At 43.4% G+C, this 144,179-nt stretch overlaps 6 protein-coding genes and 1 long non-coding RNA gene across 11 annotated transcripts; 1 reads left to right on the top strand and 6 right to left on the bottom strand.

The window, feature by feature from the left end:
* Nucleotides 1-5,496: 5,496 nt before the first annotated feature.
* Nucleotides 5,497-20,469, bottom strand: ZNF547 (zinc finger protein 547). Of its 2 annotated transcripts, none has more exon segments than NM_001131715.2 (4): nt 5,497-6,836; nt 12,017-12,143; nt 15,340-15,375; nt 20,178-20,469. In NM_001131715.2, coding segments are annotated over 3 exon segments (1,209 nt in total). In that variant the 5' UTR covers nt 15,364-15,375; nt 20,178-20,469; the 3' UTR covers nt 5,497-5,778.
* On the bottom strand, nt 16,488-20,323 carry TRAPPC2B (trafficking protein particle complex subunit 2B). The gene is given in 2 exon segments (NM_001131318.2): nt 16,488-19,058; nt 20,178-20,323. A coding segment is annotated over 1 exon segment (423 nt). The 5' UTR covers nt 19,040-19,058; nt 20,178-20,323; the 3' UTR covers nt 16,488-18,616.
* A 3,573-nt stretch (nt 20,470-24,042) lies between the features above and the next one.
* Nucleotides 24,043-33,072, bottom strand: ZNF304 (zinc finger protein 304). Its single transcript, XM_024237038.3, has 3 exons — nt 32,227-33,072; nt 30,074-30,200; nt 24,043-27,905 (listed from the first exon to the last, which is right to left on the bottom strand). Exons 1-3 carry the CDS (start codon nt 32,257-32,259, stop codon nt 26,086-26,088), a joined length of 1,980 nt encoding a protein of 659 aa, XP_024092806.1. The 5' UTR covers nt 32,260-33,072; the 3' UTR covers nt 24,043-26,085.
* A 20,194-nt stretch (nt 33,073-53,266) lies between these two features.
* ZNF543 (zinc finger protein 543) lies at nt 53,267-63,477 on the bottom strand. 2 transcript variants are annotated; one of them, XM_024236944.3, is made up of 4 exons: nt 63,260-63,477; nt 60,334-60,460; nt 57,415-57,510; nt 53,267-56,027 (listed from the first exon to the last, which is right to left on the bottom strand). In XM_024236944.3, exons 1-4 carry the CDS (start codon nt 63,275-63,277, stop codon nt 54,466-54,468), a joined length of 1,803 nt encoding a protein of 600 aa, XP_024092712.3. In that variant the 5' UTR covers nt 63,278-63,477; the 3' UTR covers nt 53,267-54,465. The 2 variants fall into 2 exon arrangements, with proteins under 2 accessions (XP_024092712.3, XP_054397201.1); XM_054541226.2 differs by lacking the exons at nt 60,334-60,460; nt 63,260-63,477 and adding an exon at nt 57,153-57,258.
* Nucleotides 63,478-75,434: 11,957 nt separating this feature from the next.
* On the bottom strand, nt 75,435-104,056 carry ZNF460 (zinc finger protein 460). 2 transcript variants are annotated; one of them, XM_054541225.2, is made up of 3 exons: nt 103,865-104,056; nt 99,316-99,442; nt 75,435-93,299 (listed from the first exon to the last, which is right to left on the bottom strand). In XM_054541225.2, exons 2-3 carry the CDS (start codon nt 99,347-99,349, stop codon nt 91,768-91,770), a joined length of 1,566 nt encoding a protein of 521 aa, XP_054397200.1. In that variant the 5' UTR covers nt 99,350-99,442; nt 103,865-104,056; the 3' UTR covers nt 75,435-91,767. The 2 variants fall into 2 exon arrangements, with proteins under 2 accessions (XP_054397200.1, XP_024092711.1); XM_024236943.3 differs by lacking the exon at nt 103,865-104,056 and adding an exon at nt 103,153-103,358.
* Nucleotides 103,570-129,615, top strand: LOC129052040 (uncharacterized). The gene is made up of 4 exons (XR_008516749.2): nt 103,570-103,710; nt 104,841-104,963; nt 106,953-107,075; nt 116,497-129,615. It is a non-coding gene; the product is annotated as an uncharacterized LOC129052040 (long non-coding RNA).
* On the bottom strand, nt 121,520-143,597 carry LOC103888712 (zinc finger protein 805). 2 transcript variants are annotated; one of them, XM_009233207.4, is made up of 4 exons: nt 143,267-143,597; nt 140,199-140,325; nt 135,535-135,630; nt 121,520-131,157 (listed from the first exon to the last, which is right to left on the bottom strand). In XM_009233207.4, the coding sequence occupies exons 1-4, from the start codon at nt 143,294-143,296 to the stop codon at nt 129,527-129,529; spliced, it is 1,884 nt and encodes a 627-aa protein (XP_009231482.2). In that variant the 5' UTR covers nt 143,297-143,597; the 3' UTR covers nt 121,520-129,526. The 2 variants fall into 2 exon arrangements, with proteins under 2 accessions (XP_009231482.2, XP_009231483.2); XM_009233208.4 differs by lacking the exon at nt 140,199-140,325 and having other exon boundaries at nt 143,267-143,349.
* Nucleotides 143,598-144,179: the final 582 nt, after the last annotated feature.

Raw genomic sequence — 144,179 nt, 5'->3', positions numbered from 1 at the left:
CCTTTTGTTCCAAGGAAGGAGAGGTTCCACCAGAAGTAAATATTATTTACATTTAATTGAAGGGTGATACAGCTACTTGTTCATCTGGGGATCCTTGTGTCACTTAAGCAAGAAGGGATTGCTTTTTTGCTTTGGATGAGTTAGGCTGAGTTGCTGCCATGGAATGGGAAGCATAGAGCTATGTCTGAGACCAGGGGATTTCTGGGGGATGTTTTGGTAAGTTCATGTTCAGAAATAAAACTAGCAACTCATCGAAGGGAGGACTTCAAAGAATCGGAAGTTTAGGTTTTGATATTTGGGGACATCCTCCAGGTTAAAAAACAAACAAAACCAAAATGCTACCCAGCTGAAGATCCGGCAGAGGCAGAAGAATGGGATGGTGGGGGGAGGGGGGAGGGGGGAGGAGAATGAAAATCAAATCAATTTTCAACCTAAGACCAGTTAAGAAAACAAGAAATCTCAATATTATAGATATCTTCCTTGTTTACATGTAAGAAATTGACTATAGAAATCAACAATGGCCAAGCCAAATATAAAACAGAACTAAATATAAAATATAAAACAGAACTAACCCACTACTGCACTGACCAGCTCAGGAAGCCAACCTGCTATCTACACTAACCAGATGAGGAAATCTCTCTCTCTCTCTCTCTCAAGAGTTTTAAGAGGACAGATTTATCTCAGGTCTAAAATTCTGCCTTCTTTTGTAGTGCATTACCTGATATCACTGGTTTCGGGGGGTCCCAGAGATTACTTTGTCCTGTGAAAGAACTTGACCTTTTTGTGCGTAATGGCTGTCACAAGCAAGAGCTGCAGTGTCAGAGGCAGCTGGTGGCAGTTGTTTACAGTAAATGGTTATTATGACAGGAGGCTACTCATTTCTTTGCATATTTAGATATAAAAGGCATGCTCTAAACACTTACAAAAATGTCTTTACATCAACGTGCTCTATCAAAGTACTGTGCAGCCCAGTGCCATGATGTTTATACTATGTGTTTTTCGTGAAGAAGCTTATATTTAAAAAATGAAGATGTGGTTTTTGCTAAAGAAAAAGTAATTCTGGGCCGGGCGTGATGGCTCACGCCTGTAATCCCAGCACTTAGGGAGGCCAAGGCAGGCAGATTACCTGAGGTCAGGAGTTTGAGACCAGCCTGGCCAACTTGGTGAAACCCCGCCTCTACTAAAAAAAATACAAAAATTAGCCAGGCGTGATGGTAGATGCCTTAATCCCAGTTACTTGGGAGGCAGAGGCAGGAGAATTGTTTGAACCCGGGAGGCGGAGGTTACAGTGAGCCAAGATCGGGCCATTGCACTCAAGCCTGGGGAACAAAAGTGAGACTTCCCTCAAAAAAAAAGGAATTCGTCTAGTTTAGGGGTTATGTAAAGATCATTTCAAAATGAAAGGAAAAACATGTAGATAAAAGTAAATAGATCTAGGACCGGGTGTAGTAGCTCAAGCCTATAATTTCAGAACTTTGGGAGGCTGAGGTGGGTGAATCACTTGAGGCCAGGAGTTTGAAACCAGCCTGGCCAACATGGAGAAACCCCATCTCTACTAATACAAAAATTAGCCGGACATGGTGGTGTAGGCCTGTAATCCCAGCTATGTGGGGGGCTGAGGCATGAGGATCACTTGAACCTGGGAGGTGGAGGTTGCAGTGACCCAAGATCAAACCACTGCACTCCAGTATGGGTGACAGATGAGACTCTGTCTCAAACAAACAAAGGTAAATAGATCTAAAAATTGGGGAAATAGAAAAATAGAAAAAAAATTTTAAGAAGGTATAAAAGGTTTATGGAAAAATCTTACCTTGTGTGGTCAAAACCTGATTAAAATTGGATGGATTTGTTTATAAGACTTTATGCAAATTAGCTTTAGTATTGACAATACATAAATATAAAAATAGAATTTCGGCTGGGCGCAGTGGCTCACACCTGTAATCCCGGCACTTTGGGATGCTGAGGCGGGCAGATCACAAGGTCAGGAGATCGAGACCATCATGGCCAACATGGTGAAACCCCATTATCTACTAAAATATAAAAAATTAGCCGGGCGTGGTGTTGCGCACCTGTAGTCCCAGCTACTCAGGAGGCTGAGGCAGGGGAACTGCTTGAACCCACGAGGCTGAGGTTGCAGTGAGCCGAGATCGCACCACTGCACTAAAGCCTGGGCAAAAGAGCAAGACTCTGTCTCAAAAAAAAAAAAAAAAAAAGAAAAAGAAAAAAAGGCTGGGTGCGGTGGCTCACACCTCTAATCCCAGCACTTTGGGAGGTGGAGGCAGAGGCGGGCGGATCACGAGGTCAGGAGTTCGAGACCAGTCTGGCCAACATGGTGAAACCCCGTCTCTACTAAAAATACAAAAATTAGCCGAGCAAGGTGGTGCACACCTGTAATCCCAGCAACTCAGGGGGCTGTGGCAGAAGAATCACTTGAACCCGGAAGGCAGAGGTTGAAGTGAGCCAAGATCGTGCCATTGCACACTGGCCTGGGCAACAGAGTGAGACTCTGTCTCAAAAAAAAAAAAAAAAAAAGTAGAAGTTCATTTTCTATTTTGAACACAATTTACATATATTAATAAGAGATAATAAAGTTTTTCTTTAACTTTCGAATAATCCTCAATTTAAAAATGGGTAGAGGATGAAAAACCTTTGATTCCTTAGTGGCCATAGGGCCATACATGGTATGGAGCTGTGGCTGTCTGTGCTCAGTTACTAAAGGTAAGAGTTACCATGGAAATTTAGAGATGGATCCAACTCCCAGGGAGTTGGTACACTGGATGCATAAGAAAATGCAAACTAATATGCAAAAAGCAAAATATTCAATCTCTGGTTCACTGGATGCATAAGAAAATGCAAACTAATATGCAAAAAGCAAAATATTCAATCTCTGGTTCACTGGATGCATAAGAAAATGCAAGCTAATAAGCAAAAGGCAAATTATTCAATCCTTTGTTATCTATAATAGCTAAAAAAAAAAAACAGAGAGTGCTGGGTCCAAACTTGATGCTAGATCAAGCTTAGATTTCAGTCCATCTGAACGAAAGCCACCAGCCAGCCTAAAAGCCACCTCCCACCAAGGGCAGAATCATTTAGGGACAACAGAAAATGCCTCTGAGACCTACGGCTACCAAGAAGGTAGTCATTGTGGGGAAGAGCAAAACCAAGCAACTATTCAAACAAGAGAGTATAATGTGAAGAAATTGTTTTACTTTATAGATTGAAATAGTCAGTTTCCTGAGGAACCATTACTAAAATGGATTGTGAGGGTTAACTAATTAAGGGACAGCATCTTTGGTTTTAAATGCTGCTGGATGGAAGAGCACGTTTCGGTTGATGCAGAACCTGAAACCACCTTTGCAGAACTATGAATAATGACAGAAATCTAACATGACTGTCTTCCTTCTAACCTCACACGCTAAATTTTTATTTTTTATTTTTTTCTTATTTTAGCTCAGATTCACATAAGGAACACAACCTGATCCCTCGCACGCACAGTTCGCAATAGCACCTTTGCTGTTTACGCGGCTCTATTACATGACACAGAACCTGGCTTACTCTAGAAAAATTAGATGGAATAACTTTGACAATAGAATAGTCAAAGAGAGAACCCAAATAAAATTCCCCAAATCCCATTTAACAGCGATCCCCAACCCCCAAGCCACAGACTGTACCAGTCCATGGCCTGTCAGGAACTAGGCCACACAGTGCTGCACAGCAGGAGCGAGCATTCCTGCCTGATCTCCACCTCCTGATCAGCAGCGGCATTAGACATCATAGGAGCGCAAACCCTATTGTGAACTGTTGCATGCGAGGGACCTAGGTGCGTTCCTTATGTGAATCTAACTAATGCCTGATGATCTGAGGTGGAAGAGTTTCATTCCGAAACCATCCAGCCCCCTGCACTGCCATCCACAGAAAAACTGTCTCCCATGAAGCCAGTTCCTGGTGCCAAAAAGGTTGGGGGACTGCTGCCATATAAGATCATTTAGAATTTGGCATAATTTTCAAAATGATACAACCCCTGACAGGTTCTGTGGCTTTGGCACCTAAGCTATTCTATCTGTTGCCTAGAACCCATTAAGAGGAATGGTCAATGGCATGCACACCCCATGATAGGTACAGACCTGGAAAGCAGCAGTAAGAGCACAGAGGGATGGTCAGTGGCATGCACACCCCATGATAGGTACACACCTGGAAAGCAGCAGTAAGAGCACAGTCATTGGGACTGGACGGCCTGGGTGGAGGGCAGGTCCACAGGTAAATTGCTGTATTTTGTGACCTTACTTAAGGTCCTTTAAAATGCATTCTTACCATGATGTATTCTCATACAAGATTATACACCACTAAATATCTACATAGATTGGGGGAGAAAATGATCCAAGGGCTACAGAATGCAATTGGTATTTTGCAAAGATTTCTGTTTTATATCAAAGATGACAAGCTATTTCCTGGTTATAAACATTGGGAAAAATTAACAAAATGAAAAGTCTCACAGGATAGAACATAGAAACAAGGGGTATTTACAGAGAAGCTCTGCATTGTTATAAAAATGGGATAGGACAGTTCTCAAAATGTAGTCCCTACATCAGCAACAACAAAGTCACCCAGAAACCTGTTAGAAATGTTGCCTTCTATGGATTAGAATGAGGACAAATCATAACTTTTGTGGAATGTTAGGAATGTAAAACGGTGCAAGTTTTATGGAAAAGTTTCTCAGTTCGTCAAAGAATTAAAGTTAGAAGTACCGTATGATCCAGCAGTTCCACTTTTTGGGGTACCCAATAAGAATTGAAAGCAAGGTCTCAAAGAGATATTTGTGTCCTTATGCTTGTAGTAGCAATATTCACAATAGCCAGAGGTAGAAGTAACCCAAGTGTCCATGAATAGATGTCAGAAATAAAGGAAATGTGGTAAATGCAAACAATGAAATACTGCTCAGCCTTAAAATTTCTGACACATGCTAAAAAATGGATGAACTTTGAGGATATTATCCTAAGTGAAAAAAAAATAATGAAAAACACTCGAAGATTCTTCTTCTGAGAAGTACCAAGAATAGTCAGATTCATAATGACTTAAGAATAGAATGGTGGTCGCCAGGTACTGAAGAATGCGGGAATGAGTTGTTTTTTAACAGTTATAGAGTTTCATTTTACAAGATAAAGAGTTCAGGATATTCTTTGCTCAACAATGTCAATTTACTTCAAGTATTAAACAGGACATTACAATAGTTAAGATGGCAAATTTCATGTGGCATGTACTTCACCATTGTTTTTTAAAAACCATATAATACTAGTTCTCAGTGCTATATCAGAGATTTCTGGGTGTTGTTTATCATCTTGGCTACATTCAAGGCACATATGTGGCCTTTTTCCAGCATGAACTACATGGTGTCTAAGCAGTGCGAAGTAGTAGCAAAATAATGTCACACATTTGCCGTACTCAGAAGACTTTCACTAGTGCGGATATTCTGAAGCGCAATAAGTACAATCTTGCATGTTGAATCTTTACCACTTTCTACTTTATTGAAAAGACTCTGCTGGAGTGTAAACTCTCCAACATCTAATGAGATGAGAGTCAAACAAAAATAATGTCCCAAGTTTGCTGAACACACATTTCTGCAGTGTGAATTCTCTGATACATAGCGATTGGAGAGCTGTACCTACATAATTACCCACATTCACGGCACTCAGTCTTTCTCCAGTGTGTACGGCCTGTGTCCAGCCACACAATATGTTGGCGACTGAAGGCTTTCCCACAACCACTACATTCATAAGGACCTTATCCAGTGTGGACTTTCTGATGTCTGAGAAGTGTGGAGTTATACCTAAAGAATTTCCCACATTCACTGCACTGCTTTGCTGCAGTGTGAACTGTCTGATGACAAATGAGGTGGGACTTTGTAAGGAAGGCCTTCCCACACTCACTGCATTCATAAGGCCGTTCTCCAGTGTGAACTCTTTGGTGTTGAATGAGGACGGATTTCAAGCTAAAGAATTTCCCACATTCATTGCACTCATAAGGCCTTTCTCCAGTGTGAACTCTCTGATGTCTACTAAGTGTAGACCTTTCCGTAAAGAATTTCCCACATTCACTGCAACCATAAGACCTTTTTCCTGTATGAATTTTGTAATGCCTAAAGAGGTTTGAGTTGCACTTAAAGAACTTCCCACATTCACTGCAACCATAAGGCCTCTTTCCAGTGTGAACCCTCTGATGTGTAATGAGTGTGGAACTCCACATAAACAATTTCCCACATTCACTGCACTCATAAGGCCTTTCTCCAGAGTGGATTGTCTGGTGACGAACAAGGTGAGACTTACAAAGAAAGGCCTTCCCACATTCATTGCACTCATAAGGCCTTTCTCCAGTGTGAGTTCTCTGATGTCTATTGAGTGTGGACCTTTCCATAAACAACATCCCACATTTGCTGCACTTATAAGGTCTTTCTCCAGTGTGGATTTTCTGATGGTCAGCAAGTTTATGTTTGTGGCTAAAGACTTTCCCACATTCACTGCACAAGAAGGTCTTCCCTGCCATGTGAACTCTGTGGTTCTTCACATATGTCGGTCTTCCTCCATCCCCTCTAGAAAGTTTCTCTCTAATCTGCTCCTTTTGGTGCTGGTGAAGATGTGCTGGACATGTGTACAGTCCCTGCTCGGGGTGTGTTCCGTCATGCTCAGCCAGACGCAGAATGTCCTTCAGAAGTGAGCTACATGTCTCACAAGGCTGGGTCTTCTGGGTAGATAGACAGGGCTTTGGAGCCATGACCTGTGACACTCCTACAGAAACACCTGGCTCTAAAGGTGCCTCCTCATCCTCAGCTCCATGGCAACAACCTGTAAGAATAAAAATGCTGGTGAGGTGCATGTTGACTGTGATGAGCGGAGGCAACCCCATCACAAATGTCAGTTAGATACCCCATGAAAATGATCATGGACTTGGTGACAGGCATGAACCCTGGTCTCACTAACAGCTGAGCAGGCAGGCTTCCATGACAATGGTTTCGGCACTGACTGAGTGGTTAAGTTGATTAAAAGCTGATAGAGCCAGTGCCCTCATGCACAGGCTGGAATGTAACAAAAGCCCACTAAGAGTTTTGCCTAGGCCTTTCCTGGGCCTTAAAGGATGAAAAGATAATGAAGGAATTCTTAACAGGACCCGTTTAGGATTAAATACATTTTATTGGGGATCTGAAGAAACTCCCCAGGCCTCCACACATAAGTTTATTGGGGTTCTAAAGAAACTCCCCAAACCTCCATGATTTAGAAGGAGACAAGATAAGGGTAATCACCCCAGCACCTGGACCCATTAAGTAAATTTACTGAGGCTCCGGAGGAAGGTCTTCAGGACTCAGATCTTGGTTACAGAGAAGTTAATCACCTATATCTTTAGATGAATGCACACTCACATGTAGACAAATAGCTTCGAAGGTATATAAGCTCTGGAAAACTTTGTAATTTTGAGTTGGTCTGGCAATAATTTCCAGGCCTTCTCCCTGTAACTGGTTACAGAAATAAAAACTCTCTTTTTTCCCAGTTCATCTGCATCTCATTATTGGGCTGCGAGAATAAGCAGCCCCACCCTCGGTTTGGTCTGGAAACAATATGGTTAGGCTCTGCGTCCCCACCCAGATCTCATCTCGAATTGTAATCTCCATAATCCCTACGTCAAGGGTGGGACCAGGTGAAGGTAACTGAATCATGGGGATGGTTGCCCCATGCTGTTCTCATGATCGTGAGTTCTTCTGAGATCTCATGGGTTCTTTTTATTTATTTTGAGACTGAGTCTTGCTCTGCCGCCCAGGCTGGAGTGCAGTGGAACGATCTCTGCTAACTGCAATATCTGCATCCTGGGTTCAAGTGATTATCCTGCCTCAGCTTCCTGAGTAGCAGGGATTACAGGCACGTGCCACCACGCCAGGCTAATTATTGTATTTTTAGTAGAGATGGGGTTTCACCATGTTTGCCAGGCTGGTCTCAAACTCCTGACCTCAGGTGATCCGCCCTCCTCGGCCTCCCAAAGTGCTGGGATTACAGGTGTGAGCCACCACACCTGGCCAATCTAATGGTTTTATAAGCATCTTGCATTTCCCCTGCTTGCACTCAATCCATCCTGCCGTCCTGTGAAGAAGATGCCTGCTTCTCCTTTGCCTTCTACCATGATGGTAAATTTCCTGAGACCTCCCAACCATGCAGAACTGTGAGTCAATTCAACCTCTTTCCTTTATAAATTATCCAATCTCAGGTATGTCTTTTTTTTTTTTTTTTGAGACAAACTCTCATTCTTTCCCCGAGCCTGGAGTGCAGCGGCGTCATCTCAGCTCACCGCAACCTCCGCTTCCTGGGTTCAAGCAATTCTCCTGCCTCAGCCTCCCAAGTAGCTGGGATAACAGGTATGAGCCACTATGCCTGGCTAATTTTTTTTGTTGTTGTTATTTTTAGTAGAGACGGGGTTTTGCCACGTTGGCCAGTCTGGTCTCGAACTCCTGATCTCAAGTGACCCGTCCGCCTCAGTCCCCCAAGGTGCTGGGATTATAGGAGTGAGCCACCAAGCCTGGCCAAGTATCGGGTATTTCTTTCTTTTGAGACAGAGTTTTGCTCTGTCACCCAGGCTGGAGTGCAGTGGCACGATCTCAGCTCACTGCAACCTCCACCTCCTGGGTTCAAGTGATTCTCTTGCTTCAGCCTCCCGAGTAGCTAGGATTACAGGCACCTGCCACCATACCCGGCTAATTTTTGTATTTTTAGTAGAGATGGGGTTTCACCATATTGGCCAGGCTGGTCTCGAACTCCCACCTCAGATGATCCACCTGCCTCAGCCTCCCAAAGTGCTGGGATTACAGGAGTGAGCCACCGTGCCCAGCCAGGGTATTTCTTAATAGCAGTGTGAGAACGGACAAATGTAGTAAACTGGTACCGAGGTAGTCAAATACTGCTGTAAGGATACCCGAAAATGTGGAAGTGACTTTGGAACTGGGTAACAGGCAGAGGCTGGAACAGTTTGGAGGGCTCAGCTGAAGACAGGAAATGTGGGAAAGTTTGGGACTTCCTCGAGACTTGATGAATGGTTTTGATCAAAATGCTGATTTAGCAATATGGGCCATGAAGTCCAGGCTGTGGTGGTCTTAGACAGAGATAAGGAACTTGTTGGGAACTGGAGTAAAGGTGACTCTTGCTATGCTTTAGCAAAGAGAATGGCAGCTTCTTGCCCCTGCCCTACATATCTGTGGAACTTTGAACTTTAGAGAGATGATTTAGGGTATTTGGCAGAAGAAATCTCTAAGTGCTAAAGTATTCAAGAGGAAGCAAAGCAGAAAAGTTTGGAAAATTTGCAGCCTGGCTATGCAATAGAAAAGAAAAACCCATTTTCTGGGGAGAAATTCAAGGCTGCTGCAGAAATTTGCATAAGTAATGAGGAGCAGAATGTTAAACCACAAAGACAATGGGGAAAATGTCTCCAGTGCCTGTCAGAGACCTTCCCGGCAGCCCCTCCCATCATAGGCCCAGAGGCCTAGGAGGGAAAAATGGTTTCGTGGGCCTGGGCCAGGCTGTTCAGTGCAGCCTCAGGACATGGAGCCCTGCATCCCAGCTGCTGGCCCTGGGTCCCCCTGCTCTATGCAGCCTCGGGACATGGCGCCCTGCATCCCAGCTGCTTCAGTTCCAGCCATGGCTAAAAGGGGCAAGGTAGAGCTCCAGCCATTGCTTCAGAGGGTTTAAGCCCCAAGCCTTGGTGGCTTGCACATGGTGTTGGGCCTGTGGGTACACCGAAGTCATGAATTGATATTTGGGAAGGAATCTCCACCTAGATTTCAGAGGAGGTATGGAAATGCAGAGGTTTGCTGCAGGGGTGGAACTCATGGAGAACCTCTGCTAGGGCACTGCAGGAAGGGAAATGTGGGGTTGGAGCCCCCACACAGACTCCCTACTGGGGCAGTACCTAGTGGAGCTATGAGAAGAAGGCCACGTCCTCCAGTCCCCAGAATGGTAGATCCACCAACAGCTTACACCATGTGCCGGAAAAAGCCAGAGACACTCAATGCCAGCCCATGAAAGCAGCTGAGAGGGGGTCTGTACCCTGCAAAGCCACAGGCACAGAGTTGCCCAAGACAATGGGAGCCCACCTATTGCATCAGTGTGCCCTGGATGTGAGAGATGGAGTCAGAGGATATCATTTCAGAGCATTAAGATTTAATGACTGCCTCGCTGGGTTTTGGACGTGCATAGGGCCTGTAGGCTTTGTTTTGGCCAATTTCTTCCATTAGGAATAGGTACATTTATCCAATGCCTGTATCCCCATTATATCTTGGAAGTAACTAACTTGCTTTTGATTTTACAGGCTCATAGGCAGAAGGGACTTGCCTCGTCTCAGACGAGACTTTGGACTTGGACTTTTGGGTTAATGCTAGAGTGAATTAAGAGTTTGGGGGACTGTTAGGAAGGCATGATTGGTGTTGAAATGTGAAAGGGACATAAAATCTGGGGGGAGCTGGGGTGGAATAATATGGTTAGGCTCTGTGTCCCCACCCAAATCTCATCTTGAATTGTAATCCCCATAATCCCCACGTGTCAAGGGTGGGACCAGGTGGACATAACTGAATCATGGGAACAGTTTCCCCCATGCCGTCCTCATGAAACTGAATAAATTCTCACGAAATTTGCTGGTTTTATATGTCTGGCATTTTCCCTGCTTGGACTCATTTGTCTTGCTGCCTTGTGAAGAAGATGCCTAGTTCTCCTTTGCCTTCCACCATGATTGTAAGTTTCCTGAGGCCTCCCCAGCAATGGGGATCTGTGAGTCAATTAACCTCTTTCCTTTAGAAATTACCCAGTCTTGGGTATTTCCTAATAGCAGAGTGAGAATGAAGTAATACAAACACTAAGGCCAGTGAGAAGAAGGCCTGCTGTGCAGAGTTGGACCTGGCAAATACCCATAATGGGAGAGCCCTGATGATGGGTAAGAACACAAGAGAGGGGTACAGTGCAGAGAGGAGAAGGAGGGTCTCCAAGTCACTTCTCTGCAAATGGCTTTCCACAGGCCATGGCTGCTGGTGACTAGTGGGCACTGTGTAGAAGGCTGTGTCTAAACCCAGAGAGATCTGATTGTGTCAGAGGAGATGGTGTTCAGGGACTACTGACAAATACATGCAGACCTCACCTTAAGTACAGGTCACGCAGTGGATGGCACTGCAAAGGGAGCAGTTGAAGAGAATAGGTAACAGCTGGAAGCCAGGGATTAGAAGTCAGAGTAAAAATGACAATGGGGGAAGGAAAAGGAGAGTGAGTTGTGGCAATCAGTCTTCAACTAAACAACAGGGGTCACCAGACAGGTTCCTAGTAATATGACCCCAGCTGTGATATTATACCTTTTCCCAACTCCCAGGAACCAGGATCATGTCCCTCTGAGTCTCTACAGCCCTTCAGGGAGTAATATCCACCCTCTTGGGTACCAAGGCCCTCCCCATTGCTTAAGGTGACAGTCTGTGAGACCTGAAAGAGACCAGTCCTAGGGGAAAGACACAGAAAGGGACAAGACAGCCCATTCCCAGAGAGATCACCTGATGACATCCCACATTCTATAATCACCAGAATTTCACAGGAGATTTCTACATCCTACACAATCAAGCCAGTGGTTCACCATATTAGTGATCAGGTGAGTGCCAGAAATTCTAGGAACAAGAAGGCACCAAGAAATATTGGCAAGAGCAAGGGAACAACAGAGCACACAGGTCTCATGCATTAATGACTAGAACACAGGGCCAGTGGGTCTCTACGTCACCTTCAACATTTCTGGATTCTGAGCCCTTTCTTACAAGCCTCAGAACAGCAGGGGATGGGGCTGCTAGGAAAAAGGAAGCACAGAGCACATAGCTCAGTCCTGACTCTCATGGAACATATGTCAGGAAACAAGGAAAAGAAGCAGCACCCATGGTCTCACTGTGGGAAACGCAGAGCTGCCTTCAGGTAAAAGGAGACAACACAGCCCAACCCAGGACACTGGGCAAGAGTGAGGGCCTTACCTAGTGAGGACAAAAGGGCCAAATTCTCCAGCATCACATCGCGGTACAGCAATCTCTGAGCCTCATCAAGGTGCCCCCATTCCTCCTGGGAGAAATATATGGCCACGTCCTCAAAAACCACACGGCCCTGCCAAATTGGGAAAGATGAATACATGAGCAGCTTCTCAAGCTGTATTTACTTAAGTTCTCTATATATTTTCTACTTATATTTACCACCCATTAAACACAGGGACAAACTAACAGCTAAATGTGTTTCCATCTCCCCTACCATCCTGGGCACATATTCTGAACCATCTCCATCTCTAACTTTCTCAAACCAAGTCAGTATTTCCCATGCTCTAAATCAACACAGGGACAGGTACTGCACAACTAGGGACAGTCCCAATAGCCCAGGTGTCCTGGAATTACTAAAACTAGCCAAACTATCCTGACAGCCAGCCCTGCCTTGTTTCCCTTGGAAACCCCAACGGCATCTGTGGACTAAACTAAACTCTCCTCACTCCAATTTTCCTCCTGATCAAATCTGGTGCTTCACCATGTGGCCCTGTGTTATGTGGTGTGTAACCTCCTTAGGGAAACGCAAGGAATAAATATCTTCTTTCAGTGTCATTGGCCTGCCCCTGGCATCACGCACTCACATCCATAAATGAAAACTCCATAGGGGCCAGGCACAGTGGCTCATGCCTATAATCCCAGCACTTTGAGAGGCTGAGGCAGGCAGATCACCTGAGGTCAGGAGTTCAAGACCAGCCTGGCCAACACAGTGAAATCCCATCTCTACTAAAAATACAAAAATTAGCCGGGCATGGCGGCACATGCCTGTAGTCCTAGCTACTTGGGAGATTGAGGCAGAACTGCTTGAATCCAGGAGGTGCAGGTTGCAGTGAGCCAAGATCATGCCACTGCACTCCAGCCTGGGTGACAACACAGCAAGACTCCATCTAAAAAAAAAAAAAAAAAAAAAAAAAACCCCAATGGAAACAATCACTGCTACATTTCTCTCTCCAGGAACTCATCCCTCTCCCCTACACCTCCTTTCCTTCCTCAATCTCTACACCCTCCCAATGTGGAAGAGAAACCACATCCAGGTGGCACGAGTGACTTTTCTCTCCATATTGACACAGGCCACCGTGTCCAGCACACAGAGAAAACAGATGGAAGATAAGGTAGAAAAGGACTGTGGGCCTCCCATGGGGGGATCCATCCTCTCCTGACAGCCAGTTTCCATGGAATCACCCAGATCTTGCCTCCCAAGACAACCAAATTCAGACTCATCCTCCTCCCCTGAGCTACCAGGGCCAGGGCCTGGGGCCCTCCATTCACACTCCTCCTGCCTGCACATCACTCTTTGGACAGCACTCCAATCCCATCTCTCACACCTCCACTCCTGTCAATTCCACAGACACCTCCCAGCCCACAGCACAGGCATTTCCTTCAGCTCCTAACAGGCCACTCTGCACACGGAAACCAGGTGGTGCACGGCAAATACGCTCAGCATCCAATTCACTCCCAGTCCTGCCCCAGAACACCAAAGTCCCCTAGCACTGGGGGCAGCCCTAAGCCCTGGATTGAAGGTTCCCTATATGGCCCTGTTTCTCACTTCACTGTCAGCTGCCCAAACCATGTGAGGACTTCACATACTCTCAGCTGTGTCCCGCCTCATGGACACAGGATTGTAAGTTTCCTGAGGCCTCCCAGTTATGCTTCCTGTTAAGCCTGAAGAACTATGGGCTGGGCGCAGTGGCTCATGCCTGTAATCCCAACACTTTGGGAGGCCAAGGAGGATGGATCACGAGGTCAGGAGATCAAAACCATCCTGGCCAACATGGTGAAACCCCATCTCTACTAAAAATACAAAAATTAGCTGGGCGTGGTGGGGTGAGTCTGTCGTCCCAGCTACTCAGGAGGCTGAGGCAGAAGAATCACTTGAACCTGGCAGGGAGAGATTGCAGTGAGCCGAGATTGTGCCACTGCACTCCAGCCTGGGCCACATCTCAAAAAAAAAAAAAAAGAACTGTGAGTCAATTAAACTTCTTTTCTTCATAAAGTACCCAGTCTCAGGTAGTTCTTTGTAGCAATATGAAAACAGACTAATAGAATTCCCATCCTTACCTCATTCCAACTAATACTTAGCAACTCTCCGACCTCACCCTATTACCCCCCTCAGCAACCCCATCATGTCCACTCTCCTTCAGAAGCCTTTCTCACTCCTATACCCCACCATCTCACATACACTCATCCCCACAAACACTCCATTCCCTCATTTGTCTAGTGACTCCTCCACCACTGCACAGGTACCCAGTAAGAGACGCAGTTCTCATGCCCCATTCCAATTCTCTGTCTTCGAACAGCACTGCCACCATAACCTAGAGATGCTGTCACCTAAACTGAATCCATGGCTTCATCCTGGTCCATACGACAGCCACTGTAGTGTGGACGTCTCCAACCTGAACTCCTCCACCAGGAGTCTCTGAGACATCTGTGGCTTGAACAAACACTGACTCCTACTCACTCTGAAAATTCCTAACACTGCTGACTTCTCCCATCTTAGCTGATGGAGCATCTATGCTTCCAAACAAAAACCATGGGGCCACTCCTGATTCCCCTTCTATCCTACCACCCCAGCTGCCTCACTCTCTACATCATAAAATGTGGGCAGCTCCAGTTCAAAACACATCCTGAAGCCACCGCTACTCTTGAAAAGTTACCACCAACATCCACCTAGATTGCTGCAGGAACATCCTCTCAGATCTCCCTGCCATTACCCTCACCTCCACAGTCTGTCCTCCACTCAGAAGCCAAAGAAAGTCCCTTAAGCTACGGTCCTATCACTGCCCTCTTCTGCTTCAAATCTTCCCCATCTACCACCTCCCTTAGAGACCCAGGACCTAGGCTGCCATTCCAGGCCTGATGTTTGTGTGTCTCTAGCCACCTGCCACTCTGCTCCCTATTCCTATTCAATATAACAGACACTTGCAGTTCCCTAAAAATCCAGTTCAGTCTCTCTTCTAAACACTGAAACATTCTTAATCTTGTGCCCATGACACTCTGACAGATGTTACCACGTCAATTGTCAAAAATGGGAGCCATTCCACATAATCCAGGGCCATCCAGGTAAGGTGTCACAGTAAACTTAAAACAATCAAACGAAAATCCCAGACCTAATTTAAGATACTAGAACTGGTGGAACCGCTCACTTTTCAGACATAAGAGAGGGAGAAAGACAGAAAAAGAGTCTCTGGACACCATTTTTCTTTATATGGAGGTGCCAAAACCATCTATGAGATAACTGGTAGGTGAAAGGTAGAAAACACTCCACTCACCTGTGCAGGGTTCATTTCTGCCATCGCCAGGGGACCCTGAGGGAAGAGGGAAACCGTGAGAAATGGGCAACCATGGGAAGATCTTACAGGCAGAGTTGGACCACCATCTCTTCTTCCTTACCCTAAAGCAAACTGATCTCAAGTTGATTGTATAAACTCAGCTCCTCAGACTTCAGTGTTGGCTCTTAGCAGCACTGTGACTCTAGAAAAGAACTGAACCTGCTGGAGCTTTAGTGCTCTCATCTGTAAATAGGTTGTAAGAATGGCTCCCACCTCATAGGGCTCTTACCGGTGTCAAACACTCATAGCTCATCATATATACCAGCTATTACTGTTCTTGGATTAATGGTTTACTATATGTTTTCAGTATAAATGATGTAGTAGAATTTCAAAAACTAAGGTGTATATTTTTAGCTTTTAAAATTTTAGAGGATACTAAAATTTTCCATGGTTTGTTGATAATTATAGGCAAATTTGGGTCAAATCAATTATGTAGTGTTTGCAGGAATTTAACTCCATGAATAGCTTCACTTCTAACTGCCTACGTGTACACATTTAGAAGGACACTGGTTAGTGCTTATACCAATAAGTGTTTCATATATTCTTAATGAGTTGTAGGGAAGGGCTGAGCAGGTAGGTCAGCTACTGGTCCTCTGTGCAACCAGGCCTGCCTGTTATATAAGGCTCTGAGGGGAGCTGGCTGGGAGACCTTGACTGGGGCAGTAGATCATCCAATCTTGCCTTGATATGTGGAGAAGGGGAAAAAGCAGTGCCCTAGTTTAGAACCCAGCTGCTCCACTAGCCTGGATAACTTCTTTCTTTTCCCACAAAGAGTGGCCCTGAGGGTCAGCCAAGCCTGTAGGTGCAGAATATAAACCATCTCAAACCTTAGTCTCCATCCCAAGCCCATTCCTTATCCTATCCACGCCTCCCTTTTTCTAGGCAGAGGACAAAATCCTTCCTATGGCAGGTCTGCGCCTTTCTAAAGTAAGCGTCCGGCTTATGGCTCCACCTACAGTCTGGACCCCAAGTATCAGCTCTCTCCTGCCTCACCACATAGTTCACAGGCAATGACCTTTAGACTTCCCTACCAAATTGGATCCTCAGGACCCGGTCCAATCTACACCCTCTATTCTTTTTTTTTTTCTTGAGCAAACATCTTTATTTAGGAAATCAAATACGGTAAAAATGATGGTAGCAATTTTACACAAGGATATAAGACAAAGCTTAGAATTACTTGCTGAAAAGTTACTCAGAATGGAACAAAATTGTTCAAGTGCTCCCAGTAAGCACAGGTTGTATTACTTGCTTTTCAATGGACATTTACTATTTTACAGTAAGATCTACTTATCATAGGAACAAACAGACAATTCCCAGCCCCCTCTAGTGTACTGCCTAAAAGGCTGAGTACAAATGTTAATGTAATCCAAGCTTTTCTTTGACAACAACCCTAAAAATTGCCTTACAACGTTTTACAAGTACAGGTATCAACAGCTGATTGTCTGAGGGAAAGGAAATATAAGAATATAAAGTGACAGAAGCAACACACTTCACTGTGGCCTGGAACTGCTCCCAGCCTCCTATTTTACAAACATGATTCAGGTTCTCACATTATAGCAGGATCACTATTCCTAGCCTCTGGCAGAAGCAGACATGTGACACTTAGCACTGCACAAGTGTTTCTTTGGCTTCTTGAGTAGTGCTATGTATACTGCCAATACATTTTTATAACATCTCTAAATGTATAACGTCCATGTATGTGCTACCACATTTCACTTCCAACGGCAGAATATTTTAGTTTTAAATCTATCTACCAAATCTTGACTATGACATTTGTTTTTGGATTGTTATAAGATCAACCTATCTGGGCCGGATATGGTAGCTCACACCTGTAATCCCAGCACTTTGGGAGGCTGAGGCAGGAGAATCGCTTGAAGTCAGGAGGCGGAGGTTGCAGTGAGCCAAGCGCCATTGCACTCCAGCCTGGATGACACAGCGAAACTCCATGTCAAAAAACAAAAAAAAGATCAACTTATCTGAATTGGGCAAGTCGAAAGCTTATTCCCGGCCAGGCTCAGTGGCTCACACCTGTAATCCCAGCACTCTGGGAGGCCGAGGCAGGCAGATAACCTGAGGTCAGGAGTTCAAGACCAACCTGGCCAAAATGGCGAAACCCTGTCTCTACTAAAAATACAAAAATTAGCCAGGTGTATGCCTGTAATCCCAGCTACTCTGGAGGCTGAAGGAGAATTGCTTGAACCTGGGAGGCAGAGGCTGCAGTGAGCCAAGATCGTGCCACTGCACTCCAGCCTGCATGACAAGAGCAAGACTCCATCTCAAAAACAAACAAACACACACACACACATACGCGCACACACAAAAAGCTTATTCCCAATTTTTAAGTAAAAAATATTTCATGGCCGGGTGCAGTGGCTCACACCTGTAATCCAGCACTTTGCGAGGCCGAGGCAAGCGGATCACGAGGTCAGGAGTTTACAAAAATTAGCCAGGCGTGGTGGTGCATGCCTGTAATCCTAGCTACTCGGGAGGCTGAAGAAGAATTGCTTGAACCCGGGAGGTGGAGGTTGCAGTGAGCCAAGATCGTGCCACTGCACTTCAGCCCTGCACAACAGGAGCCAGACTCCATCAAGAAAGGAAGGAAGGAAGGGAGGGAGGGAGGGAGGGAGGGAAAGCTTATTCCCAATTTTTAAGTAAAAATATTTCACGGCCGGGAGCGGTGGCTCACGCCTGTAATCCCAGCACTTTGGGAGGCCGAGGCAGGCAGATCATGGGGTCAGGAGTTCAAGACCAGCCTAACCAACATGGCAAAACCCCGTCTCTACTAAAAATACAAAAAAAATTAGCCAGGCGTGGTGGTGGGAGCCTGTAATCCCAGCTACTGGGGAGACTGAGGCAGAAGAATTGCTTGAACCTGGCAGGCGGAGTGTGCAGTGAGACGAGATTGTGCCACTACACTCCAGCTTGGGCAACAAGAGCAAAACTCCATCTCAAAAAAAAAAGAAAGAAAAAAATTCATTATTATTGATAATGAGCTCTTTATAAATAACACTGTTCACAAGGAAATACTAATTGATCTATTGATATGTGACATGAGACAGAATGTACCATTTTTAAATATAAAAGGAATTTCATTAAGTTTAGATAAGCTGAGAATATACAAAAGATTTCCAGGCTATTTAATCAAGTAATTTACAATGTACACATTCCTGAGTATACACCATTGTGGTGACATCATTTATTTTGGAATTTTCTCCATTCAGCTTAAAAGGTGTTTCTTCCCAAGAAACTGAACTTTTCTGTCAAATGCACTTGATCGAATAGGAGAATTGGGTTCATAAAATGGATTCATTGAAAACTTTATATACAAATCGTAAACATCAGTAAAGAAGTTCTTTATTCCGTCTTCTTGTCTTACGTCATGAAGCATAATAAACCTCATATGCCCCGCGGTGACAAATGCTGACACAAACCACTCGTTGAACTTGTCCACAGTCTTCAAGTACATGTTGTTCGACAGCCACATGTTCTCATCTACGAGGTCGAGAGCAGCATGAGCTATGAACTGGTTCAGATGACGATGGTCGTCTTTGGATTCTGCCTTCCCAGCTGGCAAAAACTCCATTTCAAAAACTGGATTATCATGGTGACCAACAATTACAAAGTAGAAGCTTCCAGACATGGTCTTCAATATATGGCTCCTGCAGCGGGAGGCCGACAACGGAAACGCAATGTCAGTTTCCGCGGAAGAGACCCGCGCTCCGCACCTTTTTTTGACATGGAATCTCGCTCTGTCGCCCAGGCTGGAGTGCAGTGGCGTGATCTTGGCTCACTGCAATCTCCACCTCCCGGGTTCAAGCAATTCTCCTGCCTCAGCCTCCCGAGTAGCTGGGATTACAGGCGCGTGCCACCACCCCCGGCTAATTTTTGTATTTTTAGTAAAGACGGGGTTTCACCATGTTGGTCAGGCTAGTCTTGAACGCCTGACCTTGTGATCCGCTCGCCTCGGCCTCCCAAAGTGCTGGGATTACCGGCGTGAGCCACCGCGCCCAGCCACCCTCTATTCTTTTGAAGAATCTACACCAGCTCTCTTCTGTAGACTCCAGACCTTTCTGTCCCCCTACCCATGTGACATTTTCAACTTGAGACGCCTGAAAATCACACTGGCCAAACTCCAACCCATGATCTTCTCCATGAAACCTACTTCTCATGCTGCTGACTTCCCCAACTTCATTCTTTCAGATGTTCAGACAAAATAGAAAAAAAAAAATGGCCCTACACTCCCTATTTTTGCTCACAGACATATCTGATACGGCAGGAAGACCTGTTGGCTCTATCTTCCAGGTCTATCCAGAATCCCATCCCATTGCCCCTCTTCTACCACGGCTCTGGTGCAGCCTCTGGGATCCACTGCAGTGGCCTCTTCTGGGTCTCTCTGTGTCAATTCCCCATCCTGCTCGTTCTAACTCTGGACCTGCCCCTCCCACTGGTCTTCCCTTGACAACCTTCCATGGTTATACCGGCTGCTCAGGTTGCCATTCCAAGAGAGAATTCACAAAACCCTCTCTTTCCCGCAGAAACAACCCACACTCCGGGCTCCCTGACACGGCCCACTCGGCAGCGCCTCCATGCTCTGAACCTGAGGTCCCCGAAGGGAACTCTGAGGCTGCATCAAACCAGCTGATACGGGGACCCCACACAGGAACGCCCCTCTCTTCGAGACAAGGGGCCTGACCTGCAGGGCCCCTTCTATGGGCTTCAGCACTGGAAGGAGGGGTCGGGCGGAGGTAGGCGGGGGAGGCCAGGGATGGGGCACCCACCGCAGGTTCTTCGCCGGGGACTCCGCAGGTCCAGCCAGGGAAGAGAGGGGCGGGGGCGACAAAGGCAAGACAAGGACACCGCCGTCCCCAGTCCTTGTCAGCTGAGCTTCTGCCACTGTCAGTTGTGCCTGTGTCACTACCGCCTCTGCGCAGAGGGAACCAAGCCGCTTCTCGCGCTTTTCCGCTTCGTCACTTCGGTAACGTCATAGAGCGCCAAAGGCCGGAACTAGTGAAAACAACAGAGAAAACCAAATCAACCACCACAGGAGGACGCCAGAAGTCCCGCCCTCCTACGATGCGCGCGCACGCACACACGCAAACGTTCCTTCCTGCATCTTCATTGGGTCAGTCGCGCTGCCGAGAACCGCAGTGTCTTCTGGGTTATGAAGTTTCGACACCGCTTCTGGACTTGCCGTAGAGCGTTGGTCAGTCCTTACATGGCGGATAGAGGCTCAGTGGCACCGTCAGGGGAGCTGGTAAACGGAGTGCCGGACTCCACGGACAGGACGGGGCTTGGGTTGCTCTTAAAGGAGACATAACCAGATTTTCTTGAAGTAAGGTCTAGGATACTCACAGAAATGTGAGGGACCTATGATATCGGATTGTGAAGCACAGCAAGTTCTCAACGGCTACACCTCCAAAGGGACACACCATACCATAAAGGCACTCTGTCTCTACTCATGCCTCTCAGCCATATGTTGCTTTTCAAATACACATACAGTTAAACTTTGACTTCTATTTATTAAGCTTCAATATGGCTGGTCCAGGAGAACAAAGAAAGACTACATGGCTGGGAATTTGCACAAAAGATGACAGGAGATATAGACGTAGATTGAAAGGGTGACGCTGTGCCTCTGGATCCAAAAGAAAACATCATTACTGTCTGTAGAGTCAGTGATTGTGTTCCTACCAAGAGTGCAATGCTTTTATTCTAATACTTATTACTTCATGTCTGAAATATTTTACATTTATTTTAAAAGTCTCAATCCTATCTGAAAATGAGAGTGACTGATACATGCCATTTCCTGACAGGACATTTTGTGCCATTCCATAGTTGGAGTATATGTACATAGGGAATGTATTATCCCCAATAAAAACTGTGAACTTTCATGATCTTATCTCCTTCCTGAGAAGTGAGTTATCGTTTTACAGGGAGTTGAAATTATCTGTGAAAATACTTGTGAAATGAAAATTACAGAAATCTATTAATAATAATTGTTAGGTTTTGAAGGGAAGGCGAGGGTTAAAGAAAGGCAGAGTTGGCAGCTCTACAGCAATGCAAGTTTTATGTCCGGCACAAGACCTGTGATGGGGAGAACTACCTTAGTGCCAGAACCCACCACTGCTTACAGGCTGGGGCAATTATATGCCTGGGTGAAAGGGGTCGGGGTCGGGGGGAGGGGGCGCGGCGGGAGGGTATGGCTTCCTGCCCAGGAGGATGGTGGGTTTTTTTTGTTTGTTTGTTTTTTGAGGAGTCTCGCTCTTGTCGCCCAGGCTTGAGTGCAATGGCGTAATCTCGGCCCACTGCAACCTCAGCCTCCCGGAGTTCAAGCGATTCTTCTGCTTCACCCTCCTGAGTAGCTGGCTTTACAGGCGCGTGCCACCACGCCCGGCCAATTTTTTTTGTATTTTTAGTAGCGACAGGATTTCACCATGTTGGTCAGGCCAGTCCGGAACTCCTGACCTCAGGTGATCCGCCCGCCTCGGCCTCCCGAATTGCTGGGATTACAGGCGTGAGCCACTGCACCCGGCCAAAGGATGTGCGTAAGATGTTCCTGAGGCAGTTTGGCCTTTTTTCCGGCAGGATGTGATAGTGACCTCCCTTGGACCTTTTCCCAGCAGGATGTGATAAGAAAGTCAGGCAGTTGGGCAGGATGTTTCTCAAGGCCCTCACTCCGTGGAATGCTTCACTCTGACCAAGGTCTGTGAAATAGCAGGGGGCTTACAGGATGGTGCAATTTGGACTAACAATGATTATGTTGTTATTTCAAAAATAGTGGCAGAAATAGTCCTACAGAAATCTCTCTGTGACATGTGAAGGGGGAAAAAAGCAAGGTTACAGTAGAGTTTGAGCAAGAGTCTGAGAAGTCAAAGAATGAAGTTGAGAATGGCTGTGCTGGAACCTTGGACACATTATGCTTCTGTCTCCTATATGTATTTTTTTCATACTTGAAAACATCGCTTATTAACTGTTTGGACAGATAAGTAGAGACAACAAATGGAAACACTTGTCAAAAAATAAAAATGAAGACCGGGTGCGGTGGCTCACGCCTGTAATCCCAGCAATTTGGGAGGCCGAGGTGGGCGGATCACGAGGTCAGTTCAAGACCAGCCTGGCCAACATAGTGAAACCCTGTCTCTACTAAAAATACAAAAATTAGCTGGGCATGGTGGCGGGTGCCTGTAATCCCAGCTACTACTCGGGAGGCTGAGGCAGGAGAATCGCTTGAACCCAGGAGGCGGAAGTTGCAGTGAGCAGAGATCGCACCACTGCACTCCAGCCTGGGTGACAGTGCAAGACTCCGTCTCAAAAAATAAAAACAAAAATGAGTAGGGAATCTGTGTGATAATGTGTATTTACTGCTTTACAAAATGTTCAATGAGCACATATGAACTGGGTTTCAGGTCAATGGTAGGTACATGGGACACACTGGGAATAGGGCTGCCAGCTGCTGTGTGTATACAGGACTGTTATGTGTTTCCTTAGATTCTGTATTTGTCTTTTTGGTATTCATACATCACAGGTTCAAGCTAACAGCCAAAGTTGTTAACTTCTCTGTCTGCAAGCCACTTACTCAGATGTGTGTGAAACTCATGTAAAAAAACCCCAGCCAGGCTGGGCGCGGTGACTCACACCTGTAATCCCAGCACCTTGGGAAGCCGAGGCAGACAGATCACCTGAGGTCAGGAGTTCGAGACCAGCCTGGCCAACATGGTGAAACCCCATTTCCGCTAAAATACAAAAATTAGCTGGGCATGGTGATGGGTGCGCCTGTAGTCCCAGCTACTTGGGAGGCTAAGGTGAGAGAATCGCTTGAACCCGGGAGGTGGAGGTTGCAGTGAGCAGAGATCATGCCACTGTACTCCAGCCTGGGCGACAGAGCAAGACTCCATTTCAAAACAAAACAAAACAAAACAAAACAACCCTGCCTTTAAAAAAGATACTCATTGTGTGTTATTAGGGAATTGCAAATTAAAGCAACAATGGCATACCACAACACACCTATTTGAATGGCATTTTAAAATCCAAAATACTGAAAATGCCAAATGCTGATTAGGATGAGATGCAAGAGGAATGTTCATTCATTGTTAGTTGGATGCAAAAATGGTACAGCCACAGCCCGTTGCAGTGGCTCAACCCCATTATCCCAGCACTTTGGAAGGCCGAGGAGGGTGATCACTTGAGGTCAGGAGTTTGAGACCAGCCTGGCCAACATGGTAAAAACCCATGCCTACTAAAATAGGTGGAGGTTGCAGTGAACCAAGATCATGCCACTGCACTCCAGCCTGGGCGACACAGCGAGACTCTGTCTCAAAAAATATATACAAATAAAATAAATAAAATAAAATAAAATAAAATAAATAAAATAAAATAAAATAAAATAAAAAAATAAAATGTACAGCTGCTTTGGAAGACAGCTTGGCAGTTTCTTACAAGACTAAACATACTATATGACAGAGAAAATTGTACTCCTTGGCCCGTATCCAAATGAGTTGAAAACATCTCCACAGAAAAACTATACAAATATGTAGTAGGTTTACTCATAACTGCCAAAACTTGAAAGCAACCGTCCTTCAATAAGTAAATGGATAAAGAAACTGAAACTGAGGTATATTTATAGAATGGAATATCATTCAGCCATAATTTGCACACAAATCTTCAGAGGTTTATTTGTAATAGCCAAAAACTGAAAGTTACCCAAACATCCATAACAATTAAGTTGACAAAGAAGAAAAATTGTGGTATACAATGAAATACTACTCAGCAATACAAATGAGCAAACAATTGATTCATGCAACAAGATAATGGATTAACCTTAAAATAGTTATGTTTACTGAAAAAGCCAGAGCCCCACCCCCTAAAAAGTACACACCATATGGTTTCATTTATAAAATTATAGAAAATGCTTGCTGTTGCTTGTGAATTGTGGAAAACAAGATGAGGAAAGATTGAGGATTATAAAGGGACAATCTTTTGTTGTGTTGGATATCTTGACTGTGGTGGTTTCACAGGTGTGTACACATGCTGAAACATAGCACATTTTACACTTTACATATTTGCAGTTTATTGCATGTTAATCATACCTCCATAAAGCTGTTAAATAAATGTTCCTCATTAAAATCTATATATACTGTTCCACTAGGAAAGTTAGATCTGTCAACTACTTTGGCTCTACCATATTCTTCTCCCTATAATTTAGGAGAGTGAGCCCTGCCTCAATGTTGGTAAAAATTGGTAAGCAATGAAGTCTGCATCCACCTCAGTCACTAGGAATGCTGGCTGTGTCAGAGAAGACCCATCCCTGGATCTCTCAGTTCTGTCACTGCTGAGGTTCCTGTCTGTGCAGGTCAACTGCCCAGGGAGACACAGGAATCCACAAACATTTAGATTATTTCCTCTGACAGCGGCCTTGGCCACAGGAGATACAGATGTCTGAAGGTCCTGAGAATTTCTATGCGCTCCCATCCCACACCATCATAACTGCACCGAGATTTGTGGATATCCCTCTAGAATGTTCGAAACTCCTTGTGTTTGCCACAGTCATCCCCACTCCATTATCTCAGTGTTTCTGTAGCAATCATGATTTTCACAATGCCCTATAGAGGTCTTACAGTCAATGTTACTTGCCTATGGGATTCTGGATATCAGGAACTTGATCCTGTACAGGTACAGAAGACAGCAATCCCGCAACAGTGCTGGGGAGTACGTGACAGTTAAGGGACCCAACTTATGTTGCTTCCAGAAGCACAGGAGATTTTCACACCAACTATGCCCTCCTCACTGGGCTCACAGGAAATCCTGGCAGCCAGGCCACAAAGTTAGGCACAAATTTTTTTTCAGTCTTTCCTAGCAAGCCTAGGGCAATGGTGTAAATTAGGTCGAACTAGACTGAGAACTGTTTTCTGCCATCCTTTGGTCCCCTCTGAGGCACATAAAGGTGGTGCCCACAAAAGGTGCTACTCCCTTCATGACAGAACACAATTCTTTTCTCAATCCACTCTACACAGTAACAAAATCCCCAAGAGTAAAGACTGCCACAATAGGCCTTTATCACTGTATAAACCAGAGCAGCATGGGACAAGCAGTTCCAAATTTGGGCGATTTGGCAGTAAGACAAGTAAGTCACAGCTATCACGTTTACAGTTAACATTGTCCATGAAGATGGAAAATCGTGTCAGGAAATCCCAGCAGACCCTAGCTCAGGTCCTTTTGGTGAGAGCTAGATCACGTTTGCTCAGAACCTAATCATGAGGGAAAAGATGAGGACCCTCGATGGTAGGGGGTGAAGTGGGGTGGGGGAAGTCCTTGAAAATATTCATGATTACCTGTAGGGAACAGGAAAGAAAGCACAGAAGTCTGCCTTCCCTGAGCAAAATGGAGTGATTGACACACACAGCTGGTAGCAATAAGATGGCTTCCGCCACAGGCACTGACAGTGATATAATTCCATCAAGAGCTCTAGACAGTTACAAAGTGCAACATGCCTCATGAAAGCCTCCCACATATGTGGTGCTTATCAGGAATCTCCCCAGGGTGGAATGAATATACAGTGCTCATCTGCTAGCTGATGGTTCTCTCACAAAGGGCACTCACAGAGCATTGCTGTGGTGTGAGTCCTATGAGGATGAACAAGATGAAATATTTTCTGCATTCATAAGGCCTTTCTCTTGTGTGAATTTTCTGGTGTTAAACAAGTTTAAGAGATGCAGCTAAAGGGTCACCAAAACTGTTGCACTCATGAGCTCTTTCTCCAGTGTGAGCTTTCTGGTGACGAACAAGATGGGAGCTTCTGCTGTAGGCTTTCCCACATTCACTGCATATGTAAGGCTTTTCTCCAGTGTGAACCCTTTGGTGCAGAATGAGGCCAGAGTTGCGGCTAAAGAATTTCCCACATTCACTGCACTCATAAGGTCTTGCTCCAGTGTGAACTTTCTTGTGTTGAACAAGGTGGGAGCTACTAATGTAAGCCTTCCCACATTCACTGCACACATAAGGCCTTGCTCCTGTGTGAACTCTCTGGTGCAGAATGAGGCTGGAGTTGTGGCTAAAGCATTTCCCACATTCATTGCACTCATAAGGCTTTGCTCCAGTGTGAATTCTCTGGTGTACAATAAGGTTGGAGCTATGGCTAAAGAATTTGCCACATTCACCACACTCATAAGGCCTTTCTCCAGTGTGGATTTTTTGGTGTTGAACAAGTGTGTCTTTACGGCTGAAGGCCTTCCCACATTCACTGCACTCATAAGGCCTTGCTCCAGTGTGAATTATCTGGTGCTGAACAAGTGTGTCTTTGCAGCCAAAGGCCTTCCCACATTTGCTGCACACGTAGGACCTTGCTCCTGTGTGTACTCTCCGATGTTTAATGAGGCTAGAGTTATGGCTAAAGAATTTTCCACATTCTATGCATTCATAAGGCCTTGCCCCGGTATGAATTCTCCAGTGCTCAATAAGGTGGGAGCTTTGGCTAAAGAATTTTCCACATTCACTGCACTCATAAGGCCTTTCTCCAGTATGAAATCTCTGGTGCTGAACAAGTGTGTCTTTACGGCTAAAGGCTTTCCCACATTCGTTGCACTTATAAGGCCTTTCTCCTGTGTGAATTCTCTGGTGCTGAACAAGGTGGGAGCTTCTGCTGTAGGCTTTTCCACATTCACTGCAGTCATAGGATCTTTCTCCAGTGTGAACTCTCTGATGCTGAACAAGTGTGTCCTTGCGGCTGAAGGCCTTCCCACATTCGCTGCATGTATAATGTCTTTTTCCAGTGTGAAATTTCTGGTGCATTTTTAGGTGGTGCAAGTGAATGAAGGCTTTTCCACACTCCTTACACACATGAGATGTTTCTCCACTGTGGATTTTTCTGTGATTAATAAGAGCTGATTTCTCCTTGAACACATTTCCACATGGTAGGCATCTAAAGGGTCTCACCTCAGCATGAATCATCTGGCTGTCAAGAAAAGTAAAGGTGTCCAGGAAGGCTTTCCCTTCATCACTGCAACTGAAAAGCATCTGTCCATCATAGTCTCGTTGGTGTTGCCTGAGACTGGAGCTGTGTGGGAAAGACTCCATGCATTCAGTCCTTCTGCATGGACTCACCCTGTTGTAAGTGGTCTGGTGCTGGAAAAGGCCAGAGCTATCTGGTAAGTCCATCCCTTCCTCCCTGCATGTAAAGGATCTCCCTAACATGCGGACTGTACAGCTCTTCACAAATGAGGCCCCTCCATCATCCCCTCTGAAGCAATTCTCTCCATTATGTTGCTTCTGGTGCTGGTAAAAGTTTGCACTGAATGAGAATCTTCTCCTACACAGCCCATGTGTGCATAGTTTCTGTGTAAGGTGTGATCCCTGGTGTTCAGCCAGGTGCAAAATGTCTTTCAAGAGTGGGTCACACATCTCACATGGGTGTGCTTTCTGGAAAAGACCTGACTCAGCAGTCCTGACCTGTGACACTCCTTCTACAGAAACGCTCTGCTCAGAAGGTGCCTCATTTTCTGCTTCACACCAAAAACCTGAAAGCAAAAAAGTGCTGGTGAAGTGCATGCTGACTTTGGTGGGAGGCAGCAGCCCCATCACAAATGTGTGTCTAACACCAGTGCGAGTCCACTGGCTTGTTGGCAGGACAAGAGGGCCAGGATCAGTGTAAAGAAGGGCTGGTTGTCAGTATAGGGCCTCACAGAATGGAGGAACCTTGACTATGAGGTAAAGACCTAAAAACAATGGCATACAGGATAGGGAGTAGAGGTGAAGCCTCTACCTGTTTCCTCTGCAAGAGAGTTTCAGCAGGGCCTTGGCTGCTGGTGTCAGGTGAGCTCTGTGCAGATGGGTATGTCCATGCCCACGAAAATTTGACTCCAAATAAGTAGCTCATTCTCACGGACTATTTAATGTGCACAACTCATGACACATTAAAGTAAGCTAGTGTTGAAGAGAGCACTTGAAACATGGAGGCCAGAAAAGTGGGAAAACACCCAAAGGATGGAAGACAGGTGAGAAATGACAAATGGAAAAAGTGCCAAGAATGAGGAAAGTAAAGTAGATGTGAAGAATCACTATGGGCCTTGGCAACAAAACACTGACAAACACAAAACAAGTTGAAGGTTCGATTTGAACCCAACCATAACAGACACCCTCTTCCAGCTCCCATTCAGCAGGGCCATGCCCTCTGTAGGTCTCCTTTACTGTGGCTGCAGTGATGTGTGCCCTGTCAGGCACCCAAGGCTTTCTGCCCCCTCCAACTGCGCCACTGCATGGGACTGGGAAAATGAAAGCTGTAACGCAAACAAAGGGCAGGTGAGTGGCGCAGGTAGACCCACTCCACAGAGAAAATAGAATGTTTAGAAAAAATACTCTCCAAGGCGGATGTACCAGGACAGCCCTGTAATCACCACAAGAAGTGATTGAGTCAGCTCCTGAAATTCCTGGCACAGTCAGGCCCCAGGAAATGTCAGCCAGAGGATGAGGGCAGAACCTAGGACAAAGAAGTGTAAAGATCATGACACGGACTCAGGCAGTGAGCACCTGAGCTGTGCAGAATCTGCTTAGCAGACTGAAAAACTCCTGAATCCTAACCTTTTCCTGCAAAGCTCTAGGGCAACAGATGTTCAGATTACCCAGTGAAGGCAGAAACACTGAACACAGCCAGCCCTAGAACCCATAGCACCTACTCTGGGAAACAAAGAAGGGAAGGAGAAGAGTCATGAATTTGGATGGACAGAAAGAGTGGCCTATGGGGAAGAGAGGAAGACTCAAACCCCGCCAAGGACACCGGAGTGGGTGTAAAGGCCTGTGGAACACAGCCTCTGAGATGGTCCCAATGACCCCTACCTCTTGGTACTCTTGCCCCTGTGTAAGCCTCCTCACTTGATTGTAAGCTGGATGGACTTACTTATTTCCAAGGAAAAGAATATGGCAAAAATAATGAAATGACACTTTCAAGATTAGGTTACAATCCTGGGCTTCCATCTTGAACATTATTTTGGTCACTTGCTCAAAGAGAAGTTAGCTTCCGTGTTATAAGCTACACTACAGAAAGGCCACCTGAGGGAGGACTTTGGCCAACAGCCAGCAAGGAACAATGCTCACAGTCCAACAAGCCACAAGAAACTAAATCTTGCAAAAAGCAATGTGAGTGAGCTTGTAGGTGGATTCTTCTCAGGTAAGACCACAACACTGGCTGAGAGCTTAATTAAAACTTCATGAGAGCCAAAAGTACCTGCATAAGAAGGTGTGATCAGGCTGGGCACCCTGGCTCAAGCCTGTAATCCCAGCACTTTGGGAGGCCAAGGAGGAAGGATCGCTTGAGGTCAGGAGCTCTAGACCAGCCTGAGCAACGTAGCAAGACCTTATCTCTACAAAAAGTAAAATAGCTGGGCGTGGTGGCATGCATCTATAGTCCCAGCTACTCAGGAGGCTGAGGTGGGGGGATCACTTGAGCCCAAGAATTTGAGGCTGCAATGAACCATGATCACAACACTGCACTGGAGCCTGGGTGACAGAGTGAGACTCTGTCAAAAAAAAAACAAAAAAAAAAACCCTCAAAATAATAAACAACAAAAAATGCTCTAACCAGATTCCCAATGCACTGAAACTGGAGAGATAATTAATTTTTATTGTTTGAAGTTACTAAGCTTTGGGATAATTTGCCATGTAGCATTAGATAACTAAAACACAGACTTACCTAGTGTAGCCACAAGTGCAAAGTTCTCCAGCATCACATCACGGTACAGGAATCTCTGTGCCTCCTCAAGGAGTTCCCACTCCTCCCGAGAGAAGTACACGAACACATCCTCGAAGGTCACACAACTCTGCCATGATGAGTACAGCTGAGTCCACAAGTCAGCATCTCTCCCCAGAACGCCCTCCTCCCGTCTACACACTCACACACCCACCCTCTAGTCCCTCACCTCCCCAGCCTCCCAACTAAGAGGAGATAACAGACCTTGGCACCACTAGTGTCTGCTCTCTCCTCATGTCTCTCTCACCACTGTGTCCAGCCCAGAGCAGAACCAGGCAAGTGTGCAGACAGATGCTGTCTCAACTCTGGGTCTGGCATGAAGGGTCCCCAATACTCGCCTACCAACCAGTTCTCCTGGTGTTGTCCAGACGATGCCTCTAAACACAACCAAACTTCAGCTCCATCTTCTCCCATGAGCTGCCAATACTAGAGTCTTAAGGCCATCAGTTCACACTCCTCCCAACGCGCACATTACTCTGTGGACTACACCTTCCTCACATCTCAGATCCCCACCGCCACTGGCCCATGCCATATGCACCTCTATGACATCCCTCATCCCCCATGCCACTCTGCATGCAGCGTCCAGGAAGTGCTCGCGTCTTCACACTATGCACCACTGCCGCCCAAGTGCCTAAGCAACAGACCCAGTTTTCTCTCAGTCTCCAGTTTCAACTTTCTTACTGAATAACAGCATTACCACCATGACTTGAAGATACCCCATCCCACTCCACACACTGGCCACCATTTTTTTCAAGTTCTTCAACAGAACTCTTCCCCAGAACTAAAAACCTGTGTGTTTTCTTGAGGCCTTAACTAAGATGTCAACTGAGACCTCTTAACCTAAACATGACCAAAGCCTAACTCCTGATATAACAACTAAAAATCATACCTGCTGCCAACTTCTCTATCTCAGTTGACGACATTTCCATAATTTTACCAGCTACAGCAAAAACAAACCAACCTTAGGGTCATCCACGACTCTCCTCTCATTCACCCTTCGCATCAAAAAATCCAATCACCCTACTTTAAAAAACAGAACATTTACCAACTTCTCTCACCTCCACAGCCACACCTCTAGACCAGACACCATCAACACTACTGCAGTAGCTGCTCCTTCATGCTCACAGTCTGTTCTCAACCTGAAAGCCAGAGAGAGCGTGTTAAAATCTGAGTGAGATCATCTCCCTCCTCTGCTCCAAATCTCCCACGACTTTTACCACACTCAGGACACCTCGGCCAGCCATTCCTGCCTAACTCCTTCCTCTGATACCTGTTTCCAACAAAGGTAATTAAGACCTGAGATTCCCTGAGCGCTCCCAACTCAATCCTACAAGCATTTGAGCGTACCTGTTCCTAGGTCTGATATACTTTTCCAGTACTCATCCCATTGGTCGCCAGGTGGGGACTTCTCCACATAACTCCAAACAACTCATGGCCTGGATTCAGGACACTAAGCTAGAAATGACCTCCATTCACTGCCCCCTGTCTCAAGTGAAGAGAGTCATGTGAAGAATCCCAGGATATCATCACTATGTCTCATCAGAGAATCTGGTCAGCCTTACTTATAAAATACATACAAAACCCAAAACCCATACATTCTCTAACCTCTGCTGCCACCACTCTGGCCCACATCATCAACGCTCACCTCGACTATTTCAGTAGACTTCATCTTGATCTCCCGGTCTACCCTATAATCCCCAGTCTACCCACTCTGCAGCCAGAGGGAGCCTTTTAAGAACTGCGTCAGAGGACCTCCCTTCTCTGTACCAAACCTTGCATGACTCCCAGCACCCTTAGAAGAGAGGACCAGCTCCTCAGGCGGCCATTCCAGGCCTACCTCTGACCCCCTAGTCCCTGTTCTCAGCAGGCACAGAGAGTTCCCGGAACTCTCCAAACTCATTCTCCTCTCCATACATGCATTTGTACGAACTGTCCCTGCGCCTTCGAGTCCGTTCCACACCTTATGCCATTGATAAGGGGAGCGGAACCCCTCCACATAACGCGACAGAGTGACCACCCTGAAGTGCGCGATGAGAGCGAACATCCCAGGACACACCAACCAGGCCGGGGTGCGCTTTAGGGATGCCCCTACTCACCTGAACCCGGTCCATCAGCACCGCCGCTGCCATGAGAAGCGGATGAACAGGCTGTGCCCTCAGGGCTCAGCCGAAACCCCACGCCTCCACCGCGCTGGACGCCCTCGGGCTGAGTGTAGCACTCCAAGTCTCAGTCAACCCGGTGTAAAAACGCTCACAAAACTAAGGCGGCTGCCTCCGGGGGAGACAAGGACAAGAGGACGTGTGCGGAGGCCTCGGTAACAGCCCAGCCCCGGCAGACACCTCGGCGAGAGGCCGCCTGTCCCACGACACGGGTCATGGATTGTAACAAAAGCGCGGAGGAAGGTCCTGCAGTCTTCACTGTCTTTCTTTGCTAGGTTCCGCGAGAGCCGAGTAGAAAGCCGACCCGATCTCTAGAACTCAGCCTTCACAACCAGAATGCACGGACCGGGCATAGGAAAAATACGTCACAACGGCGACGCCAGAAGTCTCGCCCCTGCAGCCCAGAGCAGCCGGAAACGCCCAGTTTCTGGGCTGTCATTGGCTGCACGCCGGCTAACAGTGAGCTGGTCACAGATTTCTGGGTAATGTAGTTTGTACCCTGCATCCAACCAGGCAACGAGCGCCTTTCGGGTTCTCCCGGATGTCCGCCAAGAGGCGTCGCGCAGGGAGCGGGAGGAAAGACTGGGAAAACGGTGTCTGGGAGGCTACAGCTGCTTTTAAAGGGTATGCACCCTGATTTCCATGGCCACCTGGGACAATGCCACGCCACTGAAGTCGCCAGCAAGGGACCCATTCTTCAATCCTCCTGCTTCTGAGGCCCTGGGAAACCTGCTTCACCTCTCTCAGATTTGAGGATTGAAACGTATTAATAAATTGAACAATGCCTGTATTTCGTTTGTGGGCCTTTTTGTAAAACATTGAATGTCCTTCTAATTTTTCTAACATATAAAGAAAAGAGATGTAATTAGCTACCTTTCTGCTGGCTGTACAGGAAGCATGGTGCCGGTATCTGCTTCTGGTGAGGCCACAGGGAACTTTTATTCATGGCGAAAAGCGAAGGAGGAACTTACATGTAACGACGAAAACATGAGCCTCTTCTAATTCATTGATTCCCAATTTGATATGTAGTTTTACAGCATCAGCTTCACTATGAACTTAAAAAACCTGTAAATTCTTGGACCCAAACTATACCTTCTGATAAACTCTGGGGATGGGACCCTAGCTGAAGTTCAAGAACTGGAGGTCTTTAAAAGTCATTAGCCAAAAAAACCCAAACAAACAAACAAACAAAAAAATCAGTAAGATGAAAAATACTACAACCAACCTCATTAGGAATATGGGAAGTGAGTTAAAAAGTACTTAACACCGGGCCTGGCACATCGTACTAAATACATACAAGCTATTATCAGTCTTCCTCAACACAAGGTTCTCACATACACTGCTTTAGGAAGATAAATCAAAGATCCACCTTTTCAGGATCAGTGGTGATTTTGAAAAAAAAAAAAAGTACAATTATCCCCTCACTCATCAAATAGCATCATAGGTAACAGTTATAATTTTTTTTGAGACAGAGTTTCACTCTTGTTGCCCAGGCTTAAGTGCAATGGCGCGATCTCAGCTCACTGCAACCTCTGTCTCCCAGGTTCAAGCGATTCTCCTGCCTCGGCCTCCCGAGTAGCTGGGATTACAAGCATGTGCCACCATGCCCAGCTAATTTTGTATTTTTAGTAGAGATGGGATTTCTCCGTGTTGGTCAGGCTGGTCTCGAACTCCTGAACTCAGGTGATCCAACTGCCTCAGCCTTCCAAAGTGCTGGGATTACAGCTGTGAGCCCCTAATGGTTATAATTTTTGCACAAAAGCACACCTATATATCAATAGACTCATTTAATTGAAAAAAATCACATGCAAGAGGGTTTCATAAACTACAGGTAGGTCTATCGTCCAGAAGACACATTCTTATAGGCCGTATGATTCAAAACACAGAACTATCAGGACTAATTGCTCTTCACAGTTTTTAACTCCACTGTCCACTTAAGAGTCGCTGTAGTTAAAATTTTATAACCTGGTTTATTTTATGAGATGACATAGAAATAATTCATATCTTAGAGAAAAAATATATGTATACACACATACATCATTTATATATATACACATATAGTTTATATACACACATACATAATTATATATATATATGTATAATATAAATTGTCTGTCTCCACTCAAAGCCAATATAAATTTAAGTGTCAGGAACACATGAAATAACATACCGAATCAGTTACAGATATAACTGCCAACAGATTTCTATGCACAACAAATGCACTGGCTAAGAAAAACTGAAATAAGACTATTTGAAGCCCAAAATGAGAAATTTAATGGATAAAAATAACTGGCATAAAATAACACTTTTAAGATCCTTCTTAAGGTTGAAGGAAAGTGATCCCAGGTGAATGGTCTGTGATGATAGAAGAAATGAGGATCTGAGAGAGGAGTGCATCTGTGGATTAATGAGACCACTCATTATCTGTATAAAATATTAATACTGTAGGGCGCGGTGGCTCACGCCTGTAATCTCAGCACTTTGGGAGGCCAAGGCAGGCATATCACGAGCTCAGGAGTTCGAGACCAGCCTGTCCAACATGGTGAAACCCTGTTTCCACTAAAAATACAAAAATTAGCCAGGCGTGGTGGTGGGCGCCTGTAATCCCAGCTACTCAGGAGGCTGAGGCAGGAGAATCACTTGAACCCGGGAAGCGGAGGTTGCAGTGAGCCAAGACTGTGCCACTGCACTCCAGCCTAGGCAACAGAGTGAGACTGCATCTCAAAATAAATAAATAAATAAATAAAAATAAAAAATAAAATATTAATACTTCTGGAAACAGAATGGTGGAATTACCATGCGTATCCTCAATAGTATATAAACTGATATGGGCAAATTAACTAATATATAAATTTCTTATATTTCTTGAGGAGAGCAAAGACATTAACTCTATAATGTATTAAATAACTGTTTTAAAGCTTAAACATTAACTGAATCAGAGTATATATCTTACAAATTTAAAGAAAATGTAAATGTAAAGAAAACATTACAAAAAATAAAGTACACACAATAAGTAAGGCAAAGAAAAGCACACACACAACCAGAAGATGTATATAAACCCAAATATATCAGCTATCTCATGAAACGAGTATGCAATAAACTCTCAAATTAGCAGTTAGTAAGTTTTGATGTGTTAAAAATTTCTAAAAGGCCAGGCACAGAGGCTCATGCCTATAATTCATGCAATGTGGGAGGCTGAAGCAAGAGAACTGCTTGAGTTCAGGAATTCTATTAATAGATCAGCCTTAGCCACATAGCAAGGCCCCATCTCTACAAAAAAAAAAAAAAAAAAAAGTAATAGCAGGGTGTGGTGGCTGGCACAAGCCTGTAATCCTAGCTACTCGGGAGGCTGAGCCAGGATGATGACTTCAGCCAAGGCTGCACAGAGTTCCGATGGTGTCACAGCACTCCAGCCTGGGAGAGACAGTAAGACCGTCTCTCATAAAAAAAAAAAAAACACAGTAGTATGGATACAAGAAACACTTGTAGAGTATAATACTAGAAAACTATATGAAACAGCTTTGGGAAAAAATATATTTAATACAACAAAGAATTAACACATGAAAATGAAAATTTATATCAGAAAATATCAGTATTAAAGAAACAATCACTGGCCAAGTGCGGTGGCTCATGCCTGTAATCCCAGCACTTTGGCAGGCGAATCAGGAGTTCAAGACCATCCTGGCCAACATGGTGAAACCCTGTCTCTACTAAAAATACAAAAGTAGCCGGGCGTGGTGGCGGGCACCTGTAGTCCCAGCTACTCAGGAGGCTGAGGTGAGAGAATCGCTTGAACCGGGCAGGCGGAGGTTGCAGTGAGCCGAGAGATCACGCCATTGCACTCCAGCCTAGGTGACAAGAGCTAAACTCCATCACAAAAAAAAAAAAAAAAAAAAAAAGAAAGAAAGAAAACAAAAAAAGAAAGAAATGATCACCAAGAAATTATATTTTGAACTGTATGTAATGTATAATGCTGACTTGTATTACATAAAGCAACAATTTGTAAAAGGATAAAGACATAAATCTGTGAATATGTTGAGCATTTTTATGTCCATTATCTCAGCAATTAGTAGAAACAATCAATATAAAATTGTTAAAGTTCCAGTGAATTCTCATGCCAAGATTGATAATTCTGGTCTAATAAATACAAATATGGGATGCTTATATTTAGTACAACTGAATATTTACAGAACTATCAATGTAGAGGACTGAAAACTATCTTCACTTCACATAGAGTGAAATAAGACACATGATGCTATCAAGATATGAATCAATAAAAGAGATACATGAAAAATATGAAAAGAAGTAAATATACTCTGTGGGAGGCTAAGCCTCAGCAGGATCTTTGGCATTTATCAAAACATAAAATACAATGACACCCTAACTCAGCAGCTAGCCTCATAGGTATGATTAAAGGTTTTACATGAAAGCACACATTTGGGTTATTTCTTAAACAGTTCAGAAAAAGTGTGCCTAAAACCATAGGTAGGCATGCTGCTCACGAGACTCATTATTACAGGCCACAAGATTCAAATTTTCGGACTGTAGTCCCAGTTATTTGGGAGGCTGAGACAGGAGAATGGCTTGAGTCTAGGAGTTCAAAGCTGCTATGAGCTATGATCCCGCCACTGTACTCTAGGCCGAGCAACAGAGAGAGACCCTGTCTCTAAAACTAAAATTTTAAAAAGAAGATTCTAATTTTGGAAATAGCAGGACTAATTGCCCTCAGACCTAAGTGGAGAGTAGAATTCATCCAGTTTCAAATTTGTGACTTTAGAGGACACTTCCTTATTCATCTTTAATTCACAGTAACCAAAACTTGCCTCTCTACCTCTCGTTCTCCCTTCTGGCACTCAAGGCAGGTAGATACAATCACAAACTTGATTATGAGAGGGTCCTGCCTGAAACTAAGAGACATAAGTCAGGTCCTGTCATCATTAAAACATCACCAGCTGGGCGTGGTGGCTCATGCCTGTAATCCCAGCACTTTGGGAGGCCGAGGCGGGCAGATCACCTGAGGTTGGGAGTTCGAGACCAGCCTGACCAACATGGAGAAACCCCGTGTCTAGAAATACAAAATTAGTCAGGCCTGGTGGCATATGCCTGTAATCCAAGCTAGTCAGGAGGCTGAGGCAGGAGAATTGCTTGGACCCGGGAGGCGGAGGTTTCGGTGAGTGGAGATCGCGCCGCTACACTCCAGCCTGGGCAATAAGAACGAAACTCAATCTCCAAAAACAAAAACAAAACACAAAAAAACCACCATCACTGCTGGGCACAGTGGCTCATGCCTGTAATCCCAGCACTTTGAGAGGCCGAGGTGGGTGGATCACTTGAGGTCAGGAGTTCAAGATCAGCCTGGCCAACATGGTGAAACCCCGTCTCTACTAAAAATACAAAAATTAGCAGGGCATGGTGTTGGGTGCCTGTAATCCCAGCTACTTGGGAGGCTGAGGCAGGAGAATCGCTTGAACCTGGGAGGTGGAAGTTGCAGAGAGCCGAGATCGTGCCATTGCATTCCAGCCTGGGCGACAAGAGCAAAACTCTGTTTCAAAAGCAAAACAAAAGCAAAAACTAAAACAAAACACCATCACCATCAAATTTTGTTTCTGTAGCACAGGAAGACTATAGTCACAATATAAATTGTCTCCACTCACATCCAGTATATAGTGACTCATGGATGTAGTGGAATGATACAGTGAAGTTACTGAAGAAATAAGTGCAAACCTAGATTTCTATTCACAACAATAGTGTTTTTCAAGAAAGAGTATAAAATAAGACCATATGAGGTAAAAAATGAAAATTTTAGTTAAAAAGGTAACCCAAAAGGTTATATTTAAGGCAAAAGAAAAGTGATTCCAGGTGAAAGATCTGCATGATATAAAGAATGCATCTGCGGATCAATACAATTATTCATTATCTGTACAAAACATGAACAATATCCCCTTGTTGAGTAGAACAATAGAATTACTATGCCTCAATACCACTACATGATAACATGCCTTATATTATCCAAGAGGAGGGTAAAGGTATTAATAACTCTATACCCTGATATGTTAAATACGTGTGTTATAATTTTCAGCTTAAAGACTAACAAAATGAGTATATACATTCCAAACTGAAAGGAAAATTAAGAATATTAATAATCTATACATGTTTTTAAAAGAAAGCACAAGAAACAAAACTGAAGAAAAGATAAGCACAAAATAAGAAGACACATTTAAGCCCAAATATATTAGCTATCACAAGAAAAGAACATGGAATAAATTATTGAATAAGTAGGCAGTAATTTTTGATGAGTTAAAAATATCCAGTAATAATTAGTTCATCCAGTAATAATTAGTTCATCCAGTAATAATTAGTTCACATCTAAGGTATAATGTCATAGAAATCTATTAAATCGAGGTCTAGAAAATACATACCTGTAATTATTAAACACAAACACACACAAAAAATGCACATTTGTATCTGACAAATAGAAATAAGGGAGAAAATAGCAGCAGGAAAACATACTTTACAATTTTAAACATGAATTCAAATTACATAAAGCAATTTTAGTATAATGAGAATAAAGGGTTAAATCTCTAAACAAACCAGTCTGCTTTGATATTCATTATCTCAGTAATAATATCAAAAAGGCAGGCATAACATTGGTACAGTTCTGTTGGATTCACACACCATGATGAACACATTTGGCCTGATAAATCCATATAACATAACAGACACCAATTGCAGCATGTTTTAGCACAAACAGAGTACAAACAAAACTGAGAATAGCTAGGACCATTAAAAATCTCTTTAAACTTGTGTAAAATAAAAGAAAATAATTCAATCAGGGTACAGATCAAAAATAGAAGATAACTGGAAATTTTTAAAGCTGTGGTTGCATATCAAGTCACAAAACGCTAAGTAACCTATGCATAAAGAAAACAAAGATAATCAAAATTTGAGAATATTTTATTTGCAAGGTGGCATCTCCAATGCCAATTTCACAGGTCTTTTAAAAGCAGTATAATTTACAGTATTCTGACAAGTTAGGAAAAATAGATGGGGTCGGCCTTTATCTTAGAGTATGGGCTTCAGCTAGTCACCTGACTTCTCTGTACCTCAGTATTCTCACCATTACATTAAAGGAGTCTCTATGGTCCCTTAAAGTGCTCAAGCTCTATTATCAATAGTATAATTTTGTGGTTTTAAATTATCATAGGATATTCAACCTGAAGTTTTGCTTTACAATGTACCAAAACTAATGTCATTTCTACATATTCTCATGAGATTCAATGAATTTTAAAGCAATCCCATTTAATGTACATGTTATCAAGAAAGGATGATAATTAGAAAGATATACATTCATTTCAAACATCTTTAAAAATAACAGAAAAATATATCCTGGTAATATGAAAAAACATCTCTACAGCATGATCCCATTAATATAAATTTCAAAATCAGACCATAATATAATAGCTATCATTATTGACACATATTTAAAGTGTTAAACCATGAAGAAATCTTGATAATAGCATCCTCTGAAGCATGGGATGGAATTTGCAATCTGGCAGGCTCATGCTGGGCATGCTGAGATTTTGTTCCATATTTTCATTGAAGGGTGTGGGGATTCACTGTATTGGTTTTAATGTATTACATTTATTCTTTTTTTCCCATTTCTCATACATGTATAAACCTATAGATTAAGTAAACAAATCTTAAATTTATAGCTTGTAGACTACCTACATGTGTTTCCCATGTAATTCCTAGAACTGCAAATGAAGAGAACATTTCCTCCCTCTCAGGCACAAATTTGCCTTGTCTCAGTTAATGCTGCAAAAATGTGAACATTATTCTGTTTTTTTTAAAATCACCATTTATGAGGTTTGTCTGGTTAAAAACATATCGATGAAATTCTACTGTATTTGCTACTGTGTGTTTGGCATGTCACTGCCACTCGAGATTTTCTGAGGTGGAGGAGACTATATTTTTAATCATTAGTAGTTAATCCACTTCCATAACTACCATAAAACCCAGGCTAACAGTAGTGAGTTCTGGAGGTAATTACACCCACTCTAGATTTTCTGATTATAATCACTACCTTTTCTCTTAACCTCAAATGAAAACCCAGACTCATGAGGTCTCCATCCCTGACCTTTCATTCCTGGCAAGTACGAAGGCCAGCTATATTACAGAAAGGTTTTTCATAGGAGAACACAATTTTGTGTTTCTCAAATCCAAACCCTTCACTTTGCTCTGTGAGGTAGATGGCAACCCCAAACTACAAACAGGTTGGGGCTCCCACAAGCCCCAACTCGAGTATTCCTTCCTGGAAAATTCATTCATCTTGTTGGACAAAAGTAACAGTTTTAATCTGTGTGTTTTCTTCCACCTTATGACTGTTTCACAATTTACTTAAATATCTTACAGATGGCTGTCATTTGAATTATAGTTGTTGATTATTGTGAAATGGTTATAAATCTTTGTGTACACGTATTTTGGTGTAAGAAAGCCCTCATTCCTAATGGTTATGTCCCCAGAGTGATTTGTTGGGTTATAAAACACATTTAATTTAATGTGAAACCCTTACCTCAGATCATATATAAACGTTAACTCAGGCCGGGCTCAGTGGCTCAAGCCTGTAATCCTGGCACTTTGGGAGGCCGAGGCAGGTGGATCACCTTGAGGTCAGGAGTTGGAGACCAGCCTGACCAATAAGACAAAATCCCATCTCTACTAAAAATACGAAAATTAGCTGGGCATAGTGGCATGCGCCTGTAGTCCCAGCTACTTAGGAGGCTGAGGCACGAGAATTGCTTGAACCTGGGAGGCAGAGGTTGCAGTGAGCCAAGACTGCGTCATTTTGCACTCCAGTCTGTGTGGCAGAGCGAGATTCCGTTAAAAAAAAAAAAAAAAAGGGTCTCAGACCACATAAAAGATCTAAAAATATAAAATGCCTAGAAGAAAACATAAGTCAAAGCTTTGCAACACTGCAGTAGGCAAAGTCTAATTAGATAGACAGGACACACAAAAAAAACATAAAGACAAAATATTTTTATTACATCAGAATTTAAGACATCTACTCTTCCAAAAACACTGCTAAGAAAATTAAAAGGCAAGTCAAAGACTGAAAAAAAAACTATTTGCAAAACATATAACCGAGAAATGACTATAATATAGAATATTTAAAAAGGAGAAAATTAAAGCAAAGTTATGCAATTTCGTGTTAAGAAGAAAAAAGCAATTAAAAATTGACAAAAGATTTGGACCAGCTGGGCATGGTGGCACATGCCTGTAATCCCAACACTTGGGGAGGCTGAGGCAGGCAGATCACTTGAGGTCAGGAGTTCGAGACCAGCCTGGCCAATATGGCGAAACCCCGTCTCTACTAAAAATACAAAAATTAGCCGGGCGTGGTGGCGCATGCCTGTAATCCGAGCTACTCAGGAGGCCGAGGCATGAGAATCAGTTGAACTTGGGAGACAGAGGTTTCAGTGACCTAAGATTGCACCATTGCACTCTAGCCTGGGAGACAGAGCAAGATTCTGTCTCCAAAAAAAAAAAAAAAAAAAAAAAAAAGATTTGGACAAATAACTAAAGATATACAAATCAACAATGAACACACGAAAAGACATTCAATATCATGAGTCATTTTAGCAATGCAACTTAAAACCCAAATAAGATACTGCAACACACCTGCTGAAATTAGTAAAATGTTTTAAAGTGACAATAAATACCAAGTGATGACAAAGATGCAGCACTGGAACTCTCATACATTTTTGATGAGAATGCAAAATGATACAGTCATTTTGGAAAACAACTTGACAGCTTCCTATATAGGTAAATACAAACATACCATATGACATACCAATTCTACTCTTAGTTATTTACAAAAGACAAGTTAAAATGTTTCCATCCAAATATCTGTAGCAAATATTCATGAATGTCTTATTCACGATAGCCAAAAACTTGGAAAATTGTTCACGAACAGGTGAATAGATGAACAAATTGTAGCATATCCACAAAATAAACTACTCTATATAAGAAACAATATGAAATAAAATGAATAAATCCCAAAATCATATGCCAAGTGAAAATATCTGAAAACCACATATTATATGATTCCATTCACTTCACATTCTAAAAAAGGCAAAAAGAGAAAAAACTAAATGAATGGGCCTTAATGCTGGAGTTTGGGAGAGAGTTTGACTATATCAAGGAATATTTTCTTGTGATGGAAATATTTCACAGCTTAATGGTGGTTTGTCATCACAAAACCATGTATTCATCAAAATTCACCAAAAATATTCTTAACAGGAGATTATTGAATGCAAAGTTTACTTCAATATCTTTTTAAAAAAAATTAATAAGACTGAACATGATGGCTCATGCTTGCAATCCCAGCACTTAGGAGGGCAGAGGCAGGAGGATAGAATGAGCCTAGGAGTTCAAGACCTGCCTGGCAACATAACAAGACCTCATTCTCCACAAAAAGAAAAAAAGGCAAAAAAATTAATAGAAGAATATTTAAACTTAGAGATAATTCAAGACTACACCTTAGATATTCCCCTAGACCTGTCCCAAAAAAAAAAAAAAAAAAAGGAACGATATATAAAGAAAACAATGGAAAATTTGAACTTCCTTTAGAGTAAGTGAAAACATAGGGATGGCTGTATAGATTTAGGAAAGACAATCATACATCTGGCATATCATTTTATATACTAAAAATATTAATTTTGCAAAGAGAAAGTTGTACAGAGCCATGTGGGGGTTTGCATGGAAGTCATGGGGAGACACTGGCTGCCACAATTTAGGAAGACTAATAGAAAACTTCATCTGACATTCCTTTAATTGGTGTGGATAAATGATTTCCCCAAACAATGGCAATGACAAGGCCAGAAAAATACTGGGCATCTGAGAAACTGGATCCTCCAGAGATTTTAGTTCACTGAGGGATGGGAAGAGGTCTGTGGGGTGGTGGAAATGGGGGTTAAGGTTTTTCCCAGAACTTCCAAACAGCCTGGGTCAGCTCAGAAAATGTTGGACTAATGTTCAATCTAGGTTTAGAGTTTTGCATGGTGAATCCCACAGAATGGGCCAAAAAGAGGAAGACATTTCAGAAAATGAGTATGAAGTGACAATCTACAGAAGTGAAAGAGGAAAGAATGTGAAAACTGGGTGTTCATTAATAGAAAGAATGTGAAAACAGAACTTCTTACTTTTGATATTCTATGGCAGTAAACTGTGAGATGATTACTGGAGTACAGGGAGTTTATCTGAGATATGAACTCAGGATGCACAGGAATGAAAATGAGGCAGTGAGACGGAAGAGGGGGCGCAATAAAACTTTATTAGTGGCCAGGCACAGTGGCTCACACCTGTAATCCCAGCACTTTGGGAGGCTGAAGAGGGTGGGTCAATTGAGGTCAAGGGTTTGAGACCAGCCTGGCCAACATGGTGAAACCCTGTCTCTACCAAAAATACAAAAATTAGCCGGGTGTGGTGGTGGACACCTGTAATCTCAGCTACTAAGAAGGCTGAGGCATGAGATCACTTGAACCCAGGAGGCGAAGGCTGCAGTGAGCTGAGATCACACCACTGCACTCCTACACTACAGCCTGGGGGACAGAGCGAGACTCTGTCTCAAAAAACAAAACAAAACAAAAACTTTATTAGTGAGCAGGCTGACATCCTCCCAGAGGTCATTTGATAAGACTTGTAGGAAGATGGGTTGTACAGAACAAGACATCAACAGCGTTAGCTACAAACCCTAATCCATTTGTGTCTACATTGTGATTGGATCTTCAAGGTAATGACCAGCCAGTGTTGGTATATCAAGAAGTGAATACACTCTCTTATAATGGTTTCAGCAAAGGCTCTGTTGGCAGGGAAGTTAATGTCATATCCAGAAAAAGCAGCAACGCCATTAAATAAGAATCAATGTACTGTCTGGGAGGAAAAAGGTCTGACGTAAACATGTCACCAAGGGGCAGGCTGTTCTCTTGTAGGGATTACACCATATACTGCCTTAGTGTTGGTCTTCGTAAATAGTAGGTAAGGAAAGGAGCTATTTTAGTTGTGGTCAGCAGGATGCCATGTTGTTGGGCCCTTTTAAAACCTCCATTCCTGGCCGGCTGCAGTGGCTCATGCCTGTAATCCCAGCATTTTGGGAGGCTGAGGTGGGTGGATCATGAGGTCAAGAGATTGAGACCAGCCTGGCCAACATGGTGAAACCCTGTCTCTACTAAAAATACAAAAATTAGCTGGGCATGGTCGCAAGCACCTATAATCCCAGCTACTCAGGAGGCTGAGGCAGGAGAATCGCTTGAACTCGGGAGGTGGAGGTTGTAGTGAGGTGAGATCGTGCCACTGCACTCCAGCCTGGTGACAGAGTGAGACTCCATCTCAAAACAAACAAACAAACAAAAAAACCCCTCCATCCCCTAACACCTTGGTGACTATATTTATATCCCTAGAGTGCAAGGACTGGGATGGCTGAGGACTGAGCCTGGTTAACCTTAACTACTAGGTTCTCCTCCCCTCTTCTGCAGTGGGTTTCTTTTTATAGGCACTGACGTGGGACATAAATATCCACTCACTTTGCCCACTCCAGTAATTTTGTGCCCTTGTTCTATATATACTTGTCACTGATCTGCAGTGCTTCTGAACAATGAGACAAGCCATTTCCCACAAAAGTACACATATATCTTTACTTCAGGGCACTTCTCCCAACACAAAGGTAATGCCCACTTGTACTGGTCCAACTTCAGGCCATGGAGAGGATTCCTCTACATCCCTGGCCACAACACAGCTACTCAAGGCAGGATGTGATGTATCAATCTATTTGTAGCTTACTCTAAACATCAAGATAATCCATCTATAAATAAGGCTGGGTTGTTTGTTTTTTTTTTTTCCTATTTTTCAGCCAACCAAAAGTATGAGAGTCTGATTCCATTTTTGTTTCATGGGTTTTATTTTTTATTTATTTATTTATTTTTTAGACAAAGTCTCACTCTGTTGCCCTGGCTGGAGTGCAGTGGCACATTCTCAGCTCACTGCAACCTCTGCCTCCAGGGTTCAAGCGATTCTTGTGCCTCAGCCTCCCGAGTAGCTCGGATTACAGGTATGCACCACCATGACCAGCCAATTTTTTGTATTTTTAGTAGAGACATGGTTTCGCTATGTTGGCCAAGCTTGTCTTGAACTCCTGGCCTGAGGCAATCCTCCTTCCTTGGCCTCCCAAAGTGCTGGGATTACAGGCGTGAGCCGCCGTGCCTGGCCTCTGACTCCATTTTTGATATGTGACATTTGATTGTTGCCAGTTTAAAAGCCCCACCTCCCCTTTGGCCCACTTTTAAGCAACCTGATTTAAAAAGCCTACATGCTCCTTCCCTTTGCACAGCAGGAGAGCCAAACTCCCACCCCTAGCCAGTAGCAAGGCAGAAGGAGGCAGTCCAAGGCAATGCTAGTTGGCATTATACTTTCACTTCCAGGATAGCGTCATCTCAAGGCAAGTAGTGAGAGTTGTTAGCACTCCACTCCCTGCAGCCCTCTCCAAAGACAGATCAAGGTTACAAAACTTAAAAGAAGAGAGCTTCAAGGACATTTGGAACAGTTAAAATAGAGACCTAACATTTGGAACAATTAAAATAAAGATCTCACTCAGTTTTTCTGAGTTGCAAAAAGGGGGAAGGGAGTGGGAATAGAAATACTTGGAGAAATAAAGGCCAAACATTTCCCAAATTTGGCAGAAAGCATACACCTAAAGACTTGAAATACTGAACAATCACGAAATAGGATAAACGCAAAAAAATTCCACACTAGGACACATCATAATCACATTTCTGAAAACTAAAGACAAACATTTTAAAAGCAGTTAGAGAGAAATGACACATTAGTAAAGAAGAACAACAGTTCAAATGGAAGTAGATTTCTCATTTAAAACCAGAGGCCACAGGGAAGTGCTGCAATGTTTTGCAAGTTTTCCAGAAGAAAAGACTTGTCAACCATGAATCCTACACCACACAAAAATTTCCTTCAAGAATTAAGAAATAAAGATATGCTCAGATAAAAGAAAACAAAGAATATTTGTCACAGGTAGACTTATTCTAAAAAAAATGGCTACAGGAAGTTCTCCACATGCAAAGAAAATGGTAGAAGGAAGCTTCAAGATAGAAGAACAATGGAAAGGGTAAGAAATACAGGCAAAGAGACTATTTTTGTCCTTTCAACAAAGTTTGACATTATGACATAGGACTAGAGATTTTAAATAAATAGGTTTGACAACAGAAGCAGAAATTATAACATCATTCAATATGGTGCTCAGCACATGGAGAGTAAACACTCAAGACAATTGTATTAAAAGAATAATGGGGTCGGGCGCAGTGGCTCACGCCTGTAATCCCAGCACTTTGGGAGGTCAAGGCGGGTGGATCACGAGGTCAAGAGATCAGGCCAACGTGGTGAAACCCCATTTCTACTAAAAATACAAAAATTAGCTGGGCGTGGTGGCAAGCGCCTGTAGTCCCAGTTACTGAAAGGCTGAGGCAGGAGAATCGCTTGAATCTGGGAGGTGGAGGTTGCAGTGAGCCGAGACTGCACCACTGCACTCCAGCCTGGCGACAGAGCGAGACTCCGTCTCAAAAAAAAAAAAGAATAATGAGTATAAAGGGACCTAATAAAAGTAACATTTCTACAAATCACTCAAATTGCTATAATGTTGACAACCAGCAGATTGTGATTAAGTTACATAAATACATTTTAATACATAAAGTAACCACTAAAATAATTATACCAAGAAATACACTAAAAAAGCACTATATTAAAGATGAGCTTGCTGTTAAAATAAAATTTAAAAATTTAAAAAACACTACAGACAAAACTGAATTCTTAAAATTGTACAGGTACCCAAAAAAAGGCAAGAAAATAAAATATGCCAAAAACCAAACCAAGACAGAAACAGAAAAAAAAAAGGAAAAAGAGGCCAGGCATGGTGGCTCACGCTGTAAACCCAGCACTTTGGGAGGCCGAGGTGGGCACATCACCTGAGGTCAGGAGTTCGAGACCTGCCCGGCCAACATGGCGAAACCCCGTCTCTACTAAAAAAATACAAAAATTAGCCAGGCGTGGTGGCACATGCCTGTAATCCCAGCTACTCAGGAGGCTGAGGCAGGAGAATTGCTTGAACCCAGGAAGTGGAGATTGCAGTGAGCCGAGATCATGCCACTGTACTGGAGCCTGGGCAACAGAGCAAGACTCTGTCTCAAGGGGGTGGGGGAAGGAAAAACAAAGGAAAAAAATGATAGATTTAGTGCAACATATTAATAGCCACTTTAAAGATAAATGGTTTAATATACCAACTAAGAGAGATTTTCAAAGTGAAAAAGAAAAAGAGCAGGACCCAAGTATATGTTGTCTACATAAAATTTACTTCAAATATAATGATGTAGGCAGGTTGAAAATAAAAGAAATGGACAAAGATAAGCCATACAAACATCAACTTTTAAAAATGCAGCATTTATACCTTGTATTAGTGTAAGAGAAAGTATACTTCAGAGCTCAGAAAATGAACATGGACAAAGAGGAAAGTTTCATAATGATAAGAGGGATAATACACGAAGAAGATATAATAATCATAAATGCATATACACCAAATGAGAACATTCAAATATATGAAGCAAAAAGTGATAGAACTGAAAGAAGAAATAAAAAATTCCACAATTACTGTTGGGGACTTTAACAACCTTCTTTTAGCAAAATATTAGACAAAAAATGAGGAAAATATAGAAAGTCTGAATAAAATCATTAATCAACAGGATCCATAAACACAGAATATTTTACCAAACAACACCAGAATATACATCCTTTTTACAAGTACCTATGGAATACTCCACAAGCATGTTGTTTATGGGCTTTTTGTTTATGGCCCCAAAACAAACTTCAACAAATATAATTTTTTGAAATTAAACGAGCTTGTGCTCAGGCCAAATGTGAAACTAAAAATAACAACATGATAACAGGAGTATTTTAAATACTTGGAAATAAAAGAGCACACTTTTCTTTTTCTTTTTCTTTTTGAGACAGAGTCTTGCCCTGCCGCCAGGCTGGAGTGCAGTGGTGCGATCTCGGCTCACTGCACCCTCCGCCTCCCGGGTTCAAGCGATTCTTCTGCCTCAGCCTTCCGAGTAGCTGGGATTACAGGAGCCCGCCACCACACCCAGCTAATTTTTGTATTTTTAGTAGATATGGGGTTTCACCATGTTGGCCAGGATGGTCTCCATCTCTCGACCTCGTGATCTGCCCGCCTCAGCCTCCCAAAGTGCTGGGGTTACAGGTGTGAGCCACTGCGCTAGGCCAAAAGAGCACACTTCTAAATAACCCATGTGTCACAGATAATTTCTTAAATGGAATCGAGAAACAGTTAAGCTGAATGAAAATATAATTACAATATAGGAAAATGTAAGATGGAGCTCAAACAGTGCTGAGTTTAGCTTATAAAACTAAATGCTTATGTTAGAATAGTCTCTAATGACAATCTAAGCTCCCACCTCAAGAAACTACAAACAGCAATATACAACCAAGACAAGTAGAAAAAGAAAATAATAATGATCAGAATAGAAATCAAAGTCAGAACACATAGAAAATGACACAGAAATCTGGTTCTTTGAAATAGTCAATAAAATTTATAAACATCTAAGATGATTAACAAAGATAAAGAAAGAAGACACACATAACCACTATTAGGAATAAAACAAAGGATATACAACTATAGAACTTTCTGTCATGAAGGGAATAATAAGGGAATACTTCAAATAAATAACTCCACAAATTTAAATTACAAAACTTAGATGAAATGGAACAATTCCTCAAAAAGAATAATCTGTCAAAACCCACCCAATATGAAATACTTTGAGTACCTATTAAGTTGAATGACTATGTAATTCAAATCTTCCACAAGAGAAACCTCCAGACTTAAATGGTTTCACCAAAAAATTCTACCAAATACTTAAAGAAACAACACCAATTCTACAAAATGTCATGCAAATAAAAGGGGGGTGGCATTGGAGGAAAACTTCCCAATTGATTTTGGGAGGCCAGTATTAGTCAAACACCAAAATCAGATAAAGTGAAAACAAACAAAACTACTGACCAATATTGCTCATTGTAGTGGTCCCCAACTCCCCTGCTTTCTGTGTCCTGACCTAGAAATGCAAGGTGCCTTGACAGCTCTGTGACCCTGGACCAAGTGTATGTCTTCCCCTGCAGGCTTAAATGTAAGCTAGGGATTGGAATGCCCAGGCACTGACAGTTAAGTTGTTGCCTGAAACACTGAGAGATCAAACATGTTGCTAAACATGTAGAAACTGGCCCTGGATCTGAGCCAAATTCCTTAAGCCCTCATATACTCTCCATAACCCAAACTTCTCATTGCAGACATACACAAGTAGAGCTTTTTTTTGTTTGCTGTCCAACACAAGGACACACTGCAGCCCCCCAACCCCGTATGAAAGTTCCTCCGAACAATGATTTGAACTGATTACCCTGGTGTTTTATGCTCCTTTCTTTGGAATCCCAACAGGTCCTATCTCAGGACTTTTTGAAACAGTCCCTTGTGGGAACCCCTCTGCCACTTTTGGGGAAATTCCAGCCACATATTTGGCCAGATGGAATACTCATGATTTCAGATACAAAATTTCTCAATAAAATACTAGCAAATGGAATGTTGTAATTAAAAGAAATCATATTCCAATTAGCCAGGCATGGTAGCACATGACAGTAGTCCAAGCTATTCGGGAGGCTGAAGCAGAAGAATTGCTTGAACCTGGGAAGTGGAGGTTGCAGTGAGCCGAGATCGTGCCATTGTACTGTCACCCAGCCTGGGTGACAGAGACTTCGTCTCAAAAAAAAAAAAAAAAAAAAATCATATTCCATGACCTGATGGGGTTTATTCTTCCACGAGTGCAAGGCTGGCCTACATTCAAAAATTGGCCGGGCATGGTAGCTCATGCCTGTAATTTCAGTACTTTGGGAGGCCGAGGTGGGCGGATCCCTTGAGGTTGGAAGTTCGAGACTAGCCTGGCCAACATGGTGAAACTCCATCTCTACTAAAAATACAAAAATTAGCTGGGCATGGTGGTGCACGCCTGTAGTCCCAGCTACTTGGGAGGCTGAGGCAAGAGAATTGCTTGAACCTGGGAGGCGGAGGTTGCAGTGAGCTGAGATTGCACCACTGCTGCACTCCAGCCTTGGCGAAAAAGTGAGACTTGGTCTCAAAAACACAACAAAACATTCTAAAATTGGTTAAAGCAATCCATCATAACAGGCTAAAGAATAAAAATTACATGATCATATCAATTGAAGGGGGAAAAGCATTTGGCAAATTACATGCCCATTCACAATAAGAGCCCTCAGCAACTCAGAAGGGAAACTTTCTAAAGAACATGTACATAAAAGTCTACAGGTATCATATTTAACGATCTACACTGAGTGCTTTCTCCCAAACATCAAGAAAAAGGCAAGTATGTCCTCTTTCACCACTTCTATTCAACAGCACACTGGAAGTTCTAGCTAGTGCAATAAACACAAGAAAAGGAAATAAAAGTAATATAGATTGGGTAGGTGAAATAAGATGTTTGGGCCAGGAGCAGTGGCTTATGCCTATAATTCCAGCACTTTGGGAGGCTAAGGCAGGAGGCTCACTTGAGCTCAGGAGTTTGAGACCCGTCTGGCAACATGGTGAAACCTCATCACTAAAAAATACACAAATATTAGCTGGGCATAGTGGAGTGTGCCGGTAATCCCAGCTACTCGAGAGGCTGAGGGTAAAAATTCCTTGAACCCGAGAGGCAGAGGTTGCAGTGAGCCAAGATCGCACCACTGTACTCCAGCTTAGGTGACAGAGTAAGAGTGTCAAAAAAAAAAAAAAAAAAAAGTAGAAATAAGATGTTTGATGTTTGCTAATAACATTAATATTTATGAAGAAAATCCTAAGAAAGCTATCAAAAAATGTTGCTAGAACTACTGACTTCAGCAAAGTCACAGAATACATATAAAAATTCTAATTTATATATTTCTCTATAACTGCAAGTATCAAGTGCAAACTGAAATTTAAAACTCGATACAACATATAACGGCCCTCTAAGAAACTGTCTAGATTTTTAAAATATGTCCATAATCTATAAGCTGAAAATTACAAAACCCTTATGAAATAAATCAACGAGGACCTCAATAAACAGAGGGATGTACCATATTCATGAACTGCAAGACTCAACAAGATGTCAATTCCCACCAAAACGATCTTTAAATTTAAGGTAATTTATATCAAAATCCCAGCAACATATTTCATAGAGACATACATGCAATAAAATGTATATGCAAAGCCAAAGGAAACAATTGATATGAAAGCCAAATCAATTTTTATTTTTTATTCTTATTATTTTTTGAGATAGGGTCTCACTCTGTCGCCCAGGCTGGAGTGTAGTGGCACCATCTCAGCTCACTGCAACTTCCACCTCCCGGGTTCAAACAATTCTTCTGCCTCAGCCTCCCGAGTAGCTGGGACTACAGGCGCCTGCCACCTTGCCTGGCTTAGGTTTTGTATTTTTTAAATAGAGACGAGTTTTCACCATATTGGCCAGGCAGGTCTTGAACTCCTGACCTCACGTAATCTGCCCACCTTGGCCTCCAAAAGTGTTGGGATTACAGGCATGAGCCACCATGCCCGGCCCCAAATCAATTTTTAAAAAGAACAAAGAGTGAGGAATAAGTTTACCCTATTTTAAAATTTAGTAGATAGCAATCGTAATCAAAATAGAGTGGTATTGGCATAGGTTTAGGCTCAAAGACCAATGGAATAACACAGAGAACCAAGAAATAGGCCAATATGAATATACTTAAATAATTTTTTGCTAAGGTGTAAAAGCAATTCAATAGAGGCAGAATAGTCTTTTCAACAAATGGAGCTTAAAAAAATTCATGGGCAACAACAGAAGAAACTAAAGTTCATACTGTAACACAAAAATTAACTTAACATGAATCAGATCCAATGTAGAAGATAAAATTTGTAGGAGGAAATATGATAGAAAACCTGGTAAGGAGTTCTTAGACATGACATAAAAAGGACAAGGAGGGCCGGGTGCAGTGGCCCACGCCTGTAATCCCAACACTTTGGAAGGTTCAGCCAGGCAGATCACAAGGTTAAGAGATGGAGACCATCCTGGCCAACATGGTGAAACCCCATCTCTACTAAAGATACAAAAATTAGCAGGGTGTGGTGGCACACACCTGTAGTCCCAGCTACTTGGGAGGCTGAGGCAGGAGAATCACTTGAACCCGGAAGGCAGAGGCGGCTGCAGTAAGCCGAGATCTCACCACTGCACTCCAGCCTGGGCAAGAGCGAGACTCCATCTCAATTAAAAACAAAAAAGGACCAAGAGATGTCTTCAAAATAATGACATGAATTAACGCAATACAAAATGGCTTTGCCTACAACTACAATAGAAAACTATACAAGTGTTCACTAAAACTCACAAGTGTTCTGAGGGCTGGGTGCAGTGGCTCACGCCTGTAATCCCAGCATTTTGGGAGGCCGAGGCGGGCAGATCACCTGTCAGGAGTTTGAGCTTAGCCTGACCAACATGCAGAAACCCCATCTCTACTAAAAATACAAAATTAGCTGGGCGTGGTGGCGCATACCTGTAATCCCAGCTACTCGGGGGGCTGAAGCAGAAGAATCACTTGAACCTGGGAGGCAGAGGTTGTAGTGAGCCAAGATTGTGCCACCGCACTCCAGCCTGAGCAACAAGAGCAAAACTCTTTTGTCTCAAAAAAAAAAAAAAAAAAAAGGCTCTGAGGAGGGAAGTCCCACTCAGACACCCCTCTCTTCTCATAGGAGAGAGCTAGTCTCCTTTCTCTTTCTTTTGCCTATTAAACCTCCGCTCCTAAACCAAGTAAGTAAATAAGTAAATAAATAAATAAATAAGGCTTTGAGGAGTTCAAAGTGAATACATGGTTATTTTTACTTCTGCACAATATATTTAATATGAGGTAATACTATCACATGGCTCAAAATCTAGTCTTAAAAATATTATCAAAAAGGAATTACAAAACGCTCTAAATGTATATCATTTTAATCAAGCCTAAGTCCATGGTGACAACTGTGAAAGTCACACATCCCTACATACATGCATGCCGGCTTGCCTGTTAAAATTCCAGTTAAAGTGAATTTTCACACACTCTTTAAAGATTAAAAATGACATTCCTTCTATGTGTTTGTTCTTCTGAGTTTATCATGATCTTTCAAAGGAATTCAGCTACATACTGTATTTTTGGGGGGCCTTAATTTGACCTTTAGAAAACTGAGGTGGACCTAACTCTCTCAAAGGAGAGGTAAAGAAGCTGAGAAACCACAATCATAGGAAAAAACTAAGATTCCCAGGATTACTCTGTGCATGAACAATTACACTATCATCCCTATCCCAGGAAAACTAAAAAAAAAAAAAAAAAGTAAATCCACATCAAGAAAAAGGATGTGTATTGGATAAAGACACATGGTGAAACGTTTTTTTAAACAAGCATCTGAAGTGGACAATGTGTCCAAACATATGTACATCCTTATCTCCTTATAAAAGTGTTTCGTAACTCAAGCCTCCACATTTTTTATAAAGATGTATGCTCCTGCACCTCGAGAGTGGAGAATGTTGCAGGACTAAGCAAGCTTTCACAAAATGTTTTCAAGCCCTCGTTTGTCTAACTGTTCTGATACTGGGCAGCAGTGAATGTATACACAGGAAAAATAAAGGGGATGAGATCTTTTGTTTCTGAAACATTTCCCTCTCCCAAATAAAATAACAAAGGGATGACAAATTGCCATAGCCTTGTCAGACAAGTCTAAAAGAAGCCGTTGTTTTCTTTCTCTTCCCTATATCTCCTCTTCCTTTGTTTAAATATCCCTGAGATAATATTTCACTGTAAACTAAGAAGAAAGATGTGGCTGAAGGTTTTCCTAAGTGCATAGCAACCACTGGGTCTCTCTCATGGGTGAATTCTCAGATGGAGAATAAGACTCCAGGCTGGTTCAATTTCTAACATGATTGTTTAGATGACAAATGATAATCTATTATAGGTTTTCTCAAAGAGAGGATGCTTATGAAGTTTCTCTTCAGTGTGAATCGCCAGATGGTAAGATGTTCCCTTTCACCACAGATTTTCTTCAGTGGTGATATTCAAAAACTCTTTCCCTAATAGAAGTTCGTGGATGTTGACTGAAGTCTGTGCAGTCATAAAAGGTCTTCCCACATCTGTTACAATGGTAGGGTTTCTCCCAGTATGAATCCTTTGATGATGTGTGAGGGATGAGCCACGATTAAAAGCCTTTCCACACTCACTGCATTCATACGGCTTCTCTCCAGTGTGAATGATGGAGTGTCGAATAAGGTTTGCACTCCGGCAAAAGGCTTTCCCACACTGGATGCATTCATAGGGTTTCTCTCCAGTGTGAATCTGTTGGTGCCTCGTAAGGTGTGAACTGCGGTTGAAGGCCCTTCCACACTCCACGCACTCATAGGGTTTCTCTCCAGTGTGGATGCTGAAGTGTCGAATGAGGTCTGCCCTATCACTAAAGGCTTTTCCACATTCTTTGCATTCATAGGGTTTTTCTCCAGTGTGGGTCCTTTTATGCAAGACAAAAGTGGAGTAGTGGGTAAAGGCCTTTTCACATTCACTGCATTCATAAGGTTTCTCCCCAGTATGAATCCGTTGATGCTGCTTGAGGTGTGACCTACGGTTAAAGGCCTTCCCACACTCCATGCACTTATAAGGCTTCTCCCCAGTGTGGATAATGTAGTGTTGAATGAGGTCTGCACTCTCGCAAAAAGCTTTTCCACACTCGCTGCATTCAAAGGGTTTCACTCCAGTGTGAATCTGTTGGTGCCACGTGAGGTATGACCGGCGGCTGAAGGCCTTCCCACACTCAATGCACTCATAGGGCTTCTCTCCCGTGTGGATGATGTAGTGTCGAATGAAACCTGGCCTATCTCGAAAGGCTTTGCCACATTCTTTGCACACAAATGGTTTTTCTCCAGTGTGGCTCCTGTTATGCAAGACAAAAGTGGAGCGGTGGGTGAAGGCCTTTCCACACTGACTGCACTTATAAGGTTTCTCTCCGGTGTGAATCCGCTGGTGCCGCGTGAGGTGTGACCTGCGGTTAAAAGCCTTTCCACACTCCATGCACTTATAGGGCTTCTCCCCAGTGTGGATGATGTGGTGCTGAAGAAGATGAGTGCTCTTGCTAAAGGTTTTCCCACACTCTGTGCATTCATAGGGCTTCACTTGAGTGTGAATCCGTTCATGCTGAACAAGGAGGGAATTCTTTTTAAACACTTTCCCGCATTCCTCACATTTATAGGAATTTTTCTCTTCACGAATCAAGGAATCTGTAACTGGTCCATGTGAATCATATTCATAGAGATCATCTTCTGTTGAAACTTGTTTTTGTGTAATCCTTGTACATATACCATCATCTGACCCCAAACCATCACGTTCAGAACTCACTGTCTCCAGGAGCTTCCCCCGCTGGGGGCCTATCCCTATTTTCAAGTGGACTTCCTGCATTTCAGATGGCCCATCCTGATCCTTGGATTGCCCTAATTGGGAGTCCTTTGAGGCTCCTTGTGTCAGTCGTTCCTGGAGTAAGACTTCCTCAGGCAAGGCCAGGTGAGAAAAGGTAGGCTCTGTGGTCTTGGGTTTTGTGTTGTCACCTGGAAGGAATACAATACACAAAAAGGCTTATTAGAGATGGCATTATAGAAGAAACAAAGGCCAGGGACAGTAGTTCATACCTGTAATCCCAGCACTTTGGGAGACCAAGGCAGGCAGATCACCTGAGGTCAGGAGCTTGAGACCAGCCTGGCCAACATGGTGAAACCCCGTCTGTACTAAAAATACAAAAATTAGCTGGGCATGGTGGCGCATGCCTGTAATCCCAGGTACTCAGGAGGCTAATGCAGGAGAACCACTTGAACCCGGAAGGCAGAGGTTGCAGTGAGCCGAGATTGTGCCAGTGCACTTCAACTTGGGCAACAGAGCAAGACTCCATCTCAAAAAAAAAAAAGAAGAAGAAGAAACAAGATCAGCATTTCAGTGAGAACAAGAAGATGAAATAGTACCCTCAGCCTCCCAAAGTGCTGGGATTATAGGCATGAGTCACCATGCCCAGCCTAGAGTAGATCTTCAAAGAGAAAATTATGCTGGGCACGGTGGCTCATGACTGTAATCCCAGCACTTTGGGAGGCTGAGGAGGGTGGATCACCTAAGGTCAGGGGTTTGAGACCAGCCTGACCAAAATGGAGAAACCCCGTCTCTACTAAAAACACAAAATTAGCCAGGTGTGGTGGCGTATGCCTGTGATCCCAGCTAAGGCAGGAGAATCACTTGAACCCGGGAGATGGAGGTTGTAGTGAGCTAAGATTGTGCCATTGCACTCCTGCCAGGGAACCAGTGGGAGACTCCATCTCGGAAACAAATAAACAAAAAAGGGCCAAAAATAGAGTCTGCCTTATAGAACTATAGTGAAGATGAAGGGAAACACTACATACACTATGGTCGGCAGAGAGCAAGGCACTGAGTAAGAAATAAATACATGTTAGCCATAATTTTTTATTATGGGCTAGTGAAATATATACATCTGGGACCTCACTTGGAAGTACTTAAATTTAAGATGTAAGAGGCCAGGCTTGGTGGCTCAGCATTTTCAAACGCTGAGGCAGGAGGAGAGCTTGAGCCCAGGAGTTTGAGACCAGCCTCAGCAACATAACAAGACCATCTCTATAAAAAATTTTAAAAACTCAGCCAGGCATGGTGCACATGCCTGTAGTCTCACCTACCTGGGAGGCTTAGGTGGGAGAATCCCTTGAGCCCAGGAGGTTGACGCTGCAGTGAGCTATGGTCACACCACTGTACTCCAGCCTGAGTGACAGAGTGAGACCCAGTCTGACGGGGAAAAAAAAAAAAAAAAAAGAGGCTCCATGGATCCCAAGCACCCAGAGAGACCACAATAAGAAGACTGCCCACAAACTTCAGAGGCAGTGTTCACTTTTCCATGTGTAAGCTGCCATGACCCCCACCTTCCCAGCTGTTGGCTCCTACCTGGATAGGAGCTTTGGGAGAGGTCTTTTGTAACCATCCATAGCTCCTGTCTGTGATCCAACTGGTAGATCAGCTCTGGTTTGAACAAAGGACAGCCTGTGCATGGAGAACAAAAGAGGACACAGGGAGTTAGGTTAGAAGAAAGAAACCTGTCAATCTGATCTGGGACTTCAGGACGGGGAAGACCATGAAGTGAAGCTATTCTCAGCCAAGCGAAGAAAATGTTGAACCGTGACCATAAAACAACTACAAAAACACCATCTGGCTGGGCACAGTGGGTCATGCCTATAATCCCAGCACTTTGGGAGGCCAAGGCAGGTGGATCACCTGAGGTCAGGAGTTCGAGACCAGCCTGCCCAAAATGGTGAAACCCCATCTCTACTAAAAATACAAAAAGTTAGCCAGGTGTGGTGGCAGGCACCTGTAGTCCCAGCTACTCGGGAGGCTGAACCCGGGAGGCGGAGGTTGTAGTGAACCGACATCATGCCACTGCACTCCAGCCTGGGCAACAAGAGCGAAACTCCATCTCAAAAAAAAAAAAAACAAACCATCCTCATTGGGCCCCAAAGACTGTAAGCAGTAGTGCTGGCTGTGTGATAGTACCAATTACTTTTAATCTCCATCCTACAAAAATCTCAACCCTGTTAAGACAAATTTTCTGAAGGGATTTTATAATTAGTCCCTATGGCAGGTAGAAAAGCCCTGGTCTCCATCATCATCTTGCAAATGGCAACCCTGATCATCTGTACTCTGAAGTAGGCAGGTGACCTATACCAGCCACTCCAAAGAGAGAAAAAGCCTTCTCTTTCAGGAAGGGCTAAATGAGGGAGGCTGCCACTCCTGCTGCCATGCAGCATTCTGGGAATTCTGTGAGGGAACCTGCCTAAAAACCTTACCAAGAAGAGGGAGCAAAGAGGCTGGGCACAGTGGCTCACGCTTGTAATCCCAACACTTTGGGAGTCTGAGACCAGCCTGGGCAACATGGTGAAACCCCATCTCTACTAAAAATACAAAAAGTAGCCAGGTGGTTGTCATGCACCTGTGGTCCCAGCTACTTAGGAGACTGAGGTGGGAGGATCACTTGAGCCCGGAAGGTGAGGCTGCAGTGAGCTGAGATCATACCACTGCACTCCAGCGTGGGTTACAGAGTGAGAACCTGTCTCCAAAAAAGAAAAAAGAAAGTGGGAGCAAAGAAAGACAACTGGCTTGACACCCACCAACCCAAGAGCCAGCCTTACCACTAAGCTTATTAGGTGAGATAATATATTTCCTTCAGGGTTAAGACTGTATGAGCTGAACTGCACATATAGCCCAAAACTTTTCAAAATATAAGAGGGTAAAAGACATAAGTACTCTATGGAGAAGTTAATGGCACAGGCAGTAGGACCCACAAAAACACAGGGTGGGATTCATCAGTCATCTCTAAGCAAATGTTTGCTCATTTTTGCTATGTGCTTGGCACTGGGTTCAATGACAGTGCAGTGAAAAAGGGGAATCAGACCTTCCTTCAGCTTTGTCAGGATCATGCTCCCCACGACCTCAGGGCCTTTGCACATGCCGGCCTGCCTACTTGGAATACTACTTGCTCCTCTAACTTGTTCGTTCTAATTAACTCACTCTTTGGGTCTCAGCTCAAAAACTTCTCGGAGAGACTTTCCTGCTGTGGCTCTCGAATCCAAGTCCTTAATCAATATGCCACCGGGCCATAGAACTTTACTCCTAATAGTATGTCAATAACTGATATTTATACAATGTAACTATAACCTAGGGAATATGCCAAGCAATTTAAATGCATTGTATTTTATAAACACTGAATTAAATTTAGGCATTAGTTTAGAAGAGAAATAACATATTTGAGATACTGATTCTCCATTCAGGAGAAAGGTAAGTTTCTTCACTGACCTAAGGCTTTTTTTTACATTCTAAGCAAAGCATTACATTGCTACTCCTATGGTCCCTGCACGAAAAATTCTATTTTAGGATTTCTTCACAGGATGCACATTAAGAATGTACTGCAATCAGGACCACATTATAGATGAAGAAATCGAGGCTCAGGCAGATAAAGTGACTTGCCAAAATCTGGGAAATGGCGAATGGCCAAGCTAAAATGGACACCTGAGTCTAGTCATCAAAAGCACCTGGCCAATTTAACCACAAAACTATACAAAGTTGTTCCAAAAAATGCTGAGTCCAAGTGTAATATTGCTGATTATGACGACAATGATTTAGACAGCAGTAACAATAGTGACAGCAACAGGGGTCACAATTGCTAACCTGCACCCAACCACCTATCACAACACACTGTACTGAACCATTTGCCCTCACACTAGCCCTGTGAAATAAATACTATATTGGCCCGTTTTTTTTTTTTTTCAGACGGAGTCTCTCTCACACTGTCGCCTGGGCTGGAGTGCAGTGATGCGATCTCAGCTCACTGCAACCTCTGCCTCCCGGGTTCAAGTGATTCTCCTGCCTCAGCCTCCTGAGTAGCTGGGATGACAGGCGCCCGCCACCACACCCGGCTAATTTTTTGTATTTTTAGTAGAGACGGGGTTTCACCATGTTGCCCAGGCTTGTCTCAAACTCCTGACCTCCCGATTTGTCCGCCTCGGCCTCCCAAAGTGCTGGGATTACAGGCATGAGCCACTGTGCCTGGCCTGGCCCTTTTTATTCATGAGAAAAACTGAGGCACAGAGGGATTCCTTAACTTACCCAGGAACACAGGGATCATAAGCAGTGGAGATGGGAGTGGACTCCTGGACACCAGACCCTGGTCTCCCAAGTGCTACACTCGGAGCAAATGGTGAACACCCCTGTGTGGTGCCAGGAGCCTCAGAACAAGTAGGCTGTGGAGGACAAAGGGGAACATGAGTAGGAGAACTCAATCCTAAGGGAGCACGGGACCAGAAGGGGCCTTACCCAGAGACACAAGAAGTCCGCAGGTCTCCAGCATCACCTCCTGATACAAGGTTCTCTGGGCTGCGTCCAACTGTCCCCACTCCTCCTGTGTGAATGTCACAGCCACATCCTCAAAGGTCACAGACACCTGGAAAATTAAACAGAGATAGTAGTGTTTCCCTTGAAACTGTGGAATACAATTAGAACTTGTCACTCCAGCACTGCAAAAGATGCACAGTGACCCAAGAATCAAATCACCAAGCATCTCTAGAGGGCCATGATCTGTGCCAGGCATGAGGGGAATGCGGACATTGCCTTGGATAAATTACAGTAGTGTCGGTCAGGTGCGCTGGCTCACACCTGTAATCCCAGCACTTTGGGAGGCCGAGACGGACAGATCACGAGGTCAGGCGATTGAGACCACCCTGGCTAACACGGTGAAACCCCGTCTCTACTAAAAATACAAAAAAATTAACCGGGCATAGTGGCAGGCGCCTGTAGTCCCAGCTACTCGGGAGGCTGAGGCAGGAGTGTGAACCCAGGAGGTGGAGCTTGCAGTGAGCCGAGATCGCACCACTGCACTCCAGCCTGGGCGACTGAGCGAGACTCATCTCAAAAAAAAAATTACTGCAGTGAAGAGAGAGAAGCCTCCTGTGCAGGAAGCCACTTGACACAGAAATAAGGTTAGGACAATCCTAAGTGGACTGAGAGGCACAGACAGTAAGTGCTCTGAGACATCAGAGGAATGGGAAAGAATAATAACAAAAACAACACCAGCAACAATAACAAGAACAGCACCTGAGTCTTACCAATCCTCCCTGTGAGCCTGTCTCATGCTAATGGCTTTACATGCCATGGTAAAGTGACTAAAAGTCCCCAGCTCGGGAGTCAGACTCCTGAGGTTTAAAACCAAATTCCTGAAATCAACACAAGCCTGCTATGTGACCTTGGAAATCTCATTTCATTTATCTGAGCCCTGATGTCCAGGTCAACACAACAGGGTTTTCCACTTCACCAAGAATAGTCAAAAGATCTGAAGAAAAGCTGTAAAGGAAACACTGGGGCAAAGGGCCACAGCTCCTGAGTTCACCATCATCATCTCCATGTCACACTCAGAGACTTGAGGTCCAGGCCCTCCATTAGTCTACCCAAAGTCACATATCTTATCAGAAGACACAGAATTTGAACCCAGGACCCTATGGTCTATGTTCTAATCATGCAACCCGACACTCCTTCATTAGCAAAGTTAATGCACAGTTAATGAGGATGGGAAACATTGAAACACATCCATTTGAGCCACCCTGAAAATATTTACAGGATTTTTTTTTTTTGAGACAGGGTCTCAATATTTTGCCCAGGTTGGGCTTGAACTCAAGATCCTCCTGCCTTAGCCTCCCAGGCTGGAACTACAGACACATGCCACTGTGCTGGGGTTAGCCACTTGAAAATATTTTCATGGACATGGGTGGAGCAGCATAGTCATAATCACCTATCTCACAGAAGAGTCACCTGAGGTGGTGGCACCTGCCTCAAAAGTGGCAGGGCCTGGACCTGCATCTGCTGCCTTGGACACTTCTGGACCTCACAGATGCCCATTCTCATAGGAAGAATCCACAACAAGCTATCACTACCTTTTCCTGTTTGAGTCCTACCAGCAAGTATCCCTGAGGTCAGGATACTTCAGAAGCAACGAACAAGAGTCACAGAGGACACAGCAGGTTGTAGCCATGAGAACATGGGCCCCTGACTGGCTATGATGTCTGTCCTGGCTAAGGAGGAAGGCACATCTAGCAAAAGACCACAAAATCTTGTGTCCCAAGACATGTGTCAGCTGGCATAGGAGAAAACCACTCAGGAAACCACTGTGGAAGCCACACGGGTCCCCTGCGGATTTCTTAAACAACCAATAAACCATTTTTTTTTTTAGTTCACACAGTTCCACCAGCATGAAATGCCATGACTCCTCATGTCCAAGACCACCTGCTAGAAGGAAGCCTGCTCAACTTGCAAAGTTTACTTTAGGTGTCACCCCCAGGCCTCCCTAACCAATGCGGGTAAAGAAGAGGGTAAAAACACAGGCTGTGATGGTAGACATACCAGTTGTTAGTTTCTGATACTTAAGAGCTACAGTGATGTAAGGCAGGTAATTGAACCTATGTGAGCCTCAAGCTGCTCTTGTGTAAAACAGTGATGACAAGAGAACCTAATTCTAAAGAGTTCAGGATTAAAGGAGCTGAGGGTTAAATAATGTCTGCCAATCAGCCCACAGCAAGGACTCCTCATGATCAGCTGTCACTCTTTGCAATTATTTCTTTTCTCTTTGTTCACATAACATCCTAGACCAACTCAAGCGGCAAGCTTCTTTAATATCGTCAGATTCTCTATACAAAAATGCCACACATTGCCAAAAATGGGCAAGTGCGTAAGGCGCCACTTTAGCCGGAACTGCCAAGAAAGCCACCTCCAAATAGGTGACATCTGGACAGAGACCAGAAAGATATGAGAGGGAGGCCCTGCGAAGTTATAGGGGCAGTGTTCAAGGCAAAGGGAAGTGCAAAGAGAAAGCCTGGAAAAAGGAAGAGGACTGCACGGTCAGGTTGGTGGCTCTAAAGAGCAAAGGACAACGGAAAAATGGAGAGACAAGGTCGGGGTGGTTGGCCAGGTGGATGACGTAGGGGCTGGCAGGCAACAGATGAAGTTGGATTTAGGGGAAGTGTGATGAGCTCCATGAAGGAAGCATCATTCATCCTTCTACGAAGGACTGAGCACCTGTCGGAGGCCAACACTATGGCAGGACTGCGGATAAAGGAAATGACAAGCTACGGCCACTTCTCTGAAATAAACCACGGCAACGAAGAAAAGTCCTGTGGCTGTCTTGGCTTCTTCCTGCCCACAAGGCCTCCAGAAATAGCAGAGCAGCAGCAAGGCCGAAACCTCGTCCACTCACCTGCGCCGAGGCTGCCATCCTGAGACCCTGCAGCCCTAGCGGGAACCGGGAATGCCGCGGCTCAGCCGACCCCCCAGCCCTTCTCTGTCCTGGACGGGGCGACCTCGGCTGACTTTCGCACTCGGAGCCTCAGTTTCCCCAGAGAAAAATGAGCACAAAGCGGGCGCAGCGTCGGGGCTCAGGAGACGGAGGGCAGCTGCGGAGGCCTGGGCCCCGGCGGGCGCCGGTGGAACACCCAGTTAGGGAAGAAGCGGAGCGTCAGGCTCCCGCCAAGATGCGGAGAAGGGGCGTACCAGCCTCATTACCCTCCCCCGCTCAGGCCGCTGGACGCTCCTACCCAGCGGTCCAGGCCCCACACTGTTTCCGGGCCAATCCTGCTCACGGAGATGACGTCACGCGACGAAGCGGAAGTCCCACCTCCGCCGCCCTGGCCCGCAGGAAACGCCCGTGTCCTGGGCCGTCATTGGCCTAGAGTCCGCGGCCGACGCAAGGGGTGGTGCCTTCTGAGTAAGGCAGTTTTTTCCTCACATCTACCGGGTGTGGGAAATAACCAAGCGCGGCCGACTCCATGTAAGTGCGCACAAGGACCCCCGCGTCGTCTTAAGGCCGCCGCTTTACTATCGGCACAAGTCGGAGGGTCGAAAGGTCCTTTCTAGCTTAGGAAAATTGAGGTCAGGAGGCGGGGATATTCGCCCCGATTCAGATCATGGGCTGGGCCCAGAGCTTCTGGCTCACTTTCCTTCTTTTAGGGAGGTAGCTCATACATGTAATCTCAGTGCTTTGGGATGCCAACACAATAATTGCTTGAGGTCAGGAGTTTGAGACCACCCTGGGCAATACAGTAAGATGTTATATCTACAAAAAAAAAAAAGAGCAAGGCATGATGGTGTACGCCTGTAGTCCTAGATACTGGGAGGCTGAAGCAAGAGGATTGCTTGAGCCCAGGAATTTGAGGTTATAATGAGATATGATGAGAGAAAACACACACACATAAACACACTGAGATGCCATCTTATACTGGTCAGAGTGGCTATTATTAAAAAGTAAAAAACCAACAGATGTTGGTATGGATGCAAGGAAAAGGGAACGCTTATACGCTATTGGTGGGAATGTAAATTAGTACAACCTCTATGGAAAACAGTATGTAGATTTATCAAAGAACTAAAAATAGAACTGCCATTTGATCTGGCAATTCCACTCTTGGGTATTTACTTAAAGGAAAGTAAACCACTATATCAAAAAGAGGCCTGTACTTACATGCTTACTGTAGCACTATTCACAGTAGCAAAGTCATAGAATCAACCTAAGTGTCCATCGACAGATGACTGGATAAAGAAAATGCGATATATATATATATATATGCGATATATATATGTGACATATATGCGATATATATGTGATATATATGCGATATATGTGACATATATATGATATATATGTGACATATATATGCGATATATATGTGATATATATATGCGATATATATGCGATATATATATGCGATATATATATATATGCGATATATATATGCGATATATATATATATATATACACTCCATGGAATACTACTCAGTCATTAAAAAAAAAAATCATGGCTTTTGCAGCAATATGGCTGGAACTGGGGGGCCATTCTCTTAAGTGAAATAATTCAGAAACAGTCAAATACTGCATATTATCACTTATAAGTGGTAGCTAAATGATGTATACATATGGAAATAGTGGAATAATAGACACTGGAGATTCAAAAAGGTGGGAGGCATTGCCGGGGACCCCTCACACCATGGTGCTTCACTCACCTACACCACGGCTATGCCACCCCATTGGCACACACTTGCAGGTAGCTCCCCTCTACTGCCCAAGTGGTGCACACTTGCCTGTGGCCTCCCCATCCCCCAGCCACAGTGCACTCTCTGCAGTCCCCACAGTGCTCTGCTGGAGCACTTTTGCCAGCAGACTGAGAACACCTCAGCCCCTCTAGCACAGCAGGCTCTTCACCCCAAGCAGCCAGAGAACAAAGCCAAGGGCTTAATCCCCTCTACCCAGGTTTACAGCATGCAGCTCAGGAGTGCTCAGCTGAGCCTTGGCCTGTGAAAGCACCCATAATTGAAACCATTAAACTAAACCCAACTTATACCACAGTAAAACTCCCAAGGGCATCAAATAATATGAAAGCAGAAAGCCCCATCCAAAGGAGAGCAACTTCAAAGATTCAAGGAACATCATCCCACACATATGAGAAAGAACCAGTGCAAGATTTCTGGCAACTCTAAAAGTCTTCAAACGACTGCACTAGCTCCCTAGTGATGGTTTGTAACCATGCTTAAATGGCTGAAATGACTTAGAATTCAGAGTCTGGATGGCAAGGAAGGCAAAATCCAAGGAAACCAATAATGCAATCCAAGAGTTTAAATATAATATTACCATATTAAGAAAGAACCAAAATGGGCTGGGCACGGTGGCTCACGTCTGTAATCCCAGCACTTTGGGAGGCTGATGCGGGTGGATCACTTGAGGTCAGGAGTTCGAAACCAGCCTGACCAACATGGTGAAACCCTATCTCTACTGTAAATACAGAAATTAGCTGGGTGTGCTGGCAGGCACCTGTAATCCCAGCTACTCGGGAGGCTGAGGCACAAGAGTCCCTTGGATCCAGGAGATGGAGGTTGCAGTGAGCCAAGATCATGCCACTGCACTCCAGCCTGTGCAAAAGAGCAAGACTCCGTCTCAAAAAAAAAAAAAAAAAAAAAAAAAGAAAAAGAAAAAAGAAAAAGAAAAAAAGAAAAGAAAAAGAGTCATCAAACCGAACTTCTGGAAATAAGAAATTAACTACAGCAATTGCAATTTCATAATGTAATTGGAAGCACTAATAACAGAACAGACCAAGCTTAGAAAATAGTCTCAGAGCTCAGCTTTTCCCCACGTGTCTGCCGCCTAGGGGAGGTGCCTCATCCGGAGCGGGCCGCCAGCTGTCTAGCCCTGTCCGCACAGAGGCTCCTGTCGTTGGCGCCCGGGAGTGGCTTGGCTGCCCGATGCTTCTGCCCCGGCTGCCGCGGGCAGGGCTGTACGGTTAGTGCCCGGCTTAGGCCCCTTGAAGCGCCCGCAGGGGTGAGAGCGGCCTCTGGCCCCGCGGAGACGGAGCGGCTTGAGGACTAGGCGGCGGCCGCGGGGAGGAGGATGGGAGCTGACCAGTTAGTGTTATGCTCAACGTGTATGACATGTATTGGATGAACGAATATACCTCATCCATTGGAACTGGAGTTTTTCATTCAGGAATTGAAGTCTATGGCAGAGAATTTGCTTATGGTGGCCGTCCTTACCCCTTTTCTGGAATATTTGAAATTTCCCCAGGAAATGCTTCTGAACTAGGAGAAACATTTAAATTTAAAGAAGTTGTTGTTTTAGGGAGCACGGACTTCCTAGAAGATGATATAGAAAAAATTTTAGAAGAACTGGGAAAAGAATACAAAGGCAATGTTTATCATTTAATGCATAAAAACTGCAATCATTTTTCTTCAGCTTTATCAGAGGTAAACTAAATTTTATCCTAAAAGTTCTTCAAATAAATATTTGCTATCCCACAAAGAGAAAATAATCTCAGAGCTCAAACACGACTCCTTTGAACCAATGCAGCAGAAAAAAATAAAGAAAAAAGAATTTTAAAAAATGAATAAAACCTACAAGAAATATGGGATATGTAAAAAGACCAAACCTATAACACATTGGCATTCCAGAAAGAGATGGAGAGACAACAAGGAACTTGGAAAACATATTTGATGATACTGTCCATGAACATTTCCCCAACCACACTAGAGAGGTTGACATGCAAATTCAGGACATTCAGAGAACCCCTGTGAGATGATATTATACAAGATGACCATCCCTAAGATACATAGGCATCAGATTCTCCAAGGTCAATACAAAAGAAAAATATTAAAGGCAGGTAGAGAGAAGTGGCAGGTTACCTACAAAAGGAACCTGATCAGGCTAACAGTGGACCTTTCAGAAATTTTACAAACTGGAAGAGACTGGGGGCCTATATTCAGCATTTTTAAATGAAAGAAATTTGAACCAAGAATTTAACATCCAGCCAAACTAAACTTCATTAAGTGAAGGATAAATAAAATCTTTTTCAGACAAACAAATGTTAAGGGAATTCATTACTACCAGACCTGCCTTACAAGAAGTCCTTAAAACAGTGCTAAACCTAGAAGCAAAAGATGAGTATCTGCCACCACAGAAACAACTTAAGCAAATATCCTGTTGATACTACAAACCAACTGTACAATAAAGTCCACATAACAACCAGCTAACAACATAATGACAGGATCAAATCCTCACTTATCAATATTGACCTTGAATGTAAATAGGCTAAATGCCCCACTTAGAAGGCACAAGGTGGCAAGTTGGAAAAAGAAATGAGACCCAACTGTGTATTCTCTTCATTAGACACATCTCACATGCAATGACACCCATAGGCACAAAGTAAAAGGATGGAGAAAGGTCAAGCAAATGGGAAAAAAAAAGAGCAGGGATTGCTATTTCACACAAAACAGACTTTAAACCAACAATGATCAAAAAAGGCAAAGAAGGGCATCACACAGTGATGAAGGATTCAATTCAACAAGACTTAACTATCCCAAATATATATGCACCAAACACTGGAGCACCCATATTCATGAAACAAGTTCTTAGAGACCTACAACAAGACTTAGACAACCAGACAATTAATAGCAGGAGACTTCAACACCCCACTGACAGTGTTAGATGCATCACCAAAGCAGAAAAGGTATTTGGAAGCTAAACTGGACATTTGACCAAATAGACCTTACAGAAATCTACAGAATACTCTACCCAACAACCACAGAACATACATTCTTTTCATCTGCACATGTCTCATATTCTAAGATCAATCACATACTTGGCCATAAAGCAATACTCAACAATTAAAAAAAAAAGTCATACCAACCACACTCTCAGACCATAGCACAGTAAAAACAGAAATCAATACCTAGAAGAATTCTCAAAACCATACAATTACATGGAAATTAAACAATCTTCTCCTGAATGTGTTTTAGTTAAAGAATGAAATCACGACAGATCAAAAAATTCCTTGAAACTAATTAAAACAGAGATACAACATACCAGAATCTTTGGGACACAGCTAAAGCAGTGTTGAAAGTTTATAGTGCAAAATGCCTACACCAAGAAGTTAGATAAATCTCAAGTTAACAAAATAACATCACACCTAGAAGAACTAAAAGAAAAAAAAAAAACAACCCCAAAAGAAAGGAAAGCAGCAGAAAAAAATAACCAATATCAGAGTTGAACTGAATAAAACTGAGATGTGAAAATCTATACAAAGATCATAAAACCGTAAGTTGGTTTTTCAAAAGAATAAACAACACTGGTAGCCCACTAGCTAGATTAATAAAGGAAAAAAGAAGATGCAAATAAACACAATGAGAAATGTTAAAGGTGACATTACCACCTACCCCACAGAAGCACAAAATTCTCTCAGAGACTATTAAGAACTAAAAACTTAGCACACAAACTAAAAAACCTAGAAGAAATGGATACATTCCATGAAACATACAATCTCCTAAGATTGAACCAGAAAGAAATGAAATCCTGAACAGACCAGTAATGAGTTCTGAAATTGAATCAGTAATTAAAAAGCTACCAACCAGAAAAAGCCCTGGACCAGGTGGATTCACAGTCGTATTCTACCAGATGTAAAAAGACCTGGTACTAATCCTACTGAAATTATTCCCAAAAAATCAAGGAGGAGGGACTACTCCCTAACTTATTCTGTGAGGCCAGCATCATCCTGATACCAAAACCCGGCAGAGGCAAAATGAAAAAGGAAAACGTTAGGCCAATATCCCTGATAAACATAAATGCAAAATTCTCAACAAAATACTAGTTCAACTGAATCCAACAGCATATCAGAAAGCTAATCCACCATGATCACCACACTCAAGCAGGCTTTATATCTGGCATGCAAAGTTGGCTCAACATATGCAAATTAAGAAATGTGATTCATCACATAAACAGAACAAAAAAACAAAAACCACATGGTTATCTCAATAGATGCACAGAAGGCTTTCAATAAAATTTAACAGCCCTTCCAACCCTCAACAAACTAGGCATTGAAGAAACAGACCTCAAAATAATAAGAGCCATCTATGGGCCAGGTGCAGTGTCTCACACCTATAATCCCAGCACTTTGGGAGGCAGAGACAAGCCTGGGCAACATAGCAAAACCCCGTTCCTACAAAATACACAAAAATTAGCCAGGTGTGATGGCATACACCTGTAGTCTCAGCTGCTCGAGAGGCTGAGGTGGGAGGCGCTTGAGCTCAGGAGGGCAGAGGTTGCAATGAGCTGTGATTGCATCACTGCACTCCATCCTGGGCGACAGAGCAAGAACCCTGTCTCAAAACAACAACAAAAGCCATCTATAACAAACTCACAGCTAAAATCATACCAAACAGGCAAAACCCGGAAGCATTTTCCTTGGGAACCAGAACAAGACAATGATACTCACTCTTACCACTCCTATTCAAGATAGTACTGGAAGTCCTAGCCAGAGTAATTGCAAGATAATGAAATAAAAGGCATCCAAATAGGAAGAGAGGAAGTTAAGCTATCTCTCTTTGCAGAGGATATGATTCTATACTTAGAAAACCCCATAGTCTCTGCACAAAAGCTCCTAGAACTGATAACTTCAGTAAAGCTTTAGTATAAAAATCAATGTACAAAAATCAGCATTTCTATGTACCAATAATGTACAGTGAATGTCCAGTCTGAGAGCCAAATCAAGAATGCAATCTCATACACAATAGTCAAGAAAAAGAATAAAATACCTAGTAATAAAGCTAGCCAGGGAGTGGAAAGATCTCTACAACAAGAATTACAAAACACTGCTGAAAGAAATCAGAGATGACCAAAACAAATGGAAAAACATTTCATGCTCGTGGATAAAAAGAATAAATATTGTTAAAATAGCCATACTGCCCAAAGCAATTTACAGATTCAGTGCTATTTCATCAATCTACCAATGTCATTTTTCACAGAATCAGAAAAAATATTCTAAAAATCACATGGAACCCAAAAACAGTCCAAATAGCCAAAGCAATACTAAGCAAAAAGAACAAAGCTGGAGGCATCATAGTACCCAACTTCAAACTATACTTAAAGCCTACAGTCACCAACACAGCATGATAGTGATACAAAAACAGACACATAGACAACTAGAACAGCATAAAGAACCCAGAAATAAAGCCACATATCTCAAAACATCTGATCTTTGACAAAGTAAGCAATAACAAGCAATGGGGAAAGGACTCTTATTCAATAAATGATGCTGGGATAACTGGTTAGCCATATGCAGAAGACTGAAACTGGACCCCTTCCTTTCATCATATACAAAAATCAGTTCAAAATGGATTAAAGACTTAAATGTATGACCTAAATCTATAAAAAACCTTAGAAGAAACCTACAAAATATCATTCTGGACACAGTCCTTGGCAAAGATTTCATGACAAAGTCTCTAAAAGCAATTGAAACAAAGGAAAAATACACAGATGGGACCTAATTAAACTGAAGTGTACAGAGAAAGAAACCACCAACAGAGTAAACAGACAGCATACAGAATAGGAGAAAATATTCACAACCTGTGCATCTGACAAGGTCTAATATCCAGAATCTATAAGGAACTTAAGCAAAGTAACAAACAAAACAACAACCAATCTCATTTAAAAAATTGAGCCAAGGACATAAACAGACATTTCTTAAAAGAAGACATACATGTGGCCAACAAGCATATGAAAAAAAGTTTCAACATCACTAATGATTAGAGAAATGTAAATCAAACCACAATGAGATGCCATCTCACATCAGTCAGAATGGTTGTTTTAAAGTCAAAAAGTAACAGATATTGGCAAGGTTGTGGAGAGAAGGGAATGCTTATACACTGCTGCTGGGAAAGTAAATTAGTGCAGCTATTCAGGAAGGCAGTTTGGATGTTTTTCAAAGAACTTAAAACAGACCTTCCACTTGACCCAGCAATCCCATTACTGGTTATGTACCCAAAGGAATAGAAATCGTTCTACCAAAAAGACACATGCACCTGTATGTTCATTGCAGCACTATTCACAATAGCAAAGACATGAATCAACCTAGATGCCCATCAACAGTGAAATGAATAAAGAAAGTGGTATGTATACACCACGGATTACTATGCAACCATAAAAAACATCATGTCCTTTGCAGCAGCATGGATGGAGCTGGAGGCTATTATCAGAAATGAATTAATGCAGGAACAGAAAACCAAATGCTGCATCTTCTCACTTATAAGTGGGAGGTAAACAATGAGAACACATAAACACAAAGATGGGAAAAATAGCTGCCAGGGCCTACTTGATGGGAGAGTGTGGGAGAAGGGTAAGGGAAAAACAAAAAACAAACTTCCTGTTGGGTGCTATGCTCACTACCTGGGTGACAAAATCATTTGTACATCAAACCCCAGTGACATGCAATTTACCCATGTAACAAGCCTGCACATGGACCCCTTGAGCTTAAAATAAAAGTTGAAAATAAACCCACAAAACAAGGGGAAAAAGTGAAAAATGAGAAATTGTCTATTGGGTACAATGTGAACTATTTGGGTGACAGTCACACTAAAAGCCCAGATTTCACCAATACATAATATATCCCTATAACAAAACTGTACTTGTACCCCCCAAATCTAAAAAGAAACAGTTTACTGAAAGAGAGATAAAAAATAAACACATACCATATTATTACATTTATATAAAATTTCAGAAAATGCTAACTAATGTATAGTGTCATTAAACAAATCAATGGTCACATGGGGATAAAGTATTGGAGAATAGGAGGAGATTAGTAAGGGGCATGAGGAAACTTTTGACATGTGTATACATGTCAAAATTTATCAAATTATACAATTTCAATATTAGTTTATTGTATGCCAATTATATATCATTAATGCGTTAAGAAAAAAAAGTTTCCACATAAAAATCTGAATCAATCAATCCTGTATTTATTCAACTCTCTCCCTCTTCCCATATCTTGAGTCAGCCCTCCTTCAGTGGCAGCAAAAACTAGAAAGCAATGAAGGCCATCACTTCCCACATGCTGGCTGGGTCACAAAAGATGCACGATGGACTACAAGCTCTCTTTTGTCAGTCCTGGGGTTCCTGCCTGTTCAGTGATGACCAAAGTATCAACAGCCTAAGGAGGTACAGGAATTCACAAATTTTCAGATTGTTTGCTCTCACACTGGCCTCAGCCATAGGAGAAAAGGAGCTCAGCAGGTCGTGAGAATTTCTGTACACCCTCATCGCAGTCATAGTCACATTAAATTTGTGTATCCCCCTTTAGAGTACACACATAACTTCTAGTTTCCCAGTCTCCACCACTCCCTACTATCCAATGTTTCTGTATGTAGTGTTTCTGTATCTGTTTCCTACTTAGCCCCTGTAGGTCTTACATGCCTGCCAGATTTTAGATTTCAGGGGCAATGTCCTCTGCATAGAGGTCCTGGGAGACAGCCACCCCTTAATAGAATTGATGGAATATGACACATCCTCTGGGAAAAAGGGACTCAACTTATGCTGTTTCTAGAAGCACTGGAGGTTGTCACACCAACTACTCCCTCATCAGGGTGAGCTTAGGGCTCACAGAGATCCTGACATCCAAGTCACAAGATCAGTCTCACAATGCCCTACAGTTTTCCCTAAGAGACGATGGGTAGCATTGCAAAACAGGCCAAACTAGACTTAGAGCTACTCTCTACCATCCTGCTGTCCACTCTGAGGCACATAAAGTTGGTGGTCCCTGCTAGGAAAGCCCTTCTTTTCTCAATCAGTCCCACACAATGAACAGAACAGATTGAAGGGTTAAACACTATGGCATTTCTCTCTCACAAATGAGAACATCATGAGGTGGGCATATCTAAGGTTGGTGGATTGGGAAGCTGGTTGGAGAAATCCATCTCAGCTACCATGTGGGGTCAACACTGTTTATTAAGGATGGGGACCTCTTGAAATCCACAGCAGGCCCCAGGTCAGATCTTTTAGGCAGCAGCTGGATAATATCCACGCTGAAACCACTAAGGGGAAAGAGATGAGGACCCCATTTGTTTCTGATCACTCATGCAGTTGTAGGTAATCTCTACAGTGTGAATGCACATATGTCTGAGGTTCAAATCCTGGCTTAGAGCTCCCTCTCAAAGGTTACTCTCAAGAGATTTTCTCTTAGGATCATGCCGTGTTAAACAATGAGCACATTCCGTGAACTCTTAAGGCCTCTCTCTGGTGTAAATTTTCTGATGCCTAATGAGGTTAGGCCTTCACTGTATGCTTTCTTATATCTGCTACAAAAGGCCTTTCTCTGGTTGATTTTCATTTGCCAAGCAAGGTAGGAGCTTCTGCTTTCCCACATTTCCTGAACACACAAGATCTTGTTCCATTGTGATTTCTCTGATATGTTACAAGATAGTCCATTACTCCATTCTCACACTGCTATAAAGACATACCTGAGTCTGGGTAATTTATAAAGGAAAGAGGTTTAATTGACTTACAGTTCTGCATAGCTCGGGAGGCCTCAGGAAACTTAAAATCATGGCAGGAGGCAAGAGAGAAGCAAAGACACTTCTTACATGGAGGCAGGTGAGAGCGAATGAGTGAACAGGAAAGAGCCCCTTATAAAACCATCAGATTGAGGGCTGGGCGCGGTGGCTCATGCCTGTAATGCTAGCACTTTGGGAGGCTGAGATGGGCGGATCACCTGAGGTCAAGAGTTCGAGACCAGCCTGGCCAACATGGCAAAACCCCATCTCTACTAAAAATTCAAAAATTAGCTGAAAGTGGTGGCGCACACCTGTAGTCCCAGCTACTTGGGAGGCTGAGGCAGGAGAATCACTTGAACTCAGGAGGCGGAGGTTGCAGTGAGCCAAGATAATGCCACTGCACTCCAGCCTGGCCAACAGAGCAAGACTCCGTCTCAAACAACAAACAAACAAAAAACCAAAAAAAACCCCTTAGATCTTGTGAGAACTCACTACAGGAGAACGGCATGGGGGGAAACTGCCCCCATGGTCTAATCACCACCCACCAGGTCCTGCCCTGGTCACTGGGGATTATGGGGATTACAATTCAAGATGAGATTTGGGTGGGGACATGAAGCCATGAACCATGGTAAGAATTGTGGCTTTAGAATTTCTCACGTTTACCACACTGAGAAGACATTTTTCCAGTGTGGACTTTCTGGTACTCAACAAATGTCTTTATAAAGAATTTGCCACATGATCTGTACTCATAAGGTCTTCTCCACTATGAATTCTCTGGTGCTAAACAAGATGAGGTCTAGTGATAGAGGCTTTCTCACATTCAGCACTTTTTTTTTTTTTTTTTTTTGAGACAGAGTCTCGCTCTGTTGCCCAGGCTGGAGAGCAGTGGCATGATCTCAGCTCACTGCAACCTCTGCCTCCTGGGTTAAAGCAATTCTCCTGCCTCAGCCTCCCGAGTAGCTGGGACTACAGGCGTGCACCACCACGCCCAGCTAATTTTTGTATTTTTTTAGTGGAGACGGGGTTTCACTATGTTGTCCAGGCTGGTCTCGAACTCCTGACCTTGCGGTCCGCCTGCCTCAGCCTCCCAAAGTGCTGGGATTACAGGCGTGAACCACCATGCCTGGCCAACACACTCTTAAAGCCTTGATCCTGTGTGAATTTTTTGGTATATATGGAGATTAGAGCTGGAGCCAAATAATTTCCCATAATCACTGCACTCAAAAGGCACAGCTTTGCTGTGAATTCTCTTGTGTAACTATAGAATGGTAGCTGTTATTAAAGGTATGCCAGCACTGACTGCACTCATAAGGGTTTACTCCAGCATGGATTTTCTGATACTGAAAAAGTATGTATTTGCAGCAAAAGCCTTTCCCACAATTGCTGTACTTGGAATCCCTTTGTCCAGTGTGAAAAGCCTCCCCCCTCTCATTGCTCCTGTGTGGCTCTTCCCCATTGAAAGGGGCCTGATGCTGCACAGTTGAGAGCTGACCAAGAAGTATTTCCCACCCTCCTTGCAAGTGAAGACCTTCTGTGACATGTGGGTAAGCATCTAACCAGTTAATGGCACAATCCATCCATTTGTTCACCAGACATATCATTTATTATGTTGCTTATGCATTGTACACTGTAACTTCATTACTCCAGCAACTCAAAACCCCATCCAATCACTGGGTTCATCTCACTGTTACAATCTCTAGGGTGTGTTGTCCTTCGCATCAGATTCGAATACTGTTCCTATAGCACAGGAAAACTATAAACACAATATATAATTGTATCCATTCACATCCAGTATACAGGAGGCCAGGAACACAGTGGAATGACATGGTCAAATTGCTGAAGAAATAACTACCAACCCAGATTTCTATCCACAATAATAGTATTTTTCAGGAAGAGCACAATATAAGATTATATCTGGTCAAAAATTGGAAATTTAGTAGAAAAGTAACCCTAAAAGTTATCCTTAAGGCCAAAGGAAAGTGATTACAGGTGAAAGGTCTGCAGTGGTAGAAGGAATGAGAATCCAAGAGATGGATGCATCTGCAGATCAATACAATTACTTATTATCTCTATACAACATGAACAATATCTTCTAATTGAGCAGAATAATAGATATGCTATACTCCAATACCAACACTCAATGACATCCTTTGATGTGTTCAAGAGAAGGGTAAAGGTATTAACAATTCTCTAATAGGTTAGAGAAGTGTTACAATTCTTATCTTAGACTAATGAATAAAATGAGTATATACATTTCAAACTAAAAGAAAATTAAGAATATTAAAACCTATATATTTTTAAAAGAAAGCACAAAAAACAGCCTAGAAGAAAACCACAAAATAAGATGCATTTGAAACCAAATATATTAGCTATCACATGAATTGAATATAGAATGCGTGAATAGTAATTTTTAATGGATTAAAATAATCCAGTAATAGTTCATAAATTACACATCTAAGATATAATGTCATAGAAATATATGAAATAGAAGAATGAAAAATGTATACTTATAATTACTAAACACAAACACACAAAAATGTGTATTTGCATCTGACAACTAGGAATAAGGAAGAAAACACCAGTAAAATATACTTTACAGTTTATACACTTTTTAAAATTTTAATATTACTTTTTATAAAGATGAGAGTTTCACTATGTTGCCCAGGCTGATCTCAAATTCCTGGCCTCTGGCAATCCTCCTGCATAGGACTTCCAAAATGCTGGGATTATAGGAGTGAGCCACTGCACCCGGCCTGTATACAATTTTTACCATCAATTCAAATTACATTAAAAAAAATTTAGTATAATGAGAGTAAAGAATTAAATATACAGACAAACCAGGATATTTTAATATTAGCTATCTCAGTAATGATTTCAAGAAGGCAGGTATAACATCGGTGAGGTTCTGTTAGATTCATACACCATAATGGACAAATCTGGACTGATAGATACATACAGATCAGCAGATATCAGTTGCCGAATGTTTTCTTTTAGCACAAATTGAGTACTTAAAAAACTGACAATATATAGTATCAGAAAAAATCTTTAACTTTCATAGAATAAAAGAGAGAATACAATCAGTGTAGAGATCAACAAAAGATACCTGAAACTCCTGGCCTCAAGTGATCCTCTTGCCTCAGCCTCCCAAAATGTTGAGATTACAGGCTTGAGCCACCATGCCCAGCCTAGATACCTGATTTCTTTTTAATTACGCTTGAAATTCAAATTACAAAATACAAAGTAACCCATGCATAGAGGAAACAAAAATTGAAGATTATTTTATTTGTAAAATAATGACAATACCAATTTCATAGGACTTTTTATAAATAGTATAATAGGCAGTCTTCTGACAAATTAGGAAAAGTAGATAGGGTCTGCCCTTAGAGTAGGGGCTTGGGCTAATTACCTGACTTCTCTGCACCTCAGCATTGTCATCATTACATTGAAGGGGTCCCTATGGTGCCTTAAAGTGCTCAAGCTCTACTCACCACACAATTTTGTTGTTTTTAAATTATCATAGGATATTCAACCTGAAGTTTTACTTTACGTGCCCAAGTCATCTCTACATATTCTCATGAGATGCAGTTCATGAATTCTAAAGCAGTATCATTTAATGTATTATTTTAAAAAGATAATTAGAAAGGTATATTCATTCCAAACATCTTTAAGAATAACAGTATATCCAATTAATACAAAAAAGCATCTCTACAGCATTATTTCATTTATATCAATTTTAAAATCAGCCAAAAATGTAAAGCTACTATTAGTAATATACATTTAAGGTGTCGAACTATGAAGAAAGTAAAATGAGTAAGGCAAAATTCTGGATGGCGGCATCCTCTGAAGGTGGAGGATGGAATTGGCAATCTGGCAGGCTCATGCCGGGCATGCTGATTTTGTTCTATTATATAATCAAGGGGCAGGGTTGAGTGTATTAGTTTATTACATTTATCATGTTTTCCCATTTTTTATCCATGTATAAGTAAAGATTAAGTGGACAAATCTTAATAGCCTGAAGACTGCCTACATGTGTTTCCCATGTAATTCCTAGTAATGCAAAGAGAAAGAACATTCCCAATAGCTTCTCAGGCACAAATTTGCCCTCTCAGTTAATACTGCATAAATGTGACCATTATTTTGTCTTTTATCATCATGTATGATGTTTGGTTATGAACTTAACAACATAATTCTACAGTATTTCCTACTGTGTATCTGGTATGTCACTGCCACTCAAGGTTTCTTTGAGAGGGAGACTATATGTTATTATTATTAATGAACCTATTTCCATGACTGCTGTGAAAAACCCAGGCTGAGTTAACAGTGATGAGCTCTGGCCAGGCACAGTGGCTCACGCCTGTAATCCAACACTTTGGAAGGCTGAGGCAGGAGGATCACTTGAGCCCAGGAGTTCAAGACCAGGCTGGGGAACATAGGGAGACCTCGTCTCTACAAAAAATTTAAAAATTAGCCAACCATGGTGGTATGCACCTGTGGTCTCAGCTACTAGGGAGGTTGAGGCAGGAGGACTGCTTAGGCCAGGAGGACAAGGCTACAGTGAGCTATGATTGCACCACTGCACTCCAGCCTGGGGGATAGAGCAAGACCCTATCTCAAAAAAAAAAAGCCTCAAGCATGTCAGTTCAAAAAAAAATTTTTTTTAAGTGATGAGTTCTGGAGGTAACTACACCCACTCTGGATTTTCTGGTTACAATCACTACCTTTTCTCTCAACCTCAGCTAGAAATCCAGACTCATGAGGCCTCAATCCCTGACCTTTCATTCCTTGCAAATGCCAAAGCCAACTATGTAGGAAACTTTTTCAGAGAAGAAGAAAACTTTGTCTTCCCAGAAGATAAACTCTCCACTTTGCTCTATGAGGCAGAGAGCAACCTCAAACCACAAACAGGTTGGGACTTGAACAGGCCTGAACTCAAGTATTCTTTCCTGGGAAATTCATCCATCTTGTTGGATAAAAGCAGCAGTTTTAATCAGTATGTTTTCTTCCATTTACTTACTGTTTCACAATTTACTTAAACATCTTACAAATGACTGTCAATTGAACTGTTTACAGTTGTTATTATAAAAGTTTTTTTTTTTTCTTGAGACATAGTCTTCGTTCTGTCGCCCAGGCTGGAGTGCAGTGGCATGATCTCGGCTCACTGCAAGCTCTGCCTCCCGCGTTCACGCCATTCTCCTGCCTCAGCCTCCCGAGTAGCTGGGACTACAGGTGTCCGCCACCACGCCTGGCTAATTTTTTGTATTTTTTAGTAGCGACGGGGTTTCACCGTGTTAGCCAGGATGGTCTTGATCTCCTGACCTTGTGATCCACCCACCTTGGCCTCCCAAAGTGCTGGGATTACCGCGCCCGGCCAAAAGTGTTTTAAATCTTTGTATACATGTATTTTGGTGTAAGAAAGCACTCAATCCTAATGAGTATGCCCCAACATGACTTGTTTGGTTATAAAATATAAGTATGTTTAAATTTAATGTGAAACCCTTAAGTAACAACATATATAAACATTAACTCAAACAGATGTCAAAGCTTTGCAACACTGAGTTACACAAAGCCTAATTAGGTAGACAAGGATGGGAGGCCAAGGTGGGAGGATCACTTGAGTTCAGGAGATCAAGACCAGCCTGGGCAACGTAGTGAGACTCCCATATCTATAAAACAACAACAACAAAAATAGACAGGATAACAAAGAACACAAACAACCGAAATATTTTGGATTATATCAAAATTTAAAACTATTCTTCAGGATACACTGCTAAGATAACAAAAAGAAACCAAATACAGATAAATGGTTTGCAAAACATGTATCTGACAAATAACTAGCACTCAGAATATTAGAAGATACAATGAATTCTTAAAATTCAATGTTAAGAAGAAAAAACAATTTAAAGTGGGACAAAAGATTTGGACAGATAGGGTCTGGTGCAGTGGCTCACGCCTGTAATCCCAGCACTTTGGGAGGCTGAGGTGGGCGGATCACCTGAGGTCAGGAGTTCAAGACCAGCCTGGCCAACATGGTGAAACCCCATCTCTACAAAAAATACAAAAAATTAGCTGGGCGTGGTGGTGGGGGCCTGTAATCCCAGCTACTTGGGAGGCTGAGGCAGGAGAACTGCTTGAACCTGAGAGACGGAGGTTGTGGTGAGCTGAGATCTCGCCATTGCACTCCAGCCTGGGCAAGAAGAACGAAACTCCATCTCAAGAAAAAAAAAAAAAAAAAAAGATTTGGAAAGATAAAGATATATGAACAATGAACATATGAAAAAATGCTCAATATCAGTAGTCATTTCAGCAATGAAATTTAAACCCACAATGAAACACCTCTACACATCTGTTAAATTGAAAAACTTAAAGTGTAACAAAACCAAGTGCTCAAAAAGATGTAGGACTGGAGCTCCCACAAAATACTGGTGAGAAATCAAAATGGTACGGCCATTTTGGAAAACAACTTGGCAGTTTCCTATACAGGTAAATATACACATATCATATGACACAGTAATTCTACTCCTAGTTATTTACAGAATGCAAACGAAAATGTTTTCAACCAAGTATCTGTAGCAAGAGAGTGACTTCAGCAAGAAGGCAGATTAGCAGTCCGTAAATGCTGTTCTCCCCACCCCCACAGAGCCAAAATAAATAAGCAACTACATTTTAATGCAAATAACTAAAGGAAAGCACCAGAATATGTCAAAGTAATAACAAAAACTCTGGTGAGCACAGAAACTCAGGATAGCCAAGTAGAGAATGGAACACCTGGCCTCCACAACCCCATCCCCCAGCCAAGATCAGCTGAAAACCAGAGGGAATTTCTCCGTATGTGGAAAAAGTGAGCAATAGCATACTAGCAGCGTCCATCACCACCTTGGACACCTACAGTACTCACCACTGGGGTCCCCTACAGCCCTCACAGGCACTAAGCTTAGCTGAGGGACCCGCCTGGAGTCCATACAGCTGTGCTCCTAAGGAGCTGACACTGTCCTGCCCCCAGTGGCCCATACAGCTACTGTGCTGTTATCTTGGAACTGCTGGAGTTCTGTCTGGTTCCATGGCACCCCTTCATCCCTGAGGATAAGCCATCACCAACCACCCCCACCTGGTGGCCCAACATCTACAAGCAGCTTTTCTACCTTCCCATGTAGGGCCATGCAGTGGTAAAGCTGTACCATCTACCCCTCAAATCCCTATGCTAGGCTGTGTCCTGTCACCTTAGACTAGAGCTGAAGCTGTGCACTCCCTCCTGGGAAAACAATGCTTTGGCAGATCTGCAACATCCACCTCTCACCATCTACCTCTCTCAGTCTACTTCTCCCAAAACTGCCCTGCTTCCAGGGACCTGAGCTGAAGCTGCACACTGCCTCCTGAGGAAAGGATGCCTTGGCGGAACTCCTCCACCTGCCCCTCCCAGTTGCTGCTGCATCCTGCCCCTCTAGGCCAGAGCTGAAGCAATGTCAGGCATCCTGGGAAAACAGTGCATTAACCATCCAGAGCAGTCACACCCCTCTGTACCTGAGCTGAAGCAGTACCTTGTCTCCTGGGAAAACAGTACTTTGGCCATCGAGAGCAGTCATGCCTCCCCAGTGCCTAAGTTTAAGCAGCACCCTGCCTACCACACCCTGCCTTCCAGGTGACAGTGTCTTGGCCATCCAAAGCAGACACACAGTCCAGTACCTAATCTGAAGCAGCTTCCTGCATCCCAGGAAAATGGTGCCTGGGCCAACCTAAGGTCACACACCCTAGACCTGAGCTGACAAGGCACATTACCCCCTGGGGATGCAGTGCCTTGCCTGAACTGAGTAGCTATGCAATACTGGGCTGAGCTGGCACGGGACTTCACATTCCAGTGAAACAAAGCAGGGCATGAGATGAGACACCCCACACTACAGGCCAAACAACTCTAGTACTCACTTTTGGGAGCTAGCTGGATAACCAGCTGCCAGGGGGCGGGACTAACACCCTGAAGTATGAGCTGCTGAGACAGCTCTCTCCCTGGGGAGCTGAGTCATCACTGGGCTGCTCCCTATTGCCCAAGGCCCAAACAACAACTGTGCTATGCCAGAAACCCGAGTTGCCAATGAGCCTGAATGGTTCCGGTTACCAAACTGCAGCTGTATTCTGTTTCCTTGGCCCAACACTCCAAAGCACCACTTCTTCCCTAGAGTTGGGCCTGTGCTGTGCCCGGCCGCCCAGAAACAAAAAGCTACAACCTGGCCCTTTGGGCCCAAGCTGCTAGGGGGTACATCAGAGTCACAGATCTTGGCTCTGTGGTAAACCTACCTCCAATTCTACCACATGGAGCAAATCTATAGCTCAAAACCCAGGTGCCACAATAGGTTCATCAGATGCTGAGCCCAGAACCCCAGACCCACAGCTGCCCTGAGCACCTGCACCTGGAACCCAGAGCCACTGTACCTGCCTATAGGCCATATCACACTTGACAGCAAGAAGTATCTTCATGGCTAAGTAACTTCATTGTGGGGCAAATGAAAATAGGACTCCAAAAAAGCCCTTGCCATTAACAACCTATGCCACCACTGCTACAGACTTTTACAACCTAGGCCACTGAGGAAAACACAGTTACTGCCAACATTAAATACTGTTGATAAAGCTGAACAAAGACTATACCATTTCACTTATCTGGAAACAGAGTTACTACACCCTTCTCAACTAGCACACTAAGGACCAAGTGCAGGTGAAAGCCTCTATGAAAGTGACTGTAGAAAAATGGGAAGACGCCATTGTTTCACCAGATGCACAGACATCAATGCGGGGACAAAACAAACATGAAAAAGCAAGGAAATGTGTCACCACGAAAGGAACACAATAACTCTCCATTAACAAACTAGAAGGAAATCTACCAATTACCAAAAAAGTAATTCAAAATAATGATCTTTTAAAAACTCAATAAGGCCGGGTGCAGTAGCTCACACCTGTAATCCCAGCACTTTAGGAGACCAAGGTGGGCGAGTCACTTGAGGTCAGGAGTTCAAGACCAGCCTGGCCAACATGGTGAAACCCTGTCTCTACTAAAAATACAAAAATTAACTGGGTGTGGTGGTGCACACCTGTAGTCCCAGCTACTCGGGAGGCTGAGGCAGGAGAATCACTTGAACCTGGAAGGCAAAGATTGTTGTGAGCCAAGATCACGCCACTGCACTCCAGCCTAGGTGACAGAGTGACACTCTGTCTCAAAAACACACAAACAAACAAAAAACCCTCAATAGGATACAAGATAATACAGAAAGATAATTCAATAAAATCAGAAAAACAATTCATAACATGAATGAGAAATTTAAAAGAAATATTTTAAAATCACCAAACAGGAATCCTGCAGCTGAAGAATTTAATGTATAAAATATAAGGTACAATAGAGAGCTTCAATAGCAGACTTACTCAAGCAAAAGAAAGATAAAGAGTTTGTTTGGAATTACCCAGTGAGAGAAGAATAAATAAGAATGACAAGGAGTGAAGAAAGCCTACAAGACTTATTAGATAACATCAAGGGAAAAAAATTTCATATTACCAGAGTTCCAGAAGGCAAAGAGATGACAAAAGGCGTAGAAAATATATTTAATAGGCTGGGTGCAGTGGCTCACACCTGTAATCCTAGCACTTTGGGAGGCTGAGGCGGGTGGATCACCTGAGGTCAGGAATTTGAGACCAGCTTGGGCAACATGGCGAAACCCCGTCTCTACCAAAAATACAAAAAATTAGCCAGGCATGGTGGTGGGTGCCTGTAATCCCAGCTACTCGGGAGGCTGAGGCAGAAGAATCACTTGAACCTGAGAGGCAGAGGTTGCAGTGAGCCAAGACTGCACCGTTGCACTCCAGCCCGGGCAAGAAGAGTGAAAATTCCGTCTCAACAAAAAAAAAAAAAAAAAAAAAAAAAGAAAAAAATATATATTTAATACAATTTTTTAATAAAACAGGCCAGGCATGGTGGCTCACGCCTGCAATCCCAGCACTTTGGGAGGCCAAGGCGGGTGGATCATGAGGTGAGGAGTTCAAGACCAGTCTGGCCAACATGGCGAAACTCCGTCTCTACTAAAAATACAAAAAATTAGCTGGGTATGGTGGTGTGCACCTGTAATCCCAGCTATTTGGGAGGCTGAGGCAGGAGAATCGCATGAACCCAGGAGGCAGAGGGTGCAGTAAGCCAAGATTGTGTCATTGCACTCCAGCCCGGGCGACAGTGCAAGACTCTGTCTCAAAAAAAAATAAAATTAAAAAAAAAACATATTTAATGAAATTACAGCTGCTAAGGAGAGCATAGCAAGATTAAAAATAAAACATAAAAGAAAATGAAAAAGACAATGAAATAATAGCTAAAAACCTCCCAAGTCTTGCGAGAGATATGGACATTCAGATCCAGGAAGCTCAAAGATCCCCAAAAAGGTCACCTCCAAGGCACATTATATTTGAACTGACAAAAGTCAAAGACAAAGAGAAAAATCTAAAAGTACTGCTAGAAAAGCATCAAGTCATATATAAGGGAATCTTCATTAGAATAACAGCAGAAACCTCACAGGCCAGGAAAAAATGGGATGATATATCCAAAATTCTGAAAGAAAAGAAAAAATATCTGTCAAAAATACTACACACAGCAAACCAATCCATCAGAAATTAGGTAGAAATAGCCAGGCGCAGTGGCTCACGCTTATAATCCCAGTATTTTAGGACGCTGAGGCAGGCGAATTACTTGAGGTCAGGAGTTCAAGACCCGGCTGGCCAACATGGTGAAACCCCATCTCTACAAAAATTAACCAGGCATGGTGGCATGTGCCTGTAATCCCAGCTGCTCCAGAGGCTGAGACAGGAGAATCGCTTGAACCTGGGAGGTGGAGGTTGCAGTGAGCCAAGATCATGCCACTGCACTCCAGCATGGGCAATAGAGCGAAACTCCATTAAAAAAAAAAAAAAGAAAAGAGAGAGAAATTGGGTAGAAATAAAGTATGTGTCTCAGGCAAGCAAAAATTAAGGGAATTTATCACCACTACACCAGCCTTTCAAGAAATGATCAAGGGAACGCTATATCTGGAAATAAGAAGACAATAATCACCATTATGTAACCACATAAAAGTATAAGACTCACTGGTAGAGCAGATAGGCAAAGAAAAAAGAGAAAAAAAAATCAAATCTTATCACTACAGAAAACCACCAAAATACAATGATAAAAAATAAGAGATGAAGAAAAGAACAAAGGATATACAAAACATTCTGAAAACCACAAAATGAAAGGAGTCTTCACTTAAAAATAATAACCTTGAGGTAAACAGATTAAATTCCTACCTTAAAAGATATATACTAGTTAAATGGGTTTTTTAAATAACCCAACTATATGCTACCTACAAGAAACTCACTTCACCTCTAAAGACACAAATATGGCCAGGCGCAGTGGCTCACACCTGTAATCCCAGCACTTTGGGAGGCTGAGGCGGGTGGATCACCTGAGGTCAGTTCGAGACCAGCCTGGCCAACATAGTGAAACCCCATCTCTACTAAAAATACAAAAATTAGCCGGGTGTGGTGGCACACGCCTGTAGTCCCAGCTACTCGGGAGGCTGAGGCAGGAGAAATGCTTAAACCCAGGAGGCAGAGGTTGCAGTGAGCCAAGATAGTGCCATTGCACTCCAGCCTGGGTGACAGAGCGAGACTATGTCTGAGAAAAAAAAAAAAAAAAAAGACACAGACTGAAAGCAAAGGAATAGAATATATTCCATGCAAATGGAAACCAAAAGCAAGCAGGAGTAGCTATACATTTTTTTCTTTTCTTTTCTTTCTTTTTTTTTTTTTTTTTTTTTTTTTTACCACAATCATGACTATATAAGGAGTAGCTATACTTACGATAAGAGACTTTGTATCAAACACAGTAGGGATGAAATCAGGAAGAGGATACAAAAATTGTAAATATATATGCACCCAATATCAGAGCACCCAGATATGTAAGGCAAATATTATTAGATCTAAAGGGGAACACAATACAATAATACAATAATACTTGTGGACTTCAACACCCTACTTTCAGCAATGAACAGATCATATACATAGAAAATCAACAAAGAAACACCAAGTTTAAACTGACTTTAGACCAAATGGCCTTAAAAGACACTGACAGATCTTTTCATCCAACAGCTACAGAATACATATTTTTTTTCATAAGCACATGCAATATTTTCAAGGACAGGCCACATGTTAAACCACAAAACAAATCACAAAAATTAAAAGAATTAAAATCACATCAAGTACCTTTCTGACCACAATGAAATAAACCTAGAAATCAATAACAAGAGGAACTTTTAAAACAGCACAAATAAATGGAAATTAAATAACATGATTCTGAATGACCAATGGGTAATGAAGAAATTAAGAAAAAAATTTTAAATGTCTTAAAATGAGTGAAAACAGAAACACAACATATAAAAATGTATGGGATGCAGCAAGAGCAGTTTTAAGAGGAAAGTATTTAGCAATAAACACCTACATCAAAAACAAGAAAGATCTGGCTGGGCATGGTGGCTCACACCAGTAATCCCAGTGCTTTGGGAGGCCAAGGCAGGAGGACAACTTGATGCTCGGTCGAGACCAGCCTGGGCCATATAGCAAGACCCTATCTCTTAAAAAAAAAAAAAATAGATTAGCTGGTCATGATAGTGCATACCAGTAGTCCTAGCTATTCTGGAGGCAGCGGTGGGAGAACTGCTTGAGCCCAAGAATTCAAAACTGAGGTGTGAGGATCACTTGAGCCCAGGAGTTTGAGTTGATTGTACCATTACACTCCAGCCTAGGTAACACAGTAAGACCCTGTCTCTTAAAAAAAAAAAAAAAAGAAAAAGAAAAATCTAACAGTGCTTCTCAAGGAACTAGAAAAGAACAAATCAGACCCAAAATTACAAGGAAAGAATTAACAAAGATCAGAACAGTAATAAATAAAACTGAGACTTAAAAAAAAATTCAAAGGATCAACAAAATGAAAAGTTCATTTTTTGAAAAGAAACCATTAGACTAACCAAGAGAAAAGACTCAAATAAAATCAAACACATACAAAAATGACACTGCAACTGATACCACAAAAATACAGAGTCATTAGAGACTATTATGAACAACTACAAACCAAAAAGTTGGAAAACCTACAGAAAATAAATTCCTAGACACATACAACCCATCAGGATTGAACCTAGAAGAAACAGAAAATTTCAACTGGCCAATTCTGAGTAACAAGATTTAATCAGTAATAAAAAGTCACCCATCAAAGGAAAGTCCATGATCTCATGGCTTCACTGCTGAATTCTACCAAACATTTTAGGGGAATTAAATATGAATTCTTCTCAAACTTTCCCCGAATAATGAAGAGGAGGGAATTATTCTAATCTCATTCCACGAGCCAGCATTACCATGACACAAGAACCAGACAAGGACACACACATGCAAAAGAAAACTACAGGCCAATATTCCTGATGAACATAAATGCAAAACTCCTCAACAAAATACTAGCCAACCAAATCCAAAAGTACATCAAAAAGATTGTTTACCATGACCAAGTGGAATTCATTCTAGGGATGCAAGAATGGTTCAACATACACAAAACAATAAACATGATAAATCAACAGAATGAAGAACAAAAAATGTGATCATCTCCATAGGTGGAGAAAAAGCCTCTGGTAACATTCAATGTCCCTTCATGATGAAAACTCTTAACAAATTACACATAATAATAGAAAGAATGGGCCGGCCGTGGTGGCTCACACCTGTAATCCCAGCACTTTGGGAGGCCAAGGCGGGTGGATCACGAGGTCAGGAGATCAAGACCATCCTGGCTAACGCAGTGAAAACCCATCTCTACTAAAAATACAAAAAATTAGCTGGGCGTGGTGGTGGGCACCTGTAGTCCCAGCTACTCGGGAGGCTGAGGCAGGAGAATGGTGGGAACCCAGAAGGCGGAGCTTGCAGTGAGCTGAGATCATGCCACTGCACTCCAGCTGGACAACAGAGTGAGACTGCACCTCAAAAAAAAAAAAATTAAAAAAAAATTATAATAATAATAGAAAGAACGTACCTCAACATAATAAAGATAATAAATAACATACCCACAGCTAACATCATGCATAATGGGAAAGTGCTGAAAGCTTTCTCTCTATAATCTGAAACAAAACAAGTATGCCCACTTTCACACCTTTTATTTAACAAAGTACAAAAGGTCTGAGACAGAGTAATCAGGCAAGACAAAGAAATAAAGGGCATGCAAATCAGGAAGGATGAAGTCAAATTATCCCTGTATGCACATGACAGGATCAAATATATAGAAAACCCTAAACTCCAAAAGTGGCACCAAAAAACTCTTAGGACTGATAAATTCACTGAACTTGCAGGATATAAAATCAGCATGCAAAAATCAGCAGCATTTCTATACACCAACAATGAATTAGCTGAAAAAGAAATCAAGAAAGCCATCCCATTTACAATACTTCAACAAAAATAAAATAAGAATACATGGAAAACTATGTAACACTGATGAAGTAAATCAAAGAGGACACACATAAAAATGGAAAAACATCCCATGGTCATGGATTAGAATGGTTAATATAAAAATGAACATACTTTCCTGTAACAGATAGCTTTTGAAAAAAAATGAACATACTACCTCAAGTGATCTACAGATTCAATGCACTCTTAACAAAATACCAATGACATTTTTCACAGAAATAGAAATAGTAATCCTAAAATTCATGATATCACAGAAGATACTGAATATCCAAAGCAATCCTAAGCAAAAAGAACAAAATGGAAGTTATCACACTACCTGACCTTGAAATATACTACAAAGTGATGGTAACCAAAACAGCATGGTACAGGTATTTTTTAAATACCACACAAACCAATGGAACAAAACAGAGAGCCCAGGAATAAGTCTCATTTACAGCCAACTGATTTCTAACAAATGCACAAAGAATATTCACTGGGAAAAGGATAGTCTCTTCAATAAATGGTGCTGGGACACTGGATATTCATATGCAGAAGAATGAAAGTAGACTCATCTCTCACCATACACAAAAATCAACTCAAAACACCAAGTATGCTGGCTCATACCTGTAATCTTAGCTACTCAGAAGGCTGAGTTGTAGCTCACTTGAGTCCAGGAGTTCAGGACCAAGCTGGGCAATGTGGTGAGACTATGTCTCTAAAAAATAATTAAAAAGCAAAAGCAAAAATTGGGAATGTATTTTTAGGGCAATTTGAATCTATGCTCTCAGAATAATCAACTCAAAATGGTTTAAAAGCTTAAATGTAAGAGCAAAAACTATGAAACTACATAAGAAAACATAGGGGAAATGCTTCTGGATATTGGTCTGGGCAAGGATTTTATGAATACCTAAAAATCAAGGTAACAAAAGCACAAATAAACAAAGGGATTACATTAAACTAAAAAACTTCTGCACAGCAAAGGAAACAACAGAATGCAGAGACAACTAGTAGAGTGGAATAAAATATTTGCAAACTATTCATCTGAAAGGGATTAATATCCAGAATACAAAAGGAACTCAATAGCAAAAAAAAATAAATAAATAAATCTGATTTTAAAATGGGTAAATAAGGTGAATAGACATCCCTCAAAAGGAGACATACAAATGGCCAAGTATATGAAAAAATGCTCAACATTGCTAATCAGGGAAATGCAAATCAAAACCACCATGAGATATAATTTCACCTCAGTTAGGAGGGCTATTACCAAAGATAAAAAATAAAAAATGCTGCTGAGAACATGGAAAAGGGGGAACTCTTATATATGGCTGGTAGGAATGCTAATTAGTATAGCCATATGGAAAACAGTATGGATGTTCCTCAAAAATCTAAAACTATAGCCAGGCACGGTGGTGTGTGCCTGTAGTCCCAGCTACTCAGGAGGCTGAGGTGCAGGACTGCTTGAGCCCAGGAGTCTGAGACCAGCCTGAATAACACAGCAAGACCCCATTTTAAAAAATGAAAAATAAACAAAGTTAAAAATACAACTACCATATGATCCACTGGTAATGATCTATACCACTACTGGGCATATATCCAAAAACAAATATATCTATATGTCAAAGAGAGATCTACACTCCTATGTTTATTGAAGCACTATTCATAATAGCTAAGAAATCAATCTAAGTGTCCATTATCAGATGAATGAAGAAAGAAAACATGGCATATATACACAATGGAATACTACTCAGCCATGAAAAATAAACCTGTCATTCACAGCAACATGAATGAGCTTGAAAGACATTAAGTGAAATAAGCTAGGCACACAAAGAGAAATACTCCATGTTTCTACTCATATGCAAGCATAAAAGGTTGAGTAGAATGGTGGTAACCAGAGGCTGGGAAGGACAGCAGAGAGGCAGATAGAGATTGGTTAACAAATACAAAATTACAGCAAGTAAGATTCCATTTGAATAAGTTGTAGTGTTCTGTGGCACTGTAGAATGAGTATAATTGGCAACAATACATTTTATATTTTCAAATAGCTAGAAAAGCAGACTGTGAATGTTTCTAAACACAAAGAAATGATAAATGATTGAGATGGATATGCTAATTACCCTGATTTGATCATTACTCTTAGCACACATGTATTGAAATATCACACCAAACCCCATAAACATTGTCAATTAAAAACAATAAAAGAAACAAAAAGAATACCAAAAGAGAAATTCCAAAATATTCTGATTAAACATATTAATTATTATGACTGGACTCAATCCATGGTGACAACTAGCTGCATATACATATGCAGGTTCACCTGTTAAAATTCCAGTCACTTTATAGTCAGCCTTCACACAATCTTCTGTAAGACTGAAAAATGAGATTCCTTCTCTGTATTTATTTTCTGAGTTTATCATAATCTTTTAACTTACTTTAGCTACATGTCTTATTTCATTTTTGGTTCCAAATTGACCTCTAGAAAATTGTTGAGGTGAATTTTGAACTATTTACTCTCTCTAAAGAGGAGTAAAGAAGCTGAGAAACCACAATCAGAGGGAAGCATTAGGACTCCCTGGATTACATTATGTACAAACAGCTACAATATCATCTCCATCCTACAGAAAAATAAAGAAGAAATTAACAAGTAGATCCAGATCAAGAAAAAAGTATGGTACTGGGTGGTTAAAGACACATGGAGAAACAATTTTTTAAAAAAATCAAAGCGTCTGAAGTGTGCAGTAAAATGTGCCTATTCATATGTACATCCTTAAATGTAAAAGTATTTCATAGCTCAAGCCTCCATCTTTCTCATAAAGATATATGCTTCTGCTCCTCAAGAGTGGAGACAATGCTGTGGAACAAAGTAGGCTTTCACAAAATGTTTTCAAACAAACCGTTTGTCTACAGCACTGGACAGCAGTGAATGTATACACAGGGAAAATAAAGGGGATGAGGCCCTTTTGTTTCTGAAACATTTCCCTCTCCCAAATAAAATAAGGAGGGGATGACAAATTGCCATGGGCTTGTCAGGGAAGTCTCAAAGAAGCTGTGCTTCCATTTCTTTCTCTTCCCTATGACTCCTCCTCCTTTGTTTGAATGTCCCTGAGATAACATTTCACTGTAAACTAACAAGAAAGATGTGGCTGAAGGTTTTCCTAAGTGCACAGTAACCACTGGGTCTCTCTCATGGGTGAATTATCAGATGTAGAGTAAGACTCTTGGCTGTGTCAATTTCTAACATAATTGTTTAGGTGACAAATGATGATCTAAAACAGGTTTTCCCAGAGAGATGATGCTTATGGAGTTTCTCTTCAGTATGAATGACCAGATGGTAAGATGTTTCCTCTCACCACAGATTTTCTTCAGTGGTTACATTAAAAAACTATTTCGCTAATAGGAATTCTTGGATGTTGACTGAAGTGTACGTAAAAAGTCTTTCCACATCTGTTACAATGGTAGGGTTTCTCCAACTATGAATCCGTTGATGTCCAGTGAGGAGGAATGAGCGGCAATTGAAGGCGTTTCCATATTCACTGCACTCACTGGGCTACTCTCAGTGTGGATGATGGAGTGTTCAATGAGATCTGTGCTCTCGCAAGAAACGTTCCCACTCTGGATGGGTTCGTGGGACTTTTCTGCAGTGTGAATCCGCTGGTGCCTTGTGAGGGGTGACCTGCGGTTGAAGGCCTTCCCGCACTCCACGCATTCATAGGGCTTCTCTCCAGTGTGGATGCTGAAGTGTCGAATCAGGTTTGTGGTCCGACAAAAGGCTTTCCCACATTGGATGCATACATACGGCTTCTCTCCAGTATGAATCCACTGGTGCCTTGTGAGCCCTGACATGCGGGTAAAAGCCTTTCCACACTGTAAACACTCATAGGGCTTCTCTCCAGTGTGGATGTTGAAGTGCCGAATGAGGTCTTTTCGAATGCTAAAGGCTTTCCCACATTCTTTGCACTCAAAAGGCTTTTCTCCAGTGTGGGCTCTTTCATGCAGGACATAGGTGGAATAGTGAGTGAAGGCCTTTCCACACTGACTGCACACAAAGGGCTTCTCACCAGTGTGAATCCGCTCATGCTGCTTGAGGTGTGACCTGCAGTTGAAGGCCTTCCCACACTCAAGGCACTTAAAGGGCCTCTCCCCAGTATGGATAATGAAGTGTTGAATGAGGGCTGTACTCTCATAAAAGCCTTTTCCACATTCGCTGCATGCGAAGGGTTTTTTCTCATTGTGGCTCTTGTTATGCAAGACAAAATTGGAGCGGTAGGTAAAGGCCTTTCCACATTCATTGCACACAAAAGGCTTCTCTCCACTGTGAACCCGCTGGTGCCGTGTAAGGTGCGACCCGCGATTGAAGGTCCTTCCACATTCACTGCACACAAAGGGCTTATCTCCATTGTGAGTCCGCTGGTGCCGTGTGAGGTGTGACCTGCGATTGAAGTCCTTCCCACACTCCAGGCATTTATAGGGCTTCTCCCCAGTATGGATGATGTGATGCTGAAGGAGGTGTTTGCTCTTGCCGAATGCTTTCCCACATTCTGGGCAATCATAGGGCTTCACACGAGGGTGAATCTGCTCATGCTGAACAAGGAAGCAATTCTCATTAAACATTTCCTCGAATTTATAGGAATTTTCCCCTTCATGAATCAAGGAATCTGTAACTGGTCCATATGAGTCAAATCCATAGAGAGCATCTTCTGTTGAAACTTGGTTCTGTATCATCATTGAACATATACCATCAGCTGTCGCCAAACCTTCATGTTCAAGGCTCATTTTCCCATGGAGTTTCTCACTCTGTGGGTCTGTCCCTGGTCTCAAAAAGTATTCCTGCATTTCAGATGGCCCATCTTGATCCATGGCCTGCCCCAAATAGGAGTATCTTGGGACTCCCTGTGCCAGCTGTTCCTGGAGTGAGACTTCCTCAGGCAAGGCCAGGTGAGAAGGGATAGGCTCTACAGTCTCAGGTTTTGTGCTGTCACCTGAAGGGAACACAATACACAAAAGAACTTATTAAGATAGTATAGAAGAAATGAAACCACCTTTTTGGTGAGAACAATAAGATGAAAATAGTGATGATTTGAAAATAGCTATGATTTGATGGGCTGGGTACAGTGGCTCATCCCTGTAATCCCAGCATTCTGGGAGGCCGAGGCAGGCGAATCACTTGAGGTCAGGAGTTCGAGACCAGCCTGGCCAACATGGTGAAACCCCATATCTACTAAAAATACGAAAATTAGCCAGGCATGGTGGTGGGTGGCTATAATCCCAGCTACTTGGGAGGCTGAGACAGGAGAATCACTTGAACCTGGGAAGTGGAGGCTGCAGTGAGCCGAGACTGAGCCACCATACTCCAGCCTAGGTGACAGAGGGAAACCCATCTCAAAAAAAGCCCAGGCGCAGTGGCTCATGCCTGTAATCCCAGCACTTTGGTTTGGGAGGCTGAGGTGGATCACCCGGGATCTGCCCACCTCAGCTTCCAAGGTAGCTGGACTACAGGCATATGCTACCACGCCTGGCTTTTTTTTGTTTATTTTTTTTTTAGATGGAATTTCACTCTGTTGCCTAGGCTGGAGTGCAGTGGCATGATCTCAGTTCACTGCAACTTCTGCCTCCTAGGTTCAAGCAATTCTCCTGAATCAGCCTCCCAAGTGGCTGGGATTACAGGTGTGCGCCACCATGCTGGGCTAATTTTTTTGTATGTTTAGAGATGAGGTCTCACCATGTTGGCCAGACTGGTCTAGAACCCCTGACCTCAGGTGATCTGCCTGCCTCGGCCTTCCCAAATGCTAGAATTACAGGTGTGAGCCACCCCGCCTGGCTAAATTTTTTGTATGTTTTTAATAGAGATGGGGTTTTGCCATGTTGCCCAAGCTGGTCTCGAACTCCTGGGCTCAAGTAATCCGCCCACCTCTGCCTCCAAAGTGCTGGGATTACAGGCGTGACCCACCGTGCCTGGCCAACTCTTGAAATTTTTAAAAAGAAACCCAGAGGGAGAAGCTCAAGCAGAGTACAGATGGTCTTGAATAGAGATCCCCACTCACAGTCAAGACGAGACTAGGTGGACATCATAATGATGACACTCTATCATAAGCTTGCTCAAGAACATGTCAAAGAGCTACAAGAGGCCAGGGAAGGGGCACTTAATGTAGCCTAGATGGGGCAGGGGCAGGAAGAGGTCAAGGAGGCTTCCCAGAGAGGATGCTTCATGAGCTTAAAGTGAGAAGGACATATTAGCCTTAGGACATAGAATATACAAAGTCACAGAGTCTTCAGCGAATCCAGAGGACTGCAGTGAGAGGAGGCAGCCCCATGAGAAGTCAAGGTTGGTCAGGATTCAGAGACAGGAAGGGGCGGAGATGAAGCTGATGCTCAAGATTCTGCCTGAGGGACAGCTAGTGATGGCCACAGCTACTCTTAGGATAGAGCTCCTAGGACAGAGGGTGAACAGAATCCTGGTAGACATACAGAATCCACTGTGTCAGGGTGAAAGACAGGCGAAAAGGCTAACAAACAAGTGGATCTTGAAAAAGAAAATAATAAAACTTTATTTCAAGACAATAAAAATCTAACTGAATGAAGAAATTGATAATATAAAATTATCAATTCTCTCAAAACTGATCCAGAAATTCAATACAACCCTGAGAAACAATAACCTGAAAACACTAGAAAAAGACACAATCTGAAAGGTACTGCCTGCAATCCTGGCTACTCGGGAAGCTGAGCCCAGGAGTATGAGACCAGCCTGGGCAACATAGCCAGATCCATCTCTTAAAAAAAAAAAAGTAATAATAATAAATAAAAAGAATGTGTGGATTAGCCTTGGAGAGTATGTAAGAGTAAAAAGGATGGGCTATGAGATAACTGATGAAGCCAACATAAAAGTGAAGATCAGAGTAAGAAGAGAACCAAAGCCCAGTGAGAACAGAGAAAGAGAATCTAAGAGGGCCCAATGCTCAAGCACAAAATATGAAAACTCTGTGCTAAATCGTGAGTTCATATTGAAGGGAGGTTAAGAGTGTAGCTCTGGAGTCAGAACATCTCAGTTCAAATCTTGCCTGTACCAAGTCAGCTGATGCCAGAGAAATGATTTAGCTGATCTTAGTCTCCACTTCCTCATCTGAAAAACAAACTCTCAGATTCTGTCTCATAGGCTGTGATGAGGGTTAATAGGAAAATTCTTCGCTGGGCACGGTGGCTCGTGCCTGTAATCCCGTTACATTTGGGAGACTAAGAAGAATTGCTTGAGGCCCAGAGTTCAAGAGTAGCCTGGGCAATACAGCAATATCCCGTCTCTACAAAAAAATTAATAAATTAGCCAGACGTTATAGCATGAGCCTGTAGTTCCAGCTACTCTGTAGGAGAACTGCTTGAGCCCAGGAGTTTGAGGCTACAGTGAGCTATGATGGTGCCACTGCGCTCCAGCCTGGGTGACAGAGCAAGACCCTGTCTCTTAAAAAGGGGGAAAATTTCTATAAAGCACTTGGCACAGTGCTAGACACTACATAAGAGATCGGTAAATTGTGGGCCATCATCAGTTATCATTATGGTCACTGTTGTATTTGAAAATTAGGAATGAAAGGAGTGACCTTACAATGGTTTCTGTGCTGTGATATAGAGAAACCTACCACAGGGACTCAAACAGTAAAATGAAATGATGTTTTTGTTTGTTTGTTTGTTTTTTTGAGATGGGGTCTCGCTCTGTCGTCCAGTCCGGAGTACAGTGTTGTGATCTTGGCTCACTGCAACCTCCACCTCTCAGGTTCAAGCAATTCTCCTACCTCAGCCTCCTGAGTAGCTCGGATGATAGGCACCTGCCACCACACCTAGCTAATTTTTAAATTTTTAGTAGAAATGGGGTTTCAGCATGATGGCCAGGTGGGTAACTCCTGACCTCAAGTGATCCTCCCGCCTACACCTCCCAAAGGAGAATGATGTTATCAAGTGATGATGAAGATGTGGAGCAATGGAAGCTTTCACATGTCCATGGTCAGAAAGTGAAATAGTACATTCTGCAGAACTGCTGAGCAGTTTCTTTTAAAGCTGAACACAGCCACACAGTGTGGCTCATGCCTATAATCCCAGCACTTTAGGAGGCCAAGGAGGGAAGATCAGTGCAGGCCAGGAGTTCAAGATGAGCCTGGGCAACATAGTGAGACCCCATTTCTACAAAAAGTAAAAGAAAAAAAGAAAGCTGAATATACAACCTACTCCATGATCTGATGTGTACACACGAGTATATTCTAACAGAATTTACTGTTAACAGAAAATTCAGAAATCAGTATTTACATCCACCAGAAAATATGAACAATAATACTCTCAGCAACATATCCAAAACCTGAAAACAACAGGAACATCCATCAGCAGGGTAATGGACAAATGAATGGCAGTTTCACATACAATGAGAAACTACAACATACTGAGAATGAACCAACTCCGACTGTATATAAACACCTGAAAAGAATAACATAGACATGATGATCAAAAGAAGACAGATATGTCAGAGAGCACACTGTGCAGTTCAACAACAGCCAACCAATCTGTGCTGATGAAGTCTAAATATGAGCTAATAGAATCAAAGAGGCTATCGAGGGCATAAAGCTCTGATGAGGAGCTGGAGATAGCCTATGTATTGATGTAGGTGGTAGTTACTTGGGTTTATACATAAGCAAAAATTCAGTGAGTGGACTTTTTTTTTTTTTTTTTGAGACAGAGTCTCCTTCTTCGCCTAGACTGGAGTGCAGTGGCATGATCTCGGCTCACTGCAACCTCTGCCTCCTGAGTTCAAGAGATTCGCCTGCCTCAGCCTCCCGAGTAGCTGGGACTACAGGTGTGTACCACCACACCTGGCTAATTGTTTTGTATTTTTAGTAGAGACGGGGTTTCGCCATGTTGGCCAGGCTGGTCTCGAACTCCTGACCTCAGGAGATCCACCCGCCTCAGCCTCCCAAAGTGCTGGGATTATAGGCGTGAGCCACCACGCCTGGCCTGGACTTCTTAAGATTTTTGCACAACACAGCATATGAGTTATAGCTTATTCAAAAACTAAAAAAAGATGGAGTCTTATTATGATGCCCAGCCTGGTCTTGAACTCCTGGCCTGAAGCAATCCTCCCATCTCAGCCTCCAGAGTAGCTGGGATTAGAGGCATCTGGCGTCCATTTTAGTGTTATTAATTGACTTGACAGCATTATTGTTGTATCTCAGAGAATATGGAAGCCCAAGGAGAGAGACAAAGAGGGAATGGCCAGTAAGTGGAGCAGTCAGAACACACATAACATTCATCGATAAAGCTGTCTTACATGGTGCAGTTCATGGTGCCCCACAGCAATTACAATAGTAACATCAAAGACCACTGATCACAGACCACCACAATAGATATAATATTAATAAAAACATTTGAAATCCTGCAAGAATTACCAAAACGTGACACAGACAAAAAGTGAGCACATGCTGTTGGAAAAATGGTGCGGGACAGACTTGCTCAATTCAGGGTTGCCACAAACATTCAACTTCTAAAAATACAGTAACTGCAAGGTGCAGTAAAGCAAAGTACAATGAAACAAAGGTATGCCTTTTTTGGCACATATTGTCCCATTTTACCCATGAGAAAATTGAGGCACTTTTCTGCACTGGCATGGGTATAAAGAAATAAAAAATTCTGAAAAGAAAATTAAGGCACAGAGGAGTTCAGTACTTTGCCCAGGAACACACAGCTGACAAGAAGTAGAGCTGGAATTGGACTCTGAGGCAACAGACCTTGGTCTCCCAAGTGCTGTGCTCAGAGGAAATGAAGAACACCCCCATGTGGTGCCAGGAGTCTCAAAACAAGGAGGCCATAAAAAAAAATGGGAGACATGAGCGGAAGAACTCAATCCTAAGAGAACAGGGCAGCAGAGTGAGGGGTGACGAAGACGTGGTGACTCCACACTTCGACATTTCATGAACCACTGAAAAATAAAAAACTGGGAGGGAACTCCAAACAGCGATTTGGCCACATACAGACATTTGCACAAACATCAAAATCAACACATCACAGAAGAAAGAACTTTTACCAAGAAAAAAATGCAACGAACAGCATCTCACAATGAAGGTATATCTCTTAAACTGAATTAATTAAGTTTCTGAGGTGTTCATTGCAATGGCCCTATTATCCTTACTCACTGACGATGGGGATGCTGAGAGAATTAAGTGAGAAGAGTATCAACAGAGAGACAACAAAAATATGCAGGATGTAGTAGTGCCAAGGAATGTGTGAGCCTCAGAGAACAAGACTAGATGGTCACTTCGTTCCACACAATAGCTGAGCCAGAAAAAGCCATTATGAAAAGACAGTGACAGGAGCAGACCCATAAAGGGAAGCCAGCACCAGACAACCAATATTAGTCCCACAGGGGGCCTGGCTGCAAATCCTGCCTTTGGGTTCTACAAAACATCCCATTTCCTGGTAACGCATCCCTCTCCTTTGGCTGTGACCAAAAGCAAACTATATTTCGTAGCCAACCCTTTCTAAGTAAGACACAAAGAGACCAGGAAGAATAAGGTGAGTCAAAAAAATGAGGCCGGGCGTGGTAGCTCATGCCTGTAATCCCAGCACTTTGAGAGGCTGAGGTGGGTGGATCACTTGAGGTTGGCAGTTTGAGAACAGCCTGACCAACATGGAGAAACTCCTTCTCTACTAAAAATACAAAATTAGCTGGGTGTGGGGGCACATGCCTATAATCCCAGCTACTCTGGAGGCTGAGGCAGGAGAATCACTTGAATCGGGGAGGCGGAGGTTGTGGTGAGCCAAGGTCGCGCCATTGCACTCCAGCCTGGGCAACGAGAGCGAAACTCAGTCTCAAAAAAAAAAAATAGAGTAAAGCTTTGGGAAACAGGAGGGCTGGCTCCCAAGACCTATTCCACTAGCCAGGCCTGGAGCCAGGATGAAGCAGAATTAGGCTAGAATGAAGCTGCTTTCAGGTGTCCCCGATGTTGGAGAGGAGAGGACAGGCCTTACCCAGTGCGACCAGAAGCCCACAGGTCTCCAGCATCACCTCCACGTACAAGGCCCTCTGGGTCACGTCCAACTGCCCCCACTCCTCCTGGGTAAATGTCACAGCCACATCCTCGAAGGTCACAGACTCCTGAAAAGTCAAACAGAACCAGTAATGTTTCCTTTGCAACTGTGGAATAGGATTAGAACCTGTCACTCCAGCACTGCAAAAGATGCACAGAGAATCAAAGGCCAAATCACCAAGCAACTCCAAAGGGCCAAGATCTGTGCTAGGATCAAGGGGAATGTGGACACTGCCTTGCATGGATTACAGCAGTGAAGAGGAGACAGAAACGGCTGAGGCAGGAGAACTGCTTGAACCTGGGAGGTGGAGATTGCAGTGAGCTGAGATCATGCCACTGCACTCCAGCCTGGCAACAGAGCAAGACTCCGTCTCAAAAAAAAAAAAAATTAAAAATAAATAAATAAATAAATAAATAAAGCCTCCTAGGCAGGAAGCCACTTGAACTTGACACAGAAATAAGGTTAGGACAATCCCAAGTGGACTGGGAGGCACAGACAGTAAGTGCTCTGACATATTAGAGGAATGGGAAATAATAATAATAAAAACATCACCACCAGCAACAATAACAGAAACAGCACCTGAGTCTTACCAATCCTCTCTGTGTGCCTGCCTCATGCTGACAGGCACTGAAACTCCCTAGCTCAGGAGCCAGACTCCTGAGGTTTAAAACCAAATTCCTGAAATCAACGTGTGCCTGCTATGTGACCTTGGGGACCTCATTTCATTTCACCGAGCCTCGATTTCCAGGTCAATATATAACCGTGTTTCCCACTTCATCAAGAATAGTCAAGGCTGGGCACGGCGGTTCATGCCTGTAATCTCAGCACTTTGGGAGGCTGAGGCACGTGAATTACCTGAGGTCAGGAATTCGAGACAAGCCTGGCCAACATGGTGAGACCCCATCTCTACTAAAAATACAAAAATTAGCCAGGTGTGGTGGCACAAGCCTGCAATCCCAGCTACTAGGGAGGCTGAGGCAGGAGAATCGCTTGAACCTGGGAGGCAGAGGTTGCAGTAAGCCAAGACTGTGCCACTGCACTCCAGAACTGAGCGAGACTCTGTCTCAAAAAAAAAAAAAAAAAAAAAGAATAGTCAAAAGAACTAAAGAAAAACTGTTTGTAGGCTGGGCGCGGTGACTCATGCCTGTAATCCCAGCAGTTTGGGAGGCTGAGGTGGGCAGATCATGAGGTCAGAAAATTGAGACCATCCTGGCCAGCAAGGTGAAACCCCATCTCTATTAAAAATACAAAAATTAGCTGGGTGTGGTAGTGTGTGCCTGTAGTCCCAGCTACTCTGGAGGCTGAAGCAGGAGAATCGCTTGAACGTCGGAGGCAGAGGTTGCAGTGAGCCAAGATTGCACCACTGAACTCCGGCCTGGCAACAGAGCTAGACTCCATCAAAAAAAAAAAGAAAGAAAGAAAGAAAGAAAAACTGTTTGTAAAAAAAAAAAAAAACACTCAGGCAAAGGCCACAGCATCTGAATTTACCATCATCATCTCTATGTCACACTCAGGGACCTGAGACCTGGGCCTCAGTCCTACCCTCCGCTCTACCAGTCTACCCAAAGTCTCATGTGTTCATGTCTTTTTTTTTTAGATGGTCTCACTCTGTCACCCAGGCTGGAATGCAGTAGCACAGTGTCGGCTCACTGCAGCCCTGACCTCCTGAGGTCTAGTGATCCTCCCACCTCAGCCTCCTGCATAGCTGGGACTACAGGCACATGATGCCATGCTGGTCTAATTTTTTGTACTTTTTGTAGAAACAGGGTTTTCCCATGTTGCCCAGGCTGGTCTTGAACTCCTGGGCTCAAGCAGTCCACCTACCTCGGCCTCCCAAAGTGCAGGGATTACAGGTGTGAGCCACCAAGCCCAGCCCAAAGTCACAGGTCTTATCAACAGAGGCAGGATTTAAGCCCAGGGCCCTCTGGTCTGATTATGTAACCTGACATTTCTCTATTAGCAAAGTTAATGCAGTTAATGAGAATGAAGCATTTCAAATCCATATATACATTTCTGCCACTCCCATGGACAAGGGCAGAGAAGTAGTCATCATCATCCACCTCACCAAAGAATCACCTGAGGTGGTGGCACCTGATCAGGTGTTAGGGCCTGGACCTGCTTCCAGGGAGAATTCACAATGAGCCATCGCTTCCTTTTCTACCTGAGTCCTCTTAGCAGGTATCCCTGAGGCCAGAATATTCCATGAGCAAGCAACAAGAGTCACAGAGGGCACAGCAGGTTGTAGCCATGAGAATATGGGCCCATCTGGAGATTACATCTATCCTGGCTGAGTAGGAGGGTACATTCAGCAACATAACCATACAAACGTGCCCTCTCAGAATATGTCAGCAGGTAAGGGAGTAAGGGGAACCACATATAAAACCACCGTGGAAGCCACACAGGTCCCCTGAGAACTCCTTAAACAACCAATATACCATTTTTTAAGTCTACACAGTTCCACCAGTATGAAAGGCCATGACTCCTCATGCCCAAGACCACTGGCTAGAAGGAGGCCTCATCTTGCAAAGGTTACTTTAGATCTCACCCCTAGGCCTCCCTAACCACCGCGGGTAAAGAAGAGGGTAAAAACATAGGCTATGATGGTAGACATATCAGTTGTTAGTTTCTGACTTAAGAAACTTAAGAGCTACAGTGATGTAAGGCAGGTAATTGAACGTATGTGACCCTCAAATTGCTCTTGTGTAAAACAATGATGACAATAGAACATAATTCTAAAGAGTTCAGGATTAAGCCGGGCGCAGCGGCTCACACCTGTAATCCCAGCACTTTGGGAGACCCAGGCGGGTGGATCACCTGAGGTCAGGAGTTCAAGACCAGCGTGGCCAACACGGTAAAACCCCGTCTCTACTAAAAATACAAAAATTAGCCAGGCGTGGTGGCGCGCACCTGTAGTCCCAGCTACTCAGGAGGCTGAGGCAGGAGAATCGCTTGAACCCAAAAGGCAGAGGTTGCAGTGAGCCGACGTCACGCCACTGCACTCCAGCCTGGGCGACAGAACAAGACTCCGTCTCAAAAAAAAAAAAAAAAAAATTTCAGAGTTAAACGAACTGAGGGTTAAATAATACCCACCGATCAGCCCACAGCAAGGACTCAATGACAGTCAGTTAATATCATTCTTTGCAATTATTTTTCTTTGTTCCCATTACATCCTTGACAAACTCAAATCCACAAGCTTCTTTAATACCATCAGATTCTCTACACAAAAATACCAGACTCTGGGCAAGGGTGTAAGGTGCCACTTTAGCCGGAATTGCCAAAAAAGGCACCTCCAAATAGGTGACACCTGGACAGAGGCCAAAAGGATGTGAAAGGGAGGCCCTGCAAAGTTACAGGGGCAGTGTTCGAAGTAAAAGGAAGTGCAAGGAGAAAGCCTGGAAAATGGAAGAGGACTCTGCACGGTCAGGTTGGTGGCTCTGAAGAGCAAAGGACCAGGGAAAAACGCAAACAGACAAGGTCAGGGGTGGTTGGCCAGGTGGATGGGGTACGGGCTGGCAGGCAACAGAGAAGGTTGGATTTAGGGGAAGTGTGATGAGATCCTTAGAAGGAAGCATCACTCCTTCAACCACGGACTGAACACCTATCAGAGGCCAACACCGTTGCAGGACTGCGGATAAAGGAAATGACAAGCCACGGCCATTTCTCTTAAATAAACGATGGCGACAAAGAAAAATCCTGTGGCTGTCTTGCCTTCCAGCCTGCCCACGAGGCCTCTAGAAATAGCACAGCAGCAGCAAGGCCGAAACCTCTTCCACTCACCTGCGCCGGAGCCATCCACGCCGCCGCCATCCCGGGAATGCCTCGGATCAGCCGACCACAGCCCTTCTCTGTCCTGGGCGGGGCGACCTCGGCTGACTTTCGCACTCCGAGCCTCAGTTTTCCCCCGAAAAAAATGCGCACAAGGCCCAAGGCGCAGCGTCGGGGCTGAGGAGACGGAGCGCGGCTGCGGAGGCCTAGGCCTCGGCGGGCGCCGGTGGGACACCTCGTTAGGGGAGAAGCGGGGCGTCAGGCTCCCGCCAAGACGCGGAGAAGGGGCGTAACCGCTTCGCTACCAGTCCCTGCTCAGGCCGCAGAACGCGCCCACCCAGCGCTCTAGGCCCCACACTGTTTCAGGGCCAAACCGGCCCACGGAGATGACGTCACACGAAGAAGCGGAAGTCCCGCCTCCGCCGCCCTGGCCCGCAGAAAACGCTCCTGTCCTGGGCAGTCAATGGCCCAGAGTCCGCGGCCGACGCAAGGGGCAGTGCCTTCTGGGTAATGCAGTTTTTCCCTTACAGCTACCGGGTGTGGGAACTCACCCAGCGCATCCGACTGCACGTAAGTGCGCACCAGAACCCCCGCGTCGTCTTAGGGCCACCGCTCTAGTATAGGCACGAGTCGGAGGGTCGAAAGGTCCCTTCTAGCTCAGGAAAATCGAGGTCAGGAGGCGGGGATATTCGCCCCGATTCAGACCCCGAACAAAGGTGCTTACCCTGCTGTGGGCCGGGCCCGCGACTTCTCGCTTGCTTTGTCTCTTTTCTGGATCTTTTCATAGAAGAAAAGGATAAATGAGCAGTTAAAATAGCCACCCAAAGGAGGACGCCTGACAGTGTGCCCAGCCTGCTGGGAAAGGACAGACCGCCCTCTATTGGGCCTCCTTTGGCCGGGCCCAGCCTTCGTAGGATGCAGGGACTTCCGGGTGATGTAATAGGCTTCACGTTCGCCACGTGTGGACTTCCCGTACCCTGAGGTGGGGAGACTGCCAGTGGAGCAGGCTTGCAGGGAAGCCCAGTACTCCATTTCAAGCATGATCAGTTTGAAACGTCAGTAAGACCACAAAGCGTAGTGCCATATACTCAACCTATGATTCAACATTGGCAGAGGGTTCGAGCGTGGATATATAAATTTGGGAGTTATTATTGTAAACTGTTACTTCAAGTCATGATATTGGGTGAGGCTATGAAAAGAATGAGCGTAGATGGATAAGTGACGGGAAAGAGGGGAACCCTGGCCCAACCCAGCATTAACTGGTTGCAGACAGGAGAGTTTATAAAGTCTCGTTAAGAACTTTAACAATCCTAGACTATGCAAAGATTATCCATATTATGCGAAGTCTTAGAAGTCCCCATCAGTAACTTTTTTTTTCTTTTCCTGACTATGAAAGTGAGAGACTAAAGTCCAGCTTTCAATGGTTTGACGATATATATGGTTAAGAAAATAGAAAGGTGTGCAGAAAGTACTCTCCAAGAGATTTAATTTTGAGATTGTAAATAGTCAAGGAATGGAGATGGGGTCAATTTCCTACACGATGCTGTACTTTTGGAGAAATATTTTTGGCTAAATTAGTGTGCAAGGAACACTGTTATTCATCATTGGCAATAGTAATTTTTGAAAATTGATAAAGACATCATTCTCTTTTTCACATATTTGTGACTCTTAAATTTTTTTTTTTTTTTTTTTTTTTTGAGATGGAGTTTCACTCTTGTTGCCCAGGCTGGAGAGCAGTGGCACAGTCTCCACTCACTGCAACCTCTGCCTCCTGCATTCAAGCAATTCTCCTGCCTCAGCCTCCCGAGTAGCTGGGATTACAGGTATGTGCCAGCATGCCTGGCTAATTTTGTATTTTTAGTAGAGACAGGGTTTTTCCATGTTGTTCAGGCTGGTCTCAAACTCCCGACCTCAGGTGATCCACCCGCCTCGGCCTCCCAAAGTGCTGGGATTACAGACGTGAGCCACCCCCTCCGGCCAGACTCTTATAATTAAATTTAAATGTTTTTTTCAGAGGCATATGAACCAGAGCCACTCTATCTTAAATAGGAGCTGGGTAAAATGAAGCTAAAACCTACTAGGCTGCATTCCCAGACAGTGAAGGCATTCTGAGTCACAGGATGAGATAGGAGGTCAGCACAAAATACAGATCCTAAAGACCTTGCTGATAAAACAGGTTGCAGTAAAGGAGCCGGCCAAAACCACCAAAACCAAAATGGTGACAAGAGTGACCTCTGGTCGTCCTCACTGCTACACTCCCACCAGTGCCACGACAGTTTACAAATGCCATGGCAATGTCAGGGAGTTACCCTATGTGGTCTGAAAAGGGGAGGCATGAATAACCCACCCCTTGTTTAGCATGTCACCAAGAAATAACCATAAACATGGGCACCCAGCAGCCCTCGGGGCTGCTCTGTCTATGGAGTAGCCATTCTTTATTCCTTTACTTTCTTAATAAACTTGCTTTCACTTTGCACTGTGGACTCGCCCTGAATTATTTCTTGTGCGTGATCCAAGAACCCTCTCTTGGGGTATGGACTGGGACCGCTTTCCTGTAACATATTCCTGGTCACCACAGAAGAGACTATACTGCAGAAACCCCTGACCCAAACGCTAACTTTGGGTAAGTGGTGGGGTCGGGTAACACCTTTCTTGCAAACCACAAAAGGGACAATGCTGAGGAGACCCCCCTGACCCAAAGGAAATAGACTGCAGCACTGATTGGATGACTCTGGGTAAGTGGTGGGGTACCCAGGTAAAGAATGGGATTGGGATAGACGCTCAAGTTAGGGGAGTTAGAGTCTCTCCTAAGGCAGAGTGGATTAGAGGCCCCTCTTAATAAAAGGCAAGGACGCTTGACCGACCTTGGGTTAGAGGCCCAACTTAGGAGGATTAGAGTCCCTTCTAAGATTTAGGGGGTTAGAGACCCCTCTCAGTAAAGTCCCTCTTGGCTAAGAACAGGTTTGGCACCATGGGATGTTAACTCCTATTGTCTTTGGATTAATCTGCCTTGCACTCTTTGCTGATGGCTATGGGCGACGGGGTTAGGCATGTACAGGATCATGGAACACGGAGAGCTTTTTCCTCCCCCAAAAGGGGAAACTTGAGAGCTGACGGGACTGCTGGAAAAAAATCCCTTCACGACAGCAGCCGTAGCCGCCTGAACTTTTCAGTGTCACTGCAATGGGTGGGTCTTTCTCTGGCCTCCCTGATCATTTCGCCTTCCCTGGGAAAGTATTGCCTGTGGAAAATATTTCCTGGGAAAGTATTGCCTGCGAAAGCATTTCCCTTTCATATGTATATGTATATATATATTTTTTTTTCTTTTTTTTTTTTTTGAGGCGGAGTCTCTGTCGCCCAGGCTGGAGTGCAGTGGCGCGATCTCTGCTCACTGCAAGCTCCACCTCCTGGGTTCAGGCCATTCTCCTGCCTCAGTCTCCCAAGTAGCTGGGACTACAGGCGCCTTCAACCATTCCTGGCTAATTTTTTCTACTTTTAGTAGAGACGGGGTTTCACCATGTTAGCCAGGATGGTCTCGATCTCCTGACCTCATGATCTGCCCGCCTCGGCCTCCCAAAGTGCTGGAATTACAGGCGTGAGCCACTGCACCCGGCCCCTTTCTTATCTTTTCTATTACTCTATTACTCAGGGCGACCATCTTGCCCGGAGACCACATGTTGAAACTCCAAGTCAGAGGCTGGATTAAAGATGACGGGGCCTATCTGGGGGCAAATTTAAGCCTTGCCAGTTTAATATTGGGTGCTAAGCAGAGTGGCTAATGTGTATGTTTTATCACATGTGTTTTGCTGTAGTCGGAATGAAAAAAAGTAGTTTTCCTTTATAATGCGGCTTGGCCCCCAGGGCGATGGTGCCACAAGCCAGATCACTGGGACTCAGAGAAAGGGAACACAGAAGCCTGGCATGCCAGCAAAAGGGTAAGAATTTGTTACCAGTCAGATTTCTGACTTCTCCCTCTCTGTGCAAACGGTTGAATGAATGGTAATAATAATAATAATAATAAAAATAACAAATCAATAAATCAGTGTTTATCTCCTCTGTAAAGTTTGGATTAATGTGAAAAAGAGTTCTAAGCTAGTCTTAACTGGTGTATTTTGTGCTTTGAATTTGTTTTTCTGTAGGATAAAACATGGGCTTAGAACACCTATAAGCCCACTTTTCAAGATGACCCAGCAAGCTGGTCAGTAACAAACAGCTGCAGGTCCCTGAAACAAACAAACAGGATGAAGTCTCCCCCTTGTTTTATGTCCTTGGGAGCCTGACCTTTTAACCATGTGGCAGTACCTTCTCTTGGTCTCCACCTACTAGGGAACAGGAATTTTAGGGTTCATGTCATAGTCAGCTCTAAAAATCATATTAAATAGTTAAAAGCCTTTGCAACCTCAAAATTAACTACTCTAGGCTTCTGTGAAAGGAAGTAGGCACCGTCCTGCACTGTAGCTCAGTAACTAAGGTTTTTGCACTTTCACAGTGGCAGTTTGGGTTTGATACCCCACCTAGGAAGTAAGTCATTTCTGGTTTAATAGCTGCGTGACCTTGTCTAGTCTCTTCTCCTCCACAGACTGTCTTAAATTTTCCTTTCTCTATGCACGTAGGAGATAACCTTTGGTAAAGTTCAGAAGTTAGAAATATTGGCTTCTTGGCATGGCTAAAGTTGGGTAATAAGAGATTTGAAAGGATTTCTTTTTTAAAGAGCACTATGGTTGAAAGTTAGCTTAATTAAAAGTGGATAGGCCAGGTGTGGTGGCTCATGCCTGTAATCCCAACACTCTGGAAGGCCAAGGCGGGCGGATCACCTGAGGTCAGGAATTTGAGACGAGCCTGGCCAACATGGTGAAACCCCGTCTCTACTAAAAATACAAAAAAAATTAGCCGGGCGTGGTGGCGGGCGCCTATAGTCCCAGCTACTCGGGAGGCTGAGGCAGGAAAATGGCGTGAACCCGGGAGGTGGAGCTTGCAGTGAGCCGAGATGTGCCACTGCACTCCAGCCTGGGCCAGAGTGTGAGACGCCGTCTCAAAAACAACAACAACAACAAAAGAAAGCCTATGTGGGCCCGGCACGGTGGCTTACGCCTGTAATCCCAGCACTTTGGGAGGCCAAGGCGGGTGGATCACAAGATCAGGAGATCGAGACCATTCTGGCTAACACAGTGAAACCCCGTCTCTACTAAAAATACAAAAAATTAGCTGGGCATGGTGGCGGGCGCCTGTAGTCCCAGCTACTCAGGAGGCTGAGGCAGGAGAATGATGTGAACCCGGGAGACAGAGCTTGCAGTGAGCCGAGATCGTGCCACTGCACTCCAGCCTGGGCAACAGAGCGAGACTCCATCTCAAAAAAAAAAAAAAATGTCTATGTGGAAAATAATTATTCTTGCTGCACTTTATATAAATAATCAGGCCAAGTATAATAAAGCAAATCAAATCAGTCTTACCCTAATTTGTCTTTAGTAAAAATGGGAAACTGGAGAGAGAAATATTATATTTCAAGAACTATAGTATACTTGTTATTAAATTCTAGTCTCATTAGTTCTTTTTAAGTTTGTTTCTGCAATTTAAGCTAACCCTGCTTATTCCTGTGAACCAACATCTCTGACTGCTGCTCAGAAAAAACAAGAGGGATGGGTAATGTAAAAATCTGGATCAATATTCTAATTCTGGGCACATTATAATCAGCTAACAACCCCATGCCAGCTTAGTTCCAACAGTTGCTCAGTTCATGAAAAGCCTTCTAATTTCGTTTACTTAGAATAACTTTACTTATTTTGGTTTACTCTTGTAGAATATATTGCTGTTATACTCTTTGTGTAGGAATACAGGACAAGCTTACTGAATGTTTTCCTTTTTTTTTTTTTTTTTTTTGATGGAGTCTCACTCTGTTGCTCAGGCTGGAGTGCAGTGGCACGATCTCGGCTCACTCTGCCTCCCGGGTTCAAGTGATTCTCTTGCCTCAGCCTCCTGAGTAGCTGGGACTACAGGCATGAGCCACCACGCCCCACTAATGTTTTGTATTTTTAGTAGAAATGGGGTTTCGTCATGTTAGCCAGGATGGTCTTGATCTCCTGACCTTGTGATCCGCCCACCTCAGCCTCCCAAAGTGCTGGGATTATAGGCATGAGTCACCGCATCCAGCCAGAAACTCCTGTTTTTAAAACTATCAGATCTGGTGAGACTCCTTCACTATCATAACAGCGCAGGAAAGACCCTGCCCCATAATTCAGTCACCCCCCACTGATCCCTCCCATGACACATAAGAATTGTGAGAGTTACAATTCAAGATGAGATTTGGGTGGGGACACAGCGAAACCAAATCATATGGGGTCTCACTATGTTTCCCAGGCTGTCTATGAACTTCTAGGCTCAAGTGATCCTTCGGCCTCAGCCTCCCAAGTAGCTGGGACTACAGGTGCACACCACCATGCCCAGCTTGGAAATCAAATTTGAACATGAGATTTGGTGGAGACGAACTACTTCCAAATCTTAGTATCTCCCTTACCTTATTTGTATAAGATGGGATTCACAAAACACACATAGAAGCACTTATATTTGATTTTTAATATATGTATTGCTAAGGTGAGCACCTACTTGATTTTTCAAAAATTAAAACCAGTAATTAATAAGGCTCGCACATAAATAAACAAGGAGAAGAAACCAATCTTAAAGAAGAATTGCAAATAGTATACATAGATACCACCAGCCCCCTTCAGACAGTGGAGCTTTGTGGTCTTCCCCTTGAGTTGGCTGGACTTAGTGACTAATTGTGGAAAGTGAAAACAGTAACTTGACAGGAGAAACCTGGCAGACAAGCACCTAACCAAGTGATCAAGGTTAGCATCACTTAGGTCATCTTTTTTTTTTTTTTTTTTTTTTTGAGATGGAGTCTTGCTCTGTCTCCCAGGCTGGAGTGCAGTGGCGCAATCTCAGCTCACTGCAACCTCCGCCTCCCAGGTTCAAGCCATTCTCCTGCCCGAGCCTCTTGAGTAACTGGGACTACAGTTGTGTGCCACCACGCCCGGCTAATTTTTGTATTTTTAGTAGAGATGGGGTTTCACCATGTTGGCCAGGATGGTCTGGATCTCTTGACCTTGTGATCCACCCACCTCGGCCTCCCAAAGTGCTGGGATTACAGGGCGTGAGCCACCGCGCCTGGCCCATTTTAGTCATCTTGACATCAAGTAACACCTACTATGATGATACAAGGAGGACACTTTGCCATCTGATGTTCTTCCCCTTAACCCACAATTCTAGACTAATAATGAAAAAATACCAGACAAATGAAAATTGAGGGACATTGCATTATGAGTACTCCAGAAGTATGTAGATCATGAAAAACAAGAAAAGACAGAGCAGCTGTCACAGATGGGAGAAAATTAAAGCGATGAGATGATTAACTGAAATGTGGTGTTCTGGACTGGATCCCGCAACTGGAGGACGTTAGCGGAAAAAAACTGGTGAAATCCAAATACAGTGTGGAGTTCAGTTAGTAGTAGTAGTATACCATGTTAATTTCTTAGCTTTGACAAATATGTCATAGACTTGTGAAGTATTAACATGAGGTGGAGCTGCATGAAGTTATATAGGAACTCTGTAATATCTTTGCTTCTTTACAGCTAAAATTGTCAGAAAATAAAAAGTTTAAAACAAAAAAAGCAAGGAGAGACTTCTGGCATGACAGCATAAGGAGCTCTGTGGGCCTACTCCCCAACAAAACTGTTGAAAATTATTAAAAACAAAAATGAAAACAAAAAAGGTCATGTCTCTGGAGATAGTCCGAAGGATATACACCAAATGACAAAATATTTATTCAAGAGAATCTGTCCTTCTGTAAGAACTGTGAGAGTCTGTGGTATTTGAACCAAGACCATCTCTTTCCTTCAGCCCTCCCAATTCAGTGATATGGAAACTATACTCCACAGTGTTGCAGACAAGAACACAGGGCTCTCCCTCTTAGCTTCCATAAAGAGGGCTGTCTTCCCAGCAGGGTAGGATGTCAGCATTTCTTATCTTGCCACCAGAAACTTGCTGAGGCTAAATCCCTAGTGAGTGCAGCCCCAGAGGTAGGAGCTCCCTTTCTCCACCCATCCAATGTTGGTGAGATGAAGGCTCTCCCTTGGGCATCATGATGCTGAGTACTGGGGATTCATCACTCTTGCCCCACTGAAAGTCTGTAGTAGTGTACCATGACAGGGCAGCTGAAAAGACATGAGGCCACTGGCCACCCACTACCATTGAGCACTCAGCCCTCAAAGCAAGATATCAGAAGTGGGCCATTGTTCCCACTCCCAGCTTTAGAACCCAGATCCAGAGATACTGCCTGAGGGGACAAGCAGAGAGCCTGGAAAGAAACATGTGGAGGTACGCCAACCTGAGGTAGAACAAATATCAAACAGTTTGGGAACCCAAAAAGCCTGATTTTTTTTTTTTTTCTTTTTGAGACGGAGTTTTGCTCTGTCACCCAGGCTGGAGTGCAATGGCGTGATCTCAGCTCACTGCAACCTCTGCCTCCTAGGTTCAAGCTATTCTCCTGCCTCATCCCAAGTAGCTGGGATTACATTTTTGTAGTTTTTAGTAGAGACAGGGTTTCACCATGTTGGCCAGTCTGGTCTCGAACTCCTGACCTCATGTGATCCACCTGCCTTGGCCTCCCAAAGTGCTGGGACTACAGGTGTGAGCCACCGTGTCCGGTCAAGCCTGATAAAAAGCTTTGGAGCACTTTATGCCTCTGGGTATTGTTGAAAGTGGTGTCATTCTGTACTCTCTTCTCAAACCACATCAGTGGTCTGTAGTGGAAGAATCAAGAATACCCAGGCTCTCTGGTTACGAAGGTAATATATGGGTTCCAACCCTAAAATTCATCTGGAATCTGCTGCTTCCTCTTCATCCGAAGTCTCACTTCATAGGGAATCCTTTCATAACTAGTGTTTGCTCCAGTCAGCTTCTCCTTTCATTCCTTCTTTCATTCCTTTCATTCCTCTTTTCATTCCTTCTCCTTTCATTCCTTGTAGCTTCTCCTTTCATTCCCTGTAGAATCTGTCTTGTTCTCATGGAGTCAGGAGCAGAAATATATCTTGGGGCCAAAACCATGACTTTCAGTCTTGAACTGGAAGTTTCCCCTGAAGCCATAGGCTGGTTGCTGAGAGAAGAGAAAGAGAAATGGCCTTAACAGCCAGGGGTGACCCAGCAGTCCTACAGTAACAGTCCTACAGTGGTGCCAGGAGACCATGGGAATTTGGCAGCATCATTATAAAATCCACTCAACATTCACTCTACAAATACTTCTTAGAGAAGCTGAGGGAAGGCACTTTGCAAGATGATGTAAAAGATACAGTGTTGAGCCAGTGCCACCTGGATTGTAGACGTGGTCCAGGTAATGAGCCTCAGCTTGTATCAACCATTCCCTTCTCATAGAGACCTCTCCAGATCTCTTACTCTTTTTTTTTTTTCTTTTGAGATGGGGTCTTGCTCTGTAACCCAGGCTGCAGTACAGTAGCAGGGTCATAGCTCACTGCAGCCTCCACCTCCCAGGCTCATGTGATCCTGTCACCTCAGCCTCCTGAGTAACTGGGATCACAGGCCCACACCAACACACTCAACTAATTTTTTTTTATTTTTTGTAGAGATGGGGTCTCACTGTGTTGCCCAGCTCCTCTCAAAACTCCTGGGCTCAAGTGTGGATCTCTTAATCTAAAGTAGCTCTCCCGGCCAGGTGTGGTGGCCTGTAATCCCAACACTTGGGGGAAGCCGAGGTAGGAGGATCACTTGAGCCCAGGAGTTCAAGACCAGCCTGGGCAACATATGAGACCCCGTCTCTGTGAAAAATTTAAAAATTAGCCAGGCGTGGTGGTGGGTACCTATAGTCCTGGCTACTCGGGCGGCTGAGGGAGGAGGATCACTTGAGCCACGGCGGTGTAGGCTGCAGTGAGCCATGATTGTGCCACTGCATTCCAGCCCGGGCAACAGAGTGAGAGAACCTGTTTGTTTAAAAAATAATAATAATAATAAAAATTTTAAAGTAGTCCCTCACCCCAATATTACTCTGTTCTATTTTTCTTTAGGACATTCATAACCATTTGAAAATATATTTTTACATATTTACTAACTTTTAATTAATTAACTCAACAAGTACTTGACTATCTTGTGATAGGCTCTGCTCTAAACAGTGGAGATACAGAGCTGGGCCTGGTGAGTTTGTTCCTGTAGTCCTAGCTACTCAGGACGCTGAAACGGGAGGATCGCTTGAGACCAGGAGTTTGAGACCAGCCTGGGCTATCTAGCGAAACCGTGTTTCTAAACAAAAAAACAAAAAGTCACAATGGAGACACATACATACCACACACATACAAAATAATAATAATCTAAAACTCCTAAACAATATAGAAGGTTAGGAGTGTGGTGGAGATAAGACAAACTAGAGCAGATTAAGAATCAGTGAGAGTGGGATAAAGCCAGTTGTGCAATACAGAGTGGTTGGGAGAGGTCTAATAAGACAGTTAGGCCGGGCGTGGTGGCTCGTGCCTGTAATCCCAGCACTTTGGGAGGCTGAGGCAGGCGGATCATGAGGTCAGGAGATCGACACTATCCTGGCTAACATGGTGAAACCTCGTCTCTACTAAAAATACAAAAAATTAGCTGGCTGTGGTGGCGGGCGCACCTGTAGTCCCAACTACTAGAGAGGCTGAGGCAGGAAAATCACTTGAACCCGGGAGGCGGAGGTTGCAGTGAGCCAAGATCATGCCACTGCTCTCCAGCCTGGGCGACAGAGTGAGACTCCGTCTCAAAAGAAAAAAAAAAAAAAGTTATGTTTTAGCATGGACTTAGAGGAATTAAGGACTCATCAAGTGGAGATCTCAGGAAACAGTGTTATCACTCAGAGAAAACACACAGGACAATGGAACTGACAGAGCATCCTGGGTGTTTGTGGAACACCAAGAAGCCTAGTGCGGCTGGAACTGAATGTGCATGGAAGTTGGAGAGATAGATGGAAACAAATTGTGTAGTCTTTTATGCCAGTGTAGAGGTTGTAATATGTTCCTATGTGTTCAAAAATGTACCTGGGGTTTTTTGCAGTATGGTCTGATAAGAAACTCAGACATGCAAATGATTGCCAGGAAGGAAGAACTTTAAACTCACGGAGTTTTAGAAACAGTAGGCAAAACACATCCTGCAGGGCTATGTGAGAAGCACCAGGGTGGTATAAGAAGCAGAAGCAGAGGAGAAAGCAGAGGCCAGATCCTTCATTGTGTTTTCCACAAGAAAAGAAAGGCAGGGCTGGGTAACCAGAAGAGGATTTGCTGGTTTGAACAAAGTTGGTAGACTTTGGGGTCTAGGAGCTGTCCCTGTCTGCCTAGTACCTGGCCCTGGAGTCATTAGAGCAAAAAATAAAAAATAAAATAAAATAAAATAAAATAAAAATAAAATTGTCTCCTGTAGTGTAAGAGCCAGACAGAGGAGATGATTCACATTAGGGACTCTGGATTTGTGAGTATGCAAATAAAAGGCATGGTTCAGAGTGAGTCATTTGCAATCTCTAAGAATCAGTTAACTCTAAATGGCAAGGTCCCAAATTCCATAGCATCAAGAATGCAGAAAATAAGAAAATATAGCTAATACACTGTGAAATGGGTAGCCATCATGGGGTTTTGAGCAGAGCTGTGGTGTTATCTGATTTATGTTTTTGTTTGTTTTTTGAGACGGAGTCTTGCCCTGTTGCCAGGCTGGAGTGTGATGGCGTGATCTCGGCTCACTGCAACATTCTCCTCCTGGGTTCAAGCGATTCTCCCGCCTCAGCCTGCGGAGTAGCTGGGATTAGAGGCATGTGCCACCAGGCCCGGGTAATTTTTTGTATTTTTAGTAGAGACAGGGTTTCACCATGTTAGCCAGGATGGTGTCGATCTCCTGACCTCGTGATCCACCCGCCTCAGCCTCCCAAAGTGCTGGGATTACAGACGTGAGCCACCGCGCCTGGACTGATTTATGTTTTAAAAGGATCACTCTGGGTACGCTATGGAAATTGGAATATGGGAGGGGCAAGAGGGAGAAGTCCTGTTAGGGAGCTCTGGCTCTTTCCAGATGTGCAAGGTGGAGGATAACTTAAGCCAATGTAGTGAGAGAGGAGGTGGTTTACCACAAGGTACAAATAACAGTAGATCAAGGAGAACAATGAGTAATTGAATTGATACAAATATATGGAAAAGTATGAATGGCTTTATGGGATGGATTGTTGTTTCTAAATCTGTCCATTCCCCACACGAGCTGCTCCAATGGCTCAGCATGTTCATGATGATACTGCTGATATATCTTATATAAATGTTATACTAAATGTAGATGCTCAGTAAATATGATTGTTTTGCTGTAAGAGATTCTAGGCTAGGGCCAGGGCTTGGGTTATACACGAAAGTGTGAACTCATCAGGCTTCTGTTGCTCAGATGCTATACATTCTAAAGAAAGAAATGGCCCTTGACCAGCTCCAGGAAGACAATCTCTGAGATTCTGGAATATTTTGCCTGGTAAAAGTAATTTTTAAGCCTGAGTCCATAGGCCTTCATGTATCGATTTGATGAGATAATATATTCTAAGAATATTGTTACCAAAAAGGGGTCCCAATCCAGACCTCAAGTGGGTTCTTGGATCTTCCACAAGAAAGAATTCGGGGTGAGTCCATAAAGTGAAAGCAAGTTTATTAAGAAAGTAAAGGGGCCAGGCGCGGTGGCGTGAGCATGAGTGTAATCCTAGCACTTTGGGAGGCTGAGGAGGGTGGATCACCCGAGGTCAGGAGTTTGAGACCAGCCAGGCCATCATGGCAAAACCCCATCTCTACTAAAAATACAAAAATTAGCTGGGCGTGGTGGCACATGCCTGTAATCCCGGCCACTCGAGAGGCTGAGGCAGGAGAATGGCTTGAACCCGGGAAGCAGAGGTTGCAGTGAGCCAAGATCACGCCATTGCACTCCAGCCTGGGCAATAGAGCAAGACTCTGTCTCAAAAAATAAATAAATAAAAGGAGTACAGAATGGCTACTCCATAGGCAGATCAGTAGTTTGGGCTGCTGGACTAAGGCTACTTACAGTTATTTATTGATTATATGCTAAACGAGGGTTGGATTATTCATGAGTTTTCCAGGAAAGAGGTGAGCAGTTCTCAGAACTGAGGGTTCCTCTCCTTTTTAGACCATATAGGGTAACTTCCTAACATTGCCATGGCATTTGTAAACTGTCATGGTGCTGCTGAGAGTGACTTTTCGCATGCTAATGCATAATTGGGATATAATGGGCAGTGAGGACGACCTTGGTTTTGGCCGTCTTGGTTTTGGCCAGCTTCTTTACCACAAACTGTTTTATCAGCAGGGTCTTTGTGACCAGTATCTTGCGCCAAACTCCTGTCTCATCCTGTGACTTAGAATGCCTAACTTCCTGGGAATGCAGCACAGGTCTCAGCCTCATTTTGCCCAGCCCCTATTCAAGATGGATTTGCTCTGGTTCAAATGCTTCTGACAACATTCCTCATGGTGAATGCTGGATTTTGCATGCCCGAGGCCCTGGGCCACACTGTATGTTTGGTTTTTGCAAGGGCTGTATGGCTATGACTAGTCATGTGGACCCTGCATTCCTATGTAAATGACCCTCCATAAAAACCCCAGAAATGAATGCTTGAGTGAACTTCCCTGGCTTGTATTATAATACCGTGAACATCTTGTCACACATCTTTGCTGGGGGAATTAAGTGTGTCCCTATGTGACTGTAATGGGAGATAACACCCAGAGTTTTGTGCCTGCTTTCATGTGGACTTCATTCTATGTGATTTTTCCCTTTGGTCATCTTGGTCTATATCCTTTTATTGTAATAAACTATAACCATAACAGCTTTTCTGAGTCTTCTGTGTACTTCTAGCAAATCATGAAGCCTGAGGTAAGTAACCTAAAATATCAAAATGATTAAGGCCATTCATCCACTTATCCATTTAGCAAATATCTGAATATCTACTACTGACTAGGAATTATGTGCATGGAACAATTAGGATAAAATCCGTATTAACATCTGTGCTCTTTTGAAGCTGGAAATCTAGTTGGTGAGACAGTCAGGAGTCAGTAATCAAACCTAAATATATTTGCACGTGTATGCACACACACACACAGATATTTATGAAAGAATGCTTATGACGTAGCTGGGATGAAGGATAAATATTCACTATTGGACAAAGTGTCTGGTGGAAAAGCCCCATGGCAGGTGGGAAAAAGGAAACACAAAGTGAAAACAGAAAGGGCATAAGTTATGCAAGATGAAAGGTAGTAAATTAGGCACCTCCCAGACCAGATAAAGCTCAGATAAAGCCCAAAGGATTGACCATGTAATGATTTGGGAGTTGTTTTTAGAGATGAGGTCTCACTTTGTTGCCCAGGCTGGTCTCAAATACCTGGGCTCAAGCAATCCTCCTACCTTGGCCTCCCAAAGTGCTGAGATTACAGTTGTGAACTACCACACCTGGCCATATTTGGTTTTTATTCCAAGAGTTAAAGGAAGCCATAAAAAGTTTTCAGGAAACGTAGTGGGGGCAGAGGGAGGGCGAAGCAGAGCACTATTAAATCTGAGATGGTTCTCTGGTTTCAGCTTAGAGAATGGATTGAAGAGAAAATGTGGGTAAAAGGACACTCAGTAAATTGAGATGATAGATGATGATTGGATGGACTAGGAAGAGGTGGCAGAGAGAAGTGGACATACTTGAGAGATATTTAAGAATTAAAAATGACGGGGCCGGGGCAGTGGCTCACACCTGTAATCCCAGCACTTTGGGAGGCCAAGGCAGGCAGATCACGAGGTCAGGAGATCGAGACCATTCTGGCCAGTGTGGTGAAACCCTGTCTCTACTACAAATACAAAAATTAGCTGGGTGTGGTGGCAGGCACCTATAATCCCAGCTACTCGGGAAGCTGAGGCAGGAGAATTGCTTGAACCCGGGAGGTAGAGGTTGCAGTGAGCCGAGATCGCACCACTGCTCGAGCCTGGGGACAGAACGAGACTCTGTCTTAAAACAAAAACAAAAACAAAAACAAAACACAACTTTCTGATTGTACATGAAGGAAGAAGAGATTGAGGTAACTATGCTGAGTTGGAAATTTCTAGCCTAGGTAACTAAACAATGCCATATAGTAAAGAGGGAAGACTGAAGTAGATCAGAGTCAGGGAGAAGCATTTTATTGATCTTATTTACATCAGGTAAAGAATGAGGTATCTTTGAAACATCTGTGTGAAGATAGCAAGAAGATAACTGGTAATTCAGGTATAGAGCTGTAAGGATTGCTCAAGACTAGGGTATTCTATTTTCAATGCCTTCAAAGTAAGGAAGGTAACTGAAGCCAAGGGCACAGATGAGGCTGGGGAGAGGCCATACGAGGCAAAAGAGCCTTGGACAAAACCTTTAGGTATTTCAGCATTGAGTGGGCAGCTAGATATGGATGACTGCACAAAGAAGGGAGAGAGGGAGGGAACGAATGAGGAAAAAGATGTTACAGAGCCAAGGAAAGAGAACATATTTCAAGAATTGAGTATTAGACACAATAAAATTCTACTGATGGCCCAAGAAAGACAAGGACTTGTGATTTATAAGCACGAAGTCACTTCTGACCTTAGTCACAATGTCGGAGAAGATGGCATTGTAGCAAGGAGTTCCACAAAGAGTAGAGGTTTGGGAAGTGGAGAGAAAGTAAGAAAGAGGTAATGGAGAAGTGAAAATATTACACAAAGAAAACATCTCTAAGAAGCTCCTCTATTAAAGGAGGAGAGGGAAGAAAGGACAAATAATCAAGTTGGAGAAACCCATACACACACAGGAAAGACCAGACCAGTGGTGACTGACACTCAAGCAGAAGTCAGTTATGCAGAGATAACTTAGAAAGTGTGAAAGTGTCAAAAGAACATGCAGATGAAAAACAGGCTTGTAGATGGCCATGATGACATCGAAGGCAAATGTCAGGAGGAAACTCAAGACTGCAAATGAAGTGACCACTGCTTATGTGTGATTCCAAGGATCAACAAGAGACAGAGTGAGAAGGGAACACTTCAAACATGTGTCATTTTACCCAAGAGCAGGGACATGGAATGGCACTGGGACGGGCAAACAGGTATGTTGAGAGGCTATACAACTGCAATGCCGTAGATCATAAGAAAAGAGAGTTAATGCAGATGCCTGAGAATATCAAGAAAACAAATGGGCCGGGTGCGGTGACTCACGCCTGTAATCCCAGCACTTTGGGAGGCTGAGGTGGGCAGATCACCTGTCAGGAGTTTGAGACCAGCGTCAATGTGGAGAAACCCCATCTTTCCTAAAAATACAAAATTAGCCAGGCGTGGTGGTCCATGCCTGTAATCTCAGCTACTTGGGAGGCTGAGCCAGGAGAACTGCTTGAACCTGGGAGGCAGAGGTTGCGGTGAGCCGAGATCACACCATTGCACTCCAGCCTGGGCAACAAGAGCAAAACTCCGTCTCAAAAAAAGAAAAAAGGAAAAAAAAAAAAAAAAAAAGAAAGAAAACAAATGACGTAGGTAGGACTGGGAAATAATATACAGAAAGACATTTCTTCCTTCAAACTTCAAACAGCTTGGAGAAATGACAGAATAATGTTTTATATCTGGGGCCCTCAATTAGTTGTGCTTGGCCTTTTTCAGAAGTGTCCAACAATGAGAAAGGCATCTGGAACTATTTTTCTAAAGTCTTGACTATGGAGATCACTGGGATCCCACCAACACAGTGGTCCCTTGGATGTCTGGTTCCTAGTAATTCACCTAAACAGTCCCTCCTTGGCATCGATCCATCCTCCAATCCATGGTTCTATACCATGTTGCCTGATGTAGGTACCCAGTACTCTAGAAATTACATGGAAATGTAACTTCCATATAATGGTTTGAGGTGGCATTTTGAGAGGCCAATTTTATTATTCAGGTATGGTGAAGCCAACAGATCAGGAGATACTGCCATTGAAGAGATACTTAGCTACACACACTTCCCAAGAAAGGGGCACACACCAGGAAGTGTAGGACCACACACAGAAGCACCAGGATCGGAAAAACAGCAGGAGTTGGGGGAAAGCATGGGCAAGAACCTTCACTGTGTTTTTTCAGGTAAGAATGGTCAAGACAAGGTAAGCAAGCTAAGCAGGGTTAGGCTTGGCTTCTTTATTTTATTTTGAGACAGGCTCTCACTCTGTCACATAGGCTGGAGTACAGTGGTACCATCATAGCTCACTGCAGCCTCAACCTCCTGGGCTCATTTAATACTCCCACCTCAGCCTCCCAAGTAGCTGGGAGTACAGGCATACACCACCATGCCTAGCTAATTATTATATTTTTTTGTAGAGATGGGGTCTCACTATGTCGCCCAGGCTGGTCTCAAACTCCTGGACTCAAGTGATCCTCTCACTTCAGCTTCCCAAAGTGCTGAGGTTACAGGCCTGAATTTCATTAGGGACTGTCCCTACTTGCTTAATATCTGACCCTGGAGTGGTTAGGGCAGGAAGATAGTGGCTCCATGTGTGAGGCCTTGATAAAGGGTGTGGTAGAAGGGAACAGGCACTGAATTGTTTGGTTGCATATCAAAGGCACATACCCAGGGGAGTCCTTTGCTACCACTTAAAATTAGCTAGTCCTGGGATGGGCAGTCTCTCAGGATCAGCAAGGCCCCACTTGCCAAACAACAGAATAGCCAGTACAGTGGCTCATGCCTGTAATCCCAGCACTTTGGGAGTCTGAGGTGGGAGGATTACTTGAGCCCAGGAGTTTGAGGCTGCAGTGAGTTATCATCACACCACTGCCCTCCAGCCTGGGCGACAGTGAGATCTTATCTCTCAAAGCCAGCATAATAAAAACACATGTGAATATATGGATCTCCAATTAAAATGAGGCAGAGTGGCTATGAATGTCCTTTCCAGCAGGTAAGAGCAAGGACAGAAAGTTTAAGCAGGTAGTCTGTCTCCCAGGTCCACACTCTTGACACTACTCCAAAAGACAAAAGAAACTGTCCATTTACAGTTTAGCTGAGACCATCCAATTGTGAGATATGAAACACAAACAGATTTTGCTATGAGCAAAAATAATCCATCTCTTAGCAATCATTAAAAATATTCAGTCCTCAAAATTGAAATACATCACTGAGCATTGTGGAGCCTCCCCAGCTTTCCACAATGGAAAGGAAAGGCTGTCTGTGGGCCAGGGTCTGAGTACAAAGAGGAGTTACATATACAAGAGACCAGATTTCTCAAGGTCTCTAACATCATGTCTCTGTAAGGGCCCTCTCAGCTGGAGCCAAGTGCTCCCACTTCCTCCAAGTGAAACTCACAGACAGATCCATCAAAGTGACTAAGCCTGCAACAACATATTCTTTTATCTCAAATTATCCACATTTAATGATACAGAAATTATGACGAACCCCATATTCTTCAACTATCTCTGTTGTAGCCAGAAGCTACAACTTTCAGTAGCAAGAACAAAGAGTGGATGACAAACTGACATACGTGCTAGGGAAAGAACACGGCATTTACCTACCAATCACATCTTTGCCGAAATAAAAGCCAAGAAAGGTGTATCTGCAAGTCAAACCACTTGAAGCCTATCTGTGAACAATACTAGGCAGAGGCAAGATCCTTTCTCACAAGACTTCCTCTGTTCCCTGTCATCACTGAATTAAATCCTGGCTGGTTTGTTAAGTATTTTCACTGTGACTCTGACTTTTTTTTTGTTCTTGATTACAATGGTTTACACGTATATAAGCCTTCGTCTCAAAGCTATGGCTTATTTCTGTTATAGAAAATTTTATTTGCTTAATGTTTGTTACAGAAACTTAAAGCTAACTCAGCATTTTTCCATTTAAGTTACTGTGAAAAAGAGACAACACAGCAGGCCAGAGACTGCTATTCTTTGATCTTGCAAGGTTCATCCTTGGCTGGAGTCTGGACTTTAGGTTTAGGGAGGTTTCCCATTGTTCCCAGTAATGACAAGTAGCTCCATGTGCCTAAATTGTCTTACGCCGAACACCTCCTGTTCTTCTGGAGGTCTAGAATTGTGGTATGTGCTAGAAGGCGAGTCCAATATAAACTCTGAGCAATGGGTGCTCAAGACGACTTCCTGGAACACATCTCACACGTGTTGTTTTAAGTCCCAGATGGAGCTTCAGTGAAGCACATCCTGTGTGATTTCATTAAGATTCTCGAAGATTGTTTCTGGTTTCCTCTGGACTTGGGTTTGAGCCTTTTCCTTTTACTGAGTTTGCTCTGGATTCTTTCGGTGTGGTAAATCATAGCCATTGAGTATGACAAAATGCTGAGTCCTGTGAGTCTTCCTAGCAAATCATCAAATGTGGAAGGGGTCTTGAGGACTCCAGCAGTCATTCATTATGATTTCTAAAATTGTGTACATAGGTCCATAAAAGTCCATGTAGATTCTCGAGGTCAAGGTACGCCATATATGGTGCCACCTATATGCACAGCTTTGTGGTAAACGCGCTGAAGGAACTGAAAATTATAATAAAAAATACCCTGCTGTGTATGGCCATTTACCAACACACACATATATATTGAGGGTCTACTAAGGAACAAACAGGAATGGGGCAGTGGTTGGATGTGGGAATGATAAAGGAAAAAGAAATGGCCACAATGTGTCTGGTTTGAGTAACAAGACAGAAATTAGGGGGATACACTGATGTTCTTCAGGCACCTCAAACACACCTAAAACAACATGCATGCCTTAGCCCTTCTCTACTCCTTCTCCCCATCCCTCCCACATATCCTCAAACCCAGACATTCTCCGTCTTTTCTACAGTCACAATAGCTTATGCAGGCATTAAAGAGTGAGTCTGGTTTATCTCATTTGCTTGAAGTAATGGCCAAGATGTACTGTCAAATAAGAATAGTAGATTATAAATAAATGAGCACAGTTTGACCATTTTAGTAAAAACAAGTGGTGACCAGGAAACAAAGACCCACCTTATGAGAGGCAATAAAGTGGTTAAGGACATGGATTCTGAAACCAGTGCAGTGGCTTCCAGTCCTCAAACCCAAATTTCATAATTGTGAAATCTTTGACAAATTCCTTAATCTTTCTGTATCTCAGTTTTCTAATCTGTTAAAGGGGGGAAATAACATTATGGAGTTGTCATAAAGGTTAAAAGAGCTGACGCATGTAAAACATTCAAAACAATGTCTGATACACAGTAATAATTTATGTTCGTGTTCTCTTATGATGATTATGGGTGCATCCCCACGGCCAAGGTCATGGCCACATGATACATGCATATTCTGTGAGTGCAAATACAGAAAAGGTGTGGAAGGATGACCAGTGGGTAACGACATGAGAAACATCCAACCTGGAGACATGGATTTAGGGAAACTCTGTAGATCATTGAAAGTAGTGTCTTCAGCGCAAATTAACTCAGTCATGGGGTGAAGGACAAGTTAGAAAACAGCAATGATCATGATGGATGCTGGGAAGTAAAGCTGTTTTACAAATGGAAGAAAGACACAGACCCTAAAAAGGAAAAAAGCCAGGAATTCACAGAAGCCAGGAACGGACCTTCAAGTCAGAGATTTAGCAGTATGGAGGTCCAAAAAGAGAGTGAGGCGGTCAAAAAAGACCTTTCTGAGACGTGCTTAAGTCAGGCAACGGTGGTGGAAGCCATGTAGTAGAATCTGGGGAGTAAAAGGAAATGTAAAGGGGTGGGGACAGTGCATAGAATAGTTACTCAGGGCATGTGTGTGGAAGAAAGAATAACCAGAGCTTGATAGGCAAGGAAGGGTGAAATAGGTTGGAAATGAGGCTTGAGATCTGAATAAAGCTATAGATTATGGGAAAGAAGTTGGTTAATAAGAAGTTAAAGACTAAACAAGAGTATGAAAGACAGAGGACTTAGACAAGTTTGGTTGGGGAAGGGTGTGTGGGTCTAATAAAAAAGTGTAAGAGTGATCTTAGAAAAGGAATGACCCCTTCTCCATTGAGGATATAACAAGGCTTACAGAGCTGGAGGATTTTACATACAACCTTCCTGTGGAGTCCGTAACTCTGAATGATATGCAGATCACCCTGATATAAGATCTGTTGACAGAAATATTTAAGAAGCCCAATATAAAAGATTACAGGACTTCTACTCCTCCAGATAATTTAGGATTTCTATTCAAATATTGAGACAAACCACCAGAAAACCATGACTCTGGAATTTAGTTTTTTCTGTTTTCTGAGCCCTTTAGTATTATAAACTAAGCAAAGAAATCAAAGATGTACAAAAGGACCAAATGGAGGCTGGGAGCAGTGGCTTACACCTGTAATCCCAGCACTTTGGGAGGTCGAGGCAGGCGGATCACAAGATCAGGAAATCGAGACCATCCTGGCTAACACAGTGAAACCCCGTCTCTACTAAAAATACAAAAAATTAGCTGGGCATGGTGGTGGGCACCTGTAGTCCCAGCTACTCGGGAGGCTGAGGCAGGAGAATGGCATGAACCCGGGAGGCAGAGCTTGCAGTGAGCAGAGATCGCGCCACTGCACTCCAGCCTAGGCAACAGAGCGAAGACTCCGTCTCAAACAAAACAAAACAAAACAACAACAACAAAAACAAAACCAAATGGAAATTAAACAACTGAAAAATATAAAAACCAAAATGAAAACTCATTGGACAAGTTCAACAGTAGACTGCATATGGCAGAAAAAAAGAATCAGTGAGCTGAAAAAAAGTCAACAGAAATTAACCAATATGAAAAAAAGGGGAAAAAAAACAGAAAAAGGGGGTAAACATGAAAGCACAAGAGACCTCTGAGACAGTAACAAAAGATCTACCATTCATATTACAGAGAGGAGAAAGAGTACGGATGAAAAAATATTTCAAGAAATAATGGTTAAAAATTCCCAAATTTGGCAAAGGGCATAAACCTACAGATCAAAAAGCTCAACAAAAATCAAACATGATACGCTCAAAAAAATTCCATGTCACACACCTCATAACCAAACTTCTGAACACTACAAAAAAAACACTTTGAACGCAGGTTGATAAAAATGGCACATTATGAACTAGGGAACAATGGTTCAAATGGCAACAGATTTCTCATCTGAAACCATAGCGGACAGAAGGAACAAACATGTTTCTCAAGTACTAAAAGAACTGCAGACCCTAAATCCTATTATTCCACAAAAATATCCCTCAGGAATGAAGGGAACATAAAGACACTTTTAGAGACACCAGCAGACTGACCCTAGAAAAAAGGCTACACAAGTTCGCCAAACAGAAAGAAAATGTTAATAGAAGGTGGCTTAGAATTTCAAGAAAGAATAGTGGAATGGGTAAAGAGATCAACAAGCAATACTTCCTGTGACTTTTGTAAAATATATTTGCCAGTGGAAGCAAAAATTACATTTTCCAACATGGTGCTCGATTTTGAAGAGGAATTACTTTAGACAATTAGATTAACGGCAAGGTGAAGGGACTGATGGAAGTAAGGTTTCTATACATCAAAGTGCTAAATTTTTCATACCATTAACTGTAATTATGTTACATATGTACATTATACTACTTAAAGCAACCACTAAAAAAATTAATACAAAGAAATATATTTAAAAAACACTACAAATATATCAAATGGAATTCTAAAAAATGTTAAAGAGAAAAAAAAAAAAAAACCCCAAAAAACAAGAAAGCAGCAACAGGAAACACAAAAAACTAATCATAAAATAGCAGACAGCACTAACATAATTATTGTAAACTTTAAATGGTCTAAATACACCAATAAAAGACAGAAATATGCAAACTGGGGCCAGACACAGTGACTCATACCTGTAATCCCAGCACTTTGGGAGGCTGAGGTGGGCATATCACCTGAGGTCAGGAGTTTGGGACCAGCCTGGCCAACATGATGAAACTCCATCTCTACTAAAAATATAAAAATTAGCTACGTGTGGTGGCAGGCACCTGTAATCCCAGCTACTTGGGAGGCTGAGGCAAGAGAATGGCTTGAACCCGGGAGGCAGAGGTTGCAGAATGCGCCACTGCACTCCAGCCAGGGCGACAGAGCAAGACTCCGTCTCAAAAAAAAAAAAAAAAAAAAAAAAAAAAATGCTGGGCGTGGTTGCTCATACCAGTAATCCTAGCACTTTGGGAGGCTGAGGCAGGTGGATCACCTGAGGTCAGGAGTTCGAGACCAGCCTGGCCAACATGGTGAAACCCCATCTCTACTAAAAATATAAAAAATCAGTCAGGCATGGTGGCAGATGCCTGTAATCCTAGCTACTCAAGAGCCTGAGGCAGGAGAATCACTTGAACCCAGGAGGCGGAGGTTGCAGTGAGCCGAGATCGCACCACTCCACTCCAGCCTGGGCAACAAGAACAAAACTCCATCTCAAAAAACAAAAAGATATGCAAACTGGATATAAAACCACAGCCCAAATATATGCTGTTCACAAGAAACTTACTCCCAATATAGTGATATAGATAAGGTTTAAAAAAATGATGAAGAAGTATAAATCATGCAAGCATTAACCAAAACGTAAGAGTGACCACGAAAATATCAGATAAAAATTGATGAGTATTAACAGGAGCAAAAAAGGACATTACTTAATTATAAAAGGGTCAATACACCAAGAATACTAAGCAAACCTACATGTGTATATACCAAACAACAGAGCTTTAAATTATGTGGAGCAAAAACTGATAGAACTTAAAGGAGGAATAGATAATTCCACAATTATAGTTCAGGACTTCAACATTCTTCTCTTGGCAATTGATAGAAATACTAGACAGAAAATCAGCAAGGATACAGGAGACCTAAATAACACCACCAACTAACAGGATCATACAAACATTTACAGAAACTCCACCAAATGACCGAGAACACAAATTCTTTTCAAGCAGCTATATAAAACAAGACAGCCTATATCCTGGGTCATAAGGAAAAAAAGTCAACAAATTTAAACAGTAACATCAAATGCAAAACAAATTAGAAATCAATAACAAATAGCAGGGAATACTCCAAACACTATTAAACAATATACTTCTAAATAATTCATGGGTTAGAGAAGATGTCTCAAAAGGAATCAGGAAATCTTAGAACTGAGTAAGATAATCAAAAGCATATTAAGACTTGTGGGATAAAACTAACAGCAGTGTAAGAAAAATGTATAGAACTTAAAGCTTATATTAAAAAAGAAAAAAACCTCAAATCAATAACCTAAACATCCACCTCAGGAAACCACTGAGTCAAATACAACCAAAGCAAGTAGGAGAAAGGATACAATACAGATCAGAGCAGATATCAATGAAATTAAGAACAGAGACTGGAGAAAAATCAGTGATATAAAGTGCTATTTCTTTGAAATGATCAATGAAATTGACATATGTCTACAAAGACTGACAACAATAAGTGATACATTTCCAATATCAAGAATACAACAAGGAACATAAGTACAGATCCTGCTGCCATCAAGAGGATAAAAGGAAATATTTCAAAGAATGCTACAAATTAGAACATTTACATAAAATGAACACTTCCTTAAGAAAATCTATAAAAATTCATCCAATATGAAATACTCTGAATAGTTCTATACCTATTAAATAAAATAAATACATAATTAAAAAGCATTCAAAAGGAAAATCTCCAGGTCCCACTTCTTCACTGGAGAAAGCTACCAAACATTAAAGGAACAAATAACACCAATTCTACATATGATCTTCCAAAAAAACAGAAGAGAATTCCTTCCAATTCATGTTAGGAGGTTAGTTATCATCTAGACATCAAAACCAAACAGTAACAGTTGAAGAAAGAAAACTACAGATTATCACTCATGAAATCAGAGGAAAGCTTCCTCAACAAAATACTAGCAAATGAAATACTGTAGCATAGTATACAAACAAAATTATACTCCATGACCAAGTAGGACTTATCACAAGGATGTGAGGCTGGTTCAATACTTGAAACTCAATCAAGGTAACACATCATATCAACTGACTATAGAAGTAACATCACATAATTAAATCAACTGGTGGAGAAAAAGCATATGACAAAATTCAACACTTATTAATAATAACCAAAAAAATCCCAGCAAATTAGGAATAGAGGAAAACTTTCTAAACTCGATAGAGAAACTCTTTGGAAGAAACTTTCAACATCATAATAATGAGAAACTGAACATTTCCCCCTAATATCAGGAACAAGGCATGGATAACTTGTCACTATTCGTATTCAACATCACACTGGAAATCCTACCTAGTACAATAACATGAAAAAAGCAAATAAAAGGTATACAGATGGGAAGCAAGAAATAAAACTGTCCCAAATTGCAAATGACATTTCTATATTTAAAATCCTAAGGATTCTCCCAAAAGAAATGGCAAGAAATAATGAGTTTAGGAAGGTTGCAAGACAGCAAAATAAGATTGAAAAAATAATGTTTCTGTATACTAGCCAACATCATGTGAAAATTGACACTTTAAATATCAATGCCATTTACAATCACTCAAAAAACTATGAAGCTATAAATCTTGTTTTAAATGTGCAGGAGTTATACTGTGTAAACTCTAAAACAGTAATGAAATATATCAAAGAAAATTTAAATAAATGAAAAGATAGGCTATGTTCATGAATTGGAAGACTAAGATGCCAATTTTCAACACATTGATCTGCAGATTTAACTCAATTTCTATCAAAAGCCAAGCAAGAATATTTGATAAACAGAAAAACCAATCCTAAAGTGTATATGGAAAGTCAAACTAGGAATGCTAAATGAATTTTAAATAAAAATAGTAAGAAAAAAGAAATCACATTACCTAATTTTGAGATTTACCATACAGCTATAGCAATCAAGTAAACCAACAGATGGGAATCAAGAAAAATTCTCAGTGTTAGTGTTTAAAACCCATTAAAAAAGGATTTTTTTTTTAAATCAAAGACCTAAACAGTATTAAGTGGTACAATAAAATGTGCGCATTCATGTTTCTTTTCATCCTTAAATATAAAAGTATTTCATAACTCAAGCCTTCATATTTCTCATAAAAACAATGCTTCTTAAGAAGAGACAATGTTGTAGAACAAAGACATTCAGTAAGTTTCCAGACCTTCCCTTACTAACTTTCCTGACACAGGACAGAAATGTACATACAAGACAACGGTATAAAAGCAGCAGTGTCTGCATTTCATTTTCTTTTCTATGTCACCTCTGTTTATAAAAATTCCTGAGATAACATTGCACTGTAAACTAATGAGAAAGATGGAGCTAAAGGTTTTCCTAAGTGCATAATAACCACTGGGTGTTTTCCCAGGATGAATTCAGATGGAGAATAAGGCTCTAAGCTGTGTGATTTTCTAATATGACTCCTTAGGTGACAAATGACATTCGGCAACAGAAGGTTTTCTCACAGTGAAGACACTTGTGGGGTTTCTCTTTGGTATGTACGATCAGATGCCATGTAAGATGCTTCCTTTTGCAAAAGATTTTCCTCAGTGGTGACATTCAAAAAGTTTTTCCCCAATAAAAGTTCTTGGATGTTGACCGAGGTCTGCCCGCTTGTAAAAGGTCTTCCCACATCTGTTACACTGATAGGATTTCTCCCAGTATGCATCCTTTGATGCTGAGTGAGGGAAGAGCTGCGACTGAAGGCCTTTCCACATTCACTGCACTCATACGGCTTCTCTCCAGTGTGGATGATAGAGTGTCGAATGAGGTTTGTGCTCCAGCAAAATGTTTTCCCACACTCGATGCATTCATAGGGCTTCTCTCCACTATGAATCCGCTGGTGCCTTGTGAGGCCTGACCTGCGGTTGAAGGCCTTTCCACACTCCATGCACTCATAGGGCTTCTCTCCAGTGTGGATGCTGAAGTGGCGAATGAGGTCTGCCCTATTGCTAAAGGCTTTCCCACACTCTTTGCACTCGAAAGGTTTTTCTCCAGTGTGGGCTCTTTTATGCAAGATGAAAGTAGAGCAGTGGGTGAAGGCCTTTCCACATTCACTGCACACATAAGGCTTCTCCCCAGTGTGAATCCGCTGATGCCTCTTGAGGTAGGATCGGTGGTTGAAAGCCTTCCCACACTCGAGACACTCAAAGGGCTTCTCTCCAGTGTGGATGACATAGTGGTGAATCAGCGCTGCGCTCTCACAGAAGGCCTTCCCACATTCACTGCACTCATAGGGCTTCTCCCCGGTATGAGTCTGCTGGTGCCACATGAGGTATGACCTGTGTTTGAAGACCTTGCCACATTCAAAGCACTCATAGGGATTCTCACCACTGTGGATAATGTAGTGTCGAATGAAACCTGGCCTATCTCGAAAGGCTTTGCCACACTCTTTGCACACAAAGGGTTTTTCTCCAGTGTGGCTCCTGTTATGCAAGACAAAAGTGGAGCGGTGGGTGAAGGCCTTTCCGCATTCACTGCATTTATAAGGCTTCTCTCCACTGTGAATCCGCTGGTGCTGTGTAAGGTGTGACTTGCGATTAAAAGCCTTCCCACACTCCATGCACTTATAGGGCTTCTCCCCAGTGTGGACCATGTGGTGCTGCAGGAGGTATGTACTCTTGCTAAAGGTTTTTCCACACTCTGTGCATTCATAGGGCTTCACTCCAGAGTGAATCCTCTCATGCCGAGCAAGCAGGCGTTTCTTGTTAAACACTTTTTCACATTCATTGCATTTAAAGATATTTTCCTCTTCCTGAATAATTGGATTTTTACCTGATCCACGTGAGTCACAGTCATGGACATCATCTCCTAAGGAGACTTGATCCTGTATAATCCTTGAACACACACTATCAGTTGTCCCTAAACCATCATGTTTGGGGCTCATTTTTCCAGGAAGCTTCTCCTTTTGGGAATCTAACCCTGGTCTCAAGCGTTCTCCCTTCATTTCTGAAAACCCATCCTGATCCTTGGGTTGCCCCAACTGGGAGTCCCCTGAAGCTCCTTGTGTTAGCTGTCCCCAAAAAGAGATTCCTTCAGACAAGCCTAGCTCACAGGTGGTACGTTCTGTGCTCTTGGGTTTTCCTTTGTCACCTGAAAGAAATCCAACACACAGAAGGGCCTGTTAGTAATGTAAAAAGAGAAGAAACAAAATCACCACTTCAGTAAAAGAAAATGAAGTTATAAATGGTGCCTTTATGTCTGTTATATTTTGCCATCTTGAACCCCAGATCTGTAATTTGTTTCTTTTATTTTCCTTGGATTCCTGACTCCTTGAAAGGGAGACCAGGCAGAGAGACCAGGTGAGGGGACAGGGCCTAGAGTGGAGATATCGCTTCAACTCCAGACTGAATATTTATATAAAGGTAACTCATTATAGGTCCCTAAATAGTTTATCCTAAATAGATGACTCTGGCTGAGGTCTGGTGGCACCAGAAAGACCAACCAGTGAGTAGAAGGTTAGGTCTCTGAGCCACAGGATATCAGCTGAACTCTGGAAAAGGGACAAAGGCTGGAAACTTCACATGGCAATGTGGGCAATGTCTCGATTAATCGTGCTTGTGTAATAAAGCTCAATAAACTCTAAAAACCAGAGCTCCAGTGAGTTTCCTGGGTTTGCAATGCTCTGTGCACATACTTTACACTCAATGCTGGGTGGATAACAAGTTACTGAGGAAGCTTTCTGTTTGGAACCCCTTCAGCCCCACATCCCGTGTCCTCTTCTAATTTGTATGCTTTGTCTGTAATAAACAAAATTGTGAGTATAATAGGTTTTAGAAAGTGTTGTGAGTCTTTTTAGCAAGTTATGAAACCTGAGGGTGGTTTCAGGAAATCCCTGAATTTGCAGTTGGAATTAGAGGATTTGGGTAGACTTGACAAAGTCCTGGAGGACTGTGTCCTTAATCCTGAGTTTGGCTAATCCTGGGTAGAAAAAGATCAAGGCAGTTTTCCAGTAGAAGGTACCCAGTGAAGTAAGTCCTACTGGTCACGAGAGAATGTGGAAAAGACACTATAGCCTTAGGAGAAAGAATATGCAAATGAGCTATATCGCACATGAGAGGGTGGTGGTGATGAGAATCTAGGGAAAGATGAGGCACAGGGGAACTGATTCCCAAGATTCTGACCTAGGTGACAGCTGTGAAGAGCAGTGCCACTCTCAGGACAGGGCTCATAAGGCAGAGGTACCACTCTGGCACAGACATAATGCAAACTGGGAATAAAGAAGAACAGAGAGCTCAGAAATCCCCTTGCACATAGATGGGGCTTTGGTAGATGGCAAAGAGGCACAGCATCTCAGTGATGAGAGACTACTAAGGAATTAGAGCTAGAAAAATTGGCTACCCACATGGGGAATGGAAATATTGTATTCTATCACATTCTATACTCAAAACCAACTTCAGATTGATAAAGACTTAAATGCCAAATGGTAAGTTTTACAACTTACAATAAAATAAACAAGAATACCTTTTCGATATTAGGGTAAAGCAACATTTTTTCCACAAGGCACAAAATCATTAATCACGTAAAAAAAACATAAATCAGACTACACCATGTAAGGAACTCATTGAACAAAAGATAATTTAAAGAGAGTGGAAGGACAAAATTAAAAACTAGAAGAATATACCAGCAGCAAATGTAACTGATAAAAGATAGGTATCTATAATGTACAAAAATCAAATAAAAAAGAGAAAGCCAAAGAAGTTAATTGAAAAATAGGCATTTATCACCAAATAACATCTCACAGAAGAAAATACAGATTGGCTCAGAATCATGAAAGACACTAAACCACCCTACCAAGGAGGAAAATGCAAATCAAGAGCACAAGAGATAATATTTTGTGTCCACTTGATAGCAAAAATTGAGGGGCCTTATAGTTTCAAGTATTAGATAGGATATGGATCAATGGAACCTTCCAAAAATTCCTGAGAGGAATTTTTTGATATAGGCCCTTTAGAAAACAATAAGAATGATCTTGCAAATTAGAACATTTGCATAGTCTATAATCCAATTATTTCACTCCAGAAACATCAAAAATGTGTCCCTACACATGTGAAAGATGAACAACATACATAAATGTCCACAGCATCACTGATATAAAAACATGTAAGCAATTAAGTGCTCAGACAGTGAATGAATATATGAATACACTGTGAACCATGAAGACTGAATTGCTGAATTTTCTTCAAGGGTAAGGAGGTTGAGCATATTTTTATGTTGAGTACAGAAAGGATGAAGTTACAAAACAAGCAGAATATAAGTGAAGAAAAAATGTCCATGAAAAGGTATGATATAAACTCTTGAAAAAACTGGCTATGGCCAAGGGCAAGACCTCTTCCACCAGGGGAAAAGAGAAGCTACTGATATGAGAGGTTGAGAGGAATGTGTAAGGATTGCTGATTAAACAATATAAGTAGATGACACTGTCAACATGAAAACCTGCTAATACATCAGCAGTCATATGCTGAGTGGCTGGGGAAATATTAACTGTCTGGAACAAGGTCTGAATGCTGGAGTACCCCACGCAGGACAAAGAGCTGACCAGAGGCACAAAGCAGATACAGAGATTAAGTTTTGGGAGTCTATTAACATCCCCTAGAAAAAAGATGATAAGAGCTTAGAGTAAGACCATAAGGGGGCCAGGCCCGGTGTCTCACGCCTGTAGTCCCAGCACTTTGGGAGGCCGAGGCGGGTGGATCACCTGAGGTCGGGAGTTTGAGACCAGCCTGACCAACATGGAGAAACTCCATCTCTAGTAAAAATACAAAATTAGCCGGATGTGGTGGTGCATGCCTATAATCCCAGCTATTCGGAAGGCTGAGGCAGAAGAAACGCTTGAACCTGGGAGGCGGAGGTTGTGGTGAGCCGAGATTGCGCCATTGCACTCCAGCCTGGGCAACAAGAGCGAAACTCCATCTCAAAAAAGAAGAAAAAAAAAGCAGAAGGATAGGTCTCATGGAGGTGATAGAGGGATGAATTCAGGAGGCATGCATGATGTGAAATCGAAAGGCTGTGGAGATAGGCTGGTTGCAGGGACTCATGGAGGTGGAGGGGTTGACTTGTCTGAGGTTGGATCCAGTCCCCTAATCTGCCTGGATGGCAGAACCATTCACAGAAACTTGGGAGGTGGCAGGAGCGAGCAAGATCATGGGTTCCTTGTTAGGCATGTTGAGTTTTGTGCTTTTGAGATTTTCAAGTGGAGATGCGGCACTGAAGAGGGGACGATCTGGAACAGACTCTGAAGGGCTGAACAGGGACTGCACAGACACTCAGGGTTGGATGAACAGCTCAAGGAACCCACGCGGGCAGAGGCCAAGGCTCTGCAGTGGCACCAATCCATACACATGACAGATGGCCTCAGTGCCCTCAGCAGCCTGAGTGTGGGACACAGAAGGTCAAATGTCACCCTGAGGTTTTTGGAACACAGGAGATATAGGAAGACATGGGCAAAGTACTGCTTCTCACTGTCTGATTGACACTCAGAGAATGGGTGGAAGGAGAAGGTGGGAGAGGCTGATAGGCAGAATATAACTGGAAAGGGAAATTGGGAGAGTAAGAAAGGCCCTATTCCCCAGAGTTCAGAAGGAAATGTAACGTATCATCACTCATCAATGTTTATATGACATGAGTAACACTCACAGCTTATTTTGATGAGTCACTTACTATGGCTCAGAAACTATGCAGTTTTATGCATTAATGTATCACATGATCACATCTTCAAACTGCCCAATGGCATAAAAATAATGTTTTTCTTTTTTGTTTTTTATAAAAATAATTTCTAATAGCATTTTCAGGAACAGACTGAGTGTAGTGGACTGAGTAGGTGCTCACCAGACCATCTGCTCTTCTCCTTGGACAGGCAGCTCAGCCACAATTCCTGGACTCATGGACCCAAGTACAGCCAAATGCCCAGTTCCCATGGGTGAGATGTGAGGGGAGGTCTGGAAGTGGGTATGACTTTCCTTATTCCCTTAATTCTCTACCAGCAAGAAGATGTCAGGACAACCTTAAAGCAATAGGTTGATGACAGAAGGACTCTAGGTCCTGAATAACTGTGTGGTACAGAGTTCCCTGCTGACCCACACAGACCTTGGTATGAGTGAAAAAGAGTTTTCATATGTGAATCATTTAAATTTTGGAGTTTGTTGGATACAGCAGTTGGTATTAACTTAGCCAAACTCATATACAAACTTCACTAGGGTCACAGAGTAGATGACTGGCAAACCAGGTTTCAGGCACACAAGGTTGGAGCCCCAGGACCAATCTCAGTTCATACACCTCATTCCTCCCCAGGAGTGGTGACAAGTGTGATGGGGCTGGGAGGACGGAGAAACCACAGGTTAAAGGGCTCCAAGGCTCCCAAACCCTTAGAGAAGCCACAGTGAGAAGCTTCCCAAGAGATCCCAGGACCAGTGGTCTCCTCGAAGTCTCAAGCCAGCAGGGACTCCGATCTGCCCAGATCTTGGCTCCTACCTGGACAGGTGCCTTGGGAGAGGTCTTCCTTCCTGGTCCATGTCTCCTGCTCATGCTCTAGGTGGTAGATCAGCTCAGGTCTGGGAACAGGACACCCTGTTTATGGAGAAAGAAAGTGGACACATGGATGTAGATGAAAAGAAATACAGACCTTCAATCTAGTTTGGGACTTCGGGATGGGGACCAGACCTTGGAATGAAGCTACACCCATCCATGGGAACAAAAAGTTAGCACATGATCTAGAAACCAAGGGCAGGTCATGTCATGCTGCCACAGAATCTCTACTCCTAATAGTAAGTCAAAAACTAGTATTTATAGGCTATAACCATGCCCAGAGGACTATGCCAAGCATTTAAATGCATTAAAAAGTGAACAATATTTATGGAATATCTTAAAGAAAAAGTGACATACTTTAAATATTAAACATTGATTATTTTCATTCAAAACAAGGTGTCTTTACTGATCTAAGTCTTTTTTTTTTTTTTTTTTTTTTTAACATCCTAAGCAATGTTTTATAATGCTCTTCCTCTAAACCAAAGACTAAATGCGTCTGTTGCCCAGGCTGGAGTGCAGTGGCAGGATCTCTGCTCACTCAGCCTCCTGAGTAGCTGGGACTAAAGGCGTGTGCCATCATGCCTGGCTAATTTTTTTGTATTTTTAGTAAAAACGACGTTTCACTATGATGGCCATGCTAGTCCTGAATTCCTGACCTCAGGTATTCCACCCACCTCGGCCTCCTAGAGTGCTAGGATTACAGGCGTGAGCCACCATGCCTAGCCATTAAATGAGGATTCCAGTTGAGGATTTCCTCATGGTATACCCAGGAAGTCCATATCATAATCAACACCATTTTGTTGACACAGAAACCCAGGCTCGGGGAGGTAAAGTGATTTGCTGAAGAGCACAGAACTGGTGAATGGCTGAGTCAATAAGGAAACCCAGGTCTTGCCATCTCTGTCTGTGCTGTTTAACCACAAAGCTCCACAACACTGCCCAGAAAGTGCCAGGTCAAGGCATGCCAATGACAATAATGATGATGAGGATGATGGTGACAGTACTGGTGGCAACAGAGATTGTAATGGCTCCCTGCACGCTGCCTGGTCTCCCAGGTGCTGTTCTGAGCTTTTTCATAAAACAACCCTTGACCCTGGCAACAGCCCTGGGATGTGAATATGGTAAGTCCTCATTTGAACAATGAGAACACTGAGGCACAGGCAAGTTCAGTAACTTGCCCAAGGCCATGGAGTTTTTAAAGAGCAGAGCTGGGGCTGGACACCAGGGTTCTGGCTACAAACCCTGCTCTCCCAAGCAATACAGTAAGGAGGAAACCATGAGCACCAGAGTGGGTGGTAGAGGGTGGTGACAAGGCAGAGATGTGAGCTGGAGGATTCATCCTCAGGGACCAGCGGCCAGGATGAGGGGCAGGTCAGTGACTCTAGACCCCAGCATTTCATGAACCATTAAAATATTTAAAAACTGAATATCCTACTGTGATATGGTTACATAAGGATATTTACAGAAACTTCATATAGCAGCACAGTGGCTCACATCTGTAGTCCCAGCTACTGGAGAGGGTGAGGTGTGAGGATCGCAGTGAGCTATGATCTTGCACCATTGCACTCCAGCCTGGGAGACAAGAGTGAAACTCCATCTCAAAAAAAAAAAAAAAAAGTTCACAAAAGAAGAATTTTTTCTACACAAAAAAATTCAGTGATACCTTCATAAAATGAAGGTGTTTCATCTGTGTTGAGTAAGTTAAACTGGATGAGGGACTCACAGGAGCGGCTAAATTTTCCTTACTTTGCTGAGGACAGGGATCCTGTGAGAATAAATGGAGCATGAACACTGCCTGGAACAGGCCTGAGACACCCAATCAGTGCTCTGGGGATCTGGACTGTTAATTGCTTTTCTTTTTCTTTTTTTTTTTTTTTGAGACGAAGTCTCGCTCTGTCATCAGGCTGGAGTGCAGTAGCGCGATTTCGGCTCACTGCAACCTCCAACTCCCTGGTTCAAGTGATTCTCCTGCCTCCACCTCCTGAGTAGCTGGGATTACAGGCATGCGTCACCACGCTCAGCTAATTTTTGTATATTTAGTACAGATGGGGTTTCACCATGTTGGCCAGGATGGTCGCTATCAACTGACCTCATGATCTGCCTGCCTTGCCCTCCCAAAGTGCTGAGATTGCAGGCATGAGCCACTGTGCCCGACCTGATTTTCTTAAAAGTGATCCACTTTTTATTTTTCTTAGATTTCTTCAAAAATGGAATCCTTATCACTCTGGTCAATGGAAAATCCAGAGTCACTTGTCTTGATGGCAGGTAACCATGAAAATGTAGCAATAAATCAAAACAACATATACAAAAATTAGCTGGGCGTGGTGGCACCTGCCTGTAATCCTAGCTACTCAGGAGGCTGAGGCATGAGAAATGCCTGAATCCAGGAGGCACAGGTTGCAGTGAGCCAAGATCAAACCACTGCACTCCAGCCGAGGCAACAGCGAGACTCTGTCTCAAGACAAACAAACAGTGCTGTTTGGTCCCTGTGAGCTCATGCTGCTTGTTCAGGGCTGTGAGCCTAAGGCTGCTCCCTCTGTAGAAAAGGGGAAATTACCAACAGTTTGCAGGATGTTAAGTCTCAGCACTAAACCAGAGTTTTCCTCAAATGCTAAGGAGGCAAGACGAGAAGAAATAAAAGAACAACTTCCTCGGGTATCTCTCAGCACCAGCTGATGTAGTGTCTGTCCAAGCACTCTCTGAAAAAGAGCTTCTCAACCTTAGCACAATTGACATTTAGGTCCAGGTAATTCTTTATTTGTGAGATTGGGGGAAGAGGAGGAGAAAGGATCTGTCCTGTGCATTACAAGGATGTTTAGCGGCATTCCAGGTCTCCACCCACTAGCTGTCAATGTTATTATCTTAGGTTTTGTTTTTTTTTTGAGATGGCGTCTCGCTCTGTTGCCCAGACTGGAGTGCAGTGGTGCAATCTCGGCTCACTGCAAACTCCACCTCCTGGGTTCACGCCATTCTCCTGCCTCAGCCTCCCAAGTAGCTGGGACTACAGGCACCCGCCACCACGCCTGGCTAATTTTTTGTATTTTTAGTAGAGACAGGGTTTCGCCATGTTAGCCAGGATGGTCTCGATCTCCTGACCTCGTGATCCGCCCACCTTGGCCTCCTAAAGTGCTGGGATTACAGGCGTGAGCTATCGCACCTGGCCCATCATCTTAGTTTTAACAACCAAAATGTCTCCACACATTGCCCAGTGTACACTGAAGCTCAACATCGTCCCTGCTTGAGAACCACTAGCTTAGAAAGACATGAACAAGGTAAAGGGAGGAGGCTATGGTGAGAAAGGGGCCTCCCCAAGATTCAGTGGTCAGGGAAGGGCTGGGTGAGGAGGCAATGGTGGTGCTGAGAAGGGGCGGCCATGTGAAATGCTGAATTACCCTGTGAACACTCATCAAAGAGAACAGCAAATGCAATGGCCTGAGGTGGGTGGGCACTTGGGGAAATAGCAAGAAGCCCAGCAAGGCTGCAGCAGAGTGACTTTAGAATCAGAGAATGTGAAGGTGATTGAAGGATGTGAAGGTTGTTTAGAATAACACCTGGTAGTATGGAAGGTCAATGTCTCCTGGGGGCCTGCCTGACTCAACCCTTCTTGGTGAACATCCCACCACCCCTTACACCACAGACTGGGCTGTGGAGCAGACACATGAGCAACCAGGTCCACCCAGGCAGATCCCGCTCTGGAACTCAAAAAAAGAACTGCAGACAGAGGCCAGTCTATGCTGGGCAGTGGGTGAGAGATGGAGGCAAGTATGAGCTGGAGGTGGAGCAGCATTTGCTGCCTCAAACACGCCCCATAGAGGCCAGAGAAACAGACAAGAAATCTGGAGGGGATGGAGGGGTCACAAACAGTAAAACCTGCGGTGGTTACTCTTCCCTTGAACTCACTGAGGCAGAAAAAACCATACAGAGTAGACAGTGACATGAGCAGACCCAGACAGAGAAACTAGGACACCATCGTAGTGGTTCTCAGTTCCTACTTCAACCCGTCATAACACACAGCTGGAAATCCTACCTTTGGGGTCTGCAAAACACCCCATTTCCTTCCACCACCTTCTTCTCCTTTGGCTGGGAGCCAAAGAGTACTCTTATTTCTTGTCCAAAGCGATACAGGGAGACTGTATAGGAAGAAATGAGTGTAGGCCGGGCATGGTGACTCACACCTGTAATCCCAGCACTTTGGGAGACCGAGGTGGATGGACCACCTGAGGTCAGGAGTTTGAGACCAGCCTGGCCAGCATGGTGAAACCCCATCTCTACTAAAAATACAAAAATTAGCCAGGCATGGTGGTGGGCACCTGTAATCCCAGCTTCCCAGCTACTTGGGAGGCTGAGGCAGGAGAATCGCTTGAACCTGGGAGGCGGAGGTTGCAGTGACCCGAGATCGTGCTACTGCATCCAGCCTGGGTGACAGAGTGAGACTCCTTCTCAAAAAAAAAACAAAAAAAAAAGGAAGAGGTGAGTGTAGAAAATGACTGAATTTGTGGGAAGGAGGCAAGGCCAGTAAGAGAGACCTTCTTGACCCATCAGGCCTGGAGTCAGAGGGTGGAACGAAGGAGGCGGCAGGTCCCCTGCACGGTGGAGGGGGAAGGCCTTACCCAGAGATACCAGGAGCCCACAGTTTTCCAGCATCACCTCCTGGTACAGGGTCCGCTGAGCTAGGTCCAGCTGGCCCCACTCCTCCTGGGTGAAAGTCACAGCCACATCATCAAAGGTCACAGACACCTGAAATGTCAAATAGAGGTAGTAGAGTTTGCTGTGGGACTATTGCATGTGCTTTGCTGGAAAAGGTGCAGCAAGATCAAGGCCCAAGTCACTGAGGGCCTCCTGAGGGCCTAACTTTGTACCACGCTGAAGGAGGAAGGCAGACATTGCTTTGGACAGATTACTGTAACGTAAAAGAGAAAAGCCTCCTACATAGGAGCCATCAAGGAATAACAGAAGACAACGGCAATAACTCGTGGATGGCGAGATGTGGACAATTAGAGTTCGAGGACCTCAAAGAAATGAGGAAATAATGACAATAATAATAGCAATAATGTTGACAACCACAGTGCCCGAGCCTCACTGGTCCAGCTCATGCTGAAGGCTTCATGTTCTGTTTTAAAGCAACTACAAGTCCGAAACTCTGAAGTCAGACTTCTCAAGTTTGAATCCAAACTCCTGAAACCGACACTTGCCAGTTTTGTGACCTTAGGGACCTCATTTATCTCTGCCTCAATTTTCAGATGAATACAGAATTCCCATTTTCCCAATAACAGACATGAGTTATTCAGAGCTTAATGGACTTTGGGATTTTATTAATCCTCCCACAGCCCCTGAAGTATTACTAAACACCACCGCCAATCACCTCCATGTCACAGTCACTGACCTGAGGCTAAGGGAGCTCCACAGATTTTCCTAGTCTTTTGTGTTTTCTATTTGTTTGTTTCAGAGACAGGGTCTCACTCTTATTACCCAGACTGGAGTGCAATGGCATGCTCAGAGTTCACTGTAACCTTGAACTCCTGGGCTCAAGCAATCCTTCTGCCTCAGCCGCCCAAGTAGCTGGGACTACAGGCACGCACCACTGCGCCCCACTGTTTCTTTTTGGTAGAGCTGGGATCTTGCTATGTTGCCCAGGCTGGTCTCGAACTCCTAGCCTCAAGTGATCCTCTCACCTCAGCGTCCCACAGCACTGGGGCTACAGGTGTGAGCACCAAGCCCAGCCAGAGTTTTACATGTTATAAGCATTATTTATATGTAAGAGACAGGATTTTAACCCAGGTCCCTCTGCTTCAGGGTTTAATACTGTGACCCCAACAATCTTCCACCACCCACGTGAATCTACTATAATACAGTTGTGAAGCATTTCTACATATTTTTGCTATTTAATCTATTTTAGCACCTCCTGAAAATATCCCCAAGATGTGGGCAAAACCCTCATCACCAAATTCACGAGTGCCAAATGCCTGAGGAGGGGCAGTGCCTGGATCAGCTCATCCTCTCCCCTGGACCCCAGGGAGACTGCATAATGAACCATCAGCCTTTTCCTTCCCTAAGTCCTGCCAGCAGGTATCCCTAAGGCCACTGTGCTTCAGGACCAGGAAACTAAAGTGGCTGAGGATAACGCAGGCTGTGGTCATGAGAACCTAGGCTTATGACTGGCCAAAATGCCCTATGGGCTGAAGGCAGGACGAACATCCAACAAAAGACCACAGGATCTTGCCCTTCCAGGCCATGTCTCAGCAGGTGGGGATGGGGGGAACCACGGTAACCTCACAAGTCCTCTTGGACCTCCATAAACAACCAACACACTTTGCCTTTGTCTACACAGTCCTCTCTAATGGAATATCTGCCTTTCGCTTCCAATGGACACTCTGACTTGCTGGAAAAAGACTGCAAAGTTCACCTCCAGGGCTTCTCAGCCAACTGTCTGTAAAAACAAAGGCTCTGGTGGTCCACACGCTAAATATGAGTTTCTGTTATTTAAGTGCTGTGTGACTTTCAGCAGGTAACTAAACAGGTTGGAGTCTTGACCTCCTCTTGTGTACGGCAGTGTCTATAATAGGATGTCACTTTAAGGAGATCAGGATTAAATGAGATGATAAATAATGCCCATTTCTCAGTTCACATCGAGGACTCAATGAAGGCCAACCATTTCAGTTCTTGTGTTATTATTTATGCTCTTTGTCCCCACAAAATCCTTAAGACCTCCACTCAGTAGCTGTCTAAAATTTTGCCAGATTCTCTATACAAAAACGCTAGACCAAGGGCAGGTGAGAAGGGGACTACTTTAGTCTGAATTGCCATAAAAGGCCGCTTTAAAGAAGTGACATTTGAGCAGAGCCAACAAGATGTGAAAGGGTCTTGCAGAGATCTGAGGATAGTGTCTGAGGCTGAATGAACTGTAAAGGTGAAGGCTGAGGGGTGGGAAAGAACTCTGCGTGATCAGATTGGTGTGTCTGAAGGGCTGAGCCAGGGAGGAACGGAAGGAAACAAGGACAGAGGTGGTCAGCCATAGTGAACCGGGTAGGGACTTGCAGGCCATGGCTGAGTTCGGATTATGTGTGTGACGGGAGTCCCTGGAGTGGAACTTCATCTATCCTTCAAGCAATTATTGAGCAGCTATCAGAGGCCTGACACTTTTGGCGGTGGAAAGCTGCAGAAGGGCTAACTAGAAGTGGGGCATCGTATGTGATTGGTTAGGCTGAGCACGTATGGCTTTCTCTGCTTGGTCCTCTTTTGGAGGCGGAGGCAAAAATTAGAAGAACAGTCAGTTACAAATCAAGTCCTATTTGGGGCCTACTGTTCCAAGAGTTACCGTTTAGCTTCCTGAAATGTCACCAGAGAGTAATCTAGCTCCTTGCAAGACTAACTTAAGGCAGACTGGCTTCCAGAATAGTTTATCGTAGAACAAGAGGCTGGTTTCCTGGGCAGGTTGCTACAAAAAAATTGTACGTCACAGCCCTATAATCTATGTATAGTCTGGCTACCGTCCGCTTCAATCAATATTGAGTCTCTCAGGTACTACCACGACAGGAGATAAACTAAGTGACGAGCCTGCTCCACGTTTCGTAAACAAAACTACAAAGAGGAATCCTGTGGCTGTCTTGGCTTCTGGCCTGCCCAGGAGGCTTCCCCAAACTAGCAGAAAAGCAGCAAGGCCGAAACCTCGTCCACTCACCTGCGCCGGGTCCGTCAAAGCCATCGCCATACCGGGACCCTGAGGCCCTAGCGGGGCGGGGGCTGCGGCGAGCAGGACGGGTCTCGCGGGCTCAGCCGAGCCCCACCCCTTCCCTGCGCCGGGCCCGGTGACCTTGGCTGACAGTCGAACTCTCCCGTTACGGGGAGGCTCACGGTTCGCTCCGAGACGCGGAGGTCGCTGTCGGCCTCCTACCTGCTCATTTCCCCAGAGCCGCCAGGGAGGCGGCCACGGAACACCGCCCCCTCCCTAGAGCCGGCGTGGACGGAATCGTCGCGCCCAAATTACGTCTCATCCAAATGCCGGAAGTCCCGCCCCAAGCTTCACAACCCACAGGAAGCGCCCCTGTCCTGGACCATCATTGGCCCCAGGGCCCGCCGTCGCACCTAGCAATGCCTTGTAGTTAATGTAGTTTTTCTCTACAAACCACCTGCAAAGGGGAACGATCCTGAGCCGGCAGCCCTCGGTGTAAAAGTCGCAGCGGGCCTACAGCCCGGCTCAGGCCTGCCTCTGTCATGGGGGCACAACTCGGAGGCCAGGGGCCAAGCGTGAGACCGTCCATTCTTCGCCGGAGGAAATCGAGCCCCAGGAGGCAGGGACATTTGCCAGGGTCAGGGCCAGTACAGAGACCTGGACCAGGCTCCGGACTCGGACTTCCACCTTGCATTATTTCCCCTCCGGATCCTCTTATACAGATCAGTGGGCAGTCAGAGTAACCAAAGGGGGACGTCGGGCGGCTTGTTGCCTCGGGCCTGGAATCCCAGCGCCTTGGGAGGCCAAGGGGGGCGGATCGCTTTAGCCCAGGAGCTCAAGACCAGCTTGAGCAACATTGGGAGACTACCAAAAAAAAATTTTTTGTTTAAAATAAACTGAGTGTGCTGGCGCACACCTGTGG

Source organism: Pongo abelii, chromosome 20 (assembly GCF_028885655.2).
Source record: "Pongo abelii isolate AG06213 chromosome 20, NHGRI_mPonAbe1-v2.0_pri, whole genome shotgun sequence".
Lineage (NCBI taxonomy): Eukaryota > Metazoa > Chordata > Mammalia > Primates > Hominidae > Pongo > Pongo abelii.
This window is presented reverse-complemented; position numbering and strand designations above follow the sequence as displayed.

Coding starts and splice junctions, on each gene's coding strand:
- ZNF547 (XM_054538339.2), bottom strand. CDS start 15,363: ATGGCAGAAATGAACCCTGCACAG. Junction 12,144..15,339: donor CAGAAATGAACCCTGCACAG/GTGAGTGGAGTG, acceptor CCAATTTGGCAG/GGCCGTGTGGTTTTTGAGGA. Junction 6,837..12,016: donor GGCCCTTTTGTCCTCACTAG/GTAAGGCCCTCA, acceptor TTATTCTTACAG/GTTGTTGCCATGGAGCTGAG.
- ZNF304 (XM_024237038.3), bottom strand. CDS start 32,259: ATGGCAGCGGCGGTGCTGATGGACCGGGTTCAG. Junction 30,201..32,226: donor TGCTGATGGACCGGGTTCAG/GTGAGTAGGGGC, acceptor TCATCATGGCAG/AGTTGTGTGACCTTCGAGGA. Junction 27,906..30,073: donor TGCACTTGTGGCTACACTAG/GTAAGTCTGTGT, acceptor TTTTGCTTTCAG/GTTTTTGGTGTGAAGCAGAA.
- ZNF543 (XM_024236944.3), bottom strand. Junction 57,511..60,333: donor CGGACTTCTTGTGTCTCTGG/GTAAGGCCCCTT, acceptor CTCCATGCACAG/GCTGTCCTTTGTTCAAACCA. Junction 56,028..57,414: donor CTCCCAAAGCTCCTATCCAG/GTAGGAGCCAAC, acceptor TATTCCTTCCAG/GTGACAACACAAAACCCAAG.
- ZNF460 (XM_024236943.3), bottom strand. CDS start 103,182: ATGGCGGCGGCGTGGATGGCTCCGGCGCAG. Junction 99,443..103,152: donor CGTGGATGGCTCCGGCGCAG/GTGAGTGGAAGA, acceptor TTGACTTTTCAG/GAGTCTGTGACCTTCGAGGA. Junction 93,300..99,315: donor TGGGCTTCTGGTCGCACTGG/GTAAGGCCTGTC, acceptor TGTTCCCTTCAG/GTGACAGCACAAAACCTGAG.
- LOC103888712 (XM_009233207.4), bottom strand. CDS start 143,296: ATGGCGATGGCTTTGACGGACCCGGCGCAG. Junction 135,631..140,198: donor TGGGCTCCTGGTATCTCTGG/GTAAGGCCTTCC, acceptor CTCCATAAACAG/GGTGTCCTGTTCCCAGACCT. Junction 131,158..135,534: donor CTCCCAAGGCACCTGTCCAG/GTAGGAGCCAAG, acceptor GATTTCTTTCAG/GTGACAAAGGAAAACCCAAG.